Source organism: Magallana gigas, chromosome 5 (genome assembly GCF_963853765.1).
Source record: "Magallana gigas chromosome 5, xbMagGiga1.1, whole genome shotgun sequence".
In the NCBI taxonomy this organism is placed as follows: domain Eukaryota; kingdom Metazoa; phylum Mollusca; class Bivalvia; order Ostreida; family Ostreidae; genus Magallana; species Magallana gigas.
In genome coordinates, this window is record NC_088857.1 from 36,817,011 (window position 1) to 36,933,419 (window position 116,409).

A 116,409-nucleotide genomic window follows, 5' to 3' on the forward strand; every position below is an offset into this window, starting at 1 on the left:
CTTTGAATCTCCTTAGCCTAAGGATGCTTTGTGCCAAGTTTGGTTAAAATTGGCCCAGTGGTTCTCGAGATGTTGAAGATGTGAAAGTTTACAGACAGACGGACAACAGACAAAATGTGATAGAAAAGCTCATTTGAGCTTTCAAGCTCAGGTGGGCTAAAAAAAGTATATCAAATTGTGTTGTAGGATTTTATTTATTGCGTGTATATTTTTTAAAAATCCTTTTCTGTGTTTGAAAATATGCGTCGGACATTTGGTTGCGCTCCACTGAAAAAGTGTGCATGATGTGGTATTACTATAGAGTGTAGCTTATGGCATCTCAGATCGGTTTTGAAATTCGAACTATGAACTTTGAAGTGCTATAACATCCCGTTGAACTGTACCAGATCCATAGGTGAACGTCAAAGGAAAGAAATCAAGTTCTGGTTTTTTTCTTCATATATATGTAACGTTATATTACCCTTGGTTACTTGGGCAGAGTTTACACCCGTTTTGTTCATTTCAGGCCAGTCTTCAAGTTGAGGTCTTTTGAAACTCCAACCACAGGGTGACCTTTCGCAAAATAATTTTTTGTCTCAATTTCTTTTAAATCCTACTTCAATGTGGTTGTTACACGCGCTTACTCCAAAGCGCATAATTTAGTATCACAAATCCATGTATCATTTGTGCAATGTATCATTTGTCAAAAACTAAACTTGTAAATCATATTTAATCCCAAGCCACAAATCAATGTGAAAAAAATAATGATAAATAAAACAATATTAAATTTTCAATCGTTTTTATTACATCAAATGGTATACTTGAATGCATTAAAAAGACTAGTTTTTGGAATGGATCACGTACACTGCCGGAATGCATTTTATAAATGGACATTTAGAGTGCATTTGCTGTCTTCCGTTCAGTCCTCGGGAGCTTTAGCACTGAACTAGACGCGTTGTCAAATTAGTCGTCTGCTTCATCCACATCTGCAAAATACATAAAATTCAAGATTTATGACTACAAAAATCGTGTCAACACAAAAAAACAGGTATGATTTACAGGTATGACAAGGTACTAGTCCATATAACCGGCAATGTTTGGTACTGTTAATTACCTTATGAGGATAGAACTGGCGACGATTTATTCTGAATGGAAGAACTTGCGGGTACAGGATGCACTTTGCATTTAGGTGAAGAAAGTCGTAGTGTCACAAGGCATACATCCAATAGAAAATTGGATAATAAAGTTTCATATAAACAATATATATCACAGTCATTTGGGGCAGAGGTGTGTTAATATCACAGTACATATTGGACAGCCGCGGGATTAGTGCGGTTTTCCAAGACCTTTTTGTTTCTTTGGCATTATGTAAGAGGGATGGCGTTGGGACTTCTCAAAGGTGAGATTCGCAGAGTTCGTCTTGGAAAACAAGTCCACCGGAATCAAAGTGTGGATGAAATCTTTTACATGTTCGTCTGAAACCAATTTGCTGTCGGCTGCTGCTGCTGCTGGAAAAAAAAGAGAAGACGTCACAATTACGTCACGTTTTATCATCCGTCGTAGTCATTTCCTTTCTTTCTTTTGATAAATTCTAAAATGTACTTTTCATTATCCATCATTTGTGTAAAGTTGAAAATAAAACCCAACCTCATCATTCGTGATTGAAAGAGAATACAGTCATGCAATCTTTTCATTCATAACTAAATTAGAGCAATTTGATACTCTATGAAATGCATACTGAGTGAGACAATTGCTGCGTCATAGTTCCGTTATATTGAGATGATGTTCTGTGTTGAGTTTCGCTCATTGTCAATTTTATCATGGTACAAAGGGTTTTGGTTTCTGGGTATATTACCTTTAGATTGTAGCCGCTCAAACAGGGCCCTGTGTAATTCATCGATGTATTTCACAGCTTCCTCTATGACTGTCACCTGAAATACAACACCAAAACTCATAAATACAATGCAAGAACAAACAAAGCTCTGTAACCATTATGAGGACGTTCGCCTCGACAGAAGCATTGGATTTCTAATTCAAAAACATTTTTTTTTTTCAAAAATTGGAAAAGATTAATGTTGTCTTTCAAAAATTTTGAATGACGGATTGAATCATTTTCATTTAACCGATTTGAATTTTCTAAGCCTTCAAAAGATGAAAAGACCGCTATTTCATCAACCTGTTAATCTGGGGTACAGGGTATGTACCTGAATTACTTTTCAGCTATATCTGAGTCATGTGCAAACTATCTGAAGCTTTTTTCTATTTATACATTTTCAATGAGTCCACATGAAACTCGCTGTATTCTTTTTTTTCATCTCCAGATTAAGACAGCCATTAAAGTCACCCCTTAAAGCAATCACAATTTGTAATATCACTTTGAAAATCCACACTTCTATCGATAAGCACCTTTCATTTCTTCTTATACCATTTGCATTAAAGGGATTACATTTTTTATGGTGGATAATGTGTTATTTTTCTTTTCCCGGTTTCTGACATGAGTCATTCCACCTGTGTCAACAATTTTGTTTTCACAGGTAAATACATGCCCACCGACCATATCACCTTACGTACCTACATACGCGTCTTAGAAATAATGATCTATCATAAAACAGCTGTTCAATATTTTAACATTTTACAGGTCGTCTTTCTAATTCCAGAGCAAGGTTGATTGATAAGAATGGGCATGTTAGTAAAGAATTTTAATATCTTCTGTTTTTCTTTAAAAGTACACCCGAGTTTTAAAGCGATTTGAATATTTTAATTTAACAAAAACTTGGCACCAAACGTCCGCTGCGTTGGCTATAGTCATTGTTCTTCTGATGCATGTGGTCGCGATATCAAACTTTAGACACGGAACAGATGTTTAGATACACAAATTGTCAAATGAAAGGAAACACATGGTCTGCTGTGACACACGTGGTCAGAGAAGGGGGAGAAAAAAATCTGCTAGGATAAAGGCAGATGTGAAGCGTGGTGAAACGAGTGAAAGGACCATTGGTAATTAGTGTCATATCTATCGACGATAACGGCTCATCGATTGGTCAGCCTTGTTTGGCAGGTCCAATATTGTTCAATGAGTATGCTTGAAGTCGTGTCATAACAGCTTGTACGATTTCCATGCCATAACGTTAGTCCGTGACAGGTCCAATTATGAATGCAAATATCTCTTGTAATGTGTCAGTGCGGATTGAATTTTTCCCCTCTTTTTTAAAACAGCTGTTTTGTACTCAAGTATTTAACACGGGAGTGAAAACAACGGCAATTCAATTTCACGCTGGGTTAAGAACTAACGGTTTAACACTGCGGGGTACCATTTGATAAAGCCAATAGATAAAGTAAATGTAAATAGTTAGTGTTTAATACCCTATTTGGGCCCTTAGGTTAAAATAATGTCAAAGCGAATTACGCCTAAATAGACATGTCAAGTTTCCCGTAAAATTCAAGGTGTGGAAAGTTACCTAACTATAGAGCATATTGTCTATTCAAATAAAAAAACCCAAAATTTTCTTAATGTGGAAAATGAACCCCCCAAAAGTCATTATCATAATTTACCTTCGATATTTTGTCCTTTTTGGCAATAGATGGCACCATATCTCTAAGTCTGGAATATTCTCTATTTCTGATTCGTCGTAAGTGAAGTTTAAGATGCTGCTTTGCAACCATCTGGGCACTTGTCTGACGTTTTACATACTGTACCATCTGGAAGATAAATACAGAATTATTGACAACAAATACTTACACATACGATACTGTTTTCTTTCCAAATATATATGCTTATACATATCCAAAAATGACATGCACATCATAAAAGCACTTACGATAAAATATTGATATTCCAAATGCTCTAGTATTCTATTACTCCACTAAAGGTAAACACGTTTTGATTAAACCGCTAAAATAGCACCGTTTATATATAGCCATCGAGTAGTAATAGAAGCCACTCCCACTCATCCGCGAAACAAAATAGTCCTAAATTGACACGCGTATTACTCCAGCAATCTGGATGTGATGTTGTCTCTTAATTACAAAAAGTCATATCAAAATTGAAATAAGATAAATATGAATATTTATAAAAGTATTCTTCTACTTTATTTAATATTTCAACAGAAGAATTTTTGAGCAGATGTTGAAAATAGTTCCTATTTGTAACAGAAGGTCTGATACCGTGGGAAAAGACGAGGAAACGATAATTTACCTGTAAACTGAATGAAAAGTATGTTTACTCACAGATAAATTTAACGATGCTTTTAAGAGGTTTAAAAGGACAAAATATTTGATAAATGATTTTCCGATGTTCAAATAAAACAGATTATTTAAAAGCAAATAATGTTAAATAAAATGTACTTTTTCAAGTCACACAAAAAATGCTAGTATCCATGCTCATCTGAAAAATCAAATTATTTTTATTAATGCTCGATGTGAAAGTAAAATGTGAGAAATCTTTTTATATGCAGGCAATAAACATATCGTTGATTAAAGTGAAGTGTAAAATATAATTCGGGAAAATCCTCCATCCATCAAAGCCCTCCCAATTCTTCCGCAACTCCCCACAAACCAACTCAAGAATTAAAAGCTGTGATGATATTCCGCTAATTTTCCAGCTCTTGTAACAGTAATACCTGTTTGCTTAAGAATTAAAGATTACGTAATATTTCCCCCAACATCAAAAGGCCACCCGGCAATACATACAAAGGAAAACACTGGTCTATCTTATCGTAACCATCCGACTACAAAAATCGTCTTATCTAATCGATTAGCAGATTTTCAATTAGTCGGCGATTTTCAAACCGCAAGTTTACACCTTAAGGTGTTGAGCTTACATTTGTCAAATAGATGCTAGATAAAATATTGATGAGGCTTTAATGGATTTCACTAGTGTGTGATTCTTTGTCGGCGCAATCCCTATGCCTAGCATACCGAAAGAGTTTTTCCTGGCTATTTACCGCTATACTAAATAGTGAAACAAGTAATGTATAGAATAAATGTGATTTTATTAATATAAAGACATATATTAGTATTATGTATGTTGCTTTGCTAGTTTCTCAGACATTACAAGGTGTAGTTACAAAAGAAAAACCAACAGTTTAACAAACCCATATTCTAAGCTTTTATTTTTCAACAATTATAATTTTCAAATACGCATGTATGTTTGCATATTTTATCAGCATAACTAAATTGTTTTGATAAATCTAATATCGGCTAAGACAGAGGAACTCGCTGGGAGAATCTAACAGTTTGTATATAAAGAGAATAATTAACACGTTCGTTATTTTGTTGGAATTATAACATACAAATCCATGAAAAACATAACTATAGGGGTCAATCAAATGAATTTTAATATCAAAGTATTAATACCTGTATGTCATGATCAGGAAAATCATGTTGCTGGTGTAGATTTTAAATCTTCTGGGTGGATGTTAAAACAACAATTTTGATATTAAAATTCTCAAGCTGTAAATTTTGAATTCGTTGGATGGGTATAATAACAGTATGTGTAGTTTTACGAGGTTTTCAATTAACTTTGTGAGTACGTGTTTAACTACAAACTTAATTCAAATTATTACAACTTTGTCATGTTGTAGATTTTCTATTTACAAGTAAACCTATAGGCCCTGGAAATTAAAAGATTAATATATGACAGAAACAAATCCTTCTGGCACTTACAACACTAGCCACTGAAAGGAAAAAGGCTTGATTATATTCAAAAGGAATTTTTTTTACCGTCATATATTGTTTAAAGACATGCCATTGAGATTACAACCAATGATCCAAAACTTTTTATCAAAACCTATATCAAAAATTGAAATACATGTATTCATCTAATTATTTCATTTTCACCAATAATGAATATAGACTAAAAAAAAATGATGTCCTCAGGTTGTATTGTATTATTCATTGTTGAAGCTCAACAGCTATACATCTCATAGTCATATCCAAAACATTGATATGTATATTGATATAAATTTAAACGGGTCACTTGAAAATAAAAGGAAGTTTATGCATGAAATTTTCTGAGGAGCAATGCATTCTAAAATGCGCAGTTCTTTTACATTTTTTGATGACAATAGTTTAATTAACTGAAAGACAGTGGGTATATTTGTATTTTGAAACTACTTAAGGATTTTTTCTCTTACATTTGTAAATTAAAATTAAAAGATATTTCAATATAAAATAAAAGAATTTACCTACAAGTTTCTTATATTTTAAAGATATTTTTTTGTCAGATATGACTGCAAAATACAATGATACAATTTAATATTTATAGACTGTACATATAGAAGAGGTCTTTATATCAGCTAATATGGATTTTTTTTAATTGTCAAAAATACGTTGCTTCGCAATTGTTAAAAAACTTCTGGCTTTTTCAAAATTCACACAAATTTGCAGACTTTTTAGTACCCTCGTGATGTGAGTAGTGTTTGCTATACTGTCTAATTACCAAGTGTCGCCCCGACTCCCAACAGGATTGCAATCGTCACTTAATCTGTGGACTTGTGAGGAGACTATCACTTCAATGCCTGTGTTTGCTCAGGAAAACAAACAGACCAGTGACAATTTGGAGTAGAAATCTTATTAGAGTTAATCTCCCCAATGTATCCTTCCTGCCTCGAGTCCAACTTTTTGACAACCCTTAGTCTGCCCCAAAACAAACACCGTCCATGTGTGCGGTTAATCTAATTCACACCTGAAAAGTTTCCCGCCAGTTTTATTATAAAGGAACCCGGTAGAGGTACAATGGCGTTAAAAGAATCGTGGAAAGGGGGTTTTAAATCCGTTACCCCGAAACACGACCTGTTGTATACAAATTACACAGATATGAAATCCTTCAAAGAAAAGGCAGTTCCAACAAGAATGCAAAGACCTTTAATTGCTATAAAAAAACTTGTCTTTTTGTATAAGCAAGAGCGGGTTTAGGGGTATGATTACTATTTGAATAAATGACACGCGATAAAGATCGAAGAGTTTTCATTTTCGGAACATGTTTCAGATATAAAAGGGATAGTCCCCAACTGGATTTGCAACATGTCATTGGTGCTTTAAATGATAACAGAGCTGTAGTATCAACCTGCAATTTTTTCAAAGTAAAATACTTCCCGATTTATGCCTTCAAATCATGACTTCTTCCCATAATTGAGGAAGAAAGAAATGAGTTTCTCATTTTAATTTAGGATGTTCTTTCTTTTGGATTTCCCGTTTAATGCCGTAATATTTCCTCCCAGAAGGCAATTGGTAGGATGAAGCAAAAAATATGTAGAAATAAAAGAAATCGTGCATGTTTCTTCAAGGTTAGAGACGTCCCTTTGGAATTCCCATTGATGCCATTTTACTTATTTTAAGAAGCACGCGCTGCCTTGGAGCAAAACAGTATACAAATGTAGAAAAACCAAATATTTAGTAAAATGATTTCTTCTAATTGGACTTCCCGGATGATGGCATTACGCGAAATGATGATGGAGGTTTATTTTTTAAAACAAAGTATTTATCACGAAAAGCTTAAATCCTTTCTGGTCATAGATTCCAATATAAATACACCGATTTCCAATATCTCCCCACTGAATTCCCACGGGATCGAACTCTGGAATCGGCTGCAGCCCACCAATATAACAAAAGGGACATCTAATTGACGACTGGATCGGAAATGGGGTTCTTTTTCACTCGCGTGACACAATGCCAGCGCATGGAGACTGCTCCATTCATTAGACAGATCTCGAAAAGCGTGCAGTGTAGTTTGCACGTGTACATGAAAGGGTGTCATTAATTTTTTCCCTAACGGTGTCGTTAATTTGTGGAAGCAGATTTCATGTGATTTTTTTTCACACGCTCAGATACATATATGTAGTAAAACTATACTTCATATTGACGAGGAAAAAAACCGCAATGCGACTTCTTGTATAGTGTGCATTCTTTGTTGGAGATTATCCTACATATGCGTGCAATGTTGGGAGGAAAATTTTAGAATAAGAAATGACACATACTAAAAAAAGGGGGAATGTATATAACAGGTTTAATTTAATTAACCATTATTTTTCAATAATACCCAATACTTTTGAAAAAAAATGTTCAGATTTTTGTCAAATACAAGACATGCCTAGATATATATGTTCGATATGTAGGTTTATCGAATTTTTAGATAGCTTTCACAGTCATCTATATATACATGTATATCTAATTTAAAAAAAAATTATGTTTATCAAGGAATTCGCAGTTTTTATTGATATTATAAAAATAATTTCCATTAGTTTTAAAATATCACGACATAACATAGCAAGAAACGATTGGAACCCGACGAACATATGTCTGGTTCGGGGCAGGAATTATTCATTATTCCAAAGGGGGTGGGTGATCTGAGAGAGGCTAGGGTTTTGTTTTGTTCTAGGGACATTTTATGCCCATTTTGTAACTTTATAGAGGGTTCAGGGGATTGGAACCAAAAACCTGGAAGCATATTTGTTCATGGTGTTGATCTATACAGTACTGCAAACAACCACAAGTAATAACTGCCATCTGTCAAAAAGACAGTACTGACGCCTGTATTTATTTTACCTTTACTGTAATATATAAAACTTCATCAAAATTTTAAACTCCATGTACACATTTTGTTTAGATTTTACAGAATCTAAACCTTTGTCAAGGACAACACCACTCGCAAATATATATGATATATGAAATAGATATGCCAAAAGTTAAACGAGGAATACAGACGAAGAATAGCAATCCCCCCCCCCCCAAAAAAAAATCCCCCAAAAAACACCAAACAAACACCCCCCCCCCCTTCAAAAAAAACAAAAACAAAAAAATGCACGAGCTACCATCACACGCATTGCTCAGATCTTCTGGGTACTAGTATATTAGGAAACGAGTGTGACACAAAATTCAGCCCTACTGTCAAGGTCTTAATTAGAATAATAAGTTGGGGATAGTTGTTCCCGAGCATACGGGAAATACTTTAATGAATTATAATATACATATGTACTGTTATGGTTTTGTATGTAACTGTTAACATTTTTGAAAAAACAAAAATTTTACATTTTTTTAAAAAACGAAAATTGTATTTTCTGCAAGATTGACATTTCTTTCATTCTTACAATCTGATATGATTTAGCATATTTCATTGTGTTATAGATCAACAATACTGGTAAATGGCTTAGAAAACAGCAATTGCTTATTAACATGCATAATCCTCTAGTTTCAACTTTCTTGATTCGTTGATCAGTATTAGTCTCTGCATGTTCCTACTACATGCACTGAACTATGGACCTGTATAAATGTAAAAACATATTGAACAAATAAAAAAATGTAGCACGACATTTTATCAAACATTATTTGATCAGTTACTGAAATGTTTTTAAATAGGATTGTCGAGCAAATTTATTAAAAACATAATTCTAGGTTCAATTCTTAAAAAGTGGAAAAAGATATTTTTATTGAAGGCCGTTCCTGACGGTCGCTGACATTTGAATATGATAACGAAATTGATGAGTTTCTCCATTGAACATACGATTATAGAACCATTTTAACAATGACTTGGACTTTTGTCAAACATTAATGTGACGTAGGTCTGTCTATTTCATTGCTGGCCAATCAGCCATGGCTCTTTGAAATCAACAAGATTTATCTGGCTTTTATATTTCACTTGAAACCAGAGTCATTTTAAACCTGTTTTGATGCAAGAAAGAGATAGTTACATCCTACCTAAAGTCCAAGGTCTTGTTAAAATAGTTCTAAAGTGAAAGCTAAATAGAAAGTTTAAAAGATTAACAGAACAAATGATCAGGTCAATTAAATCACTCTTTCCACTTCACCCACGCTACTATAACATAACTGCTGCTGCTGCCCAAATGCGCCAACAATAACATAAAGACAAAAAATTGTAAAGAAAAACTTCTCAGTGGTTAAAAAACGTATTTTGTGCACCTTAGGCCATTCAAAATTGATCATACCAAAAATTTCCCCCTAGATTGCCAGGAAGGTTTACAAATAAATAATGCCTGTATGTGTGGATAAAAAAAGCGATCAGGAGGTGTCTGATATAATGGCGAATACAGTCACTTTTTCCTGCTTTTACATGTATTTCAAAGGGGAAAATGACATTTTTAAATAAAATGTTATCGCCCGCCTCTATTTTTTATGTTGCCCCAAAATTTTCAAATTTCAGTTTTTTAACTTTAGAATTTAAAAATCGCCCGCTTGCCACAATATTTTTTTGGCTAGAATCTGAAGACCAAGAAATCAAATTGGTGTGGCCCTATGCATCTAAAAAAAATGTTTGGTATATATACTGATTATTGCCAAATCCTGAGGTATAACATCGACTCGGAGGAAATCTGAAAATTTCTGTATGTATACAAATACCAAATTGATCATGGCAAAAGTGCAAATTTCTAGTTACTGATGTGTATGGCACTTATTAAAAAAAATAATGGCGTGCGTGACATCACATAGATATATAGAAACAAAGCAACACAATATTAAGGTAAGCGACGTTTAAACCTATATCAAATATTTATATCATGCCTTAGTACGTAAACTCATTATCATAAAAGTAAATGATCAGTTAAATAGCAAAAATTTTAAGTTGATTGTTGAAAGATGTGCCACCCCAACAATGAAGATAGGAGAGGACATTGTACATGTACATGTTAACTATTCATTATAATAGAACCCGGTTTGTGCAGTCTACTTTTTTTTATTGAATTTCAAATTAAGACCATTAAATTACCATCAAATTTGAGATTAATTTTCCATTGTTAGTTCTAATACATACAATAATCGAGTTCATGTTGGCAATCGCTTTGATAAGAGACCAATATGCACTTGAACCATCCACACCCCCCCCCCCCCCCCCCCCCCCCCCGATTAAATGATCAAAACCATCAAGCTGATTGATACAGGTAAAGTTAAAAAAAACTATTAATATTATCTTGACAATATCTGTGAACGCCTGTCAACATACCGACAATTATTGAATTTGATTGTCACACATTGCATTCTTCCGAGATGCTATCGCGTTAAGTTGTGAGGCGTAAGAACATGTAGTTAGCGGTGCTACACGCGCCTCGTTTGACATCTTGTCATCATTTTCATTTTTTACGAGACGCGGTTTTTTTGTTCGATCTGCAGAGAAGGACGCGAAGCGTGCGCCGTGCACGAGCGAATCTTGCCACCAGCAGGATCTTTTCTGGGAGTCTGCGAGATAGATGCGGGTTTAAATGGAACCAAAATCAAACAAGAAGCGGAATAAAATTGCAGTAGTCATAAAGTGTACCGAGACATTGGAACGGTTAAATGTCAACCTTTGGCATCTTGTCAGAACTGACGAGAAAACAAAGACAGAAAAGGCCCCATATTGCTCTTTTAATTGGAGGAAATTAGTTTTATTACTTAAAAACATCATGGCATAAACCCGCAAAAATTAAGATAAAACAGAAATGATAATTAACAAAAATAATGGTATTTAAATTCTGAAAATTGTGGTTGTTAGAAGTATAAATTGCTGCAAAAATTTGGTCCATAACATCAAATTATAGTCTACATAATAACCTTTCTAGGAATTCATTTTATACGACTTTCGCAGATTTTATATTTCATTTTTTATTTAGATATATACACAAAAACTTATTTTGAAAATAATACACGCAAAGAAATAACCTTCTGATTTTTAAACTCAAAATCATTCATAATAAAACTACAGAAAATATTATGTAATTGGAAAACCCACGACACATGATGTATGCATGCGATTTTTCAATTCAAAATAGGTATTTCGATAACAAAAATGCGACCGAATCAAATTGATAATTGACCCAAAGGGTCATCGAGGTCAACTGCCGGAGCGCGAGAGATACCCTGGGAAAATCAGATTTTGGGGATCTCCACGACGCTATAGTGAATGTACAGGTAAACGACAGATGTTGGCCTCCGAGAGTGACGAAGCGACAACCTGCAAATGACTAGCATACCTGAGATTTACCTTCCCACGCTTGGCAGAGACAAGGCGGGTTGTCAACGTTTTTAAAAACCTTCAGCTGTTGCACGATCGTAAACAGGTATCGGCCTCTCTTTGGGTTTGAATGACAAATATTGACAAAATTATTTCAATAATTATCGGTTTTTATTTCAAAAGTGACCCCCACAGTAAGTTCTTTACTTCTTCTGTAACATTAAACTGTATCCGTCTTGTGAGTTGGACAAGTAAAGAAAGGACAATTGAAATTTGGAAGAAATTAAAAAGGAAGGTACAGAAATTCCAAACATTCCGCACCAGACACCCTATAATTCTTCTCTTTCCTTTCTCTTGCACTGGAATGCAGCTACTGATCGTCCACCTTGAGGTCCACCAACAAGTCCGAAGGTTCACTAGTCCGTAGATTCACAAGTCCATTGGTTTGCCAGTTAGAAGACTCTCAAGTCCATGGGTTTGCCAGTTAGAAGTTCACAAGTCCGTAGATTCACTAGTCCGTAGATACACAAGTCCATTGGTTTGCCAGTTAGAAGACTCTCAAGTCCATGGGTTTGCCAGTTAGAAGGTTCACAAGTCTAAAGGTTCACTATAGCCCTTAAGTTCACTAGGCCGAAGTTTCACAAGTCCAAATTAAGTTTATTTGTCCGAATAAATTGTTAAAAATGATCGTTACCTTACATGTTCATTGTAGTTTATCAATGCAATTTATCGCTTATAGAACTTTGCTTCAGGAGCAAAGCGTTAAATTTTATGAATCTGTTTCAATATAAGGATAATAAATAAAAGATATACATGAAGTGTTTTATTGATGAATATGAAATATTTTTCACGAGAGAGTTTAAAAAGTCCATGTTAGTATTATCTACCTACGAAATATTGAATTTTCAGTTCTGTAATGGTTAATCTTTTGCAAACGCAGTCTCATGGCTGGCGATAGCGTAGCTGAATCGCCAAAGCTTAGCAACTGTGAGTGGAAAAACTAGCTTTCGTAGTTTTATTCTCTGTCCGGTGGTTTACTTTTTTAGTTTGACTGAGGACAACTAAAGTTTCATATTAAACGTGAAATGTTAAAAAAAGACATAATTTTGTATCATTGTAAAAAAAATCCATATAATTTTTCTTCTAAAACTTTTGCTCCAATTTTTGGAAGTGGGATGAGCATTGGTGGATAGAGAAAGGGCCACGAGAGGCGGGATTATGGATACTGGAAGGAGATTTCCTATGAATGTTTTCTATGTAGTGGTACTATTTTACGGGAACTTGTACCGGGAAGATCAATTGCACAGTTGAAAACTTTCAACCGTCGGACTGTTGTATTTTGGACTAGTGATTATTCGGACCAATGCACCTTCGGACTACTAGTAAACCTTCGGACTAGAGAACCATCAGACTATAGTGAATCATCAGACCAGTGAAACTTCAGATTCTTGAACCTTTGCACTAGTGGACCGCGACTTACCGAATATATGCACATGCTGATAAAATTAAAATGCTATTCAAACGAATTTTTCATATACTAGAAACAATAAGACTAATGTTTTAAAAACTGATATCATGGCAAAAGATTTAATTGACATGTTTTTTAAAAGAATACAGTCGATTTGGTTGCGGGTTGAAACAATCATCAAATACATTTTTGTTGCGTTGAAAAGCTTCCTTACCGCATCTATCAAAAATAATTTCATTATTGTACTAACATTTAGAGAATAACTCTTTTTAGTCGTTCGGAGATACTAATCAATCATTGGGTTTTACGAAATATAGATGTATAGTTTTCTTCTTGTTTTCTTTTACATTCATGCCTGTACATTTATAAGAGTTACATGCCTATATTTAGTACTGCACGGTGAATCAAAGCTAAATATGATGTATCTATCTAAATGATGTAGCTCTGCCAATTAGGCACTTTTCAAGACATTTCAATTAACGTTCAGTTGACCTGTTTCATTCAGTAAAAAGCATTTGTGGTTTTTTTTTCATCTGAGAATTGTTTTTCTACATGTAGAAAAAAAACCCAATCACATGGTATATACTTTAGAACATACCAATAAAAAAATAATGAATAAAAATAAATCTGCTATGAATTTTATACCCTGTGACTTTTTAAATCTCGTCATATGCTAAACACAAGGTAACATGAAAAGCGCTCTTTCGGCGCGTGCGTCCACGTGCACATGACACATGAACTACAAGCTGGTGAAAACTGTCTCTTTGATATTTCATGCCATCCAAGATTTTCAATACAACATTTCATTTTGCCTCAAAGATTTTAAATAAGGGCTTTTGAACAAAGATGTAGATGCCCTCTCGGTTTTTGTTTTGAACTGTCCCTTTTAGTAGTTTTTTTAATAAAAACTTTAAGTAAGCACACGTGACCAAATAACTTGATTTTTATTGGTTTCTTCCATCATGGCAGACGACAGGGATGAGGCGCGTAGAATTCTGGGAATGCGGGGGGAAAATGACCACGTGTCGAAATTCTCATTGAAAAGGCGCCCGTATATGAAGCAGAAAAATATAATGTTAGAAAACGTGTCCCACATCACTTTATTTTTAATACCATTAACATTTTGACATCAAACACATCACATTCTGGGAAAGTTGTTCAGAAACCGCCATGAAAGCCGCAGGAGAAACAGATGCGCAGTATTTCCCAATCCGCAATTAATTAAAATCATTTTGAATATGACTAATTGTATCGACGACTTCTTGCCTTGTAAGTTTTTTTAACAAGTTTATTACCTGAAATGAGATTGAAATAATGACACATCCGTTGAAATAGCTAACACTGTCGTAGAGAGCGAGAAAACAAAAACAGGAAACCAAACACAATTAGTACATTCATTTTGGTTGCTCGGATTTCACAGGAAGGTGTAGGTCGAAGGATCTTTTTTCATTTACTCTTCGACATGGCATGTGCAAATCAGTCGTTATCAGGGCTCCATCGCAGCATACATATCATGTATCATATATAGGTAATGATATTGCAGGAAATGATACATGTTAGGCTGATACACAGAAAAATGTATTTTTCACAGGAAGAAAAATTATGTAGTGTCACACGTAGGAGAAAACCATTATTAACCATATTATTAACATAGTGACTGCTAATTTATGCATATTGAATGGGATATTATCTTTTTCAACATTTTACATGAATCAAATACAATTAAGTAGAGTTAGATTATTTTTGCTATAGCGGCAATAAAGAGAATGAAGATTTAGGTGACATTCTTGACCTTTTTTCAGAAATCATACGTGAATTTGTTGGCTTGTTTCTGGGTATTTCCGGTGATTTAACCGGCAAATATTAGATAAAATAAAAATGAATGGAGAAAAAGGTTCTTATCAGCTAATTAATGCATTACACAAGGTGCACACGAACAGAGTTCTGAATGACCATTGTGTGTTCACATGGCTTACCCAACAGAAAGAAATGAAATGCATAGGAAGAGAGCGTGAAAATGTAATTCATTGACTTCGATACCTGAATACAATTTGAAGAGCAGCAAGCTTCGCGCCTTTCCGCTCGCCAGCTGTTGTGACGTATGCCTTTTCCCACGGTCCACCTGTTGAATGAAAATTGCTCAATGATCGGATGAGTCAAGACAGAAGACTTTCCATATATTTAGGGACACACCTTGACGGTTTTTATTATCTTTTGAATGAAAACAGGTTTAATCATATCATTGTGAAAGTGGGCAAGAATAGATTCAATATCAAGTTCTGCATTTTGAATAATTATATAGCCTCCTTTAAAAATAGAGTAGATACCACTTCCACCATAATTCGTATTTTCAACAACAAAAATTATCGATAAATATGGAAAATTGATAACAAGACCATGAACTTTAACCCCTTCCTTGTTTGAGCAGATCTTTCCAATTTAACCCTTGGAATCAGTTTTGATTGTCTTTTGTTTTTCTTTGAAACTGAGTCCCAATACATGTGTCCACCTGTAAGAGATATCTATGTTCCGTAGTACTATGCTATAAGAGGAAACAAATTTTAAACTCTATTATATTATATGGGTTTAGGACTACTTATTACACATATAGACCGCAAACCCTTCTGAATAGGAATCACTGAGCTATTAATTTTCCAAGTGGTTCCGGCCAAGTCTTAAGGTAGAATTTCGTTTTCCCCGGTGGTTCCGGCCAAATCCTGAAGTAGGATTTCGTTTTTCCCAGTGGTTCCGGTCAAGTCCTGAGGTAGAATTTTGTTTTTTCCGGTGGTTCCGGTCAAGTCCTGAGGTAGAATTTCGTTTTTCCCAGTGGTTCCAAGAGCATGAGGTAGGATTTCGTTTGATAGAGGAAAGGATCCAAGATCAGTTTAAATTTTGAAATTGACTGAAATTGACTTTTTGTATTTACTTCCATCCGGTAAATTAATTTTCTAACATGACAATATGCGCACGTGTATACAGGTGTATACTTCTCCACCTCTTTTTCGAGGAGTGGTGATTACCCATTGTAATATAGACACATGTATTAACAGGTATCGACGCGCCCTCTATAGATTTTAACATTGACAGCTAGAAATCGCATTCAGTGATATAACTCATACATATGTAGGACTTTATCTTTTATCACACTTGAAATCTCGGATATTCAATACCGCTAATAGCTTGTGAGAAAAGACAGCTGGCTCGCGTAAATACGAGAGTCCATTCATAAAATCATCCCAGATCTCTTTAGGTCCAGTGTCATGTGTCACAGCTATCGGTGAAGTTTTGAGAAATATACAGAAAAAGGTCAGATTGCGATATTTACTGTTAAATGGCAAACAGATAAAATCTACTAGCCGGAAACCGATGCAAAGCCGAATAAACTTTAATGTCATTTTTGACATGTTTGACATCTGGTCACAGGTGCGGATCAAACCTCTCCCCCCCCCCCCCAAAAAAAATTACCTCCACCCTAAAAAAGTACTTTCCCCCTCTCCAACATAAATTGACAATAAAAATCACAAAGGCCAAAATGCTAATCTGCTTATTTGCTTATTTTGACATATAAAAATCATAAGTTTCAAGATATGTATTGAGAAGCATACTAGCGTACATGTATTACTAAAATCTTGAAACTCTTATAAATGGTAAAAAAAAATTGTGATATATACAATGTATGCACACAATACATGTTAATAAACAAGAGGCCCTCAGGCGTTGACGGTCACCTGTGTCCCATATCCCTCAGACTGACATGTCAGAGATTCTCACGTTTGCAGTTTAAGCAAGCTTCATTTTGAAGTACAAACCATAATCAGAGACTCCTCTGTTACCATGCATTTATGGCTTGATTTTTGAAAAAAATATTCATTCATAAAAGGGGGTTGGGGTTCAAAAGTCGGAGGAATCTCAGTTTATCTATCCCTTAGCTCAAGGTGCCAACATTTTAGTTATAGGATACCTGCAGATCTTTAATGGCCAGTCTTTTATTATATTCATCATAATGCACACAAAAGCAAGAAGATGATTTTAAAAGATTGAATACAGTTTTACTATGGCCAATTGCAAAAGGTCACTCAGGTGACCTAAAAAATGATTAGAAAATAAATGTACACTTTACATATAAGAAATGAAAAAGTATGAAATTTATTTTAAATATGGACACTATACATGTTAGTGAAACTTAAAATAACAATTTTGTGAAACATGTACACTTAAAACTATTACCGTATTTCACGGACGCGCTTGTCTCGACTTGTCCTCAGGATAATCGCGTCTAACGATTTTTAAAATAAAAATTGAGGGGGTCACTGCTTTCATGCGTTGAAATAGCAATGGGGTTACCCATTTAACATTAATTGAGGATGCCGCTAACAAGTACCGGTACATGTTTAAGAGGACCATGGCTATATCCCACACTTCAAGTGAATTATGTCTCACTGTTAGTCACGTGGAAAGGGGTGTGTCCTTTTTTTCACGTGTACAAGGAGAAAGAAATATTGAAATACTAAATTTTTATTTAAGAAGTTTTATTGCCAGATATAATAGTGATCCAGTGAAGACTTGCTTGTCTAATTGATATATTTTTTATTATGCAACAAGAAAGATGAAAACCAGCATTAGCCCCAACAAAAAAAAAATAGCTTGAATAAGCTGAAAGCTGTTTGGTCATTTTCATCTAAGATTTTGAAAACCCTGCACATGTACATGTGTATATATACTGTTTAGATGTTCTTATTTCTTCATTACATTCTTACATAACATGAACACAGTTTGGAGTGGATTTTCAAAATTTGCATTGTACAAAGTAAAAAATATCCATACTTACAATGTATAATGATAACAAGGTTCCAAATTTGTTTCATCCAAAAGGAAAAAAAACCAAAGAGTTTAATAACACTGTATATCAAAATAAGTGACATAAAAAATATTTCAGAATAGGAAAAATGGGACTAAATTAAAACCCCCAAAAACATACACTCAAACAAACATACATTCAAACAAACATACATTCAAACACAATCTCCTTTGTTCATGAGCAAAAAAAAAATATGTCAATGTGTTCTGTGAATTTACCGGTAATAAAAAAAATAATTACAAAAATAAAGCGTGACAAAAAATACAAAGCATCCAGGGCTGGGTTTTACAAAAGAACTTACGACAAAGTCTTAAATATTTCTAGATTCGTAGAATGGTCTTTAATAAACAAAATTTATATAAAACCATTTATTTACAACTATTTTGATTTCCATAATTATATTTACAGCCATTAGAATAAAACAGTGATTAGTTAGTGATTAATTAGCATTCATTAATTTGGTCGTAAGTCGTAAGTTCTTTAGTAAAAAGCAGCCCAGGGCATCCATGAAAATAACACTGCAAAAAAAAAACCCACTAAAAGTTTGGGTTTCTGTAAATAGGTAAGCACTAATGCATGATATCGGTTACGGTTCTAGTAAGTTTATCAAATCGTGTTCAAAGATGGCGATGAGGAACATGATTCCAGACCCCACTACCAGGCCACACACCTGTAGAATCAAGTGGAAGAACGGGTTCTCTCCTTTCTTTGTTCCAAGGGCGGTTAACTCTGGAAGCTAGAAATAGAATTCAAAAGTTTAGGCTAGCTCATAAAGTACAATACTATTGTACATACGGATGTGTGCAATCTGCAACTTACTATAAAGCAGATGTGAATAAGTACCAATTTCTTATGAAAAAAATACCTTTAGTTTATGCTCTGACCAAAATGTGACAGGCAAGTTTTTGTGGAGCAAGAGTTATATTCTTGGGTTTTTCGTTTCAAATTCATATCACAGAAACCAAGCCCGTTTTAACATTAATTTGAATGTAACCAATTATGGTTACATTGAAATTAATGTTAAAATGGGCTTAATCCCTGAGATTCATATTAAACATTGAAATGATTTATTTCCATTTTTTTTATATAAATTATGTTTGAGGATAAAATATATTTGCAGGTTTAAAAGGGGAGTAACCCAATTTTCTTCTCATTTAAAAAACAAAAGAAAAAAACTTTTTCAATAGACACAGAATAATTCAATAAAATTTGGGACCAAACTGTTTTCTTTTTTTCAAAACAGCTGAAACTCAAATGTCGGACTTGCATCAGCATTAGATGATATAAAGTAGTTTCTTACCATATCCACAAAAGCAATGTAGATAAAGACTCCTCCAATGCAGGCAAAGATCCAGAGAGGGGCGGATCCAAAGTTTCCGATCAGCACCCCTATCAGCATCCCAAAGACCCCAAGCACTGAGGAGACACAGTTGTAGATAATGGCCTGCTTTACAGTCATCCCTGCCCTCAACAGCACCGCAAAATCACCTACAATAAAACAGGGTATAATTGAGTTTATTTTTCTTCCATGCGAGGCATGATACGTAAACATAACAAAGACATCAGCAACATGTGATGTGATGAAAAATGAGATACTGTAGATTCCTAATTAAACGCAAGGAATTAATATCCACAGAAAATCGGGAGAAGCACCTTTCACAAATTTCAAAATCTCACCATTCTTTTCCGAGAGTTGAGAACCATAAGAAACAAAAGGAAAAGTTCCACGTTCGCAATTTTACATTCTCGCAATTTTATACAGACCAGCGAGATCGCGAAATTAAGTACTCGCGTAATATAAGGAATTTACAGTATAGAACAGAGATGTAAAATGAAGGTTATGAATAAGTCTTGTATTTTTTTTAGAACTTGTTTTGTAATGTGAAAGATTTTGTAGGCAAGAGGATATGAAAGAGTTGAAAATGGCAGATTCCTCATGTCATGTAATGATTATGGCAGGTAAAATTTACACAATACAGACAATTATTACCAAATTTTTTCAAACAATAGCAAACAATCAGTGCGTGAACATGGGTGTTAATCAATTGCATAATTCTACAGTCATATTCTGCTCTTCACCTCCAGTTACTAACATCTTAAATTCAATAAATAGACTTGAACTGAACTGTTTCTTAATCAAAATATCATCAACTTTTTGAGAGCAGATACCGGTAATTTATGGGATCTAAAATCTTTTACAAGAATGTAAAAAAAAATAAAACATTGCTCCAGGAACAGTGTAAAAAGAACTGACCAATTTCGTGTGGAAGTTCATGACAGAATACAGCAATTGAGGTGCTGATTCCTCCCGTAATGCTGTTGGAGAATGCTGCTCCCACCGCCAGCCCGTCGCTAAAATTGTGGATCCCGTCCCCCAGGATCACCATCCAGGCAATGGCTGTCACAGTCTGGGGCATGGTCTTACAGCGGCTGTGGGAGTGACCATGGGAGAAGTCCAGCACCTTACTGTGGGAGTCCTCGTCATCCCCTGGGTGGCTCTGTTTACTGTCCACGTTATTCTGGTCATCAGTGTTGTCAGACATCAAGAGCTTGCACTCTCCCTTATGGGACTCCACAGCATAGTTTTCCAAGGCTAAGACAATAAATTCATGTTTTCTGTTACAAATACTGCTACTACCTGGTACATATCAAACAAGTGTTTATAAATATTCTATTAAGACCTTTCCCTTGTGCTACTCATTGAATACTTTTCATAGATGTAATGTCAGAAACAAGAGTGAGAGTGAAAGTGTCACTAACCTTTTCCGCTGGGATGGATACGAAGCATGGTTGTCCCACAGTCTGGCTCCGAGGGAGTCCTAGGACTCTCCCCTCCATTGCTGTTGTTAAAGTGTACCTTATGTTCCTCAAGCTTCCTCTGCAAAGCAGATAAAAAAAAGATGTTTGTGGCAGGGTTAACAGATAAAGGCTACATTATAAATGAATATACAATCAGACCTCCTCATTGCAAACAAGATTAGCGAGAGGAAATCATCGAGATACTATTCCAGGATTAAAGTTCGCGTTAAAATAAAATACAAAAAAACAATGATTAAGCCAGTTCTTGTCACTTAAACATATCAATTGTAATTGAGTTACTGAGATATTGATGTTTATGATCCAGAAGTTCAATCATTTTTCTTTATATGCACTGAAAAATTGGGGGAGTTTTCCACTTTTTAACAAATTATCATGATTTTTATCATGAGCCAATGTTTGCCTCTTTCTTGTAAAAAGAGTAAACTAAAAGAGCATACTGGTTTAAAATGAACAGTTCTGTGCTAAAACTTGTAAAATTCAAAGACAATTATAGTAAAAGCATTTTGGTTAAATTGAAAATCAATTTCTTATTTTATCTGTTTGTTTCAATAAGTTCGACTCATTTGCAGTACTGTTTGGAAGAAATGATGTTATTTCTATAAACCTTTCATTAAAAATAAAAAAATGAGTGTTTTCTTGAACTTATGATAGGAGCTAAATCAAATAAAGTTCCAAGAAATCTTTATATTATTTTAAATCAAACTGAGGGTAGCTGGGTCAAATTGAAATTATCATTTACTTTCTTTTTCTGTGTGGAGTGTACCTTAAAGTAAAACTACAATGTTCAATTAAGCAGCAAGTTGTTCTTTTATCATATGTCCTTTTGAATTCTTTTATTGTTTAGTCATTCAGTGTTGAAAATGGCATAGCATAGCTAGACACTGTAGAAATGTTTTACTTTTTTCTGTTTTCGTTTGGAGTTGGTGAAAAGGGTAACCAGTCTCTCCATGATGAAGAAGACATAGATAGCCAGCAATCCCACAAGTCCCTTCATAACTCCCTGCCTGCTCTCTTCAACATGGCTGTCATCTGAGCCATGCTTGTGAGACTCATTTCCAAAAGCCTGTATGTTTACAGAAAAAAGAAAATTGATTGCATCATAATATATTTTCTTTTGAAAGCAAAGGATTATTTTTTATTTACATCAACCTGATAATGCATTCTAAATTTACATGTGAGCTTGTACCAGATATTTAAAGGGTTGCATACCTGTACTCAGATGTTATAAAAATTACATTTTGTACATTCTGTACACAGAGATTAGGTTGGGATACTAGTAAGGGTAGATGGCCCTTTAAAATACTGCTTGCAAGCATGAAAGGAAAGATAACTCTTACTAAAAAATCAACAAACTAGTCAAGCATCAGTTCTCTTGCTTTTTCATGTCAATTTTGGTATTTAGTTCAAATAGCTAAACATTCTGTTTTCAAAGATACTATCATGTTTATCAGCTTTCCGAAGGTATCACCTTGTATTTTTTGTTTGTTTTGCATTAAGAACTGACATGATTGTGTGTTTTTACATACATGAGGAAACAGATGAAGGAGAGCGTCCCCGGAAAGGGCCCCCACAGCCAGGGCAACCAGGAACTGGAGAAGGTGGTTATAGAAGACCTTCTGCATGATTGGAATGACTGCCACACCCAGGAGTCCCACCAGACTGATGATCACAATGGCAATGAAGCTGTACCCCCATACTGTATACACACACAGATAAATAATGTCAACTTAGCTATTTCATTAATATACACCTTCAATTTTCTCTATAGAAAATGACAGGTACATGTAATACAATTAAAAAAAAACATTTTAACTGCTTAAATCTAAGTAAATAAGTAAGTATGAGATTATCTTTGACTTGTAATCTGTTGACTCCCTTGAGACCCCCTTTTCCATCAACAGTCTTAGATCTGTTGACTATTTTCCCCATTTTCTTAAGTATGCTAGTCAAGTGATCCTCAATAAGTATACATGTACATATATGTATCCTGAAATTGTCATTTAATTTTACTTCACATTCATTAATTGTTTGCATTAAAAATATATTTAACTATTTATTTTTCATTTCAAATTGGTCCAGAGGGAAATAAATGAATGTAGATTCAGGATAAATTTTAAAAAAAACCCACATGTTAATCTAGTAAAGTCTGGTTAGGTATGTAACAAATCAGTCATATCCTGGATTCTCTGAAAAGGAAACAGCTGTTTTGTTTGATCCTGGAACAGATTTATTGCCCTCAGCCTCCAGCTTCAGGCAACATATCCACTTTCAAACAAAACAGCCAATTGCAAGTATCCTGGAACCAAACTTTCTAAATAAAAAATTACACAGTTTCTAACCAAGGTAAACATATGGTATGCAAATTAAATTATTTAATGAAAATACATGTACTTTGAATATAAATACAGGATCTCATGTAACATATGTTTATCAATAACTTAATTGGAAATAATTTTTGTTAAGTTTATCAAAATAGGTTTCTAAAAATTTGATTAAAAATGAACATTATATACAGTAAAACACGCTGACCAGTACCAGGGACAGATAATTTGACTTCATCATTAGCATTATTCGTTGTATCTATTAAGTGTACAATATTTTTTTAAAGTTAAGAGGAATGAAAATCACTTTGCTAATACATGTACTGGTAAGCATTAATTCATTATAAGCGTGTTTATTATATGAGTGTTTAACAATATTTCTTAAAGACTGACCACGGCCTGGAATATTTCCAATGTCGTACTCAATGTCTTTGTTGGATAGAGATTCATCATGGCTATGGCTATCACAGGTATGTTGATTACGAGATACAGGGCCGCCCCCGCAGGCTGTTGTGTCCAGCATTGCTACGATACCCATACACACATCAGAAAAGTCGGTCTGAGACAGGGCAATGGACTGGTTTATTTTGTACATTTGGATAAGGTTTTCTGGAGTTTTTATGCACTGAAATAAAATGCATATTTTATTTTATAAATAAATGCACTGAAATAAGTGAAAAAGTATTCCTGAAATTTTTTTTGTCTGTTAAAAATTTCAAATTCAAAGTTGTTTTGCATGCAAGTTATCTTAAATGATACATGTACCTTGATAGTTAATCAAAAGATAGTTTCTCTATATTTCATAATTTATCATAATTCAACAGCTCTCTTTTCTCAAAAAATTCAATTGATAGCCGTTACGTGTTTCCTATGATACTATGGCTTACTGTGGTGTTTGAGATGTTCTCTTTAGATGTTCTCTTCCTAATTCTTTCCTGAGATGATCTTCTCTGCTGAGCATTTCGGCTTTTCCTTATATAACCATTATCATTATGAGATGTATTATCATGATCATCATGAAGTTTATGTTCATGATCATGATCATGATCATCATGTTCACTATGATCATAATGTTCACTATGATCATCATGATTCTCATGTTCACTATGAATTTCTAGAGAGGTGGAATTTTTATGATTACCGGTATACACTCCAATATTTTGAAGAAGTTTCTTAAGTCCCTCCAGTGTTAGACTACCATTTTCTCCATATCTTTCTATCAAGCTCTCGTAGAAAAATTGTCCAGGAGCGTGAATGTCCTTGCTGTGATTTTCATGAATTTGCATGTCATTATGATCATGGGTTCCTAAATGGTCATGCTGGATGTGTTGATACGTTGGCTCCTCTGTAGCACCTTGCTTGATTGGGTCCACCCCAATGACTGGGCGCCAGGATGACACCACCAGACAGACCAGACAAAGTCTGGAACCACCTGGCAAACACATCGTGCCTGTCTGTAAAAAATACATTCTGATCAGTCACAATCCAAAGCTATAAAGGAGATAAGTTGAGAAAATTTAGCCTGATTAAAAAGAAATATGTACAGCAAGAACATTGATCCACACTCTTGCCCTTTAGCAAACATTCAACAACGTACAGAAAATGTTCTGACATTTGAAGATATTCAAATCTTTATCTATAATCCAGTTCATTTGTGTTGATATTATCTATATAAGGTCTCAGGCATAGAAAACATCATTGGAAAAAATTTTTGTCAAGAAGATGAAATTTTTTTAGCAACAATCCCAGGCATACACGACCCCAGTGCACTTTACCTAACTTAATCTGAAAAGAAAGCAAATTAAAGAGTAAAGCCTGGAAAAATCAAATAATTACAAGGAAATTTAGCTTCATGAAAGAAACAAAGTTTAATACCTAGCAATATTCCAAATTCAATGATAATAGAGTTTAGAATAAAAGTTTAAGAAATATAAGACCCGTTACCTTTCTCACGACTGAAGCTAAGCTGACTAAATCCACAAGAGCTCTTAGAATAAATGTATGCATTTGTGAGAAAATTCAACTCAATGTTGTACTGTACAAGTCCTTAAATTTACTGGTATTCACAAGTATATATATCATATCAAACTTCAAAGTACAAAGTACAAAACAGATGTTTAAACAAACACAGAAAAAAATGCCAAATAACAGTGCTCTCCTAAAAACAATAAATTTAAATTAGTTCAAAAGTGACTGAATATCAAAGAACCTGTGTCACTCAAAAATATAAATATTCATTTAATCTAAGAAAAAACCCACTTCATTCTGATGATAAAATCAAATGAAAAAAGGGAGATAGAGGGGGGAAAAATAGGTATAGGCATTAAAATTTCTTTTGAAGAACTATATTAACAAATTCAAGAAAATGATATGACACCATTAAAGTACATCAGTTTTGTTCCTAATTATTTTTCTATGTCATATTGTACTCTAGGGAGGGAGGGAGGTTTCAAAACAGGTTTGGATCCATAATCGTTTTTTTTTCACATCTTCACATTCTTTCAAGGACATGATCAAAGTTTGAGCTAAAAAAAAAAACATGAATAAATTTTAAAATGACTTTTGAAAGGCTTTTAAAAGAGCCACAACACATTTGAAAGTTTTTCTAGCCTCTGTAAAAATTAAGATGTAAAGATATTTTCATATACATATATACATCTATAAAAGAAAAAGAAATTGTATAATGCTGAGGGGGATCCTTACAAATTTATGCATCAAAGAAATACAGACAGGATCACTGTGAGAACCTACAGAAAGTTAGCGCCAGTCTGGTGATGTACCCAGTTCCTGTAACAAACTGAGTTAACAAAGAAGACAAAATCAATATGCTTAGATATCAAACATTTCTCAATCTATACTTTTACCATAAACTCCCACCATGTGGTTTAATCAAGTAATACTGTAAAATAAGTCAGAGTTCTGAGTACTCTTGATTAAGAACTAATTGCATAATAATGTAACAACCATGTTCAATGTTGAAACATCAAATCCTCTTAAAAATTTATATTTTGTCAACATTATGGTTCTTATTTTAATATATATAACGGTTTCGTAAAAGTAGTTTATAACACCTACCATAATTTTTCAGGAGTATAAATTATCTGCATGAAATTTCAAAGTTGCTGAGACTGCAAGTTAATCGAAGCGAGGCAGTATTCCACTCATATGTGTTTCATACATGTACTTCTAGGTTCGTGTGAACCAAAAATCAACTTAGACGAGTGTATTTAGATTTCTTCCAAGATGTTTTACATTGTACTTATCAAGACTCAAATATATCTTTCATGACCATTATTTGACTGAAATTCGATACAAAAAAAAATGACATGCAAATTAAATGTAAACCTGTATTTAATCTAGTAAGATACATGTCATGCTTATAGGAAATAATGTTCTTTTATTTAATCATACTTGGCACCAAAAGAAAGCAAAATCTGTCTTCTTTTTCACTAGCGTTTTTAGAAAAGAAAATAAAAATTTGAATACAGGACAGTCTGAGCTAAAAGAGTTAAATGAACATGTGGAGAGATTCTATTAGACAGGTGTAACACAATATATGTACAACAATCTTCAGGTGTTAAATGACATCTCACTTTAAGTGTATAAACCCCCCCCCCCCCTTCTCACCAGTTCTAGCACAGTGATCACAGCAGACTGATGTAAGGATAACAGCTTGATTTTAATTTTCATGATAAGCAGCATTAACTTTGAATGTCCCATGCTTACATTTATGTACTAGGCCAAAATATAAATATGAACTGAATCCTACTTAAATCTGAGAGAGAAATAAACAGGGTCAGTAGGTATATGGAGATATCTGATAATATTTTATTTTACCTGTATGTTGACATTTTGTTGTTGCACTCAATTCTAGACAGTCGGACGGCCTCTCATAATACATTTCAAATAAACTGAACCGATTTATTGATTGTGACTGCAGGCAAAAGGCTAGCTAGTGTTTTCTTAGGGGGGAGAAAAAAACACAAAAAATCTTCTAAGGTCAGAAAGCCCATAACTCAATAAACATGGAATCAAAATTTCCTGAAATGTCATGAAATATACAAATGTATCAGTAAATTCACCCTCCTCAGCATGTGCACAGTAAAACAAATCTCGAGAAGTTGATCTGCACTGTACACTGATTTTTCTATACATGTAATAGGAGCGTTTTCAAACTGTTAATAAGGATGTAAAATTAATGGCTCTAGACAGTACTTTGCAGTAACATTTCAACCTGTACTTTGGGCTTAAACCATAAATGTAAATAATTGGTTTAATATTATGACAACTGTTTTATTGCAACTTGCAAGGCAAATGGCAAGGCAAGGCACTCGATTCTCACCGCTGAGACCCGAGTTCGATCCCCTTGCTTGACAGTGGTTGTATGTGAAAGGGTAGGGAGGTGGCCTGCTAGAACACATGGGTTCTCTCCGGGTACTCCGGCTTCTTCCCACACCTATGACCCCCTCGCACTAACATCCATGCCAATGAGAGATATTTATATAAGTTGTAGAATTTGTTTATCAATCATTGTAAAAATAAATAAGGTTCAGTTTTTAAGCTAGGTATTTGACCTCAAACATTGGAATTTTTTTTACATTGCATGAGTTGATATAATTTTTTCATAACAAATGCAACAGATTTGATTCAATTGAAGAAACAAATTATACATACTGCGCACGTTTTAAAACTTTTAATGTTTTAAGTTATATTTAGAATAGATAGCCTTTTTTATGACTTTAAAGAGAACAATCTGTGACAGTTGAGGGAGAAGTGGGGATGTAGACTTAGTATCCGAATGTGCAAGCTAGAGTTCAAAGGTAAATCTAACTATTATACATGTTTCACTCACCTATCAATTAATCCATATTACCAGTATTTGCAGTCACATTTCACTTTTAACCAATTAAGTTTGAAATTACCCAGATAATACATGTACCACCAATGAAAGAAGGCCTACTTTTATAGTCTTGCTTCAGGTAAAGAAATGGGTGTGAAGAGAAAAAAAACCCATCCCAAATTCTTAGAAACATTGTAAAATTGAAGATATGGTCCTGAATTTTTATGTATGATAAATTTTTTTTTAATAATAGGGCAAGCTCTTGTGCATCAATAAACATGTAAATTTTTGCCCTTTGTTCACCAATTTTTACAAAGATGAATATCTAATTTTATTTTTTCTCAAAATTTTCAAATAAATTATATACCGGTATAAAATTTATCCTTATTCTAAAATACTAAGTGTAATATTTACATTTTCAACTGTCTTTGTCTGTGATAACATTACGAATCAATTTTGAACCCTAAAACCCAATAACTTCATAAAACATGAGTTACACAAAATGGGCATGTCTTATAGCATAACCGAAAAACAGTATTGGCTGCGCCGCATAGTAATATACATAGCATGTGCTACATAAAAAATAGTGGATTTGAAATAATGTCGTTTTAAAGTGTACATGTTGGAATAATATAAATGTAAGCAATAAGGAATCATTCTTTGAATATTATGAAGCCATTTGGGCTTTATTGGATTTGACCCCGTCCCAACCGAAATTATCACCTCATAATACTCAAAGAATGATGCCTTATTCCTTAATTGAACCCCTATAAATAGGTCTGATGATTGCATCATCCATTGATGATTGCATCATCCATGGATGATTGCATCATCCATGGATGATTGCATCATCCATTGATGATTCCATCATCCATTGATGATTCCATCATCCATTATCAAGTGTATTGAATTCATATAATAGGTCTGATTTTCCTAATAATTGATGATTGCATCATCCATTGATGATTCCATCATCCATTATCAAGTGTATTGAATTCATATAATAGGTCTGATTTTCTTAATAATTCTTGAAAAATAAACTTAGTTCAAAACAGAATTTAATGTGGTTTGGTTCACTGTTGGGTGTATTTTAACCTCATTTTGTGATTCTTTCATCATGTTAATGCCATTGAAAGACTTCAAAGTGTTATATACCGGTATGAAATTTATCCTTTTTGTCTTATAGCATAACCGAAAAACGGTATTGGCTGCGCCGCGTAGTAATATACATAGCATGTGCTACATAAACAATAGTGGATTTGAAATAATGTGGTTTTAAAGTGTACATGTTGGAATAATATAAATGTAAGCAATGAGGAATATTTCTTTGAATATTATGAGGTGATAATTTTGGTTGAAGCGTGGTCATATCTATCATAAAGCCATTTGGGCTTTATTGGATTTGACCCCGCCCCAACCAAAATTATCACCTCATAATACTCAAAGAATGATGCCTTATTCCTTAATTGAACCCCTATAAATAGGTCTGATGATTGCATCATCCATTGATGATTGCATCATCCATTGATGATTGCATCATCCACTGATGATTCCATCATCCATTATCAAGTGTATTGAATTCATATAATAGGTCTGATTTTCCTAATAATTCTTGAAAAATAAACTTAGTTCAAAACAGAATTTAATGTGGTTTGGTTCACTGTTGGGTGTATTTTAACCTCATTTTGTGATTCTTTCATCATGTTAATGCCATTGAAAGACTTCAAAGTATTATATACCGGTATGAAATTTATCCTTATTCTAATATACATGTACTAAGTAATATTTACATTTTCAACTGTCTTTGTCTGTGATAACATTACGAATCAATTTTGAACCCTAAAACCCAATTACTTAAAAAAAACATGAGTTTCACCAAAAGGGCATGTCTTATAGCCCGAAAAACGGTATTGGCTGCGCCGCGTAGTAATATACATAGCATGTGCTACATGAAAAATAGTGGATTTGAAATAATGTCGTTTTAAAGTGTACATGTTGGAATAATATAAATGTAAGCAATGAGGAATCATTCTTTGAATATTATGAGGTGATAATTTTGGTTGAAGCGTGGTCATATCTATCATAAAGCCATTTGGGCTTTATTGGATTTGACCCCGCCCCAACCAAAATTATCACCTCATAATACTCAAAGAATGATGCCTTATTCCTTAATTGAACCCCTATAAATAGGTCTGATGATTGCATCATCCATTGATGATTGCATCATCCATTGATGATTCCTCCATTATCAAGTGTATTGAATTCATATAATAGGTCTGATTTTCCTAATAATTCTTGAAAAATAAACTTAGTTCAAAACAGAATTTAATGTGGTTTGGTTCACTGTTGGGTGTATTTTAACCTCATTTTGTGATTCTTTCATCATGCTAATGCCATTGAAAGACTTCAAAGTTATAACACATTAAAGTTTGGCACTTACAACTATTGAAAAGTTAGTCAGAAATCTTTATCTTGCTAGCACATAGTGCCAAATTATGTACCTCAAATTTTTCAGTACCTTTGAATTGGTCCAATTTAATGAACATTTCACATTCTATTGAAGTTTGATTTTGGAGTGCCATATTTCAAGTATAGTCTATTTGATGTTAAATAGATTCATGTAAGAGTTTACTGATGCTCTTCAGGTTGCTCGCTTATTCACCGAGTTCTGAAATTTTGCCGTTTGTCTTTTTTTATAAGGAGTTTTAACCTAAAATTCTGATTTACATCACTTACTCTCAAGTCCATAAAGAAGAGTAAAGGATTTTAGCTATGTTTTTTAAACACCATACATTTTTAATCAATGACCATCTTTAAAATAAATACAGCACTCTTAAAGGTTCGGTTCTTAGGTCTAACCTGAACTGATCGTCTGATGTCTTTGTTTCGCACATGCCATGTGCTTAAAATTTTTAAACAAATTAGGCCTGAGTACTTTTCATACTTGCGTCTAAAGAACATATCATAGTTGTTTGTCATTTTGACATACAAAAAAAAGTAATTTAAATATTCACTATTGCGTGACCCCATATTTACCTCGTTTCCCGTAGAATTTTGTGGGGCCGTGTGCACAACCTTTCTCCACGTGAAGCAAAATGGCGACTGGAGTGCGAGGATTCACATTTTTGCGTCATAGACCGGTGCGCGCTGATTGGTTAGATGGTTGTTATGTGAAAACGTGGTTCACTTATGAGTACGAACGGATTGCACTCTTCTACTTTTAAAATAAACGCAATATTGTCATTTGTTGCACTTAAAAATCATATGACATATCGTGTTGTTACATTTAGGCTATATAACCTTGATCTTGTGTATCAAACGCACGTGCATGTGCATTCTCTACCATCGGTCCAAACAGTAATATAACGAACGACAACTATGCGTGGAAGAGTGAATTTTCCTGGTCTGTTCAACAAATGTCAAACGAACATCAAAACATTAACTAAGAGCAAACTATGCAGCTCAGTTGAAAATGCCCAAACCAGCGTTATGTATATATCTGATAAAATGTTAATGAGTTTTAACGGATGGAACCCAGAACTCTTATATATGAATCACGGTCAAAATATCGTATCGATTTTGAGTCGATTTACATGTAAAAAAAAAAATTGTTTTTTGTTTAATTTACTACAATGACAATACATTATGCTTTATTAACATTTGTTGGTTATATGAAAATGTAAAGAAAGGCTATTTAGAGGCCCTGAGCATTTTGTGTAATGCTCATTTACACCGTGAATAAAATACCTTTTTTTTTTTTGGTGATTCATGCAGAATATGAGGGTAGCCTCAGATATTGCAGAAAAATATATTACACGCGACAGTGGGTCATATGATTTTTTTTCTATATAAATATATTTCTTTTAGCAATAAACTAATCGTAAAGATTAAGTAACCATTTTAAGTCATTGTTAATGTACAAGAGATTATACCGTTCTTGCCCAGCGGAATGAGTTTACATTTAAATGCATGTTGGTTTACGTGTATTGTAAACAAAGAGAACTGTCAATATAAAAAACCCCTTAGAACTTATTTATTTAGTAAATTTAAAAGTTACTAACTATCAATATTTTCATGACCATCGTATCTATGTGTTTTAACATGATATAGTAAATAATTAAAGAAATGAGGATGGTACCATTAGCACATTATTTTCGTAAAAACGATAGATATTCATTTCAAACCGGAGTGATTGGGTATAGTCTTATCATCTCAATGCAATTCAGTTTCTAAACATACAGCCGAGAGTTTTGAAAATAATTGTGTATTTAAATATTATGAGGTGATAATTTCGGTTGAAGCGTGGTCATATCTATCATAAAGCCATTTGGGCTTTATTGGATTTGGCCCCGCCCCGACCGAAATTATCAGCTCATAATACTCAAAGAATGATTCCTTATTCCTTAATTGAACCCCTATAAATAGGTCTGATGATTGCATCATCCATTGAAGATTGCATCATCCATTGATGATTGCATCATCCATTGATGATTACATCCTCCATTATCAAATGTACTGAACTCATATAATAGGTCTGACTTTCCTAGGCAATTCAGTTTCTAAACATACAGCCGAGAGTTTTGGAAATAATTGTGTATTGTTCAAACTTATTAAGTTCGATTAGTAAATTTAAGTTAAGCCCCCCCCCCGCCCCTTCCTCACCCGAAAACAATATTACACCTCGTGATCTTCGCTTGGAAGCGACAAAGTCTATTACCACTTACTGATAAACCGAAGGTAGAATAGGCAAAATTGTACTTTATATTTTTCTTTACAACATTTTACGTCCTACATTTCTCAAAGATACTCCTTTTAATAATTAAGGTAAAAATCCACAGCAAAATCATCATTCAGTTGACGAGATTATTGCAGGAATTAAATTTGATTCAATATATTCTGAATTTATTGGACAAGTCAGTGGCGTAGCTACCTTTTAATTTACTGTATTCAAAAAAAGGTAGGGGGTCTGGGTCTGGAAGCTCCTCGATGTTACGTTATATGAATGACAAAACAGCCTTAAAAATATGACATTTTTTAAGTATTATGATTCCAATAAATATGAACAAAAGTTGCTGAATTCCGAGACAAACATTATTTACCTCGTACTCTTCGAATATTTTCTTTAAAATTTCAAGACCCCCGATGCTTTTGGATTTTAGGTTTTAGCTTTTAGATTTACAGGCTTTTGATGATGAGATATTGTCTCAAAATGTTACAATTTTACAAACTGTATGTGTAAGGGAAATATTGAATTTTAAAAGAATGTGTAATTATATATGAAACACTGATACCCCAGCGGAAACCAACTGCATATGACCAAAGATAATAGGCGTTTTGAAACACATCTATTATTCAAACCATAACATACTTACCTAAATGACAAATTTTTGATCAAGTTTATCACAATGTATTGTGACTTTGTCAAAATTTTAATCACCCGACCGCCGACTTTAAATTACATGTAAGTATAGACTGACAGAATACAATTACGGACAAACACTCAAAACTTGATGTGTTTTCAGATTTTAGTATGAATATTTAAACTTGAAAGGAGTTAAAAGTTGTTCATCTCATTTTAATACCGAGTGCAGCGAGAGGCGGGCGAAGCCTGCTTCGCGAAGCGAGGATTAATGGTAACACGTATATATAAGAAAATCAGTGAAAAATGAAAGTTGAATCAGGGGTACTAAGGCCAAAAAATTTTTCTTCCAGCCCTGGGCGCTGCCATATTGGCAGCCATTTTGTTTTTAAAAAGTTAGTTCGATCATTGATTGACTGGTACTTATCGATGTTTATTGCCCCTAAACTCGATTTAATAAGTTCCAGTGTTTCAATAGAAGGTAATTTGAATTAAAAGAAATTAAAAGGGAAACCAGATAAGTTTCAATAGTGCTTCAATCAAGAAACACGACTTGTTATATGTATGTCTTGTCAAATTATCAGATGGAAAATAAAAACATTAACGTTAAGGAACTGATCTTTAAGATTCTTAATAAAGTATTCAATTTTATTACATTGGCATTCATATAACTTAAATTGATGAACAATGAAAGAAGAAATTTAAAAAAAATCGGAATCACGTTAGTATCTTCGGCTATTTCCGAAGACGTTTTACGTCTGAAATATGACGTCATAATGTAGACTGAGCACGCGACGTTTAGTTTAACTTTGACGAATGATTTGAGTAGGCAAACATGCTGGCGGATCCTACTGTGTGCATTTTAAATAGATTTTATTATACAAAAATCAAACTGCACTGTGTTAAATCTGCGCTTGGTCCAACGGTCACACCGTTTACATATTAAGTTTATTGTAGATCATTCTTTAAGCCAATAACATGAAAGTCAAAGGTATAGCTCGTCCATCTATACTACTATATTAAAATAATAGACTCGAATTTTTGGTCTTTAATATCGAGAATTCAGAAGAATACTGTCTTCTGTTTTATATATTTTAGACATCATTGGTACTTGAAGATTACCAATTTGTTTTTATTTTTTCTCAGTTAAGCTTCGCTAATTAATAATCAACGAAAATTCCTCAAAAAATCCCGGAAATCACCTGGAGTTTTTGGATTTTACAATCTTGCGCTTGCGCAATACATTCACGCTAACGGGATCTTTAGTTTATGTTTCCATAATATCACATCTGCATGAATAAACTCAGAAATGATAATACAAATACGGGTAAATTTTCATTGGACTTTTGCTATATATTCTGTTCATGTATATATTAATGATTTCTTATGAGAGAGTATAAGATAACAAATATACATTTGAAGTACTTTTGTCTTCGTGATGATAAAATTATTTGATTACATGCCAAAAAAAGTTACATTATATTTGTTAGGAGAGTGAAGATAGAATATGTTTTATCGTAAAAATAAATAATGTCCTTCGGACCCAGTTTTACAAAGAAAATATGTGTACGTTGGTGAAAAGGTGTTGAATTCGTCCATTCTATGGATTAAAAGTTTTAGTTGAAAGGTATTTGCAGTCTCAAAAAGGTTTGTTGTGATGAATTTGACTGTTATTTTCAAGGCAACTTCATTAACTTTCTCCAAAATCGTTCCGGAGCGATTCAGCAATTTTCTGCTACATTACGGGTATAAGGAGGGCATTCTAATTGTGGTGAGGGCCTTACCCTCAGTTAGATTATTCAAATTAAGTAAAGTGAAGTGAAATTAATAGCATTATTGTAGGCTTATAGCTTTGTTATGTAAATGTCAATAATAAGGTGTGTCGATGTACCTATTTCGTAAATGTCCAATATGCAATGTCAACCCGTGCACGCACGGGTCAAAGTCTAGTATTAATTTATGATTCAAACAAACTTCCAATTAATTTTAAAGTAAAGTATGGAATGACGGTATTTTCCGGAACTGTAGTAATTCTATTGCATGGTTTACGATGAGAACTGAATACCAAATATGCAGATTATAATTCAGTGGAGTCTCAATACGAATTGTTTACGTGCAAACAATAGGAAACTCAAATCATAAGACCTATGCTTTGCAAAATTTTGTGTATTCATTTGCGTTTTTGCGTAAAGGGCGCTACGCCACTGCAAGTTTATATAAAGCATTTTGATGTCGGACATTGCGGGTAAGCGGCGGGACCCTGCACTAAATTGTTGTTATCTCAACGACGGAGTTATCCGCATGCCGTGAAATCTTTCCTTTGATAAGAGAATGTTTACCTATACATGAAATGAATTTAACTGATAAAAAGTGTCACATATAAAAATGTTCAAAGTCTGATCCAAACTTTATAATTATGGTCTCTGAGAAGCTTTTTGGTTTGATCATTTTAACTGTGTTTCTTTCTTATAGTGCCTCTGCCAGTTCTGATTCTCTCAGCTCAACACAAGGTAAGACTATCAAACCAATCAACTTTTAAAATTACTAACAAGTCTACTCCCGCCTGTCATTTATATTTTATCAAATCCTTAACCTTTCTCCTAACTCATAGTCTATTCTGCCCTAATTCTGCCTCAAGCTCCGTTAATTGTTTGGAGAATTTTCTGGATTTTTTTCTCTCTTTGTTATAAACACACACTAAATGTAATCTAATTTACAAACAATTCCACTTATTACTTATCTACAGAACGGAACTGTTCCAACTGCCAATCAGAATGTAACGTAACATCCGGGCACTGCGATGGCTCCTGTTCGTTTGGTTTCTTTGGAGACGACTGTAACGAAACGTGCTCTCTGAACTGCTTTAGATGTAACAGAATAACCGGTGATTGTGAATATTGCAAAAAGGGGTATTATGGAGCAACTTGTCAATCACAGTGTTCCACGAATTGTCTCTATGGTTGTAATCAAACTGGGACGTGTTTTGGGTGCATCAGTGGTTACTTTGGCCCGCAGTGCCAGAGTGCATGCCCAGTAAACTGTTCTTTTGGATGCCACGGCGAAAAGGGTACATGTGCCTACGGTTGCGCTGGCGGTTTGTGGGGTGACTTCTGCAACAGCACTTGTTCTAGCAACTGTGAGTCTTCCTCTTGTCACCAAGGAGACGGCTCGTGCTGGACATGTAAGTCCGGATTCGGCGGAAGGTGGTGTTCGACCAATTGCGCTGACGAACATTGTGATCTCTGCAGCTTTGACGTCACTTCCTGCAGTCGATGTAAAAATGGTTGGTATGGGTCTCACTGTGAAAAGAATTGCCCGGAGTCACACTGCAGTTCAGAGACTTGTAACAAAATCACAGGAAAATGCGATTCTTGTAAGAGTGGTTGGTTTGGCGAATACTGTGAAAAGAAGTGTATAGATAACTGTGGTAAGTGCTCCGAAACCACCACGTGCGAGAAATGCAAAACTGGTTTTTACGGATATTTTTGCCAAAACCAATGCCCAACAGGATGTCGAGATTGTGATAGAGATGGGACATGTAGAGCATGCGAGAACGGCTTCAAAGGAAGAGACTGTAAGTGTCAGATCTCCGAGTGTATGAATGTAACAAACCACAAGTGTAGTCAGTGTAAAAACGACACTTCTTGGTATCTGTTTGAAGATGCGTGTTGTCCTTGCAGTGACCATTGTAACTATACAGTAGGCGAAGACATCTGTCAACCCAAAAATGGAAAATGTCTCCATGGTTGTGATAATGGCTATTTCGGGGATCAATGTTTGGATACGTGTAGCGAGAACTGCGCTCCGGGAAACCATTCAACCTGCAGTAACTCAACAACGGACTGTCAAAATGGATGCCTTCCTGGTTGGTTCATGCCAAACTGCGAATTCAACTGCTCTAATAACTTCCCGCATTGTGAGGAGTGCAAAGAGTACAACTATTCCCCCAGCGACCACTTTGTGCAGTGCTACAAATGCGGACCAGGATACTACCGAGACTATCAGACCGGTTTCTGTAAACCTTGTTACAACTGTTTGAACGACTCTTGCGATGGTATTTCCGGTATGTGCACTTACGGCTGCCAGAAAGGCTGGTACTCTTTGTACGGCGTCCATTACCAATGCCAATTTCGCTGCGGAGAAAACTGTCTCGAAAAGACGTGTAACAGCTCAAATGGACACTGTACAAATGGCTGTAACCGGGGTTACTACGGAACGTTCTGTCAGACAGGATGTCCAGAAAATTGCGTAAACAGTACATGCGATATTGATACGGGGGACTGTGAGAGCGGATGCAGGCCCGGCACATACGGGTATCATTGTCTAAGTACCTGTGTACCCTCCTGTGGGGACACAGGCTGTGGCGATGTGTCTGGGAGGTGCATTGGTACGTACTTTTAACTGATCAATTACTTATTATAGGTATAGCCTTAAAATTTGCACTGTCTTAAGGAACAAGTTTATTAAACATATACTAGTACCCTCTACAGAGGGATGAGGTTAAATGCAATGCATTAAGTTAACATTTTAAGAGCATGTCATTCATTTTTTAAAGCTGAAAAATGGTATAGTAGAAGCAAAAAAGCTTTGTAATGTCAAAACAATCCATAGCGTAATGCAAGATAAGAAATCAAGTAAATCCGAAAAATACAGAATCTTTATTTATTAAAAAGAATATAAAACTGTTGATTTGATACTTTTGAAAATATATTTTTGAAAGAGTTAATCCGGTTTTTACGGATGATCATGTTATTTACATGTTGAATAGCTTTGCTGTTTAGACATTCAGTGTAGATAGAAAACTCCATACCTTTTTCTGCATTGTTCATCGACTTGTATTTACTCTTCCACTATTTTCATCATGGTTTGGACAAATTTTTAGAAAACCGTTGTTTAAATAGAAAAGAAAGATAATCAATCAAATAATTAACTCTGTATACCTAAAAAAAATAATGCTATTCTATGACCACAGGCTCCAAAACTTGATAAAACATTTAAACTTTGTGTACCATGTTTTCTACAAAATAAACGACACATTGTAATAGCGAAAATATTCATACAAAGACCAGATGCTGCACAAGCTTTTTAAATGAAATTTATCATTTTGTGAAATTGAAATTTTTTACAATTCAATTTCATTAATCTTTTAAAAGTACCAAAGAACAGTATTAATATTTATGCCATTCTGCCAGCCAAAACTACGTATAAAATTTTAGTTTTATGTGTGATTTTGTGATGTCGGGTCTCTTTTAACTTTTTAAAGAATGCAAGCCTGGTCGGTATGGGGTGGAGTGTGATCAGGAATGTCCCGGATGTTACCTCGGAGATTGTGACCGCGTCAGCGGAGAATGCAGACGACACAAATGCCGCCCTAACTTCTATGGACGCTTCTGTAATACAACGTGTGTTGAAAACTGCGTGATATGTGACGAACCGACCGGACATTGCAAAGAGTGTGACACTAATCTAACCGGAAGTAAATGTGACAAACCCTGCGGGGAACACTGTCGTCATGGTAAATGCATTCACGGGGCATGCGCCGATGGATGCGAGGCTGGATATTTTGGGGGACTGTGTTCGAACGTTTGTAATTCTACGTGTATTTCCCATATCTGTGACACTGGAACTGGCATATGTACAAAGGGCTGTGAGGTCGGCTGGGAGGGTGTGTTCTGTGAAGGTAACTACAAATCTACACAAGTGCAAGCCTCGACCTTCAATACTTAAGTATTTCATAACCATAAATGTGTATCTTGTTTCTTTTTTTACTTGTAGAATCACTCAAACACACTTTATTTACGTTGTAAAAAGACCATAGGTCCCAAAATTATAATTGATACTAGTAGTAAACTCGAGTCAAGATAGTTATCAATTGAAGACTGATTTTAAAAATATCAACAATTACCAGTTCAAAAAGAAGTTCACGACACAGCTAATATAAATAAAAAATATACACTATACTTCAATGCATAGAATCAGTATAAGCAGAGCAAGGCGAAAATGGATCTGGTCTTAAATCGTGACTTATCATTAATTCTAGCCATTTTCCCGTTTATAGTATCGCTTATTTTTTTAACTTGATTTTCTCTTTATTTGCTGAATAAGCTGAGTAAGATAACATGACATATTTCGGAATTCTTATAAAATAGAACTACATAGAACTAGTTCACAATAATTTTTATCTATTGTGTAAAGAAAGGATACTGAATACGCGTTAATGAAACAGCATCCTAATAAACTAGGTTATTTTACCAAGAGTTATGATTTGCCCAGTGCTGTGTCTACTTATAGACGTGAGGAAATGATTCTGGATTCCATGGTTTTTTTTTAAAAAGTATATGTTTAGCGGACCTCATTATTTTATTGAACATTTCCAATATGTTTATGTATTAATTAATTTTTTAGGTCATTTTCGACATGAAGCCGATTTGCTTCATTTGCCTAAATATATAGTTAAGACACTTTGTAGAATTGCTTTTACTTGGGTTAATTCTCAGATAATGGTCATTTGGTCAGCACTTTTACCTCTAACTTTCTTTTTTAGTTAACGTGGCCTCTACATCCAAGTCGACTTCGGCGGACGAGTCCAAATACTCCACAGGGGAGCTGATTCTGATAGTGCTGGGATCTATAGCAGGGTTTATCATTATAGTAGTCCTTGGCTGTTTGCTTCACTGTCACAGAAGGTACGGATCAAATTACGGATTCATTTCCTACACCCGCTTCACAAAGGCATCATATATTCATTTTGATTTAGGAAGGCTCTCAAAGGTTCTTATGGCTTAAAGGGAGTTTTGGATACATTTTTTACGAATCAATTTGACATTTTTTTCTCACTAAAAATATTCAAAAATGTATATATGATGAGAAATACCTAAACTGGCTTGCACAAAACATGCATATACATATACTAGTAAATAAAATGCAGAAATGTTTCAATCAATAATAAGAAATGCTTAGAGGAGTCACAGTTATATAGTTGTGCAATTGGCTTCTATTTTTTTGTCCCCTTTTTGTGTATACTTGGTGATTTATACAGGAATCTATCTTTTCTATTTTCAGTCGCAGAGCGCATGATATGGTCATGTAGTTCTAATTGGAAGGGATGGTTCTTCATATTTTTTCGCACCTGTTGTTGTGATGATGTTATTGTTTCTACGATCTCATTATTTATTCCCACTGACCGATGGCTTTGTTATTGCCGACAGTAAAGATGTTGTCTGTCTGACACGTATTTTACAGTATACTAAAGAGCTCCAATACAGTATACTCTAATGCTCAAATGCACTCCAGTAAAAAGCGGTCGTCAGCAGTGTGCATAGGGACAGGACCCTCCCCCCTCGACTGTATTTTCGGGTTTTTTTGCTTTATTTTTGCTAGAATATTGATCAGCTGGGACATTTGTTTCCCTAAAAATGTAAATATGCACACGATATCTTAGAATATATTAAATTCCATGCATGCATTGAAAAATATATAGCATAGAAATGGTTTTTAAAATTCATAAGGTACCTATCATTTTTGAAAACGTTACTCGTTTGCCAAAAATTGAAACGTATATACATGTAAGAATTCACTGTTTGTGTAGTTTTATCATGAATCAATAAATCAAGACGAGAGAAATGCCAATCAATTATTTTATTTAAAAAAAAAGGAAAAGAAATGCCAGTGTCATGTACCAAACCAGAACTTCAAACATAAGTAAAGGTTTTCGTAGACGAACTTAAACATATTAAAAATTTGCAATTATTTTTGTGTTCGAGCTTTTTTTTCATAATTATAAAACAATCCAAATTAATGTTTTCTAGTTTTATGTAGTGTATACTTAGTTTCATATAAATTCTTGCTATGGACACACTAAAAAATGATTATTTAAGCAGGGTCGTAAAAAATCAATGACAAAAGCCATCCTTTCTAGTGCTTTAATTGGATACCCGCAGAGAATGCAGACAAACACAAGACTTGACAGAAGATTATTTCCTGCAAAATACTGGTTATATTATACAACAAAAATCATTATTCAGAAAGAACAGAGTACTAGTCTATCAATATATCATCATCATAAAGTCCAATTATTGTGAAAGGATTTATGTTTTACTGAAGAAACAGCAAAGCAATCCTTACTACCACATGGAAGAGTGCACGTTCATCTTGAAACAACTTTTGCCGCGTATATGTATACAGTGGAGGAGAATCAAATAAGGAATAAGGAATCATTCTTTGAGTATTATGAGGTGATAATTTTGGTCGGGGCGTGATCAAATCCAATAAAGCACGAAGGGCTTTCTGATAGATTTGATCACGCCCCGACCGAAATTATCACCTCATAATACTCAAAGAATGATTCCTTATTACTTATATATTTAAAAATTTTAAATCATCGCACGATTAAATATTAAATATAAATAAGCAAACCCCGCTGGCTCCTCAATTTGCCTTTTTGAGTTATATAGTACAAAATCGATACGTAGTGTTATCACAGGCAAAGACACTAGAAAATGCAAATATAAGTAATTATGTTACAAAAAATTTACATTTCTGGAGTCATCGTTGATGTGGACAAATTTGGGGGGTTAAAGCATCGACCCACTGACCTGTTTCTTTTGAATTCTTAATTATTTCTTTTAAATTACTAGTTACAATGGTATCGTCTTTTTCATCCAGAAGTATAGTTTATATATTATCGTATTTAAGAATTTGTATATACACAATGACACCTTGTGCAATAACATTGAATATGCATTTTGTCTCATCGAAGACAGCCACATACACTGTTCATAGGATCCAAATGGACATATTTTGACTGTTTTATTTTCTTCATTTTATAAAGATATAAGAATTTCACCGAAGTTGGTCAGGAAAAAAAAAGACGGTTTCAAGATGATAAAGATACATAAATTACATATGTTTTAAAATCTAATTAAAAAATCAAAGCTGGGATAAAGCTTTATATGTTTTAATATATCTTTATCATTATGTCTAGATATACAATAAATAATTATTAGTGTACCAATGACGTAGAGCAGATGTTATTGAAAAGTTATTTTAAAGTTCTTGATTTGAAACAAATACTATCTACATTCGTGAGTAAACGCGCCTCTTTTTGTAATCGATTTTACAACTCCACGTGGAGACGACTGGTTCCAATTTTCGCTTCCCGCAACACTCGGTTATTTTTATAATAAATCTGAATATAAGCAAAAAAAAAAAAATCAGTTTCTCCGGGTACATGTATGCAAGAAGAGGCCATTTACCCATAGTACGTAATCTCACACCGAGAGTCAGGTTTCAGGTTCACAAGCAAATAACAGGGATTATATCTGTAACTAAGAAACATGCAAGTCATTAGCTAGCGTCATCCAGCGTTTTCTTTTAAAAACTACGGATTCCGATACATCACACAACAATTGCGGTGACATGTAATCAGTTTTTGGTATTCCTCATCTGAAATGTAAGTATGAACTTTAACAAAAAATACCTATTAGTTTTATTCATTGGTAAGATTTTTTTTCCATTTCAAATCATCTCGGCTTAATTTAAGCCTAGATGGTATTTAAATAGTAGATTCATTTCAATTATACATGTTTTTCACGAAAATACTAATATTCTTATGTTAGTTTCAAACAAAGAGCTAATTATGGGTTTCAGAAACATTTTCTTGTATTACTAGTAAATGGGATGATATGCAAAGCGTTTTAGGGACTTTTGCACGTTTTATTTATAGGATAAATAAGGTGGTTATTTTAACCCAAACAGTTCTTGTAATCTAAAACCCCACGTTAAATTTTATTTCGATCCCATGGATTCACCATCCAAAACACCTATTGGACACATGAATTAGCATTTCTATCAAGTTTCAAATTTCCTTCGAAGGTCACATTATTTTTTTTGTCTGAAGAAAACTATTTCAATCCCCCAGTAAGGTTATTAACCGTTCAGGGAAGCTAGATGTTTTGGAGGGGTCGTAAGCATGCTGGTTCACCGTGGGTTTAACAATGGCTTGTCACACTGCAAGGATAGAGTCCGCCAATTAGCGCTCTCAACAAAACCGGTTCACCCTACAGTAGTCCAATACCTGGACCCCTATCTGGTCGTTAGCCAGTTTAAATCATTTTCCATTCATCTTTCACTCAGTAGGCAACAATACGTTGGCATCTAGTTACTGAAACATTGACTTATTTATGGCTATTTTGAACTGTTCAAAAACAATTCGATCTGACTAACAGTCTTGGGGTGTATTTTTTGTTTACTTCATAAATAAGTTTATGAAATAAAAAATTATCACTGTTATCCTAGTTGCAATATTCGATGCATTCATTTCTTGTATTAGCAGCATTTTAATTTATCTCCAGAGGACGCAAAATGGGATGCTACTCGAGGTACGAAGATGGTGTGAGCAGGATTTTTGCCAAATATGGCGTCTTTGTATCAAAATATCCCTGGCAAATTTTGATACTCGCCTTATTAACGAATATACTTCTTGGAATCGGGTTGATGCGGTTGGAAAGCGAAGGCAGCACAGAAGTGCTTTATACACCTATGAACAGTCAAGCAAGCAAAGACCGGGAAAAGTCGAGAGGGCTATTTGAACTAAATTATGAAGAAAATTTCGACCCTCTGTCTCAAATAGAGATAAGTATGCCAGTTGAAGTAATAGTGCAGACAAAATCTGGTGATAATATTCTTCAGAACATGTACTACGATGAAATAAAAGCGATTGATACCCATGTCCGTAAAAACATTACTGTTCAACAAAAGATCGCTCTGTTTGGTATTTGCGCTAAATTTCAAGGTTCATGTGTGGTATCTGGAGAAAGCGTTACCTCCAATCAATTTCTAGATGCATTCAACGAAGGACGGGTCACTTTTCCTGTATATAACAGGCGGGATATTTCAGAAAACCTTGGAAATGTTCAGTACATAAATGAGACTCTGAAATCTGCGACAGTTGTCCGCCTCAAGTACTATCTTCTACTCAACAATGACACCGCTGCCGCATGGGAGAGAGAGTTCATAGACCAGATGAAAAACTACCATTCTTCTTTACTAGATATCGCTATATCAACATCACAATCCTTAGATATCGAGCTCGATGGTAATGTATCTGGAGATATCTTATGGATATCGCTCACATTTACCATCATGCTTACCTATGCTTCTCTCGCAACAACAGGCAGCCGCATCAACTGTATTGCGGACCGCTCGAACCTGGGACGAGCGGGCGTTCTGGCCACGGTGCTGGCCATTCTGGGCTCCTTTGGGTTAACCTCGGTCACTGGACTGAAATACGTGGCTCTGGTCGGGGTAATGCCCTTCCTGATTGTTGGTAAGAATCTCTGTCTTTTTAATTCATTTTTCTTCAAAATATCGCCCAGCATGGGAGTTCTTAGATATTATTTTAAGCATTTTCATTTGAAGTCGCTCGAAAAAAAAATCCTGAAGTTGCTAATTTTGCAGCATTTTATATAGACTACTTGTAGATATATGTACCTGCCTTAAAAGATCCACAAGCTTTGTTAGTATACATGTGTGAAACCTCTTCACCCGATAAAAGAACGTCAACCAACTTCATTCCAATTCTCGACTGTATGGCCACATGATTTCCATGCACCAAATATCCAGCTAAATTTGAAATTCTTTGATTAATGCAAAATTTTATAGACAAGTACATTTTTTCGTCAGTAATGCAGAAATTCAGTTCTTAGTAACATTATACTGGTCAATTTGTCATTTTTTACCATTTAATGACCACAGAGAATATTTGATTGATCCTTGACCAATCCAAGATCATATCATTATCAATGGCTCTCACATTTACTATCAATGATCCTCCTATTTGCCCAATGATTTTTTTTTGTGACTGAGATAACCTACCCTCGATCTTTACATTTTCGCGGAGCTCCGTGTCCGCCACCCCCCCCCCCCCCAAAAAAAAGTCCCGTTTACGACTTTCCAACAGGATATGTGAGGGTCGTCCCAAAAATACACGTTCACTGCACACAAAAAGTTGCCTGGCTACTAAATTAAAAAAAAAAAAAGCAGTTCTTAATTTTTTTGAAAACTGCAAGGTTTGGAGCAGAATACATAATTGGTTTGAAATATTATGCTTTACAAAACTCAAGGTATCATAAATTTAATAAAGTAGAGGATACCTGGAGTTTATCGATTTCTGTGTGCGTGAATATACCGGTATGTTCAATTTTTCTATAGTTAGACAATAGTAATTAAGAGATTGCGATTTGCCGGTGTTTTCAGGTATTGGATTAGATGACGTCTTCATCCTCCTGTCGGGGCTGGCTGACGCACCTCTCAGGAGAGCCGACGGAACTCCGACCAACACCCAGGAACGGATATCATTTGCCATGGCAACCAGCGGCGTGTCCATTACCATCACATCTCTAACGGATTTCCTTGCCTTCGGAATCGGCTCAAGTTCCAGCTTTGTCGCTATAAGAAACTTCTCAATATATACAGGTAGTCGGGTTGATTCCAATCTCTTCAAGTCAGACAATTATCTGATTGGTTTTTTATTCCTTCTGTTTTTTTTTTCTTTCTAATTCTTCCTTTAATATTTGTCTCGGCAAATAGTGTATTTTTTAGACATATATAAATATTCCTAGAAGATTTTTGTAAAAAGATAAAATGTGTATGATACACAATTTCAACTAAACACGGTCTAAAGTCAATCATTATAGAAGATAGCCAACAAGAAGCATAAAAAAGTACTTATCACACGTAGCATGGAGGAAACCTATCATTCATCCCTTGTACCTGTATTTATATTGATAATGATGAAACAAATCAGCTACTAAGAAACAGTAAAGAATAAGCATCGTCTTTTTTGCCTGAATTGTAAACTAAGTATAAAACTCCTATGATAAATATCGAATGTTTGTCTTCGCGAACCAGCGTTTTTTTTTTTCATGAACAAAAGATGGGAGAATAAGGCGTGTAAGATGCGGATAAGATATTGAAAAATTAAATAAATCAGTGGTTAGAGCACCAGACCTAAGAACTCTTCATAAAACTAGGCTTTTTTAGGCTGAAGGTTCAACAGCACCAAAACTGGAGGCAATATTTTTTTTACCGTTTGTTAAAATATTCAAAGTGAATACAGTTAAAAATCGTGCTTTTTCAAACTTGCATTATAAATTTATCAAAATGATAAAAATAACAAAAATAATAAATTTGAAATTGTGTTTTACGATTAAACCAATGGGCAAATCTTATTCAACCATCTTTTTTCCGACTATTTATTTGCTTGTGGAAATTAGCTCGATTACAATCTGCCACTGGTGAGAAAAAACAAGACGCGGATAATTCTAAGTAGATTGATACATTCATGCATCTGCAGACCCAGAAAATTTTCAGAGGGGGTGGGGTGGGGTGTTAGGTGGGTGCGATGAATAATTGTGTTTTTCGGGGGTTGGGGACGGGTTAGATGCCCTTTTTGATGAATTTTCTAAGTTTGATTTTTCCAGGGAGTCCGGATCCAACCCCATCTAGATCCGCGCATGTGTACATTGTATGTACTTACATATATACATTCTTATCATTTTGCAGGTGTGGCCGTCTTGTTTTGTTACCTGAATCAGCTGACGGTTTTTGTGCCTTGCATGGTCATCAACGAGAAGAGGGCCGAGAACTCACTCCATGCGTACACCTGTCTGAAAACTAAATCCAAAGATGAGCTCAAAAATGAAGGCAGGTCTGGTGTTTATCAGGTTTGTTGTGCTGGAAGCCCTGCTAAGAACAACAGTGAATTCGACAACTTTTGCCAAAAGTACCCAACTAAATTCTGCCAATTCCTGGTCGGTAACTTGGTAGGGAAGGTTTTCATTGCTCTGACCTTTGTTGTATATCTGGGTTTCTCTGTCTATGGATCAATTAATCTGCAGGAAGGCTTGGAGTTAAAGAATCTTGTGTCTGACAAATCCTATCTGTACAAATTCAATCTTTGGAATAACCTCTATTTCGACAGGAAGTCACTAGTGACTTTCTTTTACGACCTACCCTTAGAATATCATACTCAAGACACCCAGAATGAAATATCTGCCCTTGCTCAAAAGATAAAAGCCCACGCCTTCATTTCTTCTGATTTTGAGAGAAATTGGTTAAACGCATATTCGCAATCTACTCTTTTCAACAGTTCTTCAGAATTAGCTTTCATAGGTGGGCTAAAGGAGTTTCTAAAATACCGACCAGATCTTGCCAATGACATCGCCTTTGACAGTTCAGGAACAACGATCATCGCTTCAAGGTTCCACTTTATGTCAAAACCAATGTTCACAACAACAGAAGAAGGGGAGTTTATGCAAAGCATGAGGAAACTGGCGTCTGGGTCCAAATTTTCGGTATTTGCATACACCCCACCTTTTATATTCTATGAACAGTACGTGGAGGTCTTTCCCGCCACCATGCAGACTCTTGGGATAGCTGTGGGCGTCATGTTGGTGGTGACCACAATCTTCATGCCCAATGTGTTCCTCGTTGTCATGGTAACCGTCACTCTAGTCATCATTTTGCTGGGCATTGTGGGTTTTATGTACTACTGGGATTTAACCTTAAGCTCCATCACCATGATAGACTTAATCATGACGGTAGGGTTCTCTGTTGATTTCAGCGCACACATCTGTCATGCTTACATGTCGGTCACGGGGAAAACACGGGGTGAGAAGGTCCATCATGCCCTTAGCCGATCGGGGGGACCTATCTTTAATTCTGCTTTCTCGTCTATATTAGGTATCATCGTTTTGGTATTTTCCAAAAGCTACATCTTTCTGTCCTTTTTTAAGCTCATGCTCATTGTGATGTTATTCGGTCTGTTCCATGCCCTTTGGGTCCTGCCTATGTTCTTGTCTCTGATTGGTCCAATGGTGAACGCCGAGGTAGGGGAAAATATTGAAGGAAATAAAGAGCCCGAACAAAGCACCAAAGATGTGCCACTTAAAGAGCTTGAAGAAGGGATGGGTGACGAAAAAGACCATAAGGAAAATTCAGGTGCTTTGAAACAGACGTCTGATACAGAGGTGTCGTCATCAAAAAATACTGACAAGGATACTGAAAATACTAACGCCAAAAATACAGAGGAAGAGGTTATTGTCGATGAAAATGTAACATCTATAAAGTTATGATATATGCATGTAGAAAAAAAGGCTTTAACAAACTTGTATTAATTCTTATTGTGCAGTCAACTTTTTCGGTGACCTAGCATTAAAACTTTGTCATAAAACATCAAAGTATACCCAAGTTTATTGTTTTGTTTAATATAATCTTTTGCTCTTCAAATGTCCAAATTGGTATTATATGTATTATAATGTATTTTGCAATGTTTTTGTTCGTAAAGATGTACATTTATATCGTATGTTAATGGTTAAACCATGTAAAATGATCTTTGTAGTCATAAACACATATTGGAAAGCTTGAAATACAAATAAATGTTTGAATTTATAATTACTTTGCACATTTGTACATTAGGGACCGGGGGGGGGGGGTAGTTGTTCCATGCTACCTTGTGGGTTTCTCCCTTTTTTAAATTTTGATCTTCCGAGATTTTCTTTTTTTACTTTTTTGAAAACGAAATAGATTCATTAGTTATACGCTTGATCATCACATTGTAGAATGTTGAAAGGTTGTTTGGAGGGGGAGTTAAATGTAAAGCCCTTTTCCGTCATGTTTAGAGAACTTCGCAATTTTATGCTACTGTAAAGGAAGGCAGAGTTACATGTTCCAAAAGCTTTATAAATGTTCGAACTATTTGAAATGCAAAGTAAATCAGTTTTGTGTATTGTTTTTCTCATTTCACTTAAGGATTTAGGGTTGACTAGTTTATGGTTTAATGGTTTTCCTCTTTTTAAACGTCTTCTTCATTCACACTCGTGAGAAGTTTTTATGGATGTTCGTATTTCTAATGCTATGTTACTAAGTTTTGAATAATTTTTGCCAGGAAAGATTTCCTTTGCATTTGAAATATTGTTTGCGGTAACCAACTATTCGCACTAATACGAAGGAAAACCCTATCAAATGTAATATCTACGTATTCTGTGTCTGTTTTAATGGGGAAAGTAATTCTTTACGCACGTTCAAGCCCTTAAATACGAAAGTGAAACGCAAACAGAAATTTGGGGGAAAATGTAGATTTTGGACGATTAAAATTTGTTTATAATCATATACAATGTATATGCTTTGTAAAGGGTGAAAAGTGCACTATATACCGGTACTTTAATACTGATTTAAAATAAAACACTCTCTAAACCTATCAAAATAATAAACCGCCAATTAATAAATTGATACAAAAACAAGGAATGGAATTTGTAGAATGTAGGTCAATGAAATCCCTAGAGTCGTCAAAATCTTCTGTGCATAACAAATGAGGACCAGTTTACCCCACCTCCCTTGCTCGGCACTCAAAAGTCATCGGCAGGAGCAGACGAAAGTCAAAAATCATCGACAGGAGCAGACATTGAGCAACCAGCCATGAAGTCAATTCTCACAACGTGTGTCTTGTTGCTTTTCATGGAATCCGTCCTTCCATTTCCCTCACAAGGTAAAATGCGCATAATTGTGTCTGACATTGTTTTATCTATCTTAGTGGCATTATTAAGATGAATTAATTCTGACGAAACTTGAATTCATTTTACCGCATTGTTTTAGTGAACAGGTTTTTGTCGGTTTCGCTTTTTGGTACATTTTCTACAGAAACATCCAAATTAAAGATCTATTTCTGGCAGATTTTCAGCAATACTTGTCTATCATTAAAACTCCTCTTTTTGTTATCATAACATAAACATTTATCTAAAGGCTGCTAAATATAATTTTCTATGATACGCCATAAATACTTTTTTCCCCGTTTATGTCATTGAACTCAAATGAAATCACATTTTCCCGATAAACTGATCGGTCATTGAGAGAGACAAAAGCTGACATTGTTGTCCCTGTTGTTAACGCGATAACTGATAACACCGAGATCAAATGCTAGAATTTAAGATGATAGGTTTATTAACTTATAAAGTTTATAGGTGTATTTAATCAGCTAAAACATATGATCTACATTAGGAATTTGATTAAAGCACAAATTCATGATGAATGCAGCCTTTAGTCTAGCTAGCTATGTGTTTTATTATAGGTCTTGGGGGCTACGCCTGTATGGACCAGCAGATTGGTGACGACCAGTGCTCCTTCTATAGCAGCCTTTATGACGTCATAGAGGCCGAGCTGTTCTGTGATCACTGGGGGTCCCGATGCTGCCTGTCCTGTGTGATGATGAGGATGAAACAAGCTCAAAAGGCCAAGGAAACGAAATCCCACGGAAAAGAACAAGTAAGTTTTCCTTATTCTGGTTTTGTTTTATTTGAACATTGTTTCTTGAATATTTAAATTAGTTGTACAGTTGCGGTAAAAAATATCAGGTCTTAAAGGGGCTTGGGGACGATTTTGGTCAAAAATTATTAATTCGATTTTAATGTTTATAATGCTTCAGTAAGGTATTTTTAATTGGCAACCAAAATTTGAGTGTCATTAGTAGAGTTATAAGCGAGTTACAGAGGTTACAATTCCTCGCTCTGTAAACAAAGCTTTTGTTTACATTTTGAATGTTAAAATGAAAATTCCAGTTTTAGTCGTAAAATGAATGTGTTAATCGTTAGAAACTGTTTATTTATGCTTAAAAAGCATAAGAATATAGACAAATCATCTTGAAAAAGATTTTTTACTGGTTTATTGAACCTATGTAAACAAAAACAGGGCACGAGCCTTGTTTAATACATGACGAAGAATTGTGAGCCCTGTATCTTGCTTAAAACTCATCGACGAGCACCCAAATTTCATTTGATTATTAGAAATGCATTCATATAGCATTGTAAAAAATAAAAACAGAAAAATAAAATTTGACCAAAATAGTGACCATGCCCCTTTAACGATTAGAGTTCAAGGTATTTGCTAGTTCGTACTTAGTTAAGCTGTTATTAAGGCTTTATTTTTTTTCCTTCAGAAGACGAATAAGACGAATAAACCATAACAGTGAAAAGAACTTGTAGACTTTTACAACGGACAGGGCATGTGCTTATGATTTGTGTCTTGTAGAGGATTTAACTTGTAGTCCAGTATACTGTATATCATTGTCTCAATATCTATCATAGCTTAAAGTGATTTTTTAAAATGTTCATTCTTAATAAAATTGTACGAAAATGACTGAAAACAACGCAATGTGTTCACTACTTTTAATTTGTTTTTTTAAATAAGCAACGTCATCAGCAAGTAATGGATGGCATACATCTTCTTCAAACGAGAGAAAATTTACTGAAATATATTAAATAGTTTGTATTCATTAAAAAAATTCAGAATTCAACGGTTACAAAATTGATAGGTAGAATTCATGAATATTCTTGTTTTAGAAGAATGTGTGGTGGGTAGGTGGGTGGGTGACAAGATTGTATGCATTTTTGTATACTCACTATGTCTGAAGTACAGACACATTTGCCGTCCACGCAGTGTCTCAAATCTGCCGTACAGTTCAGTTGTGTGATGGGCGCCGACAGACAGACGTCTTTAGCCGTACATGCTGCATTAACATATAAAGATTATCAAAAATAGTCATGGTTAATACACTGCCGTCATTTTGATATAACATCGTGCACTTACCTATGTTGTGGTTATTGGGGATATAGCACGTGCATTTGTTGTTGATGCATGCAAGACTGCCATGCGCACAGCCCATGTGACTATTGTGAACATCTTGGCAGAATTCATTGGTTTGGCAGTCCACTGCCAGAACATAAGCTACAGGAACCAGAAATGTCAATGAACACAGATTCCAATTTATTGTACAGTATTTTGGGTAGGGAAATAGGAACAATACTTACACACTTCAATAGGAACAATACTAAGCCAAATCTATACGAAGTTATGTGCATGTAGCCATGTTGCATACAAAGGATTTCAAAGTATAATGAATTTCTTAAGATTACACGCAATGTTATGCATGCATGGACAATGCTCGGGAATATCATAAATTTGTTCACGTCTAAATTTATACATACATACCAATATAGGCAGAAGCAAGACCAAAAATTGCAACAATCCTCATGTTTAAGATCTAGATCTAAGTGTTTTCTGTGCAGCCGCTGACTTCTTATCAACTACAGGTCAATGCCGGGGTCATCCCAATGTAGCATGCTTATAGATAATTCGTGATGTTTGCACATTTTCATGCAATTAATAATTTTTTTTAGGTTTTCATATAGAAAATGTTAATCTTGTTTGTTTACCAGTTGGTTTGTTTATTCACTTTCAAGGACCCTCTAGGGGCATACATAATTTAAACAAAATATCAATCATTTTTAAAATACAGAGAAACGTCAGTAAATTTCACAATTGTCTTCAGTTGTTCTAATGAATCAAAACGCACATATCACATGGGATGCAATTATACAAGTTACATTATTTATGTGTTTAAAATGAATTAACTTTGGTAAACAATAGGATAAACAAGGTGGCCGAATATAGAGAATACCAAGGGACGGTGCCTGTGCACAGTCGATCAGACTGGCCGAGTTCTTGTATTCTAAGTAAACCAAGTATATTAGAACCATTATAACAAGAGCTTGGATTTTGTGTCAAACAGCAATGTGACGTAGGCCCGTCTATTTCATTGCCGGTGTAATGAAGAATAATGACCCCCGTAGAATAATGACCGGGGGTCATTTTTCGACGTAGAATAATGACCCCCCTAGCTGAAGAATAATTGGATTTTTCTGAAGAAAAAAGACCCAGGGGTTATTTTTCTTCATGTTCAACATGAAGAAAAATGACCCCCATAGAAAAATGACCCCCCCCCCCGTAAACATGAATAGAAATTGGTTACACCGTATCCAAGATATGACGTTGAAATTTACTTAATTTTTTGCACTCTGTTCAACTGATTTTGAAGTTATAAACACCGAATTTGTAAATAAATCGCTTTATATAGTTTTTCATATCCGTAGCAGGCACACAAAAAACACTCATATATTGCCACAAATTGATTGTTAACAGTTACGTCACTTCTCTCATCGACATACGTGAATGACGCAAATAAAGACAGATCCATACACAATGAGGATATTGTGTGATAATTAACGAACAATAATCATGAAAGAATAATTGTTGTAATCATATAAGCAATATTCACTGGTGAATGAATTGTCAATCTTAGAATGATACATGTATATATCTTTATGGAAAAAGACTAAGGGGACAAATATCGTTCGATTATAATAAGTAAAGATTTTTTCTAAAAGCTTTGATAAGAGGTTAGGGTCCATGATAGGGGTTTATACCCCCCTTGATTTTGATCACACGATCTTTATTGTATCCAAAGTTACCAATGCTCATACAAACTATTGATGCATTAATCATCTTGATATTAACTAAACTTACTAAAGTATGCCGACGATAAAGTAAAATATATTTTCTGTACGAGTACTTTCAATACTTTGACGATTTTCCTTATTTGCTGTTAACCTCTACTGGCGTAATGGCTGCTGTCAGTGCCTACTAACTTCAGCTTGGTTATAATGCCTACCAGTGGATTCAACTTTTCATAATTTTAGTTTCATCATTAATTCCGCGTGATGCACTTGCATACCCAGCAGTTTGTTATAGTGGAAATTCTAAATGCAAGTATAATTCATGAACAATAGGAAGAATATAAAAGATGCGACGGCGAAGATGCAAAGACGAAAGTGCCAAGTTGCGAAGGCGAAGAAGTGATACTACTATCGCTTCTTTGCCTTTGCAACTTCGCACTCTCGCCTTCGAATCTTCGCGCTTTCGCCTTTTTAGCTCACCGAGACGAAGTCAAGGGGAGCTTATGCTATACCCCCGGCGTTGACGTCCGGAGCTGGTTAAAGTTTTATATATATATTATCATATTACATATTTATTTTTGTATCATATGATACAATATGTATAATATAATTGTATTATATAATATTTTATTTTATCCCATGATATTGTTTCATTTGATATGATACAATGTTGTATCAAATTATATTGTATCATATAATACAATATCATATTATTTATCAAATATGATACAATAGCATACAATACAATATCATACTATATTATACAATATAATAACACATGTTTCAATGTTATGATGTATTATTGCAATATGATAGTGTTTCATATAATACTATATTGTATTGTGTTTTATGATATTGTATTATTTGATCAAATACAATAATGTATAACACAATACAATGTCATATCATACGTTACAATATCATATCTCACAATTTTTTTACGGTATTTTATGGTATTATATGATAAATATTGAAAGTATGATAGGATGCAATTTTTAATTTTATATTACTGTATTGATTAACATATGATGATATGATTATCATACAGTTTTTTAACAGATGATATGCGATAATGTGTCAAAACAGAATCCATGAATATCCAAGATCATAAAGGATGGTTTTCATATAATATGATAAAGGTGGTCTCATAAAGGTGATGCCTCATAAAGGTGATGCCTCGTCGCGGTGAGCCTTGTAATCTGTGATTACCTATATTCTATCGTTGCGGAGCTCTCTACCGTTTAAGGGTTCCGAGGCATATTTTGGAAATTTTGTTTTTATAAAATTAATAAAATTAAATTATTCAGAGGGATAGGGTCCGGACACCCTCTCCCCTTTTACTGCATGAAATTATTAACATTGAATTTTCCCGGGGGACGGACCCCCTCTCCCCCCTCTAGATCCATGCATGAGCAAGGAGTGTCGCATAATGAAATTAGAATGTTACTGTGTTTGGTCCACGGTAAACAGACGGCTGGTAAGTGATAGGAGTCTGGAAGTGCACACATGTATTTACACATTATGGTGGACATTAAATTTTGTGTGGAGTATATAATGATTAGGCATAGCCAGCACTGGTAAACATATATGTCACATGTACACATTGAAATATTTATAAACATTCATAGTAAGCGCGATGGCCTAGCGCATGCGTAACAATAATAGCCTGGATTAATCGAAAAACCTTGGCGAGTACGGTGCCTGCATTAAATTCTATGTAATCGACCGAGACTTGCTGAATGCAAAAAGGCGAAGGCGAAAGTGCGAAGATGCGAATGCCAGAGTGCGAAGTTGGGAAGGAGCGATAGTAGTATCGCTCCTTCGCCTTCGCACTTTAGGCATCACATCTTCGCGCTTCGTCGTCGCATCATCGCACTTTTGCTCCTTCGCCTTCGCACTATCGCCTTTGCAACTTCGCATCTTCGCCCTATATTAAGGTCGGAGTGGCCCTATCGGAACACCATATACTTAGATATATGTAAATGTAATTGTTAAAGGGGCACGATTTTGGTCAAATTCTATTTTTCTGTTTACATTATTTACAATGCTTAAGGAAAGCATTTCTACTGATCAAATGATTTGAGGTCAGTTGTAAAGTTAAAAGCAAGATACAGGGCTCACAATTCTTTGTCATGTAAACAAGGTTCGTGCCCTGTTGTTGTTTACATAAGTTCAATATACCAGTAAAACATCTTTTTCAAGCTGATTTGTCTATCTTCTTATTCATTTTAAGCATAAATAAACAGTTCCTTACGTTTAACGCATTCATTAGGTCTAAAATTAGAATTTTCACTTCAACATTCAAGATGTAACGAATGACACTCAAATGTTGGTTGCCTATTAAAAATACCTTACTAAAGCATTGTGAACATTAAGATCGGAAAAATTTTTTTTGACTAAAATCGTGACCATACCCCGATGCAATACGTCAATGTCTTGTTATAACGGAAGGATTTTAATTTTCTAAGCTATACCCCTTCTTTCACTTTAAGTTTATTTGAATATGAATTATAATTTCCGTTACTTTCTGTAAACTGCAGCAGTAAAAATTACAATAGTGTAAAGACTATTTCACAAATAATAAAAAATATACTGAAAAACTTTAATCTACAAGGGTCTCATTATTCTACAGGGGTCAATTTTCTTCATGTGGAGTGTGCTCATTTTTATGAAAATGACACTTATTCTTCAGGCAAAGGAGTCATTTTTCTACGTAGAATAATGACCGGGGGGTCATTTTTCTGCGTAGAATAATGACCGGGGGGTCATTATTCTACGTCAAAAAATGACCCCCGGTCATTATTCTACGGGGGTCATTATTCTTCATTACACCGGCCACTCAGCCTGGCTCTTTGAAATCAACAAGATTTGTCTGGCTTTTGAGCTAAGACTACGCAATCGGTGCATATTTCGCTTGAAATCGTATCATTTTAACTAAATAGATAGCTACGTCCAACCGAAAGTCCAAAGTCTTGTTAAAATGGTTCTATATAGGCGTCTGTTGGGTCACTAAAAAAATAGCTGATCAACAATATCGTCTCGTGTATCAAATTCAATAAAACACCGAGGGTGTTGAAAAATAAGAGTTTGATATTTGTGGAGGAAGTTAATCGTACTAACAATCGTGGTAAAGGCATCTAAACCGTGTTATCTCTTTTAAAAGGGAACTGTTCATTTAAAACTGATCTGTAAATCTAGATCATTTGGGTTTTCCACATTTTATGGAGAAACAATTGCAATGTTTCAAGTTAGTCCACGAAACATGCCAAAATATATATTAGACCTCAAAAAGAAAATCTATTTTGTTCCAAAATAAAAATGGTCTATAAATACGATGAGAGAGTCCGTTATAAGAAAAAAGGATCAGGATAGTTGGCTTGCAATGGTTAAAGAGTTTTGAATTAAATAATTTCTTTACTTTTCTTTTTAAATACGTATTTTAAGAAGAGAGAATTATTACAGAAAAAACTCCCACAAAATGTGCATTCATTAATAATCCATTCATTTATCTACAGATTATACTATTGAAGAAAATATTTTCCAAAGTAAAACAAATTTCTTGAACTATTTCTTTATGACAAAGCCAGTTTTATCCTCCTCCGAACCCCCCCTCTCCTCAGTAGTCTTACGCGGATGGAGAACAAGGACCCTCTGAAGTGGGTCCATAGTCTTCGATTAATATGCCCATGCAATTGTTTATGTCTATTGAGCCCTGACATTGCTCTGCTGTAGGTTATTCAATAATGAATAGAAGAAGTACATGAAAATATATGATTTACGAAATTTCCATATGTATTAATTCAAAACAATCAAGTAATGTTTTTCGAAACAAAATTATTTAAAACAGAAGGCATTAGTTTATAATTGCTTTATTATCATATAAACAAAAGGAAATTAATTGAAGATTACACATCCATGGGTAACTATATTTTAAGTATGTAAAATTATCCAAAAAAAAGTTAATAAGTAATGAAATATTTACATAATTCATTTTTTTTGTCCATGTTATCATCCAATGTTATGTAGAGTATATATACCCTTTAATTGAACTATCATTTTTCTCCCATTCAGCCACAACCTGTGCCAGCCGAGCATCACATAATTTCTGCACATATGAACACCAAACGTTCACAGATATATCTATTGTACCATCACATATTGTAGTCAATGTAGGATTGCTTTCTTGACATTTATCAGATAAAATGTTCCTTTCCTACATCAAGTTGTGCTGTACATAATATCAAATACATTTACTGTGGTGTCTTTGATTTCTAAACACAATTTGTAACAAAAGTCATGTCTTTGATGCTTCCAATGAACAACATGGTGACAAAATCAAACCTGAACCTCTGACAGTTGGTTACTGATAGTCCAAGCAGTGGTATCATTTTTAGAGTGGGGTAATATACTGGTTTAATTGATGACTAAACAAGCAGTTTAAAAAAAAGTAATTTCATACATTTTAATCACACCAATGATGCACTCAAGGACTTTTGCTGCATAAAAATAAAACAAAAGCATGATCAGTTTCTCAATGTTTCACATTATTTCCCAGGGATGCTCTTATGATAGAAGTTGTTACTCAAAATAACGTCTTCAATATTTCTTTAAAGATAACAAGCTAAGCAATGACAAATGAGAAAAATGTTTGAAAAATGAAAAATAAACACTTTGATACACTATTTGTTAATTTTTCATTTGTCAAACATTTTTCATGTGTACATGAAAGCTGTGAACAATAAAAATGTTTTATCCAATTCCAGTTAGTATTTGTTTAATTGTATAAAATTGCATGTACATTTATATTTGCATGTACTTGAACTAGCGGACAAAATCAGGTGCAAAAAAGCTACTACAATATAATTACCGTACATGTTCTAATTTATCTACATGATCAAGTGTGTTTATAGTACTGTACATGTATAAAGCGGTAACTTTAATTTGTAGATAAAGTAGTTCACTAATTTTGTGAAAAATATTACATGCAGCTCTGCTATATTATTCAAATTCTACATCTAAATCTGTGAACTTTTAAATAATGACAATACATGTAAAAGAAGTAGAACTGTACAAAGAAAAAGTTTTCAAAATTCACATTTTTCTCATAGAATAAACATCTTAAAAAAGCATGTTTGCATAAAGAGGCTTTATACAAGCAAACATCCAATTCCAAATGACATCTTCCCAAGTTGACAGTAATGACCAGTTAAAATCTAAGCTATTTAATATTGTACGCATATACACACATGGAGAAAAGCTGGTGGCATCTCGTATTTAAAGCATGAACTGTATGAAAATGAAGAGATTCTTGAAACAACTAGGAATGTTGATCATCTACAGATTCCAAGCTAGGTAGAGAATTTTCCTGACCATCAACAAATAACCGAATGCATTTTATGCTATCACCCTGGGGGGAGTTTTGATCAATTCCATTTTCGGTGGTGCCTTTTTGAACCAGTATATCACTTTCTTCCTCCATATCATTTGCATCATTTTCTTCTTTAATATGATGTGCATTTACCAGGAAAGCACTTTCAGTTTTGTCTTCATAACAGTACTCAATGCCAGCATTCTTCTCTTCTTTATTAATGTTTGGTGTTCCAGTGGGGATTACTGCTTCAGAAGTCTGTAATCTTGCTTTTTCTGGCAGACTTGCAGATATCTTATCAGAAAATTTGACTGTTTCTGCATCCTTTATATTTTTTATCACAGTACTTGAAGTTGCATAAACAAATTTGACCATTTCAGCAGCCTTTGGTATTTTTGACAAATGGCTGGCAGCAGATGAATCAGCAGAAAGTTTTACAATCTCTGTATCCTCTGAATTTTCAGGCAAGTGACCTATACCAGTAGCTGTTTCGGAAGCAAGGTGGGTCGTCTCACTCATCTGTGCATCTTCTGTATTTTCTTGCACATGGTAGGTTGACGTTTCAGCACAAAACTTAGCTGCAATTTCTATGGACTTTTGTTCAATATCAGCACATTCATTTGAACTTGTGTTTTCTTCCACAGTTTGCATTTCTGAGTCATTACTTTCTGCTACTTGCTCAAGAAGGTCTTGATCAACAGATTTTCTAATAGGTCCACCATTATCCTTTCCTTTCCAAAACAAAATGGTGATGACATTTTCTTTGCATTGCTCTTTACCATCTTCCTTTGGTTTAGTCACTAATGTTTCTTTCTTCTTTTCATCGACGGCATGGTTGTCATTCAAACTGGATGATGCAGATTTATGGCATTTTTTCATATGCATTTTCAAGTTAGAATTGCTACTGTAAAATTTATCACAGATCTCACATTGAAAAGTGTTCCCTGTGGTGTGCTGAGACAAATGCATCTTGTAATAGGCCTCAGTTTTAAACTGCTTCTCACATATCAAACACTGGAAGAACAGTTTTGTATGAGTCCGTAAATGCATCTTCAACTGATCCCTTCTAACAAAAGTCCAGTCACAAATGTTACACTTGAAGCATCTGTCTCCTTTGTGAATTAGAAGATGTTTTCGATAGTTTGACTTGTTACGAAATCTCTTACCACACTCTTCACATTCAAATGGTTCAACTTCGAGATGGTTGGCCATGTGAATCCCCAGATGTGCTTTTGTTTTGAACTGTTTCCCGCACTGCTCACAAGGGAAAGGTCTTTCCAATTGGTGTGATCTTCTGTGTGCGTTCAAATTTGATGACAGGCGCAAAATTTTTCCACATATTTCACACTGACTTTTATATAATGAACGTGCTTTTGAGACTACTCCATGGGTAATCAAATGTCTTTGCATATTACTCTTTGTTCGGAACTTCTTTGGGCAGTGAGGGCAATTGTGGGGGGTTTCACCTGTGTGCATAAGGTAGTGCTCTTTAAGTACACTCTCATACCTAAAGAGCTTGCCACACTCTTTACATTTATGAGTTTTCTCTTTGTGAGACCTCTGATGTTCTTTAAAAGACTTAATGTTCTTTAAAATTGAAGGACAAAGATCACAAAGATAAGGACCATTATGGTCTCCATCTTGCCGATCTGGTTTTGTATCATGGCTCTCAACAGGTTTTTTCATCTTGTTACTTTTCTTGCTTTTTCTGGTAGACTTTTGTTTTGGTTTCTGATCTTCTTTTACAGTGATATCTGCTGAAGATGCCTCAGTTACTCCATCAGAATTGTCAGGAATTTCAGCATTGTCCACATTTCCAGACTGTGGTCTACGAACAGGTTTCCTTTTTGTTTTTCTCACCATTTTCCTTGTTTTAAAGTCCTAAAATAAATGCAAATATATGGATTATTTTGTTATCAATATTTTAAAAAGAAGTATTATGACAATGTCACAGTTTATACTGAAACTTTATTTGGAATCTCATTACTTTTCATGACTTCAAATCAAACATAATTAATATTCATGCTGATGATGTCCTCATAATGGTATGATATTAACTTTCTCGTGAACATTAACTCTATGATTTTTCCAACTGATCTATTGGCAAAGCCATTGATGAACATTTATAAACGAACAAGTTTTTGAATGTAAGCACTTTTATGGTAACTTGGCTTATGGATTATAACAGATGAAGTATATTTTGTTCTGTATAGTCTGATATTAATATAACAAGGGGATTCATTTGCCACCATAGAAAATAACAAACCTTTCAAGGCTTTTGAGTGAAATGTGAAAAGCAGATCAAGCAGGAAATCGAATTGCAGATGTAAAATTATACTTTTTCGAAAAGACGCAATATTCCCGGATTTATATCTAATTCATTTGAAAAAATAATATATATAGGATGATGAAAAATTTCATACTTTTGAACCACCTTATGGGTTTTAATATCACAATTAAAAAAACCATATTTGGCATTAAAGACCATTTAACAGTTTTTGCTAAGATTTGGAAGTAGATTTCTATCACTTCAACAATTTGATTTTCTTTTTACTTTTTTTTTTTTTTTACACTTGTTCGAATTTTCTCCGCGCGAAACCCATGCAGTGATACACGTCCAGTAAACTTGAGTTGATAAGCAAGGTAAATGATGTTTATGTCAGTTATAAACCATTTATACCCGAAGGTGCAAAGATGTTATTTTTTTTCGCTGATACAGAAATGAATAGGGTCGTATTAAAAACAAACAAAACAATTTCAACAAAGACATAAATAACGTATTTATGTCTCTGCTTCAATCAAGCTCGAAAGACTATGGCGGTGCAAATCGAAAGAGTTGTTCAATGTTGAAGATATTGATGGAGACTGTTAACGTTAAACACATGTCGCACATTGCAATGCTTGAATATGAACATAAACAGTTTTATACATTTATTAATTATTTACATGTTCCTCAGCTGATTAATGGATGCTATGGAAGAAAAAAGTTTGTCGGCAAAGAAAAGAGAGAGAATTAAAGAAGAAGACGCAGAGCAAAACCTGATGGAGGAATCTGTACAGGAAGATGAAATTGAGAGCACTCCTTTAGCATTCTCCACACCAGTCACAGGGAAGCGAAGAGGAAGGCCATCCAAAACTGCTACCAGTGTAAAGACGCCAGATGTCAAGAGTATGCATGTTCAGTTTTATTTCCAATATCTAAGATATGTATTGTTGTGGAAAGTATGATAAAAAATGTAAAGTTTATTTGATATGGCTTCAAGAGTTAAAGTTGAGTGTGTTAAATTATCAGATTCATCAGAATTTTCTGAAATTTGAACCATGGTATCGCCATATGAATTTTTGGGATACAGATCCAATGTATCAAAATGATCAAAACAATATCCTTGAAATGCAATCCTTCAGTCAGTGATTTTGTTGGGTTTTTTTTTTTTTATTTGGAGAAATATATATATATATATAGTAAAGCTATATGATGTGCTTATTGTACAAAATATGTGAAATAGATTTTCTCCATATAGTATTAAATGTTTTGATGAATTTCAGAATGATTATTTTAACTAGGCTATCCTAAAAGAAACAGAAGAGCCCCAATCAAGTTTGAAGAGAATGAAGAGAGAGACGAAGAGTGTAGTTTTACAATGGACACATCTCATACAGCCTCCATAGCAAGTGAAACATCTCTAAATATTACGAAGAACTCCACAAATGATGGAGAACAGCTAGAACAAGTTCCAAAGTCAGGGCGCAAAAGAGGTAGAGCCAAAAAAAGCTTAGAAGACTCTGTTGAAGAAGTTCCCACTCCAAAGAGAAAAAGGGGAAAATGTGCAGCAACTGAAGAAGTAGGAGTTGATTCAGTGTCTGATAAAAAAGACTCAAAAGCTAGAAGAGGGAAACAAAAGTCAAAGAAAGACAATGATGAAAGTGATGATTCTGCAGTTGAGGATGATACAGGTGGGAGTAAAACAGGGAGAAAATCACGGTTGCAAAATGTTTCTAGGCGGGTAATATCAGCCTCCAAAAATACAAGTACCAGCAGCAAAGGTTCTCGTAAAGTACAAGAGACATCACAGATTTTATCCTCAGACGATGAGTTTGTAGACGATAGTGATAAGGATGTAACTCCTGCAAGAAAAGGAAGGAAATCAAAGGTATATTTCATTATGCTTGGGAATTCCTGGAAATGATACATTGTGGGGCTTTCAAATAATAAAGTTTTGCAATTTTTATACACAATTAATTTTTCTACCTTGTTTCACATGAATTCTAAATTTCATTTACATGTAGTAAGCAGTTTAAAGCTATCTAACCATCTGATGTTAAAAGACAAATTAGATTGACATATATAAAATTTTGAATGAGAGTAAAAATAAATTATTTTATGAATGATTGTTTAATTTTCCAAACTACTAACAGTTTAATACTGACTTTGTTTCTTTCATTACTTGCATATACATACCAAGGCTTTTTTTTTCAGAAGACAGAGCTAGATGCAGAAGGAGAAGCAACTTGCCTTCGTTGTCAAGAAAAATTGCCAAACCTGATCAGTTTGAAAAACCATTTGATGAGGAAACACTCTGCTATTGTAAGTGTGGTATATCTAGAACTTCGAAGGTTTTTACATGCAATAATACCTACAATGGTGTTACTGATCATTCATGTCATAATTAAATAATTTCTTTTGATATTCTTTAGCTACTCATTGCTAAAATAATGGGAATTTTAAAGAAAAAGATCTTAGATGAAACCTTCAAAATTGATTTGAATTCAGAAAAAAAAGTGATATAAAACTTACAGAAGTTCTTAAAGCACAATATTTGTTTGCATAATTATTATTTTTTTTATATGAGTTATAAATGGCAAAACATTTTATTCCATTTGTGATGAAATATTTATGAAGTGTTCATGATAGTGAAATAAATAACTGTTCTAGACTTGCTAATTATACCTCTGCTCCAAAGGAGAAGGGAGTATACTGTTTTACCCTTGTGTGTCTGTCTGTCTGTCCTGTCTGTCTGTCCATCCGTTACAAAAATTTGTCGCATTTTTCTCAGCAACTATTTATCACAGATGCTTGAAATTTGAACACACTATTGTTAAGGCATGCTATATTGTGGGTTATATTTTTGTACCAATCAGAAGTCAAATTCCTGTTAATTACGACTTTGTTTATTTTTAGCCTAAATTTACCAACAAATTTTCGTCAAAGATTTCTCAGCAACTATTTATCACAGATGCTTGAAATGTTAACACACTATTTGTTTAGACATGCCATATCATGGGATATATTTTTATACCAGTCAGATCCAACTTCCTGTTAATTTACGACTTTGTTTATTTTTAGCCGAAATTTACAAACAAATTTTCGTCAAAGATTTCTCAGCAACTATTTATCGCAGATGCTTGAAATTTAAACACACTATTTGTTTAGGCATGCCAAATCGTGGGTTATTTTTTTGTACCAATCAATTGTCAACTTTCTGTTAATTTACGACTTTGAATTTTTTAGCCAAAATTTATAAACAAATTTTCGTCAAAAATATCTCAGCAGCTATTGATTGCAGATGCTTGAAATGTTAACACAGTATTTGTTTAGGCATGCCATATTGTAGGATGTATTTTTGTACCAATTGGATGCAACTTCCTGTTAATTTAAGACTTTGTTTATTTTAAGCCCTTAATTTACAAACCAATTTTTGTCAAAGATTTCTCAGCAACTATTTATCGCAGATGCTTGAAATGTTAACACACTATTGGTTTAGGCATGCCATATTGTGGGATGTATTTTTGTACCAATCCTACGTCAACTCTCTGTTAAATGTCGACTTTGTTTATTTTTAGCCTAAATTTAGAAACAAATTTTCGTCAAAGATTTCTAAGCAACTATTTATAGCAGATGCTTGAAATTTAAAAACACTATTTGTTTAGGCATGCCATATTGTGGGATATATTTTTGTACCAATCCGATACCAACTCTCTGTTAAATGTCGACTTTGCTTATTCACATCAGAACTGGGGTATCACTAGTGAGCATTGGCTCACAGATATCTTGTTTTTTTTTTCCTTTTCCAATCTAGCAAAGTTATAAAGTAGGTACATTCCTATACTTTCAGTACAGTGCCAAATGTCCAGAGGGAAAAGATGATAGAACTGCTGTAAAGCAAATTCTGAAGATCCGTAAAGTTCTATATTGTCCTAAGTGTGACAAAGAGCTGCGAAACATTCAGTATTATTACAAGCATTATGAGTGGTGCGGAAGAGAGGTAGGGTAACGTAGGCCATCTCATAAAGTTTAAGGTGACTGTTGATATATATGTGTTCCGTTCCATCACTTGTTAGACTGTTCTGTTGAATGGGGTCATTAAATGACAGTCATGTAACAGTATCAAGCTTGAATCCTTTGGCTCTTCATAATCTGTAGACGCCTTATTTTATTCTCTTGTGATGATCATTTGCACATGGATTAAATAGGGCAAAATTAATCAAATATGTGATTCTGTGTGTAATAATGTGTGATTTTATTTCAAGAGTTATTTCTCTTTTAACCAAAGGTTTTGACAGATAAAAACTCATAAGTTTTCCTTATTGTAAATCATTAAAATTAGTCAATGTTGTAGTGTTTAGTCAATTTCAGAAGAGCTAGAGAATTTTTTTTTGGAAGGGGGGAGGCTTGTTTGATAAATGATATTATATATTTATCAAGGAAAAAGACTTAACTATTATTGGGTAAAGGAAGATTGGAAATAACTGATCAAAGATAAACTTGAAAATCTTTTTTTCCAGAGTGAGACTTACACTTGCACTGTGTGTAGTAGGGAGTGCATGAAGATGCACGAGGTCGAGCACTATCGTAACCACAAACTTCAGGAGAAGAAAAAGAAGGAGAAGGAGGAATTACGTGAGCGGCAGGAGTTAGAGAAGAAGAAACAGGAAGAAGAAAATAAAGCAGAAGTCGGGACACCAGGCCGGCGAGTTAGGAAGGCTGCCAAAAAGTAAGAGAAAACATCTGTACCATTTGTTTGATATTTCTATCCATTTAGATGGAGAAAAAATTGAGTTACTGTAAACATGGAAGGTTTAGAGAGGAGTTAATGTACAATGAATAAGGGGATAAAGTACTTGCATAAAAATATACTGTTGTTCAGACAGAGCTACAGATTTTTGGTAGAGATATCATTTATATCTCAAATACAAATCCTCAAGTATCCTTTCAGAATAGACCATATTTCAAAGATAAAGGAATTTTTAATTGGGTGGGGTTATCTTGTATACAGAGGTCATACGGAAGTTGACTGGTTTATTTTAAGGGCAGTCAATGTGCTTAAAGATATTTCCATCAGTGGTGATGCCTTTGGAGAAGATGATGATAACAATGATGATCCAGATTTGAAGCTGGATGTGGAAGAAGATGATGGAGATGACCAGGATGAAGATCTAGAAGAAGATGTCAGCGATGAGTCTGCTTTAAGTGATCCTGATGCTGAGGGGGATTCTGAGGAAGAGGAGAAGGGAAAGAAAGCAAGAACAGGTAGCAGCCTTAAACATTGTATTGCTGAACAAAATAAATTTCAAAGCAGAGAGACATTATTTCTTTTTACTGTCAAAAATACCACAAAAATCACAATAAATATATCTGTTTATGTTTAAATCATCTAAGGAATATATAATTTATATCTCATAAGAATTATTCGAGAAAAAATCTAAGCAAACAATCATCAAAAATGTCTCTTACCACAGTAAAATGAAATATGTCTCAAGTAATCAGTTCAACTTAGGCAGTGAAAAGGATTGTCAGAGTTAACTTGTATGACAAGTTTTTATCATAGAAAGCCTTGTCATAATTCAAATTCACAGGAATAATTCAAAAAAGAAACTAGATATTTTGATTCCTCTGATATATAATTATCTGTTTTTTGTTGCAAGCAACTCCAAGGAAAAACATTTTGGGAGCAGATGTATACACAGAAGTCTATATGCATTGTCTGAAGAATTTCCTAAAGAGGTGTGAATTGATTGACAGTATGCCTGATGTGTTCCCAGAAATCAAACCCAAGATGTCCCAGTGGAGGCCCCAAGATGCAAAGTAATTGTGTCTCTTGACTTTGAAACTCAAATATTTACAGAGGTTGTTTTTCTTTGATTTTAATTATTAGATATTTCCATAAATGGTTACAATCCTTTTTCGTTATCACCTTTTACCTATTCAAAAAAAACCACTTTCATACCAATCTTGAAAGATTAGTCATGTAATTAAGTTTTGTCTTTTGATGCAAACCATCTGACTAGCAAAAAAAAAGGAAAAAGAAAGAAAAGACAAAAGATACTAACATTAACAGAGTTATTAATTCTGGGAAAGAATAATTGAAAAAGTCTTAGACTTTGTTGGATCATCGTCTTGTGTGGAATGGCAATCAAACAGGTATGTAACACTTGATGGCTCGAACTGCGATCGCTCAGAGTTCTTGATCGCTCAAAGTGAGTCTCTGGTCCCTATTTTTTTCCAATATAACAAAGCAAATTTACTCTTCATTTCTTGAACTCTTGATCTCTCGAAACCCTAGATTCCTTGTAGTTGCCACTGAGCAACTTCAAGCATAATATATCTAAAAAAGCATGGTAATTCTTTAATATATATTGATTATGATATTTAGCATTTCATATCTTCTTCTCACAACAATGCATTGAATTTCTCAGTCCTTTGAAACCCCCCAGTTTGTGCTTTTTAACATTTTGTTTATGTATACATATACATGTTAATGTATAAACAAGTAAGCATTTTCACTTTGGGGCTTCATACCTGTAATAACCAGAAACCAGAAATACCAGGTAACCAGTCAGGCAGTGGTGAACCCCCAATTGAAATGCTTTGTTTTTGAGAAACGGGAAGTATGATGTAACCATCATGTCTATCTGTCTCTCTCTCTGTTATCCATCCATCATCAGTCTCCCTTTATTGTCGACACTATAACTTTTAAAAGAAGAAATGTGGAGTCTTTTACTTAGCTTAAAGGTTACTGGTGACCGGAGGCTGTCATAAAATTGGCACTGGAAATGGAAGGGAGCAGTTTTGTTTTTGTTTTTGTTTTTTTGCAAAAGCTTCAGATATTCTGTATTGTGAATTTACAGGGAGATAGAAGATTTTTTACCAACTACAACAGAGAGTTTAAGATTCCAAGTTGTGTCACCAGGAAAAAAGACAAATCCTATCCAGAGGTTGAAGAGATTTGAAGCAAAGTTCATTGATGGTATGCATTAAATATATTTCACTAGACTAAATGATGAGAAGACAGATCACAAAAATGGTAGAGAGACTTGAAGTGAACAAGATGGTTATCTGAGACTTGTCTGTAATACATTTGTACTGATTCAGAAGTATAAATGTCCATGTATTACTCTTTAACCAATGCCACAGTTGATTATGCTTCATTCATCTTTCCATCCTTCTCAACCTTTCCAATGATGTACTGTTTGTAGGTATTACTATAATTGAGGAGGTAAGATGGAGCATTACTGGACTAACAATATAAAGGAGTTAATACATGTATAGAAAAGTGTTGGCAAAGGATTTTTTTTTATTAGATTGATGATAACTAGATTGCACTGTGATAGAATACATGTAATTGATAAAGAATCCTTTAATTTGTAAATATATCCTAAAATAATGTAGTTGCAACCGATGTTATTGTGATGAGGTTTAGTTGTTTGTATTGCCAGAGACATACAACTTATTTGCTGGTGGTCCTGTATGGGGGCTTGCCTGGTGCCCAGTGCCACACAATGTCCAAAGTGACCAGTTCCTGGCAATCAGCTGCCACAGAGGGATGAATGAAAAGCATGAGACAAGGAACCCCTTCACGGGCAAGGGATCAATTCAGTTGTGGAATGTGGGGAAACTGAACTCCAATCTCCCAGAGTAAGTTCATTTGATATAAAACACTTATTGATCTCCGCGAAGGCTGGATGTTTGTGGCCATTTTGGGACTATCAAAGAAATGAATTTAACAATGTATGGTATGTTATATGATATAACATACATATGTAACTTGGGGCAGTTTATGCTTTATAAACTGTGAAGCAATTAATAAAAAAGTGTAAACTGTCCCTAGTTATGTTATTCTTGTATAACAAAGGAAGAAATTAAATTTATTCCTTATAATTTAATTTAACTTAAATCAGAAGTTAAGGCCCATGATCTAATAAATTGAAACAAATATGGGTTATAACGTTTTGCATGCATGTGACATTAGCATATTATAGGAAAAAGATGAATTTATTCATTCTTTTTCAGTCTTATAAATAATTCATGCTCAATCTTTTCCAATGAGTTCCTCAACATTTTTGTGTCAATGCATTCTAAATAAATGCTTGTAAAATATTTTGGAAAAAAAACATCTTTATTTTCATGTCTCCAAAGCTAAAAAGTTTTCCATTCTTATTGGTGGACATCATACGATACCCCCACAGAAGATCACGCCTTTTACTCATGAGTTATAGATGTGATCACCTGTGGGTATCAGAAATTGATAGGTGGATTGAAATCAAGTAATATCGACGGGAACAAAACTTCACCCACAGTCAGGAAATGTGTGCCAGACAGACTGTGGGATGTCAAAAAAGACTTCAAATTAAGTATAATTAAGTGTATGCAGGTTTTTAACAATGGGATTGGTATGATGCGTCATGTTGTTTTCTATTTTATTGATTACCGGTACATGAAGAAAGAAGAAGTGTATGTTGTTGCTCCAATCATTCAGTATATACCAGTATTCAAACACTATACTTTACATATTCTTATCAAAATGTTACAATTAATCTGGCTAGTATTGGCTGCCAGATTTAGGAAAAAATTTGCATTTGGTTTGTTGACAAAGGTAACCTTCTTTGGCATGAACCTTAGTTTTTTGATAATTTTTAGCTCACCGAAACAAAGTCAGGGGGAGCTTATGCTATAACCCCCGTGTTGGTGGTGTGTCTTATGATACTGATGCACCTGACAGACTTGAATGCTGAATCTGAGCCATAGGTTTTGGATTCTGAAGGAAATTAAGGTTTTTCGAGCTGTTTAAAGTTTTTGTAGCAGGTGTCATCTAATGATAATATCTTTGTTATTACCGTACTGGTCCTAACTTCATCAAACTTGCGTGGATGGTGCTTCTTATGATACTGATGCACCTGACAGGCTTGAATGCTGAATTTGAGCCATAGGTTTCAGATGCAGGAGGAAAGTTAAGGTTATTTGGAACAGGTCACAAGTTTAATAGATAAAAGTACTATTTCAAACTTGCATATTTGATTTAATTTATTATAATTTTAATGAATCGCAAAGGTAGCTTCAGGTGCAGAGCCTGATCTCCATTATCAAGGATGCTAAAAAAAACTCCTACCTCACTCAAAGCTAATTGATAGATGTGTTTGTTGTCTAATGATATAACATGATTCCTTTTATATACTGTTGTATGATATGATACACTATTGTTTTATATGATATAATAGTATATCATATTATATTATATTGTAAAAAATTAAATGATAAGAAATGATATTGTTTCAACTTTTTTGTATTATATGATATATGATATTATATCATGATATTGTTATGTATAGTATTGTACATATTATGATACAATATTGTGTAACATGATTTTGTATAATGTGTTATTGTTTCATATGTCTTGAACCTTATTTTTAAAGCTCTCTTTAAAAGTTAATTTGGGGGGGGGGGGGGGGGGGGCGGCGGGCAATGGCAAATGCATAATACCGCACATAGTCCTTTATGATTTTGCTACATTCTGCTGAAGTTGTTAATCATATTAAACATGTGCTTGCATGTTGGCACACACTTTGTAAAGGTGTGTAACTAATTTTCACAGATGACATTGATACAATGAATATCGACGGAAACAAAACTTTGCCCACAGTCAGGAAATGTGTGGCAGACAGACTGTGGGATGTCAAATAAAAATTAAGTGTATGCAGGTTTTTAACAATGGGATTGGTATGATGTGTCATGTTGTTTTCTATTTTATTGATTACCGGTACATGAAGAAAGAAGAAGTGTATGTTGTTGCTCCAAAGTTTAAAACGCTAAATGCTTTACACACTGGACTTTTCATTGGTGTGTTTATTTTCCTTACTCTCATCCCTGTAATAGTATAAATTCATGATGTAAGTACCAAAAAAAACCCCACAAAAGAAATACTTTTGCCACTGAATATAGAATAATAATAAACAATGTACAGATGTAAGACGGCAAAGAGACTGATCAACAATATAGAAAATCGTCAAACTTAGTAAACCTAAGAATTTGAACTGCAATCATTCAGTATATACCAGTATTCAAACACTATACTTTACATATTCTTATCAAAATGTTACAATTAATCTGGCTAGTATTGGCTGCCAGATTTATGAAAAAATCTGCATTGTTTTGGTTTGATGACAAAAGTAACCTTCTTTGGCATGAACCTAAGTTTTTTGATAATTTTTAGATCACCGAAACAAAGTCAGGGGGAGCCTATGCTATACCCCCTGCGTTGGCAGTGTGTCTTATGATACTGATGCACCTGACAGACTTGAATGCTGAATCTGAGCCATAGGTTTTGGATTCTGAAAGAAATTAAGGTTTTTCGAGCTGTTTAAAGTTTTTGTAGCAGGTGTCATCTAATGATAATATCTTTGTTATTACCGTACTGGTCCTAACTTCATCAAACTTGCGTGGATGGTGCATCTTATGATACTGATGCACCTGACAGGCTTGAATGCTGAATTTGAGCCATAGGTTTCAGATGCAGGAGGAGGTTAAGGTTATTTGGAACAGGTCACAAGTTTAATAGATAAAAGTACTATTTCAAACTTGCATATTTGATTTAATTTATTATAATTTTAATGAATCGCAAAGGTAGCTTCAGGTGCAGAGCCTGATCTCCATTATCAAGGATGCTAAATAAACTCCTACCTCACTCAAAGCTAATTGATAGATGTGTTTGTTGTCTAATGATATAACATGATTCCTTTTATATACTGTTGTATGATATGATACACTATTGTTTTATATGATATAATAGTATATCATATATTATATTGTAAAAAATTAAATGACAAGAAATGATATTGTATCAAGTTTTTTGTATTGTATGATACAGTGGAGCCTCAGTTATCCGGACGCTTTCGTTTCCAAGTCCAATCGTCCGGATAGGTGAAGCGTCCGGATATCTGAAATGTGTCTATTGTTGTCGTGAATGATACTGTATTTGTATACAATGGCTCCCAGTGTTCATACTAGTTTTTTTGCCTTTCATACCATATAGCAACACATGCTAGAGTTGTCTGTTGATATGAACATTTTTAAATATAAAGAACTCTGCTTTATTTTATTATTTTGTCATTAAATATTAACCGGACAATAATGATAACCGAATCTAGCTAAATTCTTTGTGTCCAAGTGTGATATGTGTGTGATACACTGTTGTTCGCAATTTTTCAATTTTTGAAAGTGATTTGGGAAGTCAGTGTGTTTATACAAGCTACTCATGGGGGTCTAGCACGTAAAAAAGGTGTGAAACTTCATTGACAGGGGTAATCTTTTGTACTGAGTAGGGTATCATCAAATTTTACCGTCCGGTTAAATGAAGCAAGATTAGTAGTAAATCAGTGTTTTGTGGTAAAAACAGACCGTCCTGTTATCTGGCGTCCGGATATCTGAGGCCCCACTGTATATGATATTGTATCATGATATTGTTATGTATAGTATTGTATATTATGATACAATATTGTGTAACATGATTTTGTATAATGTGTTATTGTATCATATGTCTTGAACCTTATTTATAAAGCTCTCTTTAAAAGTTAATTTTGGGGGGGGGGGGGGGCGGGCAATGGCAAATGCATAATACTGCACATAGTCCTTTATGATTTCGCTACATTCTGCTGAAGTTGTTAATCCAATTAAACATGTGCTTGCATGTTGGCACACACTTTGTAAAGGTGTGTAACTAATTTTCACAGATGACATTGATACAATGAATATCGACGGAAACAAAACTTTGCCCACAGTCAGGAAATGTGTGGCAGACAGACTGTGGGATGTCAAATAAAAATTAAGTGTATGCAGGTTTTTAACAATGGGATTGGTATGATGTGTCATGTTGTTTTCTATTTTATTGATTACCGGTACATGAAGAAAGAAGAAGTGTATGTTGTTGCTCCAAAATTTAAAACGCTAAATGCTTTACACACTGGACTTTTCATTGGTGTGTTTATTTTCCTTACTCTCATCCCTGTAATAGTATAAATTCATGATGTAAGTACCAAAAAAAACCCCACAAAAGAAATACTTTTGCCACTGAATATAGAATAATAATAAACAATGTACAGATGTATGACGGCAAAGAGACTGATCAACAATATAGAAAATCGTCAAACTTAGTAAACCTAAGAATTTGAACTGCAATCATTCAGTATATACCAGTATTCAAACACTATACTTTACATATTCTTATCAAAATGTTACAATTAATCTGGCTAGTATTGGCTGCCAGATTTATGAAAAAATTTGCATTGTTTTGGTTTGATGACAAAAGTAACCTTCTTTGGCATGAACCTTAGTTTTTTGATAATTTTTAGCTCACCGAAACAAAGTCAGGGGGAGCTTATGCTATACCCCCTGCGTTGGCAGTGTGTCTTATGATACTGATGCACCTGACAGACTTGAATGTTGAATCTGAGCCATAGGTTTTGGATTCTGAAGGAAATTAAGGTTTTTCGAGCTGTTTAAAGTTTTTGTAGCAGGTGTCATCTAATGATAATATCTTTGTTATTCTCGTACTGGTCCTAACTTCATCAAACTTGCGTGGATGGTGCATCTTTTGATACTGATGCACCTGACAGGCTTGAATGCTGAATTTGAGCCATAGGTTTCAGATGCAGGAGGAAGGTTAAGGTTATTTGGAACAGGTCACAAGTTTAATAGATAAAAGTACTATTTCAAACTTGCATATTTGATTTAATTTATTATAAATTAATGAATCGCAAAGGTAGCTTCAGGTGCAGAGCCTGATCTCCATTATCAAGGATGCTAAAAAAAACTCCTACCTCACTCAAAGCTAATTGATAGATGTGTTTGTTGTCTAATGATATAACATGATTCCTTTTTAATATATACTGTTGTATGATATGATACACTATTGTTTTATATGATATAATAGTATATCATATTATATTAAATTGTAAAAAATTAAATGACAAGAAATGATATTGTATCAAGTTTTTTGTATTGTATGATACAGTGGAGCCTCAGTTATCCGGACGCTTTCGTTTCCAAGTCCAATCGTCCGGATAGGTGAAGCGTCCGGATATCTGAAATGTGTCTATTGTTGTCGTGAATGATACTGTATTTGTATACAATGGCTCCCAGTGTTCATACTAGCTAGAGTTGTCTGTTGATGAACATTTTTAAATATAAAGAACTCTGCTTTATTTTATTATTTTGTCATTAAATATTAACCGGACAATAATGATAACCGAATCTAGCTAAATTCTTTGTGTCCAAGTGTGATATGTGTGTGATACACTGTTGTTCGCAATTTTTCAATTTTTGAAAGTGATTTGGGAAGTCAGTGTGTTTATACAAGCTACTCATGGGGGTCTAGCACGTAAAAAAGGTGTGAAACTTCATTGACAGGGGTAATCTTTTGTACTGAGTAGGGTATCATCAAATTTTACCGTCCGGTTAAATGAAGCAAGATTAGTAGTAAATCAGTGTTTTGTGGTAAAAACAGACCGTCCTGTTATCTGGCGTCCGGATATCTGAGGCCCCACTGTATATGATATTGTATCATGATATTGTTATGTATAGTATTGTATATTATGATACAATATTGTGTAACATGATTTTGTATAATGTGTTATTGTATCATATGTCTTGAACCTTATTTATAAAGCTCTCTTTAAAAGTTAATTTGGGGGGGGGGGGGGGGGCGGGCAATGGCAAATGCATAATACTGCACATAGTCCTTTATGATTTCGCTACATTCTGCTGAAGTTGTTAATCCAATTAAACATGTGCTTGCATGTTGGCACACACTTTGTAAAGGTGTGTAACTAATTTTCAAAGATGACATTGATACAATGAATATCGACGGAAACAAAACTTTGCCCACAGTCAGGAAATGTGTGGCAGACAGACTGTGGGATGTCAAATAAAAATTAAGTGTATGCAGGTTTTTAACAATGGGATTGGTATGATGTGTCATGTTGTTTTCTATTTTATTAATTACCGGTACATGAAGAAAGAAGAAGTGTATGTTGTTGCTCCAAAATTTAAAACGCTAAATGCTTTACACACTGGACTTTTCATTGGTGTGTTTATTTTCCTTACTCTCATCCCTGTAATAGTATAAATTCATGATGTAAGTACCAAAAAAAACCCCACAAAAGAAATACTTTTGCCACTGAATATAGAATAATAATAAACAATGTACAGATGTAAGACGGCAAAGAGACTGATCAACAATATAGAAAATCGTCAAACTTAGTAAACCTAAGAATTTGAACTGCAATCATTCAGTATATACCAGTATTCAAACACTATACTTTACATATTCTTATCAAAATGTTACAATTAATCTGGCTAGTATTGGCTGCCAGATTTATGAAAAAATCTGCATTGTTTTGGTTTGTTGACAAAAGTAACCTTCTTTGGCATGAACCTAAGTTTTTTGATAATTTTTAGATCACCGAAACAAAGTCAGGGGGAGCCTATGCTATACCCCCTGCGTTGGCAGTGTGTCTTATGATACTGATGCACCTGACAGACTTGAATGCTGAATCTGAGCCATAGGTTTTGGATTCTGAAAGAAATTAAGGTTTTTCGAGCTGTTTAAAGTTTTTGTAGCAGGTGTCATCTAATGATAATATCTTTGTTATTACCGTACTGGTTTTAACTTCATCAAACTTGCGTGGATGGTGCATCTTATGATACTGATGCACCTGACAGGCTTGAATGCTGAATTTGAGCCATAGGTTTCAGATGCAGGAGGAGGTTAAGGTTATTTGGAACAGGTCACAAGTTTAATAGATAAAAGTACTATTTCAAACTTGCATATTTGATTTAATTTATTATAATTTTAATGAATCGCAAAGGTAGCTTCAGGTGCAGAGCCTGATCTCCATTATCAAGGATGCTAAATAAACTCCTACCTCACTCAAAGCTAATTGATAGATGTGTTTGTTGTCTAATGATATAACATGATTCCTTTTATATACTGTTGTATGATATGATACACTATTGTTTTATATGATATAATAGTATATCATATTATATTATATTGTAAAAAATTAAATGACAAGAAATGATATTGTATCAAGTTTTTTGTATTGTATGATACAGTGGAGCCTCAGTTATCCGGACGCTTTCGTTTCCAAGTCCAATCGTCCGGATAGGTGAAGCGTCCGGATATCTGAAATGTGTCTATTGTTGTCGTGAATGATACTGTATTTGTATACAATGGCTCCCAGTGTTCATACTAGTTTTTTTGCCTTTCATACCATATAGCAACACATGCTAGAGTTGTCTGTTGATATGAACATTTTTAAATATAAAGAACTCTGCTTTATTTTATTATTTTGTCATTAAATATTAACCGGACAATAATGATAACCGAATCTAGCTAAATTCTTTGTGTCCAAGTGTGATATGTGTGTGATACACTGTTGTTCGCAATTCTTCAATTTTTGAAAGTGATTTGGGAAGTCAGTGTGTTTATACAAGCTACTCATGGGGGTCTAGCACGTAAAAAAAGTGTGAAACTTCATTGACAGGGGTCATCTTTTGTACTGAGTAGTGTATCATCAAATTTTACCGTCCGGTTAAATGAAGCAAGATTAGTAGTAAATCAGTGTTTTGTGGTAAAAACAGACCGTCCGGATCCGGAACGCGGAATTCCGGATAAATGAGACAAAATAACGTATAAAAAATCTGTTCTTAAATATAATCGTCCGTGAACTGAATCGTCCTGTTATCTGGCGTCCGGATATCTGAGGCCCCACTGTATATGATATTGTATCATGATATTGTTATGTATAGTATTGTATATTATGATACAATATTGTGTAACATGATTTTGTATAATGTGTTATTGTATCATATGTCTTGAACCTTATTTATAAAGCTCTCTTTAAAAGTTAATTGGGGGGGGGGGGGGGCGGGCAATGGCAAATGCATAATACTGCACATAGTCCTTTATGATTTCGCTACATTCTGCTGAAGTTGTTAATCCAATTAAACATGTGCTTGCATGTTGGCACACACTTTGTAAAGGTGTGTAACTAATTTTCAAAGATGACATTGATACAATGAATATCGACGGAAACAAAACTTTGCCCACAGTCAGGAAATGTGTGGCAGACAGACTGTGGGATGTCAAATAAAAATTAAGTGTATGCAGGTTTTTAACAATGGGATTGGTATGATGCATGCTGTTTTCTATTTTATTGATTACCGGTACATGAAGGAAGAAGAAGTGTATGTTGTTGCTCCAAAATTTAAAACGCTAAATGCTTTACACACTGGACTTTTCATTGGTGTGTTTATTTTCCTTACTCTCATCCCTGTAATAGTATAAATTCATGATGTAAGTACCAAAAAAAACCCCACAAAAGAAATACTTTTGCCACTGAATATAGAATAATAATAAACAATGTACAGATGTAAGACGGCAAAGAGACTGATCAACAATATAGAAAATCGTCAAACTTAGTAAACCTAAGAATTTGAACTGCAATCATTCAGTATATACCAGTATTCAAATACTATACTTTAGTACATATTCTTATCAAAATGTTACAATTAATCTGGCTAGTACTGGCTGCCAGATTTATGAAAAAATTTGCATTTGGTTTGTTGACAAAGGTAACCTTCTTTGGCATGAACCTTAGTTTTTTGATAATTTTTAGCTCACCGAAACAAAGTCAGGGGGAGCCTATGCTATACCCCCGCGTTGGCGGTGTGTCTTATGATACTGATGCACCTGACAGACTTGAATGCTGAATCTGAGCCATAGGTTTTGGATTCTGAAGGAGGTTAAGGTTTTTAAAGCTGGTTAAAGATTTTGTAGCACGTGCCATCTTATGATAATATCTTTGTTATTACTGGTCCGAACTTCATCAAACTTGCATGGATGGTGTGTCTTATGATACTGATGCACCTGACAGGCTTGAATGCTGAATTTGAGCCATAGGTTTCAGATGCAGGAGGAGGTTTAAGGTTATTTGGAACAGGTCACAAGTTTAATAGATAAAAGTACTATTTCAAACTTGCATATTTGATTTAATTTACTATAATTTTATTGAATCACAAAGGTAGCTTCAGGTGCAGAGCCTGATCTCCATTATCAAGGATGCTTAAAAAAAAACTCCTACCTCACTCAAAGCTAATTGATAGATGTGTTTGTTGTCTAATGATATAACATGATTCCTATTATATAGTATCATCTGATACACTATTGTTTAATATGATATAATTAAATGACAAGAAATGATATTGTATCAACTTTTTTGTATTGTATGATATATGATATTGTTATGTATTGTATTGTATATTATGATGCAATATTATATAACATAATTAAGGTCTTCCGTTTCCAACGTAAGACCTTATAGTGATTGTAAGATTTTTTAAGGTCTTCCATTTCCAAGCTCGATGAACCACAATGTTCAAAATGCAAGTATGCAAAAAATATATGATACAATTTACATTGAGCAATTCTATTTGTCCGTTTCCTGTCCCGAGACAAGAAAACCTTATTTCGATGAGATCTCAAAAACGGTGACGACTTGAACAACCAAACTTTGTGGGATGATAGACCTATGTATGTACATGTGTTAACACTATTTTGTTTTATCCGACATTCCTTCCGGTCGTCACGGGAAGTACACCCAATTTTGATTGGTAAAAAATATTTTGGTTATTTAGCATGGAAGTAACATTTTAGCTATAGAAATACAAAAGGTCATGTACACATGGTAAAAAAACAAAAAAAGTTCTACTTCCGGTGAGACATCTCAAATATCTCAGGTAGCCTTCTCTTTTAAAAACAAAGTACCCACAAGATCTCAGAAACTGTGAGAGATCAAGACACAAATCTTGTATGGATATATAATGGACATTTGATTGAAAATGTGTTTAACGGGTTTCATTTGGTCATACGTCACTTCCGGTTTTCACTCGAAGTGTTCAAGCAATAGAAGTTTTTTTTTTAACTTTAGAATTTTTTTAACATTTTACTTAATGTGATGAACAGTAATGTACCGTAGGTAAATGTACTAAAATATGTACTTTCAATTTCTTAAATCACTTCTGTTTGTTCGTTTCCCGTCCCAATTCCTAAAATTCACGATGGCCTAAAATTATATAAATATAAGTAATAAGGAATCATTCTTTGAATATTATGAGGTGATAATTTCGGTCGGGGCGTGATCAAATCTATCATAAAGCCCTTCGGGCTTTATTGGATTTGATCACGCCCCAACCAAAATTATCACCTCATAATACTCAAAGAATGATTCCTTATTCCTTATGAAAAAGATATTGTGTATGTTATTAATTAATGTGCATTATAAAAAAAGTATCAAACCCTTAAAAATTAAGACCACTTTTATTCCCACACTAAGTGATGTGGATCCCAAACGCATTTTCGTTGAATTTTGAAACACTTTGATAACTCATTTTATCATACCAGCATATCCCCATGAACCTGTGAAGTGTTGCAAAGTTCATGGAAAAAATGCCTACCCCCTTCACCCCCCCCCCCCCCCCCCCCCCACTAGAATTTTAGTGATTCCTCAGTTCACATGTATACTGTAGTTTCTATAGAATATATGTCATCGAGTGCTTATCAAGTGTAATAAAAATTGGTATGCATTGTAATAAAGCCTATGTACAGTTGTATATTTTCCACTTTTCTTTTTTATTGTTAGAGAGTCCATAAAAAAATCCCATGTTCCTTTTGTGGAGTTTTGCATCTCCCATGTCTTTGGTGTGATTTATCAGTTGTGCTGGTGTCCAAGTAATGCCTGGGAAAACAACAATGACCAAGATAAGGTGAATTACATAACTATTGCTCTGCATATTTCTTATTCAAGGTGGAGTTTTGGTTCAACTTTACGATATTTTGTTTAATTTCTCATTATGACAAGTTTATTTGGTCATGCAACTGCCAAGTCAGTGTCATTTACTCTATTCCATTTCCAGGACATAATCTGAGTGAAGTTGCAATGTTTTATTAAAACCTGAAAAGGACATTATTTTGATCATAACTCTATTGTGTTAGAGCAAGAATAAACTGTTGTAGTATAGCACATATACTCTTTACATTTTCCATGATCAGTAGTAATTTATATGTTAAATGTCATAGCCCCTGACCTTAATTTTGTTCAGCAGTGAGTAATCCTTTTTTGTAGAAATCAAAACAGTACTATAGTGTAATTGTTCATCAATCCAGATTTGACAATTATTTTGATTTCAGTTTTCTGACATGACCATCATAAATTCTGAGCAAAAATGTCATAATGTATAAAATATCTTTAAATAAGGTAAAGCTAGGGACCATTCTAATGGGAGCACACTTCTTTCTATGTTCTTTGTTTCTGCTGTTTCTCCATGTAATTTGTACATGTAGGAATTTTTATCCTGTTGGAAGCAACAGAATAATAATGATATTTATAATGATTTTTTGAAGGCTTCAGAATTGCTGCCAAGACTTGGACTGTTAGCAGGTGCCTTCTCTGATGGAAATGTCCACATCTACAGGTAGAACATGTACATGGTACTGTATACAGGGAAATATTCGCCCCTGTTTTATTTTCGCCCCTTTCGCCCTCATTGTCAATGGGCAAATTTAAGACTGGGCAAATTCCAATGGCTCAGCTAGATTATCTTTTGACAAACACAACTTTTACTGAGCGAATTTATGACGAGATAAATCCAATTGCAAGTCGAGAAAGGCAAAAATAACATGGAGACAAAACCCTGTATACTGTATACAATTATGGAAATCCACAACCACCAGATAGTACATGGAATGTAGTTATAAACCTGTTAATAGAAATCCCCTTCTCTTGATTCTTTGTTAAGATAAAGAGAACTTGATGAAAAATCTTGAAATACAGGACAACTCGCTTCAAGTCTAAAACATATAAGCTTCAGATCAGATATATATTTATGTATGTTAGATATATTGTACATTGATTACCTGGTAATTTCTTTTCAGCTACTTTTGATAATCACAGTACCCATTCATATATAGGTTTTGTTTGCTGTGGTTATCTGGATTCTGATGATCTCCTTCATTTTATTTTTTCTTAAGTGTGCCACATCCATCCAGTCTGAGCACAGATAAACCAACTGACACACCAACCTCGTTCAAACCAAGCCCAGCATTTTCCCTGATTCCTTTTTCTACATCCAAGCAAGGTAATCACCAGGAGTAAGACATTGGCTGTTTTATTTTTCCAGAAAATTCAATTTATCTTGGTGACATTTCTTGGATGTTGCGGGATACTGGGTAACCAATATGTAGCTTTGCATGAGGTCATAATTTTATTAAGTTTTAGATGTACATGTATATAGCATTGAGAACTGAAGAACAAAATCTTTTTCAAATGATATACCATTATAAAAGACAAATTTTGAGTTGAGTTTTGGTAGATCAGTTTGATTTTCATGCCTTTGCTTTACGTCTTAAAATTGATTCAACAACATGTCAAGTTCAAATTTATCATTATTGTGTTTGATTGATTACTAGCAAGGCTATGCTATGAAAAGGGGGGGGGGTGTGGTAGCCAAGAGGATAATTATCAACTTGTTGTTATCATTCTTTTACAGACAAAGTTGTTCCATGTTTGTGCGTGGACTGGCAACCTAAGTCTTGTCAGTTTATTGGAGCGGGCTATGGAGACGGTAAGAGAAATTTCTGTTAAAAATGATTATGAATGTAGATTATTGTCTATATCAAAGTATGAATTCTAATGTTTCTCTGTATTTTTTTTTTAAATTCTTAAAGTAAAGTTACTTATTTTACTCAGAATTAATTTTTATCTTAATGGTAATGAATAAAGCGCTGTTAGAAAAGGACAGCAATACATGTACATACATGTATACCATAGCAAGGTTTTTATACTGCATAATTACTGTTCTGTCTTTTGAATTTTCCAGGAACGCTCAGAGTATGGGATTTGAAATCACAGTCTAGTCTGCTCAAGATAGCGACCACTCCAACCATCACTCTCCTTCCATTTCACAGTACTATAGCTCACTTTGATTCCATTATGGCGTTCCGATGGTCCCCTCATGTGACAGATAAATTTGCCACAAGCAGCCGGGATAGGACCTTTGCTGTGTGGAATCTGAAAAATCGACATTTTCCCATGTATAGATCCCCAGCCCAGATGTCAACTTCAATTTTTTGGTTGGCTTTCAACTTTTGCATTCTTCAGGGGATGGATGACTGTTATACGTAAGTAGAGTTTACACAACACTGAATTCTGTGGTATTTGTTTAATGTTAAAGTTAATTTTGAACTAACTTTTACTAGAAGAGAAAAAATTCCCATGGAAAATATTTCTATGCCTCCCTTTGAAACCATTTGGTTGTATGCTGAATGAATTGCGTGTTCACCTATTTATTTTTTAAAATTGCCACATGGAGGGGAGGGGGGGCTTATTTTTTTAAAATCATCTCTTGATTTAAGGTTAAGATTCCATGTTTTGATAATGATTAAAGATATTTTATTGTTATATGATGTTTGTTGTTTCTTTTAAATCCTAGACATTTGGAAGCTTATGTGAGAGCAGAATCATATGATCACATCCAGGGCGATGAAATTAGTCTCTCCGACCCAGTGGTAGCAATTACCGACTGTATTTGGGTAAGAATGAATTACTTAGGCTGATTCATTCTTGAAATATCCAAGCCTTTTTCAAACTGTATATTACTTACTTTAATACTCTTTCAATAAAGTGTTAATATAAACTTTAGAATATTATGAAATATCACCAACATATGTGTAGTTTTAAGAAAAATTTGATCTAATAATTTGTTTTGTATAATTGAAGGATTGTCTAGACTAGGATTGAGGTCGACTGGCTCAAGGTGTTTGCTTTGTAGGGGTTGTCTGCAGTAAAAACTACCAGTATCTAACACTATGCAAATTGCAAAGTTTAATTTGATTTATTTCTGTGTTATTTGCTTATGTTTGATAATATGTTGAAATGTTAAACTAGCAGTATATTTCCCCCCCCCCCCCCTATATTTTGTTTGAGAATTTTAGTGAAGCTTTATGTGACTGAAATGTAAAACTTTCTGTGATGTGAATATCACCTATTTATAGTTATTCTGGCAATAACAAGTTTAATTTCCTTGTCCTCGACTCCAATGAAAAGTTGTAATCAATCGGATGTGTGTATGGTTGTTTTTACAGCATAGGTGTTGATGGTTGTTAATTTTTGAAGAATTGACTTGTTTTGGCTACAACGTATCTGTTTCTATTTGTTCTTCTCATCACCAGTGAAAGCAGTAAATTATTTTAGATGTATTACATTTGGTTTTGCATTCAATTTTTTGCAGAAATTAGCTTCCGCTTAATCAAATACATGGCTAAAAATGTCCTGTATGAACAAATGTAAATTGGCCCATAGATATTGAGATGCTCTAATCAAATTTATGCAAATGTTAAACATGCATTAGCATCTAAATATTAGTAAAGAACACACAAAATACAGTACGTTTACAGTATCCAATGGGTTTTTTTTTTTCAATGTTTGACTGGTTCAAGCTACTAGATTCTAAATGTGTTTTATAGGGTTTGTCACCTCTTCAAATTACTTAGCAGCAGGTCTGTAGCTCAGTATTACCTGGGAGTCATCCATCTACATTTTTCAGACCAGGGGCTACAGACCTGCAGCTACAAACTACTGAGTATCCAGGTAGTGTTTTTTTTTTTGGGGGGGGGGTAAGGAGAAAATGATTTAAGTTATTTTTTTAGTTGTGAATTTGTTTATTTTGTAGGGGTTAACAGGTTCAAACTATCTGATGGTTATTTTGACCAGTAATAATGCAGGAATTGTAAGTGGCTCTATCATGCCACGTCTCAAGAGAGAAGAAGCCAAGCGGTTCCATCGTAGACCTGTAGTAAGTATAGGTAAAATATATTAAGAAGCATTAAGTATACATGTAATAGACTTAAAGATTTGGGGTGGAGAAGGTGGGATGGCTGCAATTTTAGTAGACTGAGCCACTAGACAGAATATCTCATTATGAAAGACATTTTGTGGTAAATAAAGTGGAGTAAATTCCCAAAACCCCAAACTTTTCCTTATTTTGTGTTGAAATAAATATGCAAAACAAATTTCAGGTTGTGTATGAAACAGCAGTGCATGAGTTTGATTTCCAAAATGAACCAGACATGAATGCTATAACAAATAAACCAAAAAAGACTAAAAAAGCTGAAACAGCTGTGTTTACGTCCTATGAAAGTGGCAAGGATTCGGTGTTTTTGGAATACAGAGAATATGACCAATCAAAGGTAAAAATAAACCCAACAACTATAGTTTATGAATCAAATTATGGGTTGTACTGTTTTGTTTTTACCAAAATAAATCATGTTTCTGTAAATGTACATGACAAATTGTGATTTTAATTGTAAGAAACCAGTCTCAAGTTTGTGAGTTGATCATGAAATGTAACACTGCAGTAGAATACAAGGTGGTATGGGACACCTCCGCATTCAAACAAAAAAAACAATAAAATCAAGTGTAATTTTATAAATAGTTTCTTTCTCATAATTGTCACCTAACAGCTTAGCGCAGTAGGTTGGAGGGTTCACTACGAAAAGCTCTTCAGGAGTTTGAATCCAGCTTGGGATTTTAAAATTTTTACCTTTCCAAAAATTTTTAAAACATATTTTTTTTGGTGAAATTTTGTAATATATGAAAATTCTAAACTGGTTAAATTATTTAACTTATAATGTACTTTATTCCACATTAATATCGACAGATGTCCCATACCACCTTAATTACTTTAATGCTTTGGTTTCCATTGAGTCGCAGCTTTTTTAAAATTGTAAACATGAGCAAATTTTCGTTTCTTTTTTCTACATGTACAAGAGTTGATCCAAAGTAATGTCACACAATGCATCATGCTTCTCACAGGCAGTGTATTATATTGAAAATCATTTATCCAAATTTGTACAATTAGGATTTTAATTGCAAATTAAGAGTTTATTAAATTTTGTCAAATATATGAAATGACATAAATGCAAAAAATGGTTATACATGTATATACCGGTAAGTGAAATCACATCTTCATAATTTAAAACCTGGATTGATGTTTTTATCTCAGAGTAAATTACACTGGTAAAAAGCTACACAACAACACAGTATTCTAAAAAAGATTTAGCATGAAATTTTTAAAGTGTAGTGAAAATGTCGAGAACTTTATTGTTGATGTTGACTGTCAGAGAACAGAAAGGCAATAATACATGCTAAAAGAGATGTTGGCATAATGCTGTGACTAATACATGTACACACCATCAGAAAAGGACTAGCTTTTGGGATTGATGTATCAAACTAAAATTGAGAAAAATTGGATATTGTTATAATGTCTACAGAGAGCCTCGCTTAAAAATAAGATAGATAGTCAAAAGACAGTTGGTCAGGACTCAGAAGGAAAGTTAAAGCAGACTAAGCAGCTTAGCAGTAATCTTTTGTCTTATGTTTGTCAATGATGTTAAAAGGCTATGGTCATGATGTTTTACAAAGCCCTTGATCTGTTTGCAATGTCAAAAAAAGGACCAATTCTTTGTAAAGGACTGAATTATGAATTCATCACATAAAGACATATATTCAGAAATAATGTCACTTGTGTACTTTGCTTATCATCACCTCATGCTCTTTCTGTTTTCTTCAGAGTTAATTTTAAAATTTGCAGCTACAAGAAAAGAGCTTGTTAAAATATCTATTAATATTAAAAAAAGCTCTCATTAAATCTACATGAACACGGAGGAAGTACAAGGTTTGGTCCAAAAGTGATATGTCACAGTTGTTATAAAATCATAACAAGCTTATCTTTTAAAAAGATTGGTGAGCTAGCGCTGTAGCCATCATAAAACACAGATGCAGATTTCTAAAACATTAGTTTAAAGAACTATATACGTATGATATTAGTCAAATTTGGCCCCCACAATTCGCTAATTTTAAAGTGATTCAGGTACATTAATTTGTTGTGTTATTTTGTAAAAGAGTTGACATAAAATATGTTTTTCACCTATTTATTTGATTTTTAGGCACTCGCTGGCAGCATATGAGGTCAGAAGTGACGCTATTTTTGTAATTCAATCAAAATCAGTCAAAAATTGACGTTTTTCTTATCTTTTTTCGAATCGGAAATATAGAGCGACTCTTTGGACAAGAACGAACTTTTTGTCACCTATAAGTACTGGAGAGATACATCTTTGGTGAAAATATTTTGTTTGTTCAAGCAGACGCTCAATGTTTCCTTGCAGAAAACTGCTTCAAAACAAACCGTTTTATGCTAAAAATGCGAAAATGGCAGGAAAAGGTCAACTTTATGATGTAATATTTTTAAATTGTGGGCACTAAAATCAAAATGAAAATTATGAAAAAACTTCAAATGTGTATTTGTTCAAATAAAACAAAGAATTACAATAAAATGACAATGTTCATTTAAGGGGGCCATCTTAGGCTCAAACCATATATAGTCCTTTCTGAATCGACATAATTAACAATAGGAAGGCACAGTGGTGTACTGGAATTGTGCTGGAGTGGGGTCTCAATTTAGAATAATGATATATGATATATGAGATATATATGAGATATGCCATTGCCGATGTGAAGCCCAGTCTAGATTCACAGTTATTGTGAATCTACAGTGGGCTTCACATCGGCAATTGCATATCTCATTGACTGTGCCTTAATCACTATACATGTATATCTACTGTAATTTCAATTTCCAGTTGAAAATTTTAAAGAACCATTGGTACTGTTTTGTAGCAATCGTATCTTCTTGGGCCTTTCCGGCAAGCTCGGAACATATCCAAGGTTGTTTTCCGAGCTTGAAGGTAGTTAAGATAAAGCTAGCTATTTATTTTAATATTTTAATATTTAGAATAACTTTGCATTATAAGACCTATTTGACATTTACAATATAACACAAAACTTCATGTAAAGATGATAAAACGAAATTCACAGGGTACAGTTTATTTACAGAAGTACAGCATTCCCAGAATCCCCTACTATGGAGTCGAGCATGCGTAATCCAGTGAAAAAGACAAACGTAGTTGCTAGCGCTCGAGAGCGCTAGCAAAAACTTAACACTTTGAATTATCTACCTATTTTTTCCAATTTATCATAAATCATATCATAACGGCAGTTATTTTTAGAAAATTTCAGATTTTCTTCAAGTGTCATTTAAGTTAAGGACATACTTTATTTTTTCTCACCATTTGATTTTATATATTTATTCATTATAAGTGAATAATATCCATTTAAAGATACCTAAAAATATTATAATTTTCCTTATTTTTAAGCTTGTTACCATAGCAACAGTTCTCAATTTTCATATTTAAATTTTTAATTGCACAATCATAATAGTGTTTACCAAAAAATCCATGATTTGCACTTTTTATTCAAATTAGATGAAGAAAACAGATTTTAGAATTTCTGTTTAGTAACCATGGAAACGCTCTAAAAATATGCGTTTCTCCATGAATATATTTCTTTCTTTTGAAAAATGACAACTATTTTTAATAATATATTCTACACTGGAAACCCCAAGTTCTGCACATTACTCACAATATGTTCTCAAATAAGCATTGAAATGCCATTTTTAGCTCACCTGAACCGAAGGTTCAAGTGAGCTTTTCTGATCACCTGTTGTCCGTCGTCCGTCCGTCCGTCTGTCCGTCCGTCTGTAAACTTTTCACATTTTTGACTTCTTCTCTAGAACCACTGAGCCAAATTTAACCAAACTTGGTTCAAAGCATCCTTATGGGAAGAGGATTCTAAATTGTTAAAATAAAGGGCACAATCCTTGTTAAAAAGGAGATAATTGCGAAACTGCGAAAATTGGGTGGGTTTCTTAAAAAATCTTCTTCTTAAGAACCACTGCACCAGATATGCCAATATTTACACCAAAGCTTGTATATATAGTGAAGATTCTAAATTGTAAAAATCGCGATCCCCGGGTCAATACTGGGGTCCCAAGAGGGGTTCAAAGTTGATTAAAAAAGACAAATTTAACATAGAAATATATGGGGGGAAATGTTTTTAAAAATGTATTCTCAAGGACTACAGTGCTAAAATTAGTGAGATTACTATACAAGTACCCTAAGATAGTGTAGATTCTAAATTGTGAAAACCGTGATCCCCGGACTAATACTAATACGGCCCCAAAACATGTTCAAAGTTTAACATAGACTTATATAATGGGAAAATGTTTTTAAACTCTTCTTTTTAAGAAGTACAACGCTACAGTTTGTGAGATTACTATGCAATCATTCTAAGATAGTGCAGATTCTAAATTGTTTAAATCATTTTTTATTAAAAGAAGTATTTAAAAAAAAGAAGAGATATTTCCATGATAAGTTTACCATAGTTAAATTATCTGGAAATACATGTGTATGTTTATCGACTAGTTTTTTGGTTTTTTTTGGGAATTTCGATCCCGACATCAATTACTCACATATCGGGATCCAAGTGATCGGGATCAAAGATCATAAATTCAAATAACTTCAAAAAGGTGTGGATCTTAGTTTTTACGAAGTTTTGATTCACAAACACACAGTTAGGAAAGATAAAGGAACAAAAAATAAAAAATGGTTATGGAAAAAAAGTAGGAATCATTGATAGACTTTATCAACTATATATAGACTTTCCATGTTTATTTAGTTTAGTCTATAAGACAGATGATCGATGAGAATACAAAATCTAACATGCCTAATGTCCTCTTCACACTTGCAATATTTTTATTTGATGAATCGATAAAGAAGCTTTTGAATGATTGAAATACAAAACAGATGCCAATATCATCTTTTTATTATTTAACGAATATTTTTCAATTTTTTCAGAGAAATGGGATTTTTTTTTTTTACTGCAAATGGGTATTTTAGAGCTTTTAATTCAGTCTCATTTGATGTGTAAAATAACTATGAATAAAAACATGCCAAAGATAAAATTGTTTCTTCTTTTTATGTATTGTTTAATATATGGCAAAATCTTGAAATATATGAGTTTTACAATATTTATTCAGAGTTCACTTCATAATAATCCCTTTCGAAATAAAATGATACAAGGACTATTGTTCAGGTGAGCGATTTGTGGCCCATGGGCCTCTTGTTACATCTTTACCCTCGGTTACCATGGCAACGGGACCACATAGCAACAAACAAATGGTGTTAGGCTTTTTTACTCACCAAAGTCTATCAAATTGTCAAGTATGAAGAAAATCCGTGACTGTGCGTGGCCACCAAATTTTGATTCTTACATAGAATTGATCTTACACTTTTATTATTTCTATGACTACCAGTGTGCAATTACAACTTGTGTTGCTGTACATGTTCAGAAAACTATTATTTTGTTTGCATGGTACAATACAAGAAGTCAATAGTGCCACTTTTTATATTAAGTCTTCGTATTGTTCAGTATTGAACCATCACTGCATGCTGACATCAAGGGTAAACACAGAAAAATTATTTTGCGTATTTTGAATTTGCAGTGAAACTCAGTTAAGAAAATACCAGTAAATAATATTCATTAAAATTATTTTTTGCCTTATATATAGGATAGATTTTTAATTCACAAAACAACATGTATTTCTCTAGTATCATTTAAAAATGATGTCTGTTGTAATGTCTAAAGCATCCCTGTAATTCATAGTACCGGTACTATAAACTCTATAAACTCTTGTGAAATGCTTTTTCCTCGAGCTTCACTTTTATCGGTAGCTTGTATAAACACTCAGTGTTCCAAACTCACTTTGATTTTTACCGACTCTGCTGGCCAGACAGAATTAGTCACGACTCACTGCACGTGGCTTGGGTGCTTTACCTGTGTACCTGTTAAGTGACACCACTGGCTGTGTATTGTTTTCCCTGGTGTTACAGAGTAAAATCAAGATGTTTTAGGCTTTCACTTATATTTTTTATAAGGCCTATGCATAACTAAATACGTAACTGATTTAAGGGTGTATTTCTTTCGTCTGTCCGGAACGCATCCCGAACGTCCTATTCGCACTGTACCAATGAAATGTACGAGGATATTCCGGGTAAACATCATGGCGGACAATACATTGATTTTATTTCTCGTCGCTGAACTGGATGATGACGATGAGGATAATCAAAACACCTACGATGCTGAATCAATTACTGCAATAGTTGCTTCATCAACGTAAGTGCATGACTCTTTAATAAATGCGCGTTGCTTAACTATAAAGCGAATTTTTGTTAGGTGATGTAATTTCGGGGGGGGGGGGGGGTTACTGTCTCCTTTCGAAAAGGGGGCGAAAGTTGGTTGAGCCCCCCCCCCCCCCCCCCCCTCCCATTTTTGCATACTTCAAAAATGATAATAACATGTATAGTAGGTTAGAAAGTGAATGTACAAAACAAAAACTATACTCAAATTTTATATTTTATAACCTAGCAACTACTTGAAAAAATAATAACATTTTTACCTCTAGTGTACCTTTTCTTTCAGTGCCCGCCAGGAGAAAATTAAGATAAGTGGATACGTGGATGAAGTAGTACCTCAGTACCTTTTGGATGATTTTTAACGTTTCTTTAGAGTGACAAGAACAACTTTTGAAACTATTTGTGAAAATATTCAGATGTATCAAGTGCTTCTTCCAAGTTGGACAGGAGGCAGAGAGCATATACCTATTTTCAAGCAACTTCTAATCGTATTATGGTACGTTGCAAGCCAAGAAACACTAAACCGTATTGCCGACAGATTTGATATTGCTGAAGTTTCTGTGGTACGATGTAGAAATCGTGTTTTTCATGTTTTCTTGACTTACTTAAAAACAAAGTTCATTACGTGGCCCCAAGAAGGAGTTCACAGGCAAGAAGTTTTAGATGGTTTTGAAAGGAAAGCTAACTTCCCAGGTGTGTTAGGTGCTATTGACGGTACACATATAAAAATAAAAGCACCAAAGCAACACCCAGAGACATATGTCAATCGAAAAGGGTACCACTCTGTGATTTTGCAGGCAGTATGTAGGGAAGATATGCGGTTCACTCATGTTGTTGCAGGTAGCGTTGGCAGTTGTCATGATGCAAGGGTGCTGAGAACATCTGATCTCTGGGAAAATGGACCCGCGAGGTGTGGTGATGCTCACATTATAGGGGATGCTGCATATCCTCTCAGGAATTGGCTGTTGACCCCTTACAGAGATAATGGACATTTAACCCCAACTCAACGCCACTATAATACATGCCTGTCAACTACCCGAGTAACAGTTGAGCGTGCATTTGGTGTGTACAAAGGTAGATTTCGAAGATTACAATATGTAGACACTCACAAAGTTGAAACTGCTGTTGACTTAATTATTGTTTGCTGCATTCTACACAATATTTGTATTCTGAACGAAGATGAAATGATAGACTACTTCGAAGATGATAATGCGGTAAATCATAATCCTCTGCCGAGAAATCAGGCAGGTGGAAATGCTCAAGCAAATGCCAAACGCGATAATATTGCAAACAGTCTTTGAACTTAAGAAGTGTTTGAACCTTTTTACAGATTTCTTTCTTGCCTGGGCGTGTCATGTAATTGCAAAATAATGTACTTTTAAATTACAAAGACATAATTTTGTAACATTTATGTGTTGTTTGGAAAAACTCATTAAAGCATCATTAATCCATGCCGATTTAAACTCTTAATATGATTACTGTATACAAGGAAATTTTTGCTCACAGTTGATGGGTGAATTTTAAAAGGGTCAAATTAAAAAAGATTACAAACATTATATAGTGAAACTTGACTATATGCATATTTGAAACTGATAAAACATGCTTTAGTAATATTGGGTGAAAAAAAGATGGGCAAAAATAACCCTGTATATAATAATGACATGTACGATCTAGTCTAAAGATTAGATTATTGATTTTTTTTTATAACACTTGAGTATGAAAACAAAGACTAAGTTAATTAACTTTTAATCAAAGTGAAAATTTTCAACAAAAAACAATGTATTGTATATGTACCATAGTTTTTATTAAACAAAAGTATCAGTAAGAAATTGAGTATTTTCTCTGATATAACAAAAAACAATATCTATTCTATCTAAAGAAGACATTGAGTATTTTCTCCAAGATATCACAAAAACAATATATATTTTTAACAATCATAAAAATAAGGAATCGAGTATTTTCTCTCATATAACAAAAAACATTATGCGTAAAGAATGTAAAAATGGCACTCAGGTGCATCACAAAAATCATCAACAGAACAATCAAATCTGCCAGAAAAAGTACAAGGACAATTTTGACTAGTAAAAAATAGCATTTGGAACAACTGAACTACAAGTAAAGTACACAAAAATGTTTTCAAATTGGCCTTGTTGCATTGTAAAAAACACAAACAATAATGCAATTACTGATTACACTCTAAATTCACATTTTAAAATTACAGTTCTGGAAAATCTTTCTTTTTTAAAATGTTTTACCAGATAGACACATACAAAAATAATGAACTGTGAATTTAAATAGAGAATTTCTTAATTTTAATAGTTATCTGTTTTAAATTTCAAAGTGAGAACATATTTTGTTTAAACTATTGTACATTTACACATATTAAATGTAACTCCAGTTAACATGTCCTTGTATTGTGCGTGTACTCTTAAAATTTCATGGCTTGTACAGTTTTAAAACCTGTTGTATTTCAGACCTGCATACTGGACAAGATTTTAGTTTACTGGCACAACTTCTACATGCCAACATGTGGCCACACTCAACAAATGCACATTCAATTTTATTTTCATCTTCCATGCATATCTTGCAAACATCAGTATCTGTAAAACATAAATTTGCAATAATACATGTGACATACACAATTTGAAACCAAACCAAAATGCATTTGCTATTGATACAAACAAGAAAAATATAATTATGGAAGTATTACAGAAAAGTGTAGATTTTTATGCAAATAATCGTCAGTTGAAACAAAAAAAAAATTATTTTTTTTTTGGGGGGGGGGGGGGGTGTTGTTTCAAGATTCTAATTATCACATTTGGCATCCCATTTTTACATACCACTATATACAGACTGAGAGTTTACTTGTAATTGTGTGTTCTGTTAAAAAAAATTGAGCAAATATGAAGGGAAAAAAATCACAACCGACAAATCAGCATTGGATAGGTACACCCTATAAGGCCAGTATTCTATGTTTTGAACAATTAAACCCTTCTACTTTTTTGCATCACTGGCTCCTTTTTTAAGCAACTCAAGGAAACCGCCAAAGATTTCCATGCGTTCACTGTGCATTTTCTCCTTTCTTTGACACTCGTCATCATACCTTTTCTGTTGGGTGTCCATGAAATTTTTAAGGACTTCAACAACTTCATTTGACCTTTTTCTCTTTGGTTTTGGCTCATATTCAATAGATTCCTTTTTTACTTTCTTAGAAGCGCTACTACTTGAATTTTCTGATTCTGCATCAGACTCATTCGCAGTTAAATTTTGTTGGTTATCAGTAGCAGTTAAACTTGCAGCTATAGGTTTTGAAGCTTTTGAATTACCACTACCAGAGGACACAACATAGGACTCTGCAATGTTTGGCTTTTCAGCCATGAAAGCCAACTCTTTATCATATGGGTGATATTTGGGATTCCTTCCCGATTTCTTGTTATGATCATGGACATTTTTTAATCCCCTCAAAAGGGTTTTCCATCTCCCCTCGCATTGCGCACCTGACATTTTATGTCCTTTACCACTTAAAACTTTACTTATTTGATCCCACATTGATTTCTTTCTTAGCTTTCCACTGTTTAGCAAATCCATTCTACTTTTGTATTCGTCAATCAAAAGGAGGGTTGCTGGCCTGGTCCAGAACATACCTTGACCTTGATCTTGACCTTCTGAAGTTGAAGCGCTGGATGCTGTTGATTCCTCTGCAGAGACAAAAGATCAAAATTGTGACACTCAGTGTAACTTTTATATAAAAGTAAAATTCCCTTGTTTATGTAATTTTTCTATGCATATGAAACAATTACAAGTATTGTTTTGCTTATTAGTATGTTTGCGATGCATTATCCTGCTTGAGAATTCTTTACTCACATGGAAATGTCACTTTTTGTTTAATTTAAATTTAATATATTGATACCTTTAATGCTAGGTTGAGCCTGGACACAGACATGGTTTGCAAAAATGTCCATACTGTAAAACACCTTTTTACAGTCCTGGCATTCAAACATAGTTCTTCTTCTTTCTTGTGGGGTTGTATTCATTTCTAATACAACGTCCTCTGCCTCTTCAACACTAGTTCCAATGCCAATAGGTTTTCTTTTACTGCCTAGATATATTTAAAAATAAGATTAAGCTATACAAATAATATTGACCATCTTAAAAAAACTCAGTGTTTGCTCACTTTCAACCATGTGATGAAATTATGGGCTGGTAAGTAAGGAAAATTTGTGAATATATTTTGACATTGATTAAATCCTTCCCCCCCCCCCCCCCCCCCAAAAAAAAAATTCCTCCGTTGAGAATACGACAAAGGTTCAGGGACCTGTTTTACAAACGAACTTACAACAAAGTCGTAAAAATTTCAAGTCTCGCAAGTCATCTTAATGGTGCAAAATTGATATCAAATAATTCTTTTTGAAAAATCATAGGCCCTGCTACAGGTATATTTTACTGTTTAATTTATCAGTAACTAATGAATAATTAGTATTTTTAAATTAAGCCATATTCTTTCGTAAAACGCAACCCTGGGATTCTGTTTTATTAGTAAGTGAGGAATAACTCCAATTATTTCCTCCTCCAGACCCCCCAAAAGGTACCTGAGGTTTCGATAGCGTGTTAAAAAAATATCGAGACGATAATTTCTATGAAAAATAAATACCCATCAATCACATCCGTGTAATCAGTTCGTACTTTCATTAAGCCTTAAAGCTGCTTGGTCCGATTTTATATCAAATTTTATGCACGCTTTTAAACGATGGCTATGCTTAGTATATGTATAATAATAGACATTGCAGTAGTTTTACCCGTCAATTATGCCTAATTTCAATGAAGAAAAATACGTACAAAATTTGCTAACAAAACAAAACGACATTAAAAGGTACCGTGTTATTTCGCCTCATGTTAAATTTCACCCCTGACGACGAGACGGGTATGGTTGTATTATGAATTTGACATCGCTTTAAATAAAGGTCGAAATGATCAGACAAATTACAAATAAACATGTGTACGTTTTGTTAGCCAATATTTCTAAAGTCTGCTCTCTTTACAATCGATGCATAGCATGCGGGTTGAATAACCCCAATCATTCGGGGGACGAAACCATGCGATTTCCTTTTCTAAACATTCCCGTGATGCATTTTGGTTTGTTTTTTCGTTTGCCCAAAGAGAAATTATTTTTATTTACTTTGAATATTTCTAACTTTGAAAGGGGACTGATTCTGCTGGTGTAAATAGGAGAAAGTCCATAACTTCCTAAGACAAATGATTTGTATACAAAAAATTTTGATACTGTAATTACAAAAAAATCGGACCAAGCAGCTTTAAAATAAGCTGCTGCAGAAGATCCTCACTTTATAAATAGGACGAAACTGCGATGTATAAACTACTATACAACAAAGCTTTTATTAACATTTTCTTACATCCAATCCAGAAATATGTCGCTTTATAAGATAATAACATTTTTTGATTTTAAATAATTTGTATACTGCGTTTACCTGTGCAATTATGAGCCGTGAATAAGCCCATTTTATCAAAACACATTCCACAAGATGAACACATAAACACAGTTGCCGCCATTTTTCTTCTTTCTGCACTACCTCAAAACGTGGTGCGCGCCGAACACGATTCCGGTTGTGCCCGCACACAGTTCTGGTACACTTCATTGGGTAGAACACGTCCGGAGCATTCCGAACTGACGAAAGAAATACACCCTAAGTCAAAACCGGAAGTAATCGTAAAAAGTAAACTGGACTATAAAATGTCATACTATGATCACGGTAGACAGTACTTGGATGGGTTTTGATATATTCAAGCTACACAGCAGCTTTTTGAGCTCAAAATCAGAGAAAAACCCGCAGTGGTTGTTGAAAATTGCATGTAAAGATTCAGAATTTGTGGGGGGGGGTTGGGGGGGGGGTTATGGGGAAGAGAAATACGATTGCGGGAGAATTTTGTCTCCCGCGTGGGAGATAGGTTGGATGCGGGAGATCTTAGATTTTTAGGCCGTTTTGCGGGAGTCTCCCGCGCAATGCGGGAGGGATAACAGGTATGTTATGTTGCAAAATAATAATTACTTCTAAAGGAAAAACATGTCTTTGTATAAAAAAAAACCGTTAGAAAAGGCTAGTCAAAGTTTATCAGTGACGTTATTTTATGAATTAATGACATTGTGTGTTAAAAGGTGTGGTGATAATTTATGCTTTTATGTAATCACCAGAAAATTTTATATTTTAACCAATATGATTTTAAGTGTTTTTAGTATATTATCGATAATTTTACAGTAGGTGATATGAGTTCTGGACTTCTGACGTGTTTCTTGATATTTCCTAATCGACACCTACACATGCTACAGAAGAGTGACTATTTACATGTACTTTTATGGTTCTGGTTAATGGATTTCAATTTTATACCCCTAGCAAACAAAGTTGGGGGGAATATATATAGAAATCACCTTCAAGGTTGTCCATCTGTTTGTTTGTCTGTCTGTTTGTGCAATCGTATCCAGTCCAAATCTTTTTTAAAGACATACTTTGAAAATTCCTACTTAACACAAAGATTGCTTATGGTCTGTGGATGTGTCATAATTTTGACCGAAGGTCATTTGTGCAAGTTCAAGCTCACTGGAAGATAAATGGTGCATCCATGACTTTCCAAGAAAGATATACTTGAGTGTTATATTTTTTTTAGCAGGGGTATCATTTGTGAACTTGCTCACAGTACCTCTGATTAATTTTACATACATACATGTACATGTATGTTGTTTGATAAGATGAAAAAGATTACTAATTCATATAATATAAAGTGTTTTGTTTATCGATTAAAATTTTGTTCAACTTCCACGTTGTGTATTAAAAGCCAACTTGTCCTATTTTGTGCTCTGAAGACAGATCATTTTGTTAAAAGGAATGAAATCGAAAGCTATCCAAGTGGCTACAGACTCATTATCATCATGTTCATGTTTTCTGTATTTACTAAAAAACTTTAGAATTTTTATTTTTCTACATTTTTATTTTTCTACATTTAAAATTCAGACAAAAAGAAAGCTACCTCTGTTGTCCGTACCAGCTGACGATATAAGGAGCATTCCATTCCGAGCCATATACAGGGTAAGGCTGGCGTTCCCATCAGTGTATATATATACCATCATGTCACAGATATTTCAAATACTGTATGTAACACAGTAATACATGACGAAAACACTTATGATAGCAATACATGTATTATTATCACACCTTGGAAGATATCTCAACAATTATTTTCATAAATCTTAAGAAAACAGAATTTTTTACTAATATAGGAAGAAGAGAAAAGCCCTATTAAACATTATTTTCAAAAATGTGTTCATTTGCACACTACTCTGTTATTATGTAATAGATAATAATGTTCACACATACGTTTAAAATATTGTATTTTAATTAATTAGTCATTCTTCTGCCTTTGTTTCATAGTCAGAACTATTATGAATTATACACCGAAATACATTCTGGATTTAACTAGCATAAGTTGGATGATTCATCGTAGTCTGTTTTCAGTCTTCTGAAGTTCATTTTTAATATTTTATGACTTATTAGTACCAAAAATTGTTAAAAAAACCCCAGTTATTACTTCGATGTGTTATTGTTTTGTAGAGATGCTTAAATGAATCATCAATTAATTCATGTATATAATTATGAAATTATGACTCAGATTTATTTATTCAACATCTGGCATCAACAGGTATTGGAAAACTTTTTTTTTGGGGGGGGGGGGGGGTACTGTAGAATGGGTCATAGTCCAAGCAGGCAGAGTGATTTGTAAAGTGAAACGCTTGTCTATATTTTTCCAGACCGAGATGTGCCCAAACATTCAGAGCTGTACATGGGTGGCCTCAGGGGGACAGGCCGGAATTGTGAGGGTCCACAGTGTCGCCTCTCAACTCCTCCCAACTACAGCCAAGGATTTGAAAGAAGCGCTCAGTTCCTTGAAATTCAATAAAAAGCGATAGGATAAAGTTGTTTCTGTGTTGTTTTTGAAAAAAAAATTATTTGAGGTAAACAAAATTCAGGTAAAACTATTTTGTTTTGAACATATTTTATTGATTGCTCAAAAGGAACAGAAACAAGTTTTAACAATTTACTAGTTCTTCTCCTTGAATAAAACTATACTGTATTGCGAGTTAGTGTACCAAAATTATGTCAATTTTTTTCATCTTAGAATATTTTATGCAACTTTGTTTATATTTCTAATGATGGTTTGTACAAAATGTACCATCTATCGTGATTGCAATACAGTGAAAATATAGGCTCTCAGATCTATTGAGTACGTTTCGTGGTGAATGCAATCGCAACTTCTCGGGCCTTTCCGACAGGCTCGGAAAAACACGTTCCGAGCTCCATCACCAATTTCACTTTTTTTCAGTATCCAAAGACAGACGTAGTTTACATCCACGCATAAAAGTTGGTCGAAACATTTTAAACTGTTATAGACTGTTGTTCAGTTGTCATAGAAAGTTCTGGAAAGTCAAGGAACCTCTGCGATGAAGAGGGCGGTAGAACATAAGACAGCGACATTAGCAGACATTCTTCGAAACATCCAGTTTGCGGCATTTCCAGCCATGTCACCGAAGTTCACCTAGAACCATTTTAACAAGGTCTTGGAATTGGGTAGTTTTGTCAAACAGCAATGAGACGTAGGCCTGACTATTAAAGGACGTTGGATCCTGCGATCAAAAGTCTTAAAGTTTTTTTCTAAAGTATTTTTTAAAAATCTACGCACATAGCTTAACCAAAATTCAAAACACAATTTTGGGGTCTATATGCTTCATTTGGCGCTACGGTGTATTTAATATGACCTTTCTGCACTGAATATGCAGATTGCACACAAATCGCTTTTCCGTCTTTATTTTATTATCGGAATGAGCTATGGCACCAAATAAAAATTTTAACTATTTAAATAAATTAAATTAAAATTATCATAAAGAAATATGTTACAATTTCTTCACCTAATTGATATTTTGACCTTTTTGCACTAATAAAACGCTGTTTTTATCCATTACCGATTCAATATAAAATGAAATTATATAAAAGTCTCAAACTTTTTTTTCAAATTATGATAAACTTGTCAAAAAAACCTTCAAGCTTCAGAAAATAAAACCAAAAGTATGGGTCTATTATGTAAAATTTGAGATATGGCATGAAATAAGCTAATTTTAGCCAAAAATTGGGATTCATTTTTCCTTGACTTTTATGAAATATAAGTTAAATTTGCCAATTTGTGTCTATAGATATATTGAAAAATTGGCAAAATATTTTTTTCATAACGAAATGAAGATATCCTAATGCACAAACATTCTGGAAATTGTGTTTGCACTGAAAATAAGGAAGCTAAAGTGACGGTACTCTTAAACAACTGAGATGTGAAAAATTTTCATTTTCTTCTTAAAAACCTTCCCCCACAAAATATAGTCCCATACTAAACTCTATAAATATGTAATTTTTCCTTTAGTATTTTATTTAAAATAGTTAAATTGGCATTATAAAATATGAATTTATGAGTAGAATCAATATATGATGCATAATTTCCAGAATAGAGGAAACCCAAAATGGCTACCCAAAAACAGAGGATCGAACCTCTTTAATCACTGGCCACTCAGACATTGCTTATTGATATCAACAATATTTGTCTGGCACTTGAGTTAAAACTACTACGCAATCTACGCACATTGCACTCGAAACCAACATCATTTTGACTTGTTTTGATGCCAGAAATAGATAGCTACGTCATACTTAATGTTCAAGATCTTGTTAAAATGGTTCTAGGTGTCCAATGGCATCATTTGACTTCAGTTAATTTAATAAGGCAGATGCTATTCAGTGTGGACGTCCGTGAAAACATTGGATTGAAATTCTTTGGGGGTTTTTTTTTTGGGGGGGGGGGGGGGGGGGGTTGAAGGGTGATTTTCAATCCATCTATAACTTATGTATACTCAAAATACTTCATTGCCGGACTTAGGTACGCCGTCTTGATAACTGAAAATAAAAGAATTGACTAAATCTTAAAAACAATATAATGAAAAGGAAGTGTATTTTGTAAACAGAAATTAGTGTATATACATTTATACATTATATACATAGTCTATATATTTATTGCATGATGATGACGGGAATGGAGTCAATTACAATGGAAAGTAATTAATTAAATTACAATTACTTGCATAAATTCTTCAATTAAATTACCATTACCATTACAGGAGTTTTCAAATGTAATTAATTAAATTACAATTACTTTGCAGATGTAATTAATTAAATTACAAATTACATTTTTATCAAAATTTACTAAAACTATGTTTTATTTGCAACACATAAACATTTAAGGAGGTATGTCTATTATGTGAATAAAATTTCGTCATAATCAATATACTTTCACTGTTTGATAATTTGCTTAATACTCTGATAATTAACAATTTTTGGAAAGAAAAAATATAAAGTTGGTTTTGTTTATTTCAAAAGGCAGGTACCGGTAGTCACAATATGAAGGTGTCCCATATCACCTTGATATTCAATAAACATTTGAAAGTCATATCGCCTAACCTACACCTATCATGTCAACTAAAGTATTTCTTGCATGCAAAACTATTATAAGAAAACTTTCTCCTTTGCATTTTTATCCACTATTTTTTCTTTATAAATACAATGCCAAATACAGGTTAAACTCAGGTAGAGAGCAGACTTTAATTGTTATGAAAACGCAATTCACACCTGTTGTTCTGTACCTACATGTAATTATCAAATGTTTGCAATAAGAGAACACACCCTGTGGACATATAATAGGCATCAAAAACTATAAAAAAAAAAACCCCATATTTGAAGCCATGCATTTTAGCTCTTTGTATTTTAGGCTATCAATTAAAAAGCATGACTTAATAGTTTATATATTATAAATTTAGATAACACTGATTTTGTTTATAAATTGAACAGTGATTTTTTAAACTAATTCAATGATAATTGACACACTAATTATCCTAATTAGAAGGGAAATGATATTTAATAAAAAAGATATCAAACAAATCATCAAATAAATGTACTTAATTTAATTTGGGAAACTTATGATTAAATATTGAATCACTTAAAAATTCATTTTGAAAAATTATCAGTATGATATATATATATATATATATATATATAAAACAATAGATCAATGCTGTTTAACTACTCTTCCTAACTTGACCTTGTACCATTGGTAGTGTGGGGAACAATGGCTACTGGAAAACTTCATATTAATTTTATATGTACATCAGTGTGTAATTGAAAAGTAATTGAAATTATATGCCTTTTTTGAAAGTAATTTATTAAATTACTATTACATGTAATTGAAAATTTGGCCAATTACACATTACTTTCAATTACAGCAAAATTTGCAATTAATTACACTCAATTACCATTACAAATTACTATTACCCCATCCCTGGATGGTGAGGGAAATATGAAGATTTATTACCACCAAGAAAAATCATATTTCCCGAGGGCATTCATGCAATAAAAGTTTTATCATACCGAACAACAAATGATTATACAACATACGTCGATTTTTAATAATTTTTCGACTTGTCAAAATCAATAACGTTTTAATTTTTGTTTTTTTTCTGATTGTCTATCTTTGTTTTCATAACTTCAAATAAAAAAAAGTAAAATTGATTTTTGTAGCGTAAAGAGAATTTAAATGATTAAATATTTTTGGTTTTATCATATCTGTTAACATAGTATGCACATGCTGGCTTTTTCATACCTTTGGGATGAAAAAACCCCGAGATTTCCGAAGAGGTGAGACATGCTATTTATTCCCCGGGAGACACGACGTTTTGTCGCCAGGTCACATGATTGTCTAGAATCAATCAGATGTCGCGTTATATAGAATAATCATAATGAGGTATAATAAAACGAATTATTACATGCGCGTAAATTATCCGCGTACGGTTTGCCGTAGAATTCACGTCATTTCTATATAAAAGCAGTGAAAAATCTCAAAAATTCAGACATTCAGTATAATAAGATAAATAGTGCCTGTTTGGGAGGATAACGGCACTATTTATATAATATCACACCTACCGAGCAAGGTTCCCTTTTTTACGGAAACTTATTGTTAACTGACAGGACTGAAAATCTACACACCCCGTTTATCGATTGGTCTAAACCTGCAGCGATCTAAGAAAAATCACGCACTGCGCGAAATAATCATGAAAATGTCACACTCAGATTACGCACACGACTGTTTCTATTAGCTTTTAAAAAAAAATCTTGTTGTTTTCTCATTCTTGGCTGTCTTTCACACATCAAGACATGTTAATTGTTATAACGTCACAAAATACGCTTGTGTTGTGTATCATGCGTTGGTCTCGTTATGATCTGTTATCTGAAAACATGACTAAGCCGCTTGCTACTAACAGTCATAAGTATCAAGAAATACTTTGAGGTATTAGGTCAGGTCTTGCATTATAGTTCAATAACATGTATAATGAACCCTGCCGGATAATTATGCCAGTGCAAGGTAGCAAGTATTAGCTTTTAAATCAAATGGATTTTGAGAAGATTTTTTAAAGATACCATAAAAATTTTAATAATCTCCCATTGAAAAGGGCCTAGCCCTTTATTTTAACATGCATTTACTTGAATCCCCTTCACCCAAGGATGTTTTGTGCGAAGTATGGTTGAAATCTGCACAGTTGTTCTGGAGAAGAATGAGAAAATGTAAAAAAGTTTACGGACAGATGGACACCGGACAAAAAGTTATCAGAATAGCTTACTTAAGCTTTCAGCTCAGATGAGCTATAAACTAATTGGCAAGAAAAACATGTGTGGAAGCTTCCTCCTGTAGTATATATTCAATGTATTCCCAGCACAACCGGAAGGGGGGGGGGGGTTAGTTTCGAATATGTAGAAGAATAAATTTTACAATTTTGTTTTAAAAAAAACAATAGGTCAAAAATTCTGTAACCTGAAGGTACTGGTAGTATTGATTGTGTTTGTTTAAATCATGATCCCCAGGGAGAAAGCTCAAGCCACAATGTGGGGTCAAATATTTACAGAGGAATATCTTTTATTATGGTTAGTATTTAGTTTTCAGTAGGTTTGATTCTTGGCTGCTCTGGGCAGTCAGAAAAGGAAAAAGGGACAGCAATAAATGTTCAAACCAAAAGTTGTCTTTTTGGAAAATCTACAACTGAATATCATAAAAAATTCACGAAGGTTTCAACATATTTACTTTATACACTGTCGATTTTTGTCATGAAGATGTGCTGCACGCGATAGCCATTGACACCCACCATTTTATAGTGATGTGTTTCAGAAGGATATTGACAGGCACTAAATATTGTGGTTGTTGATTTTTAAGCTTATTCGAGCTAAACATTTAAGTGGGCTTTTCTGATTTTTAGCTCATCGAGGCGAAGTCGGGGTAGCTTATGCTTTACCCTCGGCGTCGACGTCCGGACCTGGTTAGTGTTTGTTGCAGGCCCTTTACCCAAGTTTTTACTTGTTCTAACTTCACATAACTTTCATGGATGATGCATACTCATGGACTTGAAAGACTTGGATGCTGAATCTGGGCCAGGAGGAGGTTAGGGTTTTTGGAGCAGGTAACTTTTGATAACAATATCTAAGTTACTACGGGTCCTAACTTTACCAAACTTGCATGGATGGTGCATCATATACTACTGATGCACCTGGCAGGCTTGAATGCTGAATCTGAGTCATAGGTTTCGGATGCTGAATGAGGTTAACGTTTGTAGAGATGGTTAAAATTTTTGGAGCAGGCGCCATCTCATGATTTTATCTTAGTTATAACTGGTCCTATCTTCACCAAACTTGCGTGGATGGTGGGTCTTATGACACTGATGCACCTGACAGGCTTGAATGCTGAATCTGAGCAATAGGTTACAGATGCTGGAGGAGGTTAAGGTTTTTTGAGATGGTTAAAGTTTTTGGAGCAGATGCACTCTGATGATTATATCTTTTTTATTACTGGTCCTAACTCAATAAAACTTGCAAGGATGATGCATCTTAAGATACTGATTCACTTGGCAGGCTTAAATGCTGATTCTGAGCCAAAGGTTTCGGATGCTGGATGATGTTTAGTTTTTTGGAACAGGTCACATGTGTAATAGATAATAGTACTATTTCAAACTTGCATTGTTGATTTAACCATAATATAAATAAATCGAGTGGTAATTTCAGATGCAGAGCCAGATCTCCAAAATCAAGGATGCTAAAAAGTATATCTTAATTATAACGGGTCTTAACTTCACAAGACTTGCATGGATGGTGCTTCTTATGATACTGATGCATCCGACAGGCTTGAATGCTGAATCCGGGCCATAGGTTTCGGATGCCAGGGGAGGTTAAAGATTTAAAGCTGGTGAAAGTTTTTTGAGCAGGTGCCCTCTGATGATTAAATCATAGTTATTACTGGTCCTATCTTCACCACACTTGCATGGATGATGCATCTTAAGATACTGATTCACTTGGCAGGCTTAAATGCTGAATCTGAGCCATAGGTTTCGGATAATAGATGAGGTTTAGTTTTTTGGAACAGGTCACATGTTTTATAGAAAATAGATTGCATAGTTGATTTAAACATAATGTAAGTGAAACACAGAGACAGCTCCAGATGCAGTGCATGATCTCCATTATCAAGGGTGCTATGAGATTGTATGATATAATATACGATATTGCAATATGATATAGTATTATTTTGTATTATATGATACTGGTTTTAAATTACATATTATATCACATGAAATTTTATCATATGTTATTGAATATATATTGTATCATATGATACGATATTGTATAGTATAATATTGTTTCATATAACATATTTATAACTATATTACATGATATTGTATCATATGATATGATACATTGTTGTATTAAATTATATTGGGTCATATGATGCAATATCATATTATGTATCAATATCATACAATACCAAATCATAATATATAATACATTGACAATATAATATCAAATGTTACAAAATTGAGATGTATAATGTGATATGATATTGTTTCATATGAAACTATATTGTATCATATTTAATGTATTGTATTATGTGATCAAATACAATAATGTATAACACAATACAACGTAATATCATATATTACAATTTCATGTTGCATCATCATTTATTACAGTATTTTATTGTATTATATGATATACATTGTAAGAATCATAGGATGCAATATCCTATTTATATCATTGTATTGATGAACATTGTATCTTATAATACGGTATGAAATGAACATTGAACATTTGTTCAATGGAATGGAACCTGTAAATGTAATTTCACTTTTTCGTCCTCATCGCTTCAAACCTACATGTGTCAACAAAATAATGAAAATTTAATCATGAGTTTTAAATAAAAAGGGAATTAAAATATTTTACAGAGTTGAAAATGAATAATAATAATTTTGATATTATCTTGAAATTTAAGGGGCACAAAGTCTAATTATTATTGATGACTATGTAAAAATTATAGATGTTTACTCTAAAAGAAACAAAAGTTACACATCCTTTAACGAAAGAAATTTTATATGCAAGTTTCGAAATTTCAAAATATGTGGTACCATGTTTTTTCTACATAAAGTAAATGAAAGTGATCTTTTGTAATTTTTTTCTTTAAACGGATTGAATTTTATTTATATACAGAACTATTCCATAACTCTGTGTTTTTTGAGAAAATATGTTATTAAAATACAAACCTCACGGTTGTTTATCACAAACTTAACAAAACGCGGACTCAATTTATGTCGGTCTGTTTTAAAAATTCATCAACGAAACCGAGTAAAGATTGACTTCATAGAGAAAGACGGTCTCCGTGGAAGAAATTTGAGAAGGCCATTAGTTCTTCGCAACGTTTTAGGAAAACTCTTAATTTGCTATTGCCTTTTTGAACTTGTTTAATCAAAGTAGAGCGAGGATGGCTGAGTTACATAATAAAACGGTGAAACATTATTTCATGAACTTATCTGAGTATAGCGACATTAGCAGACATTCTTCGAAACATCCAGTTTGCGGCATTTCCAGCCATGTCACCGAAGTTCACCTAGAACCATTTTAACAAGGTCTTGGAATTGGGTAGTTTTGTCAAACAGCAATGAGACGTAGGCCTGACTATTAAAGGACGTTGGATCCTGCGATCAAAAGTCTTAAAGTTTTTTTCTAAAGTATTTTTTAAAAATCTACGCACATAGCTTAACCAAAATTCAAAACACAATTTTGGGGTCTATATGCTTCATTTGGCGCTACGGTGTATTTAATATGACCTTTCTGCACTGAATATGCAGATTGCACACAAATCGCTTTTCCGTCTTTATTTTATTATCGGAATGAGCTATGGCACCAAATAAAAATTTTAACTATTTAAATAAATTAAATTAAAATTATCATAAAGAAATATGTTACAATTTCTTCACCTAATTGATATTTTGACCTTTTTGCACTAATAAAACGCTGTTTTTATCCATTACCGATTCAATATAAAATGAAATTATATAAAAGTCTCAAACTTTTTTTTCAAATTATGATAAACTTGTCAAAAAAACCTTCAAGCTTCAGAAAATAAAACCAAAAGTATGGGTCTATTATGTAAAATTTGAGATATGGCATGAAATAAGCTAATTTTAGCCAAAAATTGGGATTCATTTTTCCTTGACTTTTATGAAATATAAGTTAAATTTGCCAATTTGTGTCTATAGATATATTGAAAAATTGGCAAAATATTTTTTTCATAACGAAATGAAGATATCCTAATGCACAAACATTCTGGAAATTGTGTTTGCACTGAAAATAAGGAAGCTAAAGTGACGGTACTCTTAAACAACTGAGATGTGAAAAATTTTCATTTTCTTCTTAAAAACCTTCCCCCACAAAATATAGTCCCATACTAAACTCTATAAATATGTAATTTTTCCTTTAGTATTTTATTTAAAATAGTTAAATTGGCATTATAAAATATGAATTTATGAGTAGAATCAATATATGATGCATAATTTCCAGAATAGAGGAAACCCAAAATGGCTACCCAAAAACAGAGGATCGAACCTCTTTAATCACTGGCCACTCAGACATTGCTTATTGATATCAACAATATTTGTCTGGCACTTGAGTTAAAACTACTACGCAATCTACGCACATTGCACTCGAAACCAACATCATTTTGACTTGTTTTGATGCCAGAAATAGATAGCTACGTCATACTTAATGTTCAAGATCTTGTTAAAATGGTTCTAGGTGTCCAATGGCATCATTTGACTTCAGTTAATTTAATAAGGCAGATGCTATTCAGTGTGGACGTCCGTGAAAACATTGGATTGAAATTCTTTGGGGGTTTTTTTTTTTGGGGGGGGGGGGTTGAAGGGTGATTTTCAATCCATCTATAACTTATGTATACTCAAAATACTTCATTGCCGGACTTAGGTACGCCGTCTTGATAACTGAAAATAAAAGAATTGACTAAATCTTAAAAACAATATAATGAAAAGGAAGTGTATTTTGTAAACAGAAATTAGTGTATATACATTTATACATTATATACATAGTCTATATATTTATTGCATGATGATGACGGGAATGGAGTCAATTACAATGGAAAGTAATTAATTAAATTACAATTACTTGCATAAATTCTTCAATTAAATTACCATTACCATTACAGGAGTTTTCAAATGTAATTAATTAAATTACAATTACTTTGCAGATGTAATTAATTAAATTACAAATTACATTTTTATCAAAATTTACTAAAACTATGTTTTATTTGCAACACATAAACATTTAAGGAGGTATGTCTATTATGTGAATAAAATTTCGTCATAATCAATATACTTTCACTGTTTGATAATTTGCTTAATACTCTGATAATTAACAATTTTTGGAAAGAAAAAATATAAAGTTGGTTTTGTTTATTTCAAAAGGCAGGTACCGGTAGTCACAATATGAAGGTGTCCCATATCACCTTGATATTCAATAAACATTTGAAAGTCATATCGCCTAACCTACACCTATCATGTCAACTAAAGTATTTCTTGCATGCAAAACTATTATAAGAAAACTTTCTCCTTTGCATTTTTATCCACTATTTTTTCTTTATAAATACAATGCCAAATACAGGTTAAACTCAGGTAGAGAGCAGACTTTAATTGTTATGAAAACGCAATTCACACCTGTTGTTCTGTACCTACATGTAATTATCAAATGTTTGCAATAAGAGAACACACCCTGTGGACATATAATAGGCATCAAAAACTATAAAAAAAAAAAACCCATATTTGAAGCCATGCATTTTAGCTCTTTGTATTTTAGGCTATCAATTAAAAAGCATGACTTAATAGTTTATATATTATAAATTTAGATAACACTGATTTTGTTTATAAATTGAACAGTGATTTTTTAAACTAATTCAATGATAATTGACACACTAATTATCCTAATTAGAAGGGAAATGATATTTAATAAAAAAGATATCAAACAAATCATCAAATAAATGTACTTAATTTAATTTGGGAAACTTATGATTAAATATTGAATCACTTAAAAATTCATTTTGAAAAATTATCAGTATGATATATATATATATATATATATATATATAAAACAATAGATCAATGCTGTTTAACTACTCTTCCTAACTTGACCTTGTACCATTGGTAGTGTGGGGAACAATGGCTACTGGAAAACTTCATATTAATTTTATATGTACATCAGTGTGTAATTGAAAAGTAATTGAAATTATATGCCTTTTTTGAAAGTAATTTATTAAATTACTATTACATGTAATTGAAAATTTGGCCAATTACACATTACTTTCAATTACAGCAAAATTTGCAATTAATTACACTCAATTACCATTACAAATTACTATTACCCCATCCCTGGATGGTGAGGGAAATATGAAGATTTATTACCACCAAGAAAAATCATATTTCCCGAGGGCATTCATGCAATAAAAGTTTTATCATACCGAACAACAAATGATTATACAACATACGTCGATTTTTAATAATTTTTCGACTTGTCAAAATCAATAACGTTTTAATTTTTGTTTTTTTTCTGATTGTCTATCTTTGTTTTCATAACTTCAAATAAAAAAAAGTAAAATTGATTTTTGTAGCGTAAAGAGAATTTAAATGATTAAATATTTTTGGTTTTATCATATCTGTTAACATAGTATGCACATGCTGGCTTTTTCATACCTTTGGGATGAAAAAACCCCGAGATTTCCGAAGAGGTGAGACATGCTATTTATTCCCCGGGAGACACGACGTTTTGTCGCCAGGTCACATGATTGTCTAGAATCAATCAGATGTCGCGTTATATAGAATAATCATAATGAGGTATAATAAAACGAATTATTACATGCGCGTAAATTATCCGCGTACGGTTTGCCGTAGAATTCACGTCATTTCTATATAAAAGCAGTGAAAAATCTCAAAAATTCAGACATTCAGTATAATAAGATAAATAGTGCCTGTTTGGGAGGATAACGGCACTATTTATATAATATCACACCTACCGAGCAAGGTTCCCTTTTTTACGGAAACTTATTGTTAACTGACAGGACTGAAAATCTACACACCCCGTTTATCGATTGGTCTAAACCTGCAGCGATCTAAGAAAAATCACGCACTGCGCGAAATAATCATGAAAATGTCACACTCAGATTACGCACACGACTGTTTCTATTAGCTTTTTAAAAAAAATCTTGTTGTTTTCTCATTCTTGGCTGTCTTTCACACATCAAGACATGTTAATTGTTATAACGTCACAAAATACGCTTGTGTTGTGTATCATGCGTTGGTCTCGTTATGATCTGTTATCTGAAAACATGACTAAGCCGCTTGCTACTAACAGTCATAAGTATCAAGAAATACTTTGAGGTATTAGGTCAGGTCTTGCATTATAGTTCAATAACATGTATAATGAACCCTGCCGGATAATTATGCCAGTGCAAGGTAGCAAGTATTAGCTTTTAAATCAAATGGATTTTGAGAAGATTTTTTAAAGATACCATAAAAATTTTAATAATCTCCCATTGAAAAGGGCCTAGCCCTTTATTTTAACATGCATTTACTTGAATCCCCTTCACCCAAGGATGTTTTGTGCGAAGTATGGTTGAAATCTGCACAGTTGTTCTGGAGAAGAATGAGAAAATGTAAAAAAGTTTACGGACAGATGGACACCGGACAAAAAGTTATCAGAATAGCTTACTTAAGCTTTCAGCTCAGATGAGCTATAAACTAATTGGCAAGAAAAACATGTGTGGAAGCTTCCTCCTGTAGTATATATTCAATGTATTCCCAGCACAACCGGAAGGGGGGGGGGGTTAGTTTCGAATATGTAGAAGAATAAATTTTACAATTTTGTTTTAAAAAAAACAATAGGTCAAAAATTCTGTAACCTGAAGGTACTGGTAGTATTGATTGTGTTTGTTTAAATCATGATCCCCAGGGAGAAAGCTCAAGCCACAATGTGGGGTCAAATATTTACAGAGGAATATCTTTTATTATGGTTAGTATTTAGTTTTCAGTAGGTTTGATTCTTGGCTGCTCTGGGCAGTCAGAAAAGGAAAAAGGGACAGCAATAAATGTTCAAACCAAAAGTTGTCTTTTTGGAAAATCTACAACTGAATATCATAAAAAATTCACGAAGGTTTCAACATATTTACTTTATACACTGTCGATTTTTGTCATGAAGATGTGCTGCACGCGATAGCCATTGACACCCACCATTTTATAGTGATGTGTTTCAGAAGGATATTGACAGGCACTAAATATTGTGGTTGTTGATTTTTAAGCTTATTCGAGCTAAACATTTAAGTGGGCTTTTCTGATTTTTAGCTCATCGAGGCGAAGTCGGGGTAGCTTATGCTTTACCCTCGGCGTCGACGTCCGGACCTGGTTAGTGTTTGTTGCAGGCCCTTTACCCAAGTTTTTACTTGTTCTAACTTCACATAACTTTCATGGATGATGCATACTCATGGACTTGAAAGACTTGGATGCTGAATCTGGGCCAGGAGGAGGTTAGGGTTTTTGGAGCAGGTAACTTTTGATAACAATATCTAAGTTACTACGGGTCCTAACTTTACCAAACTTGCATGGATGGTGCATCATATACTACTGATGCACCTGGCAGGCTTGAATGCTGAATCTGAGTCATAGGTTTCGGATGCTGAATGAGGTTAACGTTTGTAGAGATGGTTAAAATTTTTGGAGCAGGCGCCATCTCATGATTTTATCTTAGTTATAACTGGTCCTATCTTCACCAAACTTGCGTGGATGGTGGGTCTTATGACACTGATGCACCTGACAGGCTTGAATGCTGAATCTGAGCAATAGGTTACAGATGCTGGAGGAGGTTAAGGTTTTTTGAGATGGTTAAAGTTTTTGGAGCAGATGCACTCTGATGATTATATCTTTTTTATTACTGGTCCTAACTCAATAAAACTTGCAAGGATGATGCATCTTAAGATACTGATTCACTTGGCAGGCTTAAATGCTGATTCTGAGCCAAAGGTTTCGGATGCTGGATGATGTTTAGTTTTTTGGAACAGGTCACATGTGTAATAGATAATAGTACTATTTCAAACTTGCATTGTTGATTTAACCATAATATAAATAAATCGAGTGGTAATTTCAGATGCAGAGCCAGATCTCCAAAATCAAGGATGCTAAAAAGTATATCTTAATTATAACGGGTCTTAACTTCACAAGACTTGCATGGATGGTGCTTCTTATGATACTGATGCATCCGACAGGCTTGAATGCTGAATCCGGGCCATAGGTTTCGGATGCCAGGGGAGGTTAAAGATTTAAAGCTGGTGAAAGTTTTTTGAGCAGGTGCCCTCTGATGATTAAATCATAGTTATTACTGGTCCTATCTTCACCACACTTGCATGGATGATGCATCTTAAGATACTGATTCACTTGGCAGGCTTAAATGCTGAATCTGAGCCATAGGTTTCGGATAATAGATGAGGTTTAGTTTTTTGGAACAGGTCACATGTTTTATAGAAAATAGATTGCATAGTTGATTTAAACATAATGTAAGTGAAACACAGAGACAGCTCCAGATGCAGTGCATGATCTCCATTATCAAGGGTGCTATGAGATTGTATGATATAATATACGATATTGCAATATGATATAGTATTATTTTGTATTATATGATACTGGTTTTAAATTACATATTATATCACATGAAATTTTATCATATGTTATTGAATATATATTGTATCATATGATACGATATTGTATAGTATAATATTGTTTCATATAACATATTTATAACTATATTACATGATATTGTATCATATGATATGATACATTGTTGTATTAAATTATATTGGGTCATATGATGCAATATCATATTATGTATCAATATCATACAATACCAAATCATAATATATAATACATTGACAATATAATATCAAATGTTACAAAATTGAGATGTATAATGTGATATGATATTGTTTCATATGAAACTATATTGTATCATATTTAATGTATTGTATTATGTGATCAAATACAATAATGTATAACACAATACAACGTAATATCATATATTACAATTTCATGTTGCATCATCATTTATTACAGTATTTTATTGTATTATATGATATACATTGTAAGAATCATAGGATGCAATATCCTATTTATATCATTGTATTGATGAACATTGTATCTTATAATACGGTATGAAATGAACATTGAATGGATGCAATATCCTATTTATATCATTGTATTGATGAACATTGTATCTTATAATACGGTATGAAATGAACATTGAACATTGTCATTGGAACAAACAATGGAATGGAACCTGTAAATGTAATTTCACTTTTTCGTCCTCATCGCTTCAAACCTACATGTGTCAACAAAATAATGAAAATTTAATCATGAGTTTTAAATAAAAAGGGAATTAAAATATTTTACAGAGTTGAAAATGAATAATAATAATTTTGATATTATCTTGAAATTTAAGGGGCACAAAGTCTAATTATTATTGATGACTATGTAAAAATTATAGATGTTTACTCTAAAAGAAACAAAAGTTACACATCCTTTAACGAAAGAAATTTTATATGCAAGTTTCGAAATTTCAAAATATGTGGTACCATGTTTTTTCTACATAAAGTAAATGAAAGTGATCTTTTGTAATTTTTTTCTTTAAACGGATTGAATTTTATTTATATACAGAACTATTCCATAACTCTGTGTTTTTTGAGAAAATATGTTATTAAAATACAAACCTCACGGTTGTTTATCACAAACTTAACAAAACGCGGACTCAATTTATGTCGGTCTGTTTTAAAAATTCATCAACGAAACCGAGTAAAGATTGACTTCATAGAGAAAGACGGTCTCCGTGGAAGAAATTTGAGAAGGCCATTAGTTCTTCGCAACGTTTTAGGAAAACTCTTAATTTGCTATTGCCTTTTTGAACTTGTTTAATCAAAGTAGAGCGAGGATGGCTGAGTTACATAATAAAACGGTGAAACATTATTTCATGAACTTATCTGAGTATAGTGACGTCAATATTTCTAGTTCAAGGTTGTTTACACAGCAAAAGGAGACACAATTGGACGGTTTGCCACGTACAAAGGAAGTCGAAAACTTCACTCTTCTCATATCTAATTGCGCTGTTTTTGTCTGCAAAGTTTAAATAAGCGCTTGAAGAGTCTCAAAACGAGACATTTTATCAGAGATGAAAAAATCTCGATATATGGAAATAAACACCAACATCATTTACTCAACGCTGATTGATTATTTTCGTGACCCCTTCATGGTTTGTGTGTCTCGTTATATAATATCAAAGTGTAATTTTGGCGTTCTTTTGTTTCTTGCTTTTAATCTTTTTTAGTCCAGTTCAGATGATATTAATTCCTTGATAAAATACTTTCAATAACAAGCGAAGTGCTCCGGATAAAAAAAAAAATCCGCACCTGCATTTTCTCTTTTATACAATGAGTTAAGAGTTACATCTTTTGAATTTTTTTTTTAACGGTTATCTCCCGCCGTAATATGAGCTCAGCGTTTCCGAGACAACAAAATTGTCATGTCTAAGGATGAAGAAATATCGCTCTGCGTCAAAAAGCAGGTTTCATGGGCCTCAGAGCAGAGAGGAATAAATTCTTATATGGCAAACATTTCGTACTTTCATTTACTATTGAGGGGGAGGGGGGGGGGCGAAAATTGACCAACTCTGATGCTCTTTAACAAAATACATATATAGACACATATAAGAAGTTTGAAATGGTGTTTTTTAACTGATGGGGGGAAAATTATGAGACCAGATTTCTATAATAATCTTATTAGTTACAGTTTAAGGTGGAATAACACACCTGGAAAAGGTCACTCAAATGAACGGTAAATTATTTTATTATGAAAAATATAATGATGAATAAACTGTACATATGTCAAATAAGCGAAAAATTTGCAGCTTTGGGATAAAAAATGAATAGGCTATCTAAAAAAAATAAATTCAGTAAGTAACAACAAAAGCCCCTGTGGGATTCGAACTCGTTATGTACATGTACTGATCACATGCCCGCCACTCTATCCATTCGGCAATGGAATAAATCACATATTACCGTCGATGAAATCTTTTCAATAAAACGAAATTTCGTTTCGATCAGAGGTCAGCCATTTTTTGATGATGTATTATTCCACCTTAATACGAAAGAACGAAATGTAAAAGTTTGAAAAATAGAAATTGTATAAATTTCTGAACTGTTCTGCACTACCTAAATACCAAGTATGTTTTGCGATCAATTTACCTACATGTTTATCAATTATGGCATACATATCAATTATGGGTCTCATGCGAACCCAAGGTCTTTAATCTCGACGTTTGAAGGACATTTGCCTTTTGGAATAAACGTGTGCAGCTACTATATCAGACAAGCTGAGACAAGACAAAATTAGTTTGCCCTTCGAGACCAAAAAGTTCTGAAATTGTAGCTGAACGTCTATCAAGTTAATGGTTTCAAAATGGGTTTTGTTTATAATCAACGAAATCAATTGATGCACATGTAAACAGAACGCTCTTTAAAACTATATGGGAACCACAGGTCAGGGAAATATAGGTTACCAGCAGTGGACACCATTCGGATTTACTTAGTTAAAAAATCCATACTCACGTATTATTAATCATAAAATGGCTTAGTGGTAGAAAGCAGAACATGACTAATTCACTTTTAAAGTAATTTGGTTCGTAAAATTATACACCTTGGTTACTTTGACAAGTACAAACTGTAAACACTACATCTCTAGAGCGCTGTTTGCATAAACAACCTTATTGAAATTCATGTCATAAAAAAGGACATAAAACATTCTTTCTTGCAAGTCAATCATATATTGAACACATACTAGTATGTATAACGTAACAAGTATGCAACATTTTTTCTTCAAAAATCGGAATAATATTGTGTTCATTAGATATATGTAGGTGTCTACGTTTTCAGCTCACCTGAGCTGAAAGCTCATGTGAGCTTTTCTGATCACTTTTTGTATTAAAAGATGTTGATATTTTTCAAAAACCTGAAACTTGTGTGGAAGCATCCTCAGATAGTGTAGAATGAATCAAGTTTGTTCAAATCATGGTTCCCGGGGCC

The 116,409-nt window shown here is 33.8% G+C and overlaps 7 protein-coding genes and 1 long non-coding RNA gene across 19 annotated transcripts; 4 read left to right on the forward strand and 4 right to left on the reverse strand.

The window, feature by feature from the left end:
• Positions 1–761: 761 nt before the first annotated feature.
• LOC105324288 (uncharacterized) lies at positions 762–3,932 on the reverse strand. 3 transcript variants are annotated; one of them, XM_034475556.2, is made up of 5 exons: positions 3,798–3,932; positions 3,532–3,678; positions 1,835–1,910; positions 1,094–1,484; positions 762–965 (listed from the first exon to the last, which is right to left on the reverse strand). In XM_034475556.2, exons 2-4 carry the CDS (start codon positions 3,676–3,678, stop codon positions 1,306–1,308), a joined length of 402 nt encoding a protein of 133 aa, XP_034331447.1. In that variant the 5' UTR covers positions 3,798–3,932; the 3' UTR covers positions 762–965; positions 1,094–1,305. The 3 variants fall into 3 exon arrangements, with proteins under 3 accessions (XP_034331447.1, XP_034331437.1, XP_034331443.1); XM_034475546.2 differs by having other exon boundaries at positions 1,094–1,490; XM_034475552.2 differs by having other exon boundaries at positions 1,094–1,487; positions 3,798–3,931.
• Positions 3,933–17,900: 13,968 nt separating this feature from the next.
• Positions 17,901–31,417, reverse strand: LOC105324287 (zinc transporter ZIP6). Of its 5 annotated transcripts, none has more exons than XM_011423348.4 (9): positions 31,264–31,417; positions 24,275–24,841; positions 23,781–24,012; positions 22,593–22,762; positions 21,965–22,129; positions 21,007–21,124; positions 20,501–20,839; positions 19,547–19,734; positions 17,901–18,982 (listed from the first exon to the last, which is right to left on the reverse strand). In XM_011423348.4, the coding sequence occupies exons 2-9, from the start codon at positions 24,830–24,832 to the stop codon at positions 18,833–18,835; spliced, it is 1,920 nt and encodes a 639-aa protein (XP_011421650.3). In that variant the 5' UTR covers positions 24,833–24,841; positions 31,264–31,417; the 3' UTR covers positions 17,901–18,832. The 5 variants fall into 5 exon arrangements, with proteins under 5 accessions (XP_011421650.3, XP_011421646.3, XP_065940960.1 ...); XM_011423344.4 differs by lacking the exon at positions 31,264–31,417 and adding an exon at positions 31,087–31,229; XM_066084888.1 differs by lacking the exon at positions 31,264–31,417 and adding an exon at positions 26,463–26,660.
• A 4,522-nt stretch (positions 31,418–35,939) lies between these two features.
• On the forward strand, positions 35,940–41,314 carry LOC105324286 (multiple epidermal growth factor-like domains protein 6). The gene is made up of 5 exons (XM_011423343.4): positions 35,940–36,096; positions 36,333–37,973; positions 38,850–39,266; positions 40,131–40,272; positions 40,649–41,314. The coding sequence occupies exons 1-5, from the start codon at positions 36,003–36,005 to the stop codon at positions 40,674–40,676; spliced, it is 2,322 nt and encodes a 773-aa protein (XP_011421645.3). The 5' UTR covers positions 35,940–36,002; the 3' UTR covers positions 40,677–41,314.
• A 1,438-nt stretch (positions 41,315–42,752) lies between these two features.
• Positions 42,753–49,020, forward strand: LOC105324285 (patched domain-containing protein 3). Its single transcript, XM_034475600.2, has 4 exons — positions 42,753–43,037; positions 43,939–44,912; positions 45,842–46,060; positions 47,150–49,020. The coding sequence occupies exons 2-4, from the start codon at positions 43,949–43,951 to the stop codon at positions 48,718–48,720; spliced, it is 2,754 nt and encodes a 917-aa protein (XP_034331491.2). The 5' UTR covers positions 42,753–43,037; positions 43,939–43,948; the 3' UTR covers positions 48,721–49,020.
• Positions 49,021–57,784: 8,764 nt separating this feature from the next.
• LOC105324284 (zinc finger protein 595) lies at positions 57,785–61,633 on the reverse strand. Its single transcript, XM_011423341.4, has 2 exons — positions 61,566–61,633; positions 57,785–61,180 (listed from the first exon to the last, which is right to left on the reverse strand). Exon 2 carries the CDS (start codon positions 61,160–61,162, stop codon positions 59,249–59,251), a length of 1,914 nt encoding a protein of 637 aa, XP_011421643.3. The 5' UTR covers positions 61,163–61,180; positions 61,566–61,633; the 3' UTR covers positions 57,785–59,248.
• A 167-nt stretch (positions 61,634–61,800) lies between these two features.
• Positions 61,801–98,759, forward strand: LOC105324283 (general transcription factor 3C polypeptide 2). Of its 5 annotated transcripts, XR_010714075.1 has the most exons (21): positions 61,801–61,942; positions 62,257–62,468; positions 62,864–63,450; positions 63,777–63,884; positions 65,413–65,562; positions 66,083–66,291; positions 66,607–66,827; positions 67,223–67,382; positions 68,426–68,544; positions 69,014–69,212; positions 80,273–80,396; positions 81,034–81,104; positions 81,661–81,767; positions 82,179–82,253; positions 82,509–82,809; positions 83,121–83,220; positions 84,360–84,482; positions 84,706–84,876; positions 86,635–86,656; positions 97,797–97,871; positions 98,591–98,755. XR_010714075.1 is itself a non-coding variant. In XM_011423340.4 (20 exons), exons 2-20 carry the CDS (start codon positions 62,264–62,266, stop codon positions 98,747–98,749), a joined length of 3,264 nt encoding a protein of 1,087 aa, XP_011421642.3. In that variant the 5' UTR covers positions 61,801–61,942; positions 62,257–62,263; the 3' UTR covers positions 98,750–98,759. The 5 variants fall into 5 exon arrangements, 4 of the variants coding, with proteins under 4 accessions (XP_011421642.3, XP_019921079.3, XP_034331526.2 ...); XM_011423340.4 differs by lacking the exon at positions 86,635–86,656 and having other exon boundaries at positions 98,591–98,759; XM_020065520.3 differs by lacking the exon at positions 86,635–86,656 and having other exon boundaries at positions 63,780–63,884; positions 98,591–98,759.
• LOC117690245 (uncharacterized) lies at positions 90,546–92,225 on the forward strand. Its single transcript, XR_004602344.2, has 2 exons — positions 90,546–90,754; positions 91,061–92,225. It is a non-coding gene; the product is annotated as an uncharacterized lncRNA (long non-coding RNA).
• On the reverse strand, positions 92,535–96,481 carry LOC105348860 (putative inhibitor of apoptosis). Of its 2 annotated transcripts, XM_066084895.1 has the most exons (4): positions 96,261–96,481; positions 94,685–94,873; positions 94,419–94,472; positions 92,535–93,374 (listed from the first exon to the last, which is right to left on the reverse strand). In XM_066084895.1, exons 1-4 carry the CDS (start codon positions 96,340–96,342, stop codon positions 93,211–93,213), a joined length of 489 nt encoding a protein of 162 aa, XP_065940967.1. In that variant the 5' UTR covers positions 96,343–96,481; the 3' UTR covers positions 92,535–93,210. The 2 variants fall into 2 exon arrangements, with proteins under 2 accessions (XP_065940967.1, XP_065940966.1); XM_066084894.1 differs by having other exon boundaries at positions 92,562–94,472.
• Positions 98,760–116,409: the final 17,650 nt, after the last annotated feature.

Coding starts and splice junctions, on each gene's coding strand:
- LOC105324287 (XM_011423344.4), bottom strand. CDS start 31,206: ATGACAAACAACTATGATATGTTCTTTAGACGCAAGTATGAAAAGTAC. Junction 19,735..20,500: donor TGAACTTCCACACGAAATTG/GTCAGTTCTTTT, acceptor GTTTTATTGTAG/GTGATTTTGCGGTGCTGTTG. Junction 18,983..19,546: donor ACATTGCTTTTGTGGATATG/GTAAGAAACTAC, acceptor TTCTATTTCTAG/CTTCCAGAGTTAACCGCCCT.
- LOC105324284 (XM_011423341.4), bottom strand. CDS start 61,162: ATGGTGAGAAAAACAAAAAGGAAACCTGTTCGTAGACCACAGTCTGGA.
- LOC105324288 (XM_034475546.2), bottom strand. CDS start 3,678: ATGGTACAGTATGTAAAACGTCAGACAAGTGCCCAGATGGTTGCAAAG. Junction 1,911..3,531: donor AAAAGGACAAAATATCGAAG/GTAAATTATGAT, acceptor GTTGTATTTCAG/GTGACAGTCATAGAGGAAGC. Junction 1,491..1,834: donor TGAGCGGCTACAATCTAAAG/GTAATATACCCA, acceptor CTCTTTTTTTTC/CAGCAGCAGCAGCAGCCGAC.
- LOC105348860 (XM_066084894.1), bottom strand. CDS start 96,342: ATGGCGGCAACTGTGTTTATGTGTTCATCTTGTGGAATGTGTTTTGAT. Junction 94,874..96,260: donor CACGGCTCATAATTGCACAG/GTAAACGCAGTA, acceptor AAATATATCTAG/GCAGTAAAAGAAAACCTATT. Junction 94,473..94,684: donor GGCTCAACCTAGCATTAAAG/GTATCAATATAT, acceptor TTGTCTCTGCAG/AGGAATCAACAGCATCCAGC.
- LOC105324286 (XM_011423343.4), top strand. CDS start 36,003: ATGGTCTCTGAGAAGCTTTTTGGTTTGATCATTTTAACTGTGTTTCTT. Junction 36,097..36,332: donor TTCTCTCAGCTCAACACAAG/GTAAGACTATCA, acceptor ACTTATCTACAG/AACGGAACTGTTCCAACTGC. Junction 40,273..40,648: donor TTGCTTCACTGTCACAGAAG/GTACGGATCAAA, acceptor TTCTATTTTCAG/TCGCAGAGCGCATGATATGG.
- LOC105324283 (XM_011423340.4), top strand. CDS start 62,264: ATGGATGCTATGGAAGAAAAAAGTTTGTCGGCAAAGAAAAGAGAGAGA. Junction 62,469..62,863: donor AAAGACGCCAGATGTCAAGA/GTATGCATGTTC, acceptor TATTTTAACTAG/GCTATCCTAAAAGAAACAGA. Junction 68,545..69,013: donor TGAAGCAAAGTTCATTGATG/GTATGCATTAAA, acceptor TTGTATTGCCAG/AGACATACAACTTATTTGCT.
- LOC105324285 (XM_034475600.2), top strand. CDS start 43,949: ATGGGATGCTACTCGAGGTACGAAGATGGTGTGAGCAGGATTTTTGCC. Junction 44,913..45,841: donor AATGCCCTTCCTGATTGTTG/GTAAGAATCTCT, acceptor CGGTGTTTTCAG/GTATTGGATTAGATGACGTC. Junction 46,061..47,149: donor AAACTTCTCAATATATACAG/GTAGTCGGGTTG, acceptor ATCATTTTGCAG/GTGTGGCCGTCTTGTTTTGT.